The sequence below is a fragment of the Biomphalaria glabrata genome, unplaced genomic scaffold (assembly GCF_947242115.1).
Source record: "Biomphalaria glabrata unplaced genomic scaffold, xgBioGlab47.1 scaffold_19, whole genome shotgun sequence".
Classification (NCBI taxonomy): domain Eukaryota; kingdom Metazoa; phylum Mollusca; class Gastropoda; family Planorbidae; genus Biomphalaria; species Biomphalaria glabrata.
The window spans coordinates 840,445-975,632 of NW_026602932.1; the positions used below are offsets into that span (position 1 = coordinate 840,445).

The 135,188-nt window shown below is 34.6% G+C and overlaps 3 protein-coding genes and 5 long non-coding RNA genes across 10 annotated transcripts; 3 read left to right on the forward strand and 5 right to left on the reverse strand.

Annotated features, from left to right (window-relative positions):
• Positions 1-3,558: 3,558 nt before the first annotated feature.
• Positions 3,559-5,144, reverse strand: LOC129924172 (uncharacterized). Its single transcript, XR_008776147.1, has 2 exons — positions 4,951-5,144; positions 3,559-3,714 (listed from the first exon to the last, which is right to left on the reverse strand). It is a non-coding gene; the product is annotated as an uncharacterized LOC129924172 (long non-coding RNA).
• A 7,056-nt stretch (positions 5,145-12,200) lies between these two features.
• On the forward strand, positions 12,201-56,477 carry LOC129924169 (uncharacterized). Of its 2 annotated transcripts, XR_008776144.1 has the most exons (8): positions 12,201-12,566; positions 28,242-28,359; positions 31,213-31,351; positions 31,529-31,618; positions 32,001-32,089; positions 32,565-32,683; positions 33,420-33,519; positions 56,338-56,477. It is a non-coding gene; the product is annotated as an uncharacterized LOC129924169 (long non-coding RNA). The 2 variants fall into 2 exon arrangements; XR_008776143.1 differs by lacking the exon at positions 56,338-56,477 and having other exon boundaries at positions 33,420-34,310.
• On the reverse strand, positions 13,510-16,717 carry LOC129924164 (uncharacterized). The gene is made up of 5 exons (XM_056017990.1): positions 16,680-16,717; positions 14,253-15,562; positions 14,070-14,134; positions 13,832-13,913; positions 13,510-13,724 (listed from the first exon to the last, which is right to left on the reverse strand). The coding sequence occupies exons 2-5, from the start codon at positions 14,494-14,496 to the stop codon at positions 13,561-13,563; spliced, it is 555 nt and encodes a 184-aa protein (XP_055873965.1). The 5' UTR covers positions 14,497-15,562; positions 16,680-16,717; the 3' UTR covers positions 13,510-13,560.
• LOC129924163 (uncharacterized) lies at positions 44,846-49,731 on the reverse strand. 2 transcript variants are annotated; one of them, XR_008776117.1, is made up of 2 exons: positions 49,402-49,731; positions 44,846-46,616 (listed from the first exon to the last, which is right to left on the reverse strand). XR_008776117.1 is itself a non-coding variant. In XM_056017989.1 (2 exons), exons 1-2 carry the CDS (start codon positions 46,896-46,898, stop codon positions 45,965-45,967), a joined length of 660 nt encoding a protein of 219 aa, XP_055873964.1. In that variant the 5' UTR covers positions 46,899-47,800; the 3' UTR covers positions 44,846-45,964. The 2 variants fall into 2 exon arrangements, 1 of the variants encoding a protein (XP_055873964.1); XM_056017989.1 differs by lacking the exon at positions 49,402-49,731 and adding an exon at positions 46,891-47,800.
• Positions 56,478-57,725: 1,248 nt separating the features above from the next.
• LOC129924176 (uncharacterized) lies at positions 57,726-68,986 on the forward strand. Its single transcript, XR_008776151.1, has 3 exons — positions 57,726-57,920; positions 65,022-65,443; positions 68,818-68,986. It is a non-coding gene; the product is annotated as an uncharacterized LOC129924176 (long non-coding RNA).
• A 13,226-nt stretch (positions 68,987-82,212) lies between these two features.
• Positions 82,213-88,146, reverse strand: LOC129924177 (uncharacterized). Its single transcript, XR_008776152.1, has 2 exons — positions 85,008-88,146; positions 82,213-84,464 (listed from the first exon to the last, which is right to left on the reverse strand). It is a non-coding gene; the product is annotated as an uncharacterized LOC129924177 (long non-coding RNA).
• A 107-nt stretch (positions 88,147-88,253) lies between these two features.
• On the forward strand, positions 88,254-89,294 carry LOC106059051 (uncharacterized protein K02A2.6-like). The gene has a single exon (XM_013216581.2). The coding sequence runs from the start codon at positions 88,254-88,256 to the stop codon at positions 89,292-89,294; it is 1,041 nt and encodes a 346-aa protein (XP_013072035.2).
• Positions 89,295-114,639: 25,345 nt separating this feature from the next.
• Positions 114,640-122,369, reverse strand: LOC129924174 (uncharacterized). Its single transcript, XR_008776149.1, has 7 exons — positions 122,257-122,369; positions 120,204-120,343; positions 119,262-119,398; positions 118,292-118,453; positions 117,657-117,763; positions 116,741-116,838; positions 114,640-115,892 (listed from the first exon to the last, which is right to left on the reverse strand). It is a non-coding gene; the product is annotated as an uncharacterized LOC129924174 (long non-coding RNA).
• Positions 122,370-135,188: the final 12,819 nt, after the last annotated feature.

A 135,188-nucleotide genomic window follows, 5' to 3' on the forward strand; every position in this document is an offset into this window, starting at 1 on the left:
ATCAAAGATGTCTATAAAACATCATCGTCATGTACTGGTACTGAGCACGAATCCCTCTTAGTTCACACACACATAAAATCTCAATGTGTTCGCAAAGTTTAAGTATATTCTCATTTTGAATGTAGCCTTCACTAATATGGATGCAAAAGACGAGTTTATCTGGATCATTAAATTAGTCATGGCCTACGGAAGCATATACCTTATTAAATTAGCTCTATTCTACGTTTCTTTTTGCAGCTGTTGTCCTTCTTTCACAGCAAGACAATTCCGACTACAAGAAATCGATTTTAAGCTACGTTTTCCCAGTCCGATATTAGTTCCACATTCTTGGATAGAAATCTTGAGTGTAATTTCATAGCGTTTTTAATGATCCCCTTGTGTCTTCCTCTGCAGTCAATCGGCCATACGCTTAAGGCAATCCTTTTTTTTTTGGTGAGCAGAAAGGTCGGCCTAACATATGTTCACCCCCCCCCCCTTCTCCAATCCCATGAAACCATTTTAAGATCAGCTTAGAGCCAGCAAGCTTTAACTGACATAGAAAACACCTGGCAGAAGCGACTTCAGAAAGAGACTTCGAGACTTGTTACAAAGGCTGCGAGATACACTATTGAGACAAAAAAAAAGAAATCTAGGCTACTGCCGAGGACTGAGTTATTTTATAACAATAATAATAAGGCTCGTCTTCGAGTCCAAATATATTATACAGACGTTACTTCAAAAAAAGAAGATGATTACGTCCTACGCGTCATGCATTTAGTCATGCATATTAAACAATGACCTAAACTCTTCCAAGCCACGTAGGCCTACTGGTTTTTCCTGGCTAGCTCAGGCTACCCATTCCAAGCACTAATAGCACTAGGGAAGAAGGAGCATTTTTACACATTTGTCCTAGCATACGGAACGAAGAATATGCCTTTATCTTTGTTTCTTTTTGAGTATTTTATTAAATTTTGTATTTGAAGATTATGGATAAAAAGTGTTTTATGTATAATTGCTACTTTACTTTTGAGTCTTCTATCCTGAAGATTAATGAGGAATGCAGTATTTCCCGTAGCTACGCCTCCTCAGCTGCGACCTACATGTTTTGCCACATCTAGCGCAGGCATAAACATTGTCCGACGCTGGTCGATTTAGATTTTCTTTTCGCTGTCTACAACAGTCCTCGGCAGCAGATTTTCTTATGGTCTCAAATGTGTATCCCGAGGCCTTTGTAAGTGAACCTCCGACTGTCTCGTTCTGAAGCCGCCTCCAACCATTGCCAGCAGGCGACTTTTAGAGGTATCCTATCGACCTGTTGCGGCTAGTAATTAGTTGGCTATTTATCTAAAATACTGTATTGCCTCTAATATATTAGGCTATCAATTAAGTCTAATATTTAATTTCAACACTGATGTTTAAGATGCAACTCAATTTTATTGACATGAAAACTAGAAGATGAAAAACAACACACTAACAGGAGACTGTAATACACAATTATAGGCCAAACAAACTTGAGAAAAACACGTCAACACACTAATAAGGCTTGTCTTCGAAGATTAGTGAGGAATGCAGTATTTCCCATGGATGCGCACCCCTAGCTGTGACCTACATACCCTGCCACACACAGGGCAAGAATAACCATTGTCCTCAGGTGGTCGAATTAGATTTTCTTTTCGCCGTCTGCGTCTGTCCTCGGCAGCAGATTTTCTTTTGGTCTCAAATGTGTATGCCGCGGCCTTTGTAAGTGACCCCCCAGCTGTCTCGATCTGTTCGAACGCGAAAACACTGAACAGTAGAATAAGGGAGACTACAAGAAAACAAACACACAGCGAAAACAAATACACATATAAATGTAACAGCCTCCTTTATAACAATAATAATGTTATATTATTACAAGCAGGGCGGACTGGCTATATGGGCATTTGGGGAAATGCCCGGTGGGCCGGTACTCAAAGGGGCTTAAAGCAGGCATATCAAACACGGCGTTCGGCGACACTTTGCATGCGGCCCGCTTGGTCAGCTCAAAAATTATCAAAATAATATTAGTCTATTACGCTGGAAAATAAGAGATAACAAGCTACTTGAATTGAAACAAGTATTTGTTAAGCTGAACAACGAGAATGAGTCTGCAGTGAAAGCAAGCTACATTTTGTCAAACTTAATTGCAAGCCATAGCAAATCATTAGTGAATGTGAGTTTATGAAGGAGTGTGTCGTTAAAGCTGAGATTTTTTGCACTGCGTGAAGAAAATGTATTGTTTCTGAACATGAAAGGTGAACCTGTTGAACATTTCCAAACTGACGAATGGATTCAGGATTTTTGCATTTATAGTTGATCTCAATGCTCACCTGCAAGACTTGAATTTGAAACTTCAAAGTAAAGACAAAATTGTCACTACTGCGTGTGATCATGTCAAATGCTCTCAAGCAAAATTACGACTATGGATAAATCAAATATGAATAGAAAATCTTGTTTACGTCTCAACGTGTCAGGAACTAAAAATATTAAATACGGCTACAACATTTGGTAGGCCTAAATATGTCCTACACCTGGAATCATTAGTAGATGCTTTTCAATGACCGTTTTCTTGACTTCGTTTCATACGAGCAAGAATTTTCGTTGTTTGTATCTCCATTTTTATTTGCTTCTGAAAATGCTGCTATAATGTGCAACTAGAGCTGATGGAAAAGCAGTCTGGATCTTTGTTGAAAGCAAAGTAGATAGAAGTGGCTGTGCCAAAATTTTTACAGTTATTTACCTGTAAAGAAAGTTAAATTGCGGAAATTTGCAGCCCGAATTCTTGCTTTGTTTGGAAGCAGTGATCTCTGTGAGCAGTTCTTTTCCATAATGAAAGCTACAAAAACACCTTCCCGTTCGAGATTAGGGTAACGTGGGGCAAAAAGCCCCCCCTAAGCTTCTATGGCCTATACAAGCTAGCTTATTAATATAATTTTATCTTAAATTTGGTTTTCATTTAGTGTTACATGTCTAATTTACAAATTAGTTTTTAAAATAATTTTATTTCAATGTATCTAAAAATTATTACATGAAATAAAAAAAAAATTTTAAGGGACATTTTACCCCACACTTGGGGCAAAAAGCCCTTCCAAGGGCCTCTTACCCCTAAAGAAAAAATTGTGGTAAATAAAGAATTTAATTGTTTTTAAAATCTCTTAGGTGTATATATTATTGTGTATATATATTTGTATGTGTAATTTTGTTTTCAAATATTTTTTTTTATTCTTGCACACAAGAATAATAATGATAATTGATTAAAAATTATGTTCAAGCAAATTAGGATTCTTAGTAGATGTTTGGTTTTGTATATAAATTTAGGCTGGTAATTTTGTTTTCAATTTTAGTTTGTAAACAAGATAAAAAGGAAAATAGATTAAAATGCAGAAGCAAAATTAATGAAAACTAAGAACTTTAAAAATTATTTGTATGTTTTTCAGCTCTTAGTTGTATGTATTAGTGTACCAGTATGTAATTATATAAACACAAGAATTTGTTTTTAAATAATTTTAGCTTGCGATATTTGGTATTCACAAACATAAATAATAAATTTTGACAAACAAATTTAAAAGTATAAGTGAAACATTTAATAATTATAAATGTTATTTTTTCGGAGACATTGTTAAGTGGCATCCCATCAGCGATAGCTTTTAAAGCTTCTGTCAAGTTTTGTTGTCCATACGAGCCTTGTGTTTTTCTCTGGTAATTTCTTACCATTTTCTGAAATGAAAAAAATTAAATTAAAAATGGACCTCATTCACCAATCGTAAACGAACAACATTTAGTCACGTGATCTTATCGATAAAGCAATAGGAAAAACTGTCACATGACAACCATCATGAATTAAACATGAGATCTTAAATTATGTAGAAGAGATAGAGCGCCACGTGGCTAAATTTGTTTGTTTACGATTGGTGAATGAGGTCCATTAAAAAAAATTAAATTGCGAACATTTTAAACTTTAAAAACTTATGGATCTCAAAAGATATATATTCCAAACATAGCAGGCAAAAGTAGAATAAATAATAACGATCTAGAAAATGGATGGCTGCTTGGTCGTGCGGTTTGCGCGCTGGACTGTCGTTCAGATTTGTCGGTGGTCCAGGGTTCAAACCCTGCCCGCTCCCATCCCGTCGTCCTGCGGGAGGTTTGGTCTTCAACTCTGAAGGAACATCTGAAACATTTTACAAACAGAAAATATATATCTATAGTTAAACTTAATAATATGGTATAATTTATAGACTAGATCTACAGCCCTAATAGATCTTACTATTACTTTCTAATCTAAGTACCACAAATACACATACTAATTGCTGTCTCATCTGGATTGACTAGAATACCCTAAATCACTAGTCGGAATAAAAATTTATTATTATAGATTTATATAATAATATAAAGATATACATCTAGATCTAGTATTATAGTCAAGACATATAAAAATAGATCTACTAGATCTAGACTAGATATTCTATTAGATTTATTTATAATAGTTCTAGTTTAGATATACTTTTCTAATTTACATTTTAGACCTATTGAACTTGTATTAATAATTAATATAATTTATTCTTAGATTCCAGGCTAGAATCTAGATCTAGAATTTTGTAGATTATTTGTATATTATAGATAAAGAATCTAGTCTAGTTAATATAAATCTAGAATAATCTTAAATCTAGCGACAATGAAGTCTAAATTTTATATAGAGATTTCTAGATTTTATAGATCTAGATCTTTTATGACCAGATTTCGATAAAGGCTTCCTGCCCCCAACTCAAATGGGCGTTTTACCCCAACATAGGTGATGTTGAAACGATCAATATATTAACTTTCACAATGTCGCTTTTAGAGTAATAGCAACATCTATAAGGATTTACTTTGAAAATCCTTTGCAAAGAATATTTACAATTAAGGATAAAATAACACATAATAAAAATACAGACAAATAAAATGAACCATTACCTTATAGTGAGATAGGTAGAAAAATTCAAAGTGATCTGTGACGATAAATTGAAAAGCTACTACATCAAGCTCAATGTGCATTAAAAGAACGGAAGTGAGCTATCTCAGGAAGTCTTAATTTGAATCATCCAATAAGCCATTCGCACAAAAATTAAGAAAGGCCTTTTACCCCGAAGGGCTTTTTGCCCCACGTTACCCTATCTGATCAAAATTTGTCATCAGTGATGAAAGTGTCAGTGGCAAACAAGCTTCAATCAGACATTTATAAACTTGTATCCCAGAAAGAATGTTAAGCATCAGGACAAAGAAAATAACGCGTAATCATTGTAATTTATAATTACCAAAATAGTAGGCTACTACAAATTTAGCTAACTATGGGACAGGTATGCTATTAAATAATGTATTCTATTGTATTGTTTATCATCATCATCACTACTTTGAGTTCCAATGGAATATAGGGCCTCGACAAAAACACGCCACTCTCCACGGTCTCTTGCTAGTTTTTTTATGGTTTCCCAACTCTTCCCGGTCTTCTCTACTTCTTCAAGTACACTGATGCGCCATGTTATTTTTGGTCTTCCTCTGCATCTTGTTCCCTGGTGGTTCCACTCTAAGGCCTGCCTAGCGCTGTTGCTGGTATCTTTTCTAAGGGTCTGACAAATCCATCTCCACTTCCTCTCTATTGTTTATAATTTACATAAAACTAGTAGGTTGTTTTGCAACTGATTTTTGGCTGAGGCCCCTCAGGTCATAGTAAGTTTTTTATGTGGCCCATACACCTTAATGAGTTTGACATGCCTGGCCTAAATGGTCTCATGAATGCCACTATGGCACGCATAAAATTTTTAAAAGTTTTATAATATTCTCTTATATAAGGGGCTATATGAGCATCAAGTTAAATACATCTTTTACAGACTACAGTGTAATACTCATTTAATCTCACACATGTTCAAAAATAATGTAATAGCCTACATACGTAGACAGTGCTATTAGTAGGCTTCATTCTTTAGGACGATTCAAAAGCAACATAAGTCCTATATTTCTTTTAAAGATATAGAGTATTATAGAGCATGCATACATTTATCAATACGTCATTAAAAAAACCCAATGATTTTGAGAACAGATAGGCATATAATTGGAGACCCATCAAATGATATACAATTTACGAAATGTACTGTTTAGAAATGCCTGGACCGATTTTGACATCCAATCCGCCCTTGGTTACAAGTACAAGTTCTTCTTCCCTAGTGCCATTAGAGTCTGGAATGGGTTGCCTGGATCAGCCAGGAACACCAACTTAGAGTTTAAGCCCCTTATTAACATGCATGACTAGATTGACACATTAAACGCATTTGACGTAATTAGCATGTCTTCTTGAAGACGTGTCTGTAATTTAAAAGATAAGATTAGCCTATAATAAAGTCACCACACTCAACCATTCCCTGGCCACTGCCAACAAAAGGTAGATAAGGACAAGGACGCCGCAGATTTTACCGTAAGTAGATCTAGATCTAGACGACTGGACATATATCTAGATATATTAGAATTAGATTGTTGAATCTTCTTATCTTATAAAATACAGAGTCCCCAGACGTTACTTTGAAAAAAAGAAGATTATTATGTCCTACGCGTCATGCATCTAGTCATGCAATGACTTAAATTCTGCCATCAAGTACGTTGAATCTTATCATTTTTATTTTACACCATGTGGCATGTCATAATTATAATCAGATTACCAGTCATCATAACAATAACATGTTATGAATTATACTAGACTCTAGATCTGTATAAATCTAATGTACATCTTTGTCCAAACCTAATTAAATTAACTAATTTGGTAATGTGCAGTCCAAGACTCATTTTCTCTCTAATATATGTCGTAGATCTATGTGTCATGCTAAATGTACCCAAGTCCTGGGCAATACCATTTATTATAATGACACATACAACGACAAAATAAGATTCAGAATGCCACTTTACCGACATAGAACATGTTTAATTACATTATTTGCACTATAATACAGAAAAATAGTTAGAGTCCACACTTAGACTATATATATCCAAAAAAAGTCCAACTGTCCTGGACTAGGAACAAAAAACACACTCGGAGATATGCGCTGTCTGGGTGCAGCAGATACTTCATGTTACTGTACTCAGATATGCGCTGTCTGGGTGCAGCAGATACTTCAGTTTACTGTACTTAGAGATATGCATTGTCTGGGTGCAGCAGATACTTCAGGTTACTGTACTCAGAGATATGCGTTGTCTGGGTGCAGCAGACTTGGACTTTGCTGATGATGTTGCACTACTCGGGGCTACAAATAAATGCATTCAAGAAATGACGGAGAGCCTAGACAGAGAGGCACCCAAAATTGGCCTCCGCATAAACTTGGATAAGACTAAAATTATGCGAGTTGGATATAAGGCAAAGGGTGTCCCCGTCAGACTTGGCGAGTCAAAGCTTGAAGAGCTGGACAAGTTCACGTACCTTGGCAGCATCATAACAAATGATGGAGATGCTTACCATGATGTAGCATGTCGAATAGGAAAGGCAGGGAGCATTTTCCAAAGGCTGCAGCCTATTTGGACTAGCCAAGCCATTGGACTCGAGACAAAAATACACCTTCTCAACACAATCGTCATTCCAACTGCTACATATGCATGTGAGACGTGGAAGTCATCTGTCAAAATTGAGAAAAGACTAAATGTGGCTCAACAGAGATGGCTGAGACGGATTTTGGGAGTCAGTTACACAGACCGGATCTCAAACAAGGAAATCCTATGCCAAACTGGGAGTCGAACACTTAGTGAGGTTGTGACTGAGCGTCGCATGAGATTTGCGGGACATGTTCTACGTCAAAATGAATTACGCACACCAAGAGTTGCGATAACATGGAAGCCAAAACGAGGAAAGCGCAAACAGGGACGTCCTCGTATTACCTGGCGACACACCTTCATGGAGGACCTCAGAACAGTGGACACCAGGTGGGAGGAGGCTTCAGACATTGCCAGTGACAGATCATTATGGAGACAGCTTGCCGCCCAATGCGCTGAACAGCGCGGGAGGACCTAAGTCTAAGCATAATATCATTATGGTTTCTAAACAAAAAACTGCTGTAATTTGGAAGTTCAAAATATATAGAGATCTATGTTACTATGTAGGCCTATTAAAAGAAAAACATAATAAAAAGGCAGAAAAAAAAATACATCAAAAAGATATTATTTTTTTCTTTATGTAAATTTGATGCTTTAAAAAAAAAAAAAAGCAACAACTAAGCAAATAAAAAAAAAACATGTAAAATAGAATAAATGAGACTGCATAGAGTTGATAAAGTAAGCTTACACTGTTACACTAGAAACAAACAGATAAGTTTAAAGTCAGGCCACTGATTTTAGAGATTTAATGTTATTTAATTAAGAGAATTCAAAACATAAATGAAAAAATTACAATGAGACTAATAAAGCTTAAACTGACCCCATGGTACCAAACACAGGATTTTTTTTTATAGTACTGGTAACTGAGGAAGGTTTATTACAGGCATGAGTTTGATCTTTTTGAAACTAATTCCTAAAAAAAAATGTTTTCCTAGGCAACTTCAAAACTACTTTGTCAACTATCCAGAGATTCAGGGGAATGAAATCTTAGACTATTTATAATTAAGGTAAATTTGAGAAAAATAGTAATTTCTTGATTATGATTTTAAAACTGCTTTTTTCTATGACATATATATTATAATGTAATAATGTTGTTTTTTTCAGTTAAATTAAACTGATGCAAACAGTATTTACTTATTAACTTTGACTTACTGATTATCTATGATGAGTCTGGAATTATTATGTGTGCATGATCTAAATTGTGGTGACCCATTCTGATTATTGTAAAAATGTTTTACATGTTTCAGATGTTCCTTCAGAGTTGAAAACAACTACATTCTAGCTTGAACGTCCCACAAGAAGATGTGGGGTGGCAGCAGGCAGGGGTCTAACCTAGGATCATGGAGACCACTAAACGATAGTCCAGAGTGTATATGATTGATTGAGTAGACAAAGAAGGGATGGATTACTGGAGCTAAGAGAAGGCATAATTTAACAATAGACTACTTTGGGGTACGTTTCCGTAGCTGCCCCTACACTTTCTATGGTCTTATGTATTGGTTTTCTCTAGACTGTTTTTGTTTTTTTGTTGGTCTCTATTACATACACAGTTTAGTTCATAATATAAAGATATTTATATTTAACTCTATATGAAAAAGTTTATGTTAATATTAGGGGTGCACCGGATAGTACTTTTTGATATCCGGCCGGAGCCGGATATAACCGGATAGTACAATTAGATATTCGGCCGGAGCCGGATACCTACATGACTCAAACAGCTCGTTTTACTGAAGTTTTTGCAAATCTTCTATATAACATACCTATATTCATATTATTTTGTTATTTACTTTCTTACTTTAAACTCTATCACTGATTGATAAATTGAAATGAACAGCATTTTTTTTTACAGATATGCTTATCATAAACTAATCTTTGTAACATGAGATGGTGTGTGCGTATGTATTGTAAAGTAGAATGTGGGATAACTCATGCAGAATATATAAACATATATGTAACTAATGTAAATCTTTCAAAGGTAAAGTTCACTCTTGGTTTTATAGCGTAAATCTTTCTTAAGTACAATCTAAGTTGTATAGTGGGTAGATGTTTGTGTTCATGTATTTGACACCATCAACTTGTCATTAGGCTCGTGTTTTAAAGGCCACAAACCGCTTCTGGTTTGTATCTAATACAGATAATGGCTTAGTAAATATCTTAAGTACAGCAAATTTGCAGCTGTATGCTGGCCATTAAATTTTGTACAATGCAAAACATAGCTGCTTTGGTCAAATGACTCATTCAACCAATGGGCAGTTAAACCAAAATATGATTTGGTGGTATTATCAGCTGTCCAAGTGACAGTTGAGAAAGCTATGCTTTTAGCATCAGATAGCATTTCACGAAGCTTTGAGGAAATATTGTCGTAGATATCTGGAATAACACGTTCTGTAAAATATTTGCGACTAGGCACAGTGTATCTTTTCTCCAGTACTTTTAAAAGTCCAATAAATCCAGGCTTCTCAACTACTTGGTAAGGTTCCATGTCAGTTGCAATCATCTTTGCTATGGCCAAGTGAATGCGTTTAGCATTATCACTATTAATATCCCACAATTTAGCTTTGTCTAAGACCTCTTTAATCCCTGGTTGCTGCTTGTGTGTGAGGCTTGACGAATCACTGGAGCTCGTAGACGTACTGGCACAGGCAGTGATATTACTTGATGCTGATTTCAATGCAGTCATTTTGTTGAATAAGTCTGGGTGTTTCGAGCGTAGATGACTAATCATAGTGGTGGTTGAGAAGTCTTTAGGTTTGCCTGGTTTACCATGTGACATTACTATTTTACAAGCATTGCAAACTGCTTTAGAGTAGTCCATTGTTTTGACATTAAAGTAACGCCATATAAGTGATGACTTTTTATCAGCCATTATTATTATTATTTAATTTACTAAATGCCCTTGCAAGCCACTTTTATACCCGTGGCTTGTGTAACAAAATACTTGTAGGGATGTGTCCTGTAGTTCAGCGCCCTAATTGATATTTCTCTCCAAGTAAACAAACTTAGTGTCATCATCTAGTGACCTCTAGACAGTGTCAATATGTCTTAACAATTTGGTTTGTGGACCAGACCCTTGATTGACAACCTATCTCATAATAAACAAACTCATACCAGATTAACCTTATAGAGATTTGGCTTGTAGTCCCGCCCCTAATAAAAATTCTACTCCAAGTAAACAAACTCAGTTCCCTCATAAGATGTGACCTCTAGAAAGTGTCAACACGTTGACATCTGGCTTAATGTGGTCAGCTGCCTATCCGTGAACTCAATGTTATGGACTAAACAAACAAAAGGAGGTGGGGGTGCTCATCTCTACCTCTGGAGATATACTAGCACATCTAGACAGATTATCAGCGTGACGTAGTTAAGGAATATTACGTGTTTACAAGACCACTCAAAGGTCAAGACAAGCTTTTAAAATGTGCCAGACATCGCTGCTACGTATGTAATTCGAATTTATAATGTAAAGTCTAGTCCACCCCCCCCCCCCCCCCCCAATAACAAACCTAGTTCCCTCGTGTGACCTCTAGAGAGTGCTTACGTCCATCGTATCTGACTTGGGGTCACCTGTCAATCAATGAACTCAATGTGATGGGCTAAACAAATAAAAGGGGAAGGGAGTTGTTCATCTAGAAATATATCTGGTTACATTAGAGGTGTGGCTCTTGTAGTCCAGCCCCCCCCCCCCCCCCCCCCTAATAAATATTAACTACTAAGTAAACAAACTCAGTTCCCTCGAAAGGTGTGACCACTAGAGAGTGTCAATACGCTGACATTAAACCTACGTCCATCGTATTTAACTTGTGGTTACCCACCCATAAAAAACTCAATGTGATGGATTAAACAAATAAAAGGGGGTGGGAGTTGTTCATCTCTACCTCTGGAGATATACCCGCACAGCTAGACAGACGTCTGGTCAGCATGACGTAGTCAAGGAATGTAGCATTTTAACATGTTAACTAACTTACTCAAAGGTCAAGACAAATTGAAAAAAGTGCCAGCCATTGCTGCTCTGTATGTAAAGCGCATTTATGATGTAAAGTTTCATCTCTATTTATATTAAGTTATTAACATGCCTTGTCTTTATAATAAACGATGTTTGGTGCATATTCATAATGGCTCTATTTTTAAGCACATTATTTTGTTTTCATATAAGCATTAATACATTCTATAACAGACAGTAATGGAACGAGGTCCACTTTATGCATATTAAATAGGTGTATTTTTTACTATCCGGTAGTGATATCCGACCGGAGCCGAATAGCACCGGATAGTAAAAAATGCCGGATATTCGGCAGAAGCCGGAGCCGGAGGGACTATCCAGTGCACCCCTAGTTAATATGTATTACAAGTGCTATGCCCCTTTGCTTGGGTTTGAAATGCCCTCTGTGTCAAATGAGTTAGCCTTAGTCAAGATAGCAACATAAAAAAAAAAACATTCTTGAAAATGAACTCTACAAAACGAATATATTTGTTCTAGTTTCTACTAGCCTTAATTAACAGTTGACTGTCTAGATTTTACTTTTCTGTTGAATGAAATTTAGATGTTTATTTATTTATTATTTTTCTTTGGTTTATCATAACATAAAGCTTGCTCAGTTTAAGCTCTTTGGGGAACATGTGGGGAGAAGCAGTATTTGGGAGAAGATTTCCATGCTGTTTCCAACCCTTACTTAACCCTTTCTGCAACATAGCTCAAGCCAAATCTAAATTGAAAATTTATGAAAATGTGTGGTGCTTACTGGAATTCTAAATCCAGCCCCTTGAAAGGTAGCCAACTGGTGTATGCCCCTCAGCCCCACAGGGACTTTGTATAAATCTAACAACTAATTTTAATTTATCTTCATCAGATATGGAATGAGAGAGGCTATAGTGTTGATTATATAAATATGTAGGTCTCAGCTGGGGCTGCACAGCCACGGAAAATACTGCATTCCTAACTTATCTTGGGACTTATTATAAAGGTAATTGTCTACATTTTATACTATACTATCTTTATAAGACATACTGTATAATAATACTTGTATATTTTTGGAAAAAGTGAAGATCTTTGTTTTTACCAGATCATATTGGATGTATCTGATAGTTGTCCAAGAGTTAAAGATTAGTTTCTTGTCATCACAAGGCATCACTTATTCTATAGTGAATCATTGTAGAAATGATATAAAAAGTATTCTGACTTTTAATGTATGAGTGTTTCTCCAGTACTGGTGCCAAAAAGTGTCACATTATGCTAAAAATTAAAGTTGAAGTTTTTGGTTTCATTTCAACTGTATTCACTTCTTCAACCAGTTCACTTTAAGAATTTATCAATAGAAAATGAATTGCAAGATGTAGATTTTGACAGCAGTGTCTATTCAAGGGGTACCCCCTTTTGCGTCACAGGTGCATCACCGGGACACCACTTGATAATTTAACAACGACCAATTGATAAATTCATTGTATTTTAGCATAATATAACTGTCCTTATTGATATTAGTCTTTAGATACTGAAATTTATGCTTTTGCATAGAAAAAGTGGATTTGAGCTCAATTCAAAAAATGGGACACCGTAGCACCTGTGACACTACAAGTTAAAGTTTTTTTAAAAGATATTCTGTGAGAATATAGAAATTATTTTATTTTTGCACTAAAGTGATCCATTAGACTTATTATTAAGTTCACTATTCTAGTCATAAAGTACCCATTTGTAAAAATGCTGCTTTAATTTCACAAAATGTCGCGGGTGCTTCATGGGACACCATTTTTTTAAATAATGTTTATAAGTTTACATTTTTGTCTTATCTGTGCACAAGTGAATGATCATTATTATTTTTAATTATTGACAAATATATATTTTATATCTTTTGTTAGTTTTAACACACAGAAAAAGGTTTGAAAAAAAAAGAAAGAAAAGAAAACACATAAAACTGTACACAAATTTTATTTGACAAATTCAGAAATCAAAACATTCCACTCTCAAACTATTGCCATTGGTATCAACATCACTTCAGTAACAATCATGTCTGCATACACTAACTGTATGTCCTGCACTTCTGGATATACAAATATATTTCTTTTATTTCTGTGCCTTTTTAAAAAATTATTTCTGCGCTGATCATCCAGGACTTCTATCACAACTCCTGTTAGAAAAAATTACCAGCAATGTTGAAAAGTTAATACTTCAATCTAAAACATACATTGAACTTGTTTATTGAAATTAAAAGGTACACAGTGCAAAAAATTATACCTGGATAGAATATTTCCCCATACTTGACAATCACACAGCTATTTACAATGTACTTTTGATGAGTGAAGGAAATTGTTTGGGCCTGAAAAAACAACAACATGAGGCTGAAATACTTAATTTCTAAAATGAGTCTAAAATTATTTTAGCAGGGTATATTATTAAAAAACAACTTATACAATACAGGTAACATAAGATTCAATGAAAATGTTTAAAATGTTTATATGTAAAAGCTCTTTACCTTTGAATTTGAGCATATGGGACTGACATCCAAAGAGTCTTCAAGATTTGACTGAGATTGCACTACTGAAGAAAAAGAAACAATTTCATTTAGAAATCAATTAGGTAATTTTAAAATGAATAATGTTTTTTTCTCAGATAATTGTAAAGTGCTATTTAAAAATAAATAAATACAAGTACTTACCATTTTGTTTCTGAAGTTTGAACACCTTCCAAGAGCCACATATTTCATCATGCAGGCACTGACTGCCATATGAATTTCTGCATGGATAGCAGAAACAGTTTCTATTTCTGTAAGCAATAGTGTTAGGTGTAATACCTCTAACTAGGTCATTGAAAGATCCTTCTTTATTTACTGGTCGCCACTTTGATACCTTTTGCAGTGTACCATCACTCTGAACATACTCATCCGTCATCTTTGACCACATACTATACTCCACTCTGCTAATTCATCCGTGCAATTTTTTAAAGGCTCAATACTTGTTAATTAAATCCACACCACAGTTGCTACATGATCTTTCAATGCACTGCAGCTTATGAAAACAATTGGCATTAGTTCTTGGGCATAGAGTTAAGTCAAGTGATGAGGCTGGATTTATTAATGTCAGCTCTCTGTGTCCTTTTTTGATTAGAAATTTATTAATGCCCTCTATATAAAGAAAAATCTTCAAACAGAACTCACGTAAGCAAGACTGCATCTTATGTTAAGTAGCTTTTGCATGAAACGTTTTCCTGTTTGAGCACTAACAGATGATTGAGAGGGATCAGTTCTTGAGACATCCCCTCTACTGTAAAAAATGAATATTGTTTCCAAGGCATTTTGTGCAATGCAATCACTTCATTTTTTTTCTTGCAATTTGTTCTGATTTGCACTTGGACATAAAACTTCTTGACCAAATGTTAGAAATGAGTAGCACAACCTCTGAGTTTGTTGTACTTACTAAGGATACTGCAGAGTACTTGTCTATGAGCACTAGACATCTGACTTTTTTTTTTGCTGGTGGAGTGTAGTTAGGTTTTGATACTTTCTTTAATGTTGTTTAGAAAGATGAGCTTTCTTCTCTCAGGTAGGCGCAGAAAGCGTATGCCATGGACAGCTTTACTTTTTCTTGGGGAGCATATTTGTGTGAGACCATCAAAAACTGCAGCATATTTCTTGGGTGACCTAGGCAATTTCATCAAAGCCCTTGAAACAGCCATTCTTTTTGCCACTGGAGTCTGGAATCCAGTACCTAGTGATTCACCAACCTCTACTGAGATGACATTAAGTGGACTATTAGCTTGCTGTTTTCTTTCTTTGCGTTTTCTGTTTATCCAAGCTTTTTCATGTGGGCTTAACTAGGCCCTGTATGCAGCTTTTCTCAACCTTTCCTTTTCTCTCCGCTCTAAAACAGCAACACGTGTTAGAGACTCAGGCTTTGATGCTTGTAAATTTAGAGTCTTTCTTGGCTTGTAGACGCCTTGAAACTCTAACAGATACTCCATTACTGAAATCTGTAATTTATAAAAATGTATAAGTATCTAAATAAATAGATCTATTATATATAATATAGGCCTACTAATAAATTTCATAAACATATATTATATATTGGTGCATTATTTAAATCTAGTCTAGTAATGCCCATAATTGCTTGATAGGGATAGACTCAATCAATAGTATAGGACTAGTACTGTTAATTATATTAACTTAAAAGTTATAATCATTCAGTGGTAGACTGAAAGAACTGAATACAATATAATTGAATATACTGTATAAACAATACAATGGAAATTAAGTGCAGGTTAAACCAAACTTTGTTTTAGATACAATCTACATTTTAATATAGAATAGGTCTATAATATAGATCTAGTCTCTAGACTCTAGATATTTTTCTAGATACTGGTCAATTTAAAGAAAAATATATATATTATTAAATCTAAAATTAGATTCTAAATCTAGTCATTAATGATCTAGTCTAGAGTCACTAGTCTAGATTCATAAAAGATCTTATGATTTCTAATCTAATAATCTAGTTTAGATCTAAATCTAGATATTGAATTAGATCTAGACTGACTAGACTATTCTACTCTACTCTAGGTCTAGATCAAGACTCAAGAGTAAATCTAGCTATAATATAATGAATTACATAATTAGATCTAGGTCTAGATCTAGAGTAAATCTAGATAATGAATTACATAATTAGATCTAGATCTAGAGTAAATCTAGATTTAGGTCTAGAGGTCTAATCAGTCTAGATTTCTAGATCTAGAGTTAAGCTCTTTAAAGTTTTAAAGACAAGTGTCCGAGATGCGCCTCAAACGAAAGATCAAATAGTTCTAAATCTTATTTACAGTAATAAGTAAATTTTAATTATTTAATATTTCTTAAACAGTACCGCTTTATTTCTTTTAGATGTAGCTAATATTATCTGACACTGTAAAATCTTTAACAAACTATCACTAAAATCTATTTGGACTTAACAGACGCAAACTAGGACACCATTTGTAAACAAACGGAGTAGTGTCCACTGAAACGCCCCAAACGATGTAAAGTAAAATTACAAAAAATATAAAATGAAAGATGTCAAAAAATGTTCATTTAAAATGATTAATTATGAAAATAGTTTATTACATATATTAAAATCATTTAATCTTAATTAAAACTTCCATGAATACAGAAAATGTAACAAATCCTGAACTCGCATTAGACGCTACATGTGACGCCATAATTTATGCATGGAAAACACCAGCACAGGGTCCCATGGAGCGCCTCAACGCCTAATCCAATTTACTTCTCAAAATAAAAACAAATTAATTATTTTAAATCCCTACACACGTCTACTATTACATCAACATAATTGTTTTAGAAATATAAACTTTTTGTTTAGTAACAGGCTTTAAAATTGATTAACTTTATGATTTAAGACTAAATTGTGTTCAAGACGCTTCACGTGACGTCATGATTGAATGGTTAAATTTAGTAACCTCGTAATAAAAAAAGCACTTCGATTAGGATATTGCAATCAAACTTATTTGTAATAAGCTTAAATTTCAGTAGAATAATGAAATATCTATGTACCTGATGGGTTGTTGATTCACAAAAGATCACAAAAAACAGATTAAATGAGGTTTTTGTGCAAGATTGCCGGCGATTGATCGTGTCGACGCTTGAGGCGCATCAATGGTTAATTGTGGGACACGCTATTGTTTACGTACTCCTGTTAATTACTACGCTAGTATTTCCAGCGGAAACGGCACTTCTTTTGTTCTACACAATACCTGTGATGCTCAAAAGAACTCTCATTCATAAAAAGTAGTGTCGTGGGAAAAATAATCCCATTCTTAACACACACAGCACAGGCGCTTCATCTGGGACACCTCGACCTATTTTAAGCTCGTTATGCATGTTTTAACAAAAAAAATACTTTAAAAGAAATCTTTAATGCTTGTTGTAACAGAAATGCAATGTTGAGCATATTATTTATTTCTTGTTTACAATTCATAGAGGATTGTAATTCCGTATAAAGTGGGACACATCGCGATGCGCCTCAAACGCCTTTTTGTGGCCGTGTTTAATCAATATTTTGATAACCTTGAGAAAAACTAAATAATGACATTGAAATATGAGGATCTTGTTAACATATTCCAACAAAGATGGAAGTTTTATGCCCCTTGGTTTTAGTACGATATTAATTCAATCATACCATGGTGTTCCGTGTTACATCAAAAGCCGCCATTTTGGGTAGTAATTTCACACATTTTTTACAATTTCAATATTTCCCTAGCACCTTATGAGCTCAAAATATCAAAATTTATAGATTAACCATTTCTTAATGCAATGTAATGTAAATTGTCACATTTGAATAACAATCTTATGAAATACGGACTTTTTAGTGAACCAACAACAAGTTGTAACCAGTACTGGAGAAACACTCGTATATTGACATTTTTTCTCAAGTGATCATAAGGACAATCTTCTATAGCTTTTAAACATATCAAAATATTTTTTGAATATATAATAAACCAGATGGTTCATAAATAAATTGATTATTGAAATTCAACAGATAGTATATTTAGGGTCATATTTTCCTAATCATTTTTGTTTTTGAAATTATTAGTTCTGTTAGAAGGCCTGCATACAACATTTACCAGACATCTTTGTTTATCTCTCTATTTGCAGACTTTGAGAAATGCATTAGATTTAAACTTACTTTAGACTTAGGTCCTCCCGCGCCGTTCGGTGCATTGGGCGGCAAGCTGTCTCCATAAAGATCTGGCAATGTCTGAAGCCTCCTCCCACCTGGTGTGTCGAGTTTGCCGTTTCTGTAGCAATAGTGGTTTTACAGGGTGGGGGTCGCTAGCCCCACGCCAAACCCTCCTCCTTTTTCACCTGGGCTTGGGATTTAAATGGCTTTTAAAAATATTTTAATTATAGCACATGATGGAGGATGGGATATTGCTCATGACATCTTAAGGGGGTCAACTGGTCAAAAATAATCATTTTTCATTAAAAAATCGATTTTTCAAAAGTTGCATATTATGTTAGAATAATATCTTATAAATGATATAGTTTAGCTAAAATCACTCAAATAAAGGTATTTTAATGTCAAAAATGAGTTAGAAAGGTGTAGGGGTAAGCTAATTTTGCTCTAAATGTTGGAAAAATCGCCGTTTTACGATGCCGATTACCACGTAGCCCGCCATAAAAGTGGGTCATGTTTGGTGTCTTTGAAAAGCCTACGGTCAGCTCTACAAGTCCATTTCAATGACTCGTTCATCTAAAAATAACCTTAGCCTTGAAACTAGTTCAAACTAGACCACTACACGTGTCTCTATTCAAATCCGATTGGATCATGATGTGTATTTATGAAATAAACGATTTTGATTGGTTCCTTCCGGCCATGTGGTTCCGATGTTTACAGCAACAATGATGGCGTCCGTGAATCGATAGAAGACCCTTTTGGATATTGTATGCTATCTTTGCCATTATTATTTATGGTAAGTACATGTTTCCTAATATTTTTATAGATCTAGATATAGCATTATCATAAAAACATAGATCTAGGGGTCGGACAAGCACATATTCAGTGTTTAGGTCGTACTAGATCTAGTTTTAGTTACTACACTTTCACTTTCACTTGGGCTTGGCCTTGGGGCTAGGCTAGTCTAAGGTTAAGGCTATCCTATTAGTCTAGATCTAGATAGATCTAGATTCATATTCTAGTATTCTAGTGCCTTAGTATTTGGATTGATCTAGTTCTATAAAATAGATTTAGAAACTTGATTTCGTTTTAGATCTATATAGGTCTATCTCTATCATCTATCTTGTCTACTTTAGATCTAGATCTCCATTTCATGAGCAGTAAGTGTCACAGTCCAGTTTTAGAACCTCTGTGACATGAAGTGACACTCAGTCACCTATTGTAATATTCCGTGCGGGCAAGCACGAGGTTATGTGAATAAGTTAAAGGACTCTGAAATAAGGGTCAATGTTAGTGAGTTAGTAAAGAACTCCAGCAGAGGGTGGATGTACGATTTTCTCTGTCTGTAATATGTACCTTAATGAATTTGATTTAATGTTAACTTGAGGTTTTCTTCGGACTTATATTCTGAACATTTCATTGATGTGATTACTTATTCTACAAGGCATGAACAGCCAGTATTTATTGGTGTATATTTTGTGACGGCTGAAGTCGCCAGTATTTTCTGTAATTTATCTTATATGTAATAAATTCCATGTCTGCTACCAGTGTGTTTATCAGTAATTCTAGATGTTGTCGTTGGAGACTTTAGTATACTAGTATTGTTGCGCACTTGCAAATCTAGTGCGTCTAATAAAGTACATCGTTAAGAGGAGTATTATAGCCGTACCAGAAGAGGTACCTACAACACACGGACGCACCCACGTCGCCACGCCTACAGCCAAAACTAGGTAGCGACATTTGGTGGCCAGTATGGACCTACAACATAGGTGACATTTGGCCAGTAAAGGAGTCTTAAAAGGATCTCAATCGCCTCTATAGTAAACAGCGCAAGACTACACCTTCCTTAGACCGGTACTTTTTTCTCAAGATGGCGTCTAACTAAACAAGTACCAAATCCAGCCTGCCCACAAGATCCATTCAAGTAACACCTGCATCCTGAGATCCACTCAACGCCAACCCTGTTCCTAGATCTACCTCTGACACCTGTCCGGTGTGAAACCGAAAACAGAAGACGACTCGATTCCTATCTAGAGCTACAGGTGTCGTCTGAAAGAAAGAGCCATACCATTCAAGACATCGTTTGATGACAGGTACACCGCTTCATCACTAGTGCTCGCCACTATTCATCATTGGCACACTCGCACCTTGATATGGTCGTACCATTCAGGTGTTGTAGAGAAATAGCTCTCAGCTGAGACATTCTCCTACTTATGGTCAATATCCTTTTTCTCAGCATACTGATGGATATCCCAACTTTATATTATTAATGGGCTACTGAGGAGTTATATATTATAGCCTGATACACAAGTACCTTTACAATTTCTTTCTCTCCAAGAACTGGATTATATTAATTTGAACAGAAGCCCCTAGTAACTACCTTGGATTACCTAGTTGTGAACTTCCTAACCACTGTGGATTATTTTGTGGATTACTTTGAAGTACTAGACAGAACTTGTATCAACTGTAAATTTGAGCCATCTTATGGCATTGAACTGGATTATTTTTCTACTAACATTTTAATGCTCATAGTGACGTGTATTCTTAATTGGATTACTTATACATGGATTATTAGTCAACCACCCAAGCTATATTTACACCTGACAAGCTACAAGAGAGAAGAGGATTAAACCACACGAGTCAACAAGAAAAGAGTCTGTAAGTCATTATTAACAAATTAAATACATGCATATGATTATAAAGTACATGAATTTTGCTTTGATATAGCAGTAATTAAACTTGATTGTTAGTAGAGTTAGTAATTGATAACTCTTGGCATTTTTGGAGCCATATTTTGATTTCATTTTTCTAAGTGTTTTTTAAGGGTGGCTGGAGAGGGACTATTTTATGAACTATCATAACAATAGGATCTATTAGGGTCTATCCTATTTGTTCTTTAACCTCTATAAGGCCCAATGCGTTTGAGGCTCTCCTTGTTGGTACGGAGGTCATAGAATATAGTGGGAAATTATTTATTTAGCTGTTGAGTCTTGTTTGTATTTCTGTCAGTGTACTTAATCTGTATCTATATTGTTGTTTGTTTAAAAGTCCTGTATCCATATATCTGTATTTCTCCTGTCACATTTCTACTTTTTATTAATTTCTTTAAAAGCAGACTGTGTTGTTCTCTATATTGTTTCTGTGTTTGTCTTTTTACTTATACTGTACATATATTTTTCTTTCTTTTACTAATTTACATTTTTTTTACTATTTTACTTTGGCACAACATCACACATGTATAACATATGTTGAAATTTATGACTATTGAATTTGAATAGTTGATAATTGAGTAACTGAGTAAATTTTGATCTAGATCTATACATTGGACAATTATCACTACATTCTTTTATTACATTGTAAACATTGATTGAATTTTTCTATTATTGTGTAATATACACATGTAAAATAATTGACACACATTGTACTGATAGGTATAACACAGTACATTCCTTTCTCACTTAATTAACTACACAAAGCATTAAACATGTCTTCCTATGACAAAATTCTAGAGCTAGTGAAAGTCATGGAACTAGAGGGGGATAAAAAGAGGGAATTCATAGAAAAAGAGCTAGCCAAAATAGAAAAGAAAGAAAGGGAGGAAAAAGACAGGGAAGAAAGAGCTGCTGAAAGAGCTCATCAGAAAACATTAAAAGAACTAGAAACTAGACAAAAAGAACTAGAACTAGAAGCTGCCAAAACAAATTCCAACATTAATACCCAACAGTCTACAACAAAGCCATTCATCTCTAAATTCCATAAATATAATTCAAAAGATGAAACACTTGAAAACTATTTAGTACAATTTGAGCATATAGCCTCAACTTATAGTCTTAACAATGAGGACATGGCCAAACACCTACTAGCAAATCTGTCGGGAGAACCCCTCAACATAATTTCCACTCTAACAATAGACCAAAAGAAAGACTATGCAGCAGTAAAGACTAGATTACTAGAACACTTTGGAAAAAATTCAGACTTCTATCGTAAGCTGTTCAGGGACACTAAATTGAAAAAAGATGGGGACTTCAACAGAATAATATTCGACATGAGGACTAACATGATAAAATGGTTAGAGCTAGCAAAATGCGACATCAAGGACCCGACACAAATCCTAGACATGCTACTTATTGACAATGTCCTCAACAACGTGACAGACTTAGTATTTACTTTCCTTAAAGAAAAAAAGATCAAGACAGAGACTGAACTGATAACGAATCTAAATCTATTTAAAGACAGTCACCCTGGACACACGATTGACAAAAGAGACCTACACCAACTTGTAGCCACAGCAACAACATTCAACAACAACAATGATAAATTCAAATGGTCCAACACCAAGACTTGTTTCAATTGTGGGAGAAAAGGTCACGTAAAAAACCAATGCAAAGCTCCTAGAAACTACAATAACAATTACAGATACAGAAGTTACACTAGTTTCTACAACCCAAACAGCTACAAACAAAACAACAATAATTACAATAATAGGCCATATAGACTACACCAGAGTGCAAGTCCCAATGAAAGAAGAAATTTTGCAAACAGTTACCAACACAATAACTATAATAGCAACAACAGACAATCTAGGAGGGACACATACAACAATCAGTCTAATAACCATCTACACAGAAATAATAATAGTCATGACAATAGAGAAGAATTAACAGCCTACATGCATTACAATAAGCCAAAATTGAACCTATACCCCTCATACGTAAATGGAATTAAAGTAGAAGCCCTCAGAGATACAGGAAGCAGTGCCATATTAATAAATTCCAAACTAGTAAAACCAGATCAAAAACTGCCAGAAAAGATCAAACTTACATATGCCAATCAAAAGAAATTTGATATTTGTGATACAGCCAGAATACACCTAGATACCCCATGGATAACTGGAGAAGTAGATGTTATTATTTTAGATACACCAGCACAAGATTTAATAATTGGTAATGTCAATGGTGTAAATGATTTAAGTAAAGAAGAAATTATGGAATGGGAAGCAAAAAAGGGTGAAATGTGTGAACTATCTGTTGCACAAGATACAAGTCCCACTACAAACCTCTTAACTAATGATAACATTATTAGAGTAGAGAATCTATCAAGATACACTAGATGGCAAACAATTATGAGAGAATTCAGCAATGCAGCACATGTTAAATGGGTAGATATAAGAACTCAAGATAGATCAAATAAAATTGCATTTGTACACTTAAACACAGTAGAAGATTGTTATAGAATTATTAAAGCATTCAATAATAAGTTATTTAGAGGAAGATATATTAATGTGAAATATGAAAATGTCTAACTTCACAATGTAATTAGAAACAACCATTTTCAATCAGGTCAACCTGACATTTTTTCTTGCCATGATTCAAATAGGTCATGACACTTTATTGTTACACTTTTCTCTTGGGTCATGATGACATTTATGCTTATGATCAATAACAGATCATCTATTTTCTACTCATTGTATTTTATTGTCAACTTGTAATATGACAAATACCAGATGTGTTTATTTTGTGTGTATATATTGTATTTTATTACTGATCATGCACAGCAATGTAAACAATGAGATGTAAACAACAGTGAACTATTTGAACTGTTGACATATATTTTTTTTTCATAACAACTCACAGATGTAAATATTTAAAATTTTTTACACACCTGAATACTACAATGAATGTTTATAAACATGGAAATTTGTTTACTATTGTACTTCAATACTACACTCAGACTATTTATAGTAGTCTTATGCAAGGTCAACCTTGAACTGGATTGACATGTCTCTGAATCTTTTTTCTTTTTTTGATGATGGCAAAACTTAGAATAATACTTTGACACAGCACATCACAATTGTAAATAAACATTAACTTTTTTTTTCTGTAATAATTTTGAGTAAATTTACTCAGTGTGTCAAATGATACACATTGATAATGTTGTGCATCTACAATTATAGTAAAACATTGGATGTGGAATAACTTGTATATTTTTTTCCTTTTTTACATTAATTAGCATGTGATTGCATGTACAAATTTTTTTTTTCAGTACAAATGTATGCATAAAGATGTTAACACTTGATGGAGGTACTTCTCATTACAATTAGTGTGATATTTCAGTGATTTTGCTCTCAATGAATTAAGTATATAAATGATTATACATTTTGGACTCAGTAATTTATATGATGAGCAATTGAAGTGAACTTACAGCACTTGATAGAATAATGGACTAAACTCATATATATTTGTACAGTGATATTGATGTAAAATATACTTGTCAAAGATTTTTGGTCAAAAATCTTTTTGGAGTGTGGGGCGTATGTCACAGTCCAGTTTTAGAACCTCTGTGACATGAAGTGACACTCAGTCACCTATTGTAATATTCCGTGCGGGCAAGCACGAGGTTATGTGAATAAGTTAAAGGACTCTGAAATAAGGGTCAATGTTAGTGAGTTAGTAAAGAACTCCAGCAGAGGGTGGATGTACGATTTTCTCTGTCTGTAATATGTACCTTAATGAATTTGATTTAATGTTAACTTGAGGTTTTCTTCGGACTTATATTCTGAACATTTCATTGATGTGATTACTTATTCTACATGGCATGAACAGCCAGTATTTATTGGTGTATATTTTGTGACGGCTGAAGTCGCCAGTATTTTCTGTAATTTATCTTATATGTAATAAATTCCATGTCTGCTACCAGTGTGTTTATCAGTAATTCTAGATGTTGTCGTTGGAGACTTTAGTATACTAGTATTGTTGCGCACTTGCAAATCTAGTGCGTCTAATAAAGTACATCGTTAAGAGGAGTATTATAGCCGTACCAGAAGAGGTACCTACAACACACGGACGCACCCACGTCGCCACGCCTACAGCCAAAACTAGGTAGCGACAGTAAGATCGTATCCACTGCAGAAGAGAAGATTAGATTCTAGAATAGATATTAGATCTAGATATATATATATATATCTAATATAGTCTGTAAAAATGTTTGTTTTGTAAAATGTTTTACTTATTTCGGATGTTCCTTCAGAGTTGAAGATAATTACTTCCTAGTCCAAACCTCCCGCAGGACGGCGGGGGATGGGAGCGGGCAGGGTTTGAACCCGGGACCATCGATAAGTCCGAACGACAATCCAGCGTGCAAACCGCACGACCAGGCAGCCATCCTCTAGATCTAGTTGTTGCTTTTTTTAATTCTAGATCTAAAATAACTTTGATGACTCAAGAATAAATAGTCTGAGTAGTGAATAAATGAGTTATGAGTGAGTCCTGCTAGTGTAGATTTATTTACTAGATTTCTAGATCTAAATTTTACTGGGCTACAATAGCATACTGATACATACTGTTTACATACAATAACATTTTCCTTTTTTTTTCCAGTCTCAGGTTCTCCTGACTACAATTAGAAGTAATGATCTACCTAATCTGTTACAAGGATATAGACATTAGATCTACACACATTGGGAATTGTAGGTAAGAAAAAAAGGTTTTGTCCATTAATTTTTTTCTATCATTCTTTTTAGTTCTTGATTATATATTGAGTAAATAACACTAATGCTATATTTATCATTTGAATATTTTCATAATAGGCTATTTAATTTATATTTTCATTTTCTTTATATCAACAGATCAAAACAACACATGCAGTGTACACTGACCCTTCCTCTTGTTGGAAGAAAACATCACCACATACTAGTACCTCGTCAGCCACCTACCCTGTCTGAAAGCTGCCTAAATACTGCAGTATGACATAGAAGTACTTCATAATCAAACACCACATCACATGCTGCTTATCACATATATAGCAATAATTTACACTTTATAGACCTGGATCTATATCATGTTAACAACCTGGGATTCTTTTCTTGTTGGATGCTGTCGTTGACCACCACCTCCAGCTACAAAGACTCTTACATCATTATAAAGTTCTACCTATTTCATTACAAGATTCATCATCAAGCACTGCATGGTTCCTGGTGAACCAATTTATCTACAACTACTGTTTCAACATAAATAAGGACCAGAGTTTTTCTGTCGTTGTAGCTGTACACATGCAATGAGCTTCAGTCTCACCATGTCACATTATATCAGCATTTCTTACCATCTATAACATTTATACTGCACAGCATACATATGTGCATTATCAGCTCAATGGCTATATATAAAAAGCCATATCATATTACAATGAAGGACTATCTACTATAAAGGCACTGCACTCTACAATTATTCAGCCACCTAAAATATACAAGTTGTATTTATTTTCAAATACTGGTGCCATTCTATTTACTGGATTTATTATTGTGTGTACTCTTATCAAACCTCTAGTATGAGTACAAATAACATTAGGTGCTTATAAAAAAAATGCAGGCCTGAAACCTGAGAAAGACTAGGTTCCAAATTATTTGAACTGGTGTAGGTAATTTTTTTTTTAACTTTGAAAAACTACTTGTGTAAACCACAACCATATTCATATTAATTATATTTTAACTATTTATTTACTTATTATTTGCATGTATTTATAATTAAGGGATACTTTATCTTGATTTTTAGTTGTTTTGGGGATTACAATAATGTCTGAAAAGTAAAAATTGGACTTATTATGTCTTCGGGTGAATTTTTTTTTTTTTGCGCGGGGGGGGGGGGTAGTGTGGGGAAGCTTTCTAAAATAAAATTTAACAATATTTTAATAAATTCTGTGTTTGCTTCTATTCCTAAATGTTACATGAGCTAAATAAAACATCTTTTTGAACAATATACATACATATCTTGTTTTTCTCACTCATTGAAACTTTAATTTTGATTTTTCTCAAAATGTCTATTTTACATGTGTATGTGATCTTAAGAATCACTTTTCTCAAAAACTATCAGTTCAATTATAATAATATTTGGTATACATGTTTAAATATGGTCTTAGCACAGGATGACAATAGAAAATGTCATAAAATGTTTACAGGAAAAGAGTAAAGGACATTTTAATTGGTTACAATGGCTGAAAACGCTGTCCGCAGAAGAGGTTAAAATTAAACAATTAATAAAAAAAAATCTATATACATTTTTCACAATGTCTCATTGTCATCCTGTAAGGAGATAGGGTGTCTATCAATATACCAAATTTCAGACCTGTAGCTTTAATGGTTATTTCAGAAACACATTCTTAGAAATGACATGATTTGACCCCCCCTTATGATGAAAAAAAGTTGAATTTCATTAAAAAAATATTTTTTAAAGGCATATTATGTGTTCCTATGATCAAATACATCATTTGAATACATTAAAAAGCCTAAAATGTTAAAAACAAAAAAAAAAGTTTTCAAGGTAGATGACCCCCTTAAAAGATAAAAAAAAAAATGAGCTAAATCTGTTTATGCTATTGGGTATGTTGGTTACGTTTTTTACTCCCCAAAGCTAGTGATGATGAGATAGAAACAGATAAAAAGACACCACATAATTATTTTCAATTTTCCCTACTGCCATTAGAGAGGGGAAAGGGATGCCTCAATCAGACAGGAAAACCAATGACTTAGTAGAGTTGAAGTAACTTATTAACATGCATGACTAGATTGATCATGAACTGCATAAGACATAATTATATTCTCTTTTGAAGTAATGCCTGTAATCTAGAAGAAATGAAGATTGTGTTGTCCTGTTCTTTTTGGTCTTCCTCTGTGCCTTGTGCCTGTGGGTTCCCATCTGAAGCCTGAATAGCTCTTTTGTTGGCATTTTTATTTTAGGTGTAACTTGTGTATTGTTCATTATTTATTAAGTTTTGAAAGTGGTTTTCTGAGTTTGGAAAGATCTAATCAACTTTCTAACAAACAGCTCTGCTAGCTTGTAGACATCTAGGTGAACAAATAAGGATATCTAGCATGTAAAAAATTCTATGAAACTTTTAAAAGAATAAGTATATTATTATGAGGTTGCTTTTAGAATAAAGGCATATATTAATATATGTAAATAGTTTTGGAAAGTGTTATGCAAAAGTGATTCTGTTCACAGCTGCCATTATCCAAGGACATATGATTCTCTGGAGGCTTACATCACTGGAAAAAGTCTTTGGGCCCCTGAAGATTACAGTACATGTAATGCTGCAAAAGGAGGAGGATGCTGGGCCAGGGTAAACACTCCATAACATAATGGCATAGTGAATGAAATAACATTTTATTTTAGTGTATAATAGTTGTAATTTTAGTCTAAAATATTTAAATAAATGTTACAGTATAAGCCAGTTCCTGAATTAGCTTGTCACAATGCACATTCAGCCAAAGTTAAAAATTCTTGAATAAAGTTATCTTTATTGTACTTAAGCTAGCTATATCCTGTATAGGCAAAAGATTGGCAGCAATTCTCTCTGCAAATGATGATGTGCTGATTCATAATGGAACATTTGATTTTTTTTAATTGGGGGGGGGGGACTTAAGTGGTTAAGTGCAGATTGAAATCTTGGTCAAGATTGTTTTTGAATTTCAGGATCATAGAGTGCCTCAAGTCTGTGCAATTTTAATGACATTAGTTGGGGAAAGTAAAGAAGGTTTATCATTGTGCTGGCCATATCATGATACCTTTATAACTGTAGGCCACAGAAACAGATGACATTTACATCATCTGCCCTATAGATTGCAAGTTTTAAAAGGCATTCTTATTACATTTTAATCCGCAACTATTATAATAATTTTTTCAGACATTTTTTCTTTTCTGAGCCACTAAATTGATGATTATGTTAAATCAACAATTGATTTTAAAATAATATTTCTGATTTACTTTGATGCAAGAAAAAGCTAATATTATAAGCAATACTTACTATAGTCAAATTATGCACTTTTATAAAGTATGCTAAGCAGGCTTAAACAAAGCATAAAAAAAGAATATTTGCTATTGATCTTTTAGAAAATGGGGCTATAGAATATACAACTATATATTTGTTATAATTTTAATGAAGGTTTTTTTGTTTTTACATTTTATCCTCAAATTTAAATCAAAACTATGTCAATAACTATATGTCTTCATAAGTTATAACTAATTTAACATGTATTTATCTTTGGAATGTTTGTAAATTGTTTTACATGTTTCGGATGTCCCTTCAGAGTTGAAGATAGTTTACTTCCTAGTCCAAACCTCCCGCAGGGTGACGGGGGATGTGAGCAGGCAGGGTTTGAACCAGAGACCATCGATAAATCCGATCGACAGTCCAGTGCGCAAACTGCACGACCTGGTAGTCAGGATCGTTATCTGGATAACTAGTGTCTGATAAATTGAAATAATGATTAAGTCTAGAAGAAGTAAAACTATGGCATGCATCCTGACTGGAACTATCTATTCACCTTAATAGATTTTGATTTAATTCCACTAATTTCGATAGTAAAGCAGTTTACTTGCTATGTTGTGAGTCTTTTTTTTTTAAAAAGAAAAAAAAAAAATGAAACATCTGTTGGTGCTTCTGCTCTGACACTGAAAAAAAAGTAGGTCTGTTGAAGTTAATGAATAATAAAAACAAAGAAGAATATCCAGATCATACATGATTACATTTTGTAGTGTCATTCAATAAGGAAATCTACTTGAATTGTAAGCATGTTTCTAACCCTAAATATTTACTATATAAATAAATTATGGCTTTCATATAGTGCTACTTTCATGCTTATAGCATGCTCAGAGCACTATGGTCCAATCTCATTTGTGGACCAGTGGGAGTAGGTTTTCTAATTGCCTAAAAGCACTCAGTAAGCACAACTCAACTCGAGTAGTGTGTCGAACCTCTTGCCCCCTTCATAGGCAGCCAAGCTAAGCCAAGTTCAAGCGTAGTTGGCCTCTTGACCACGCTTCCTACTAGGCTCGATTGGTTACCTTGGTTGTGGAAAAGGAAATATTTAAAGTTCTTGAAGTGTTCAGTATCCTCATTTTGTAATTAAACCTGATGCATGATGGACATTAATATTTTTACTTTATATTTTCATATGTTTCCAACCGTGAATTGCCTCTTACTTTAAAATTTAGCTCTAGCTGGATAACTTTGTGCAATAAAAAAATTATGTTTAGATTTTGGAAATTATAATTTATGTGCTACATTATAAATTCACTATATACTTGTAGAACTATTGCTTGGAATCTAATTGCAAGCTTCTACAGTCGACTGTCATACTAGATAAGGTCTTATGACTGCATTAGAACCTTGGTCAAGCAACTATAATGTTTGCCCCCCCTCCCTCCCTTCATATGGAAAGCAGGTAAATCTTTCATTTAGAGCCAAATTATATAACCCTTACCGTATTTATACAATAAAAGTGTACTGAGCATGTTATAGTAGTATAGTAGAAAGAAGACACATTATAGAAATCTTATATATAAGAATTTGGATACCAAGAAAAAAAATCTTTTCTCTAGTGAAACTAGATCTGTATGGATAATGCTTTTAATGTTTAACAATGCAGCCAATCAACCTTACTGGTACATCTGGTAACAGGTACATCTCTTATGACTAAAATGACCAGTGTGTGTGTTTTGTATCAAGGATGTGCATGTTGTTGGTTTTGAAAAAATGTTTGATGTGACTGCCAAGGCTTTTTACAAATCTTTTGTATGTGTGTGTATGTGTTTTTTTTTTTCTATTTTTTTAAATTTTATATTATAATTGGAATTCTTAAATGGTGGGAAAAAAATGTAAACCACTATTTTGACTGTCAAAAACAGTAAACCTAAAAAAAAAAAATTTTGTAGTTTTAAACAAATTGAATCACACTTATAATACATATAAAATATAGATTTATAACATATTGAATCACACTTATAATACATACAGGCTGGCTGCCTGGTCGTGTGGTATATTGTTTGGACTTCTTGATGGTCCTGGGTTAATACCCTGCCTGCTGTCATCCTGCTGGAAGTTAGGACTAGGAAGTAAATTATCTTCAACTTTGAAGGAACAACTAAAATATGTGAAACATTTTACAAACATTATTTTGTTTTCCATTCTCAGCACATACAACTCAATTTACTTCTATTGGCTGGAAATATTTAAAGCATGACAGTGGCGTAGGTAAATTACCAAATAGTGGATCTTATGTTGGATTGATCAGCCCTGATAAACTGACCTGACCATTGTAATTGAAACCATAGTGAGTAATAATTTCTTAAAAGCACTCTTCTTACTCCCTCTCCTCCCCTTAAGATTCTAATGAAAAAATTTGTCAGCATGTTACATTACTAGACTGTAAGACTCTTTATGACATATCTGTCAGACATACCTACAAGAAAAAAGTTTTTCAGACACAATCACTTTATTTGTATTTCAGACTCATGACCACTCTATCTGTATAGGTCCTGGTATACCCTGGGATAATGTTCACCCACAACTTTTAACTTGAAATCTTAAAGGAAGTTTTGTAAGTATATTTCATTAGATTCTTCTGCTTAAAATAATTTATAACAATAAAGAAAAAGTTAAAGACTGCTATTGCATGAGGCTTGTATTAAAAAAAAAAAAGAAAATATAATTACTGACAAATGAATTCAAAAGTTTGATGTCAGCTGGCAGAGTATGAACCTGGCACCATTGTGAAAGATAATCCAGTGTGCCTACTGCACAACCAGGCAGCCATCCAGTCTTAAAAAGAATGTGTTAATTAATCATTTTATTTAGTTTTAAATTAGACTGTTTTATTTGTATCTCTTTTCTATGGACTTTCTTTTGTTTTAACAATATTTTATTACCAGTTATATAAATTTAGTAGAATGTTAAAATATCACTACCATTGTTATCTTTAGGCTAAACTAACAAGCATGAATGTCTGGTACAGTAAGATAGGGTTAATGGTCAACCTGACATCATGGTTCATTCATTGGGACAGCTAATGGTGAGTCAATTCTATTTTTAAATATTAAATTAATCTGATGAATTCTTTTGACTCTTTTTGTATTAAGTATCAAACTTGGCAGTGAAACAAAGACCAAGGAAAAGAAGCATAACTTAATTTATTTAGGTGATAGAGTAGCGGAGTAGGCCTAAAGTGTCTAATGCAGAACATTCTCAGGACATAAGCAATGTATTCATATCTTGTACCTTTGCTGAAATGTTAACAGACAGAAATTTAAAGAAGGGAATCCACCTGGGAAATAGTTTAAAGAGTGCTGGTAGACAAAAAGATTTAAAAAAAATAACCATAGACTTGCAATGAAAAAAAAAAAGAGCCTACTGCTGTGCCACACCAGTTGGTTAAAAGAAAGACTTAGCAAAAGAAAATCTGGAGATGCTTTAGTAATAAATAAGTCAGCACTTTAATATTGTATTCATATATATATATTCATATTATCACATTCCATCTTTCACAGTTTGTGTCTGGCTTGATGAAGTCTACAAACTGACCACTATATCTACTGGAAAAAAAGGATCATATTCTGACCCCGTCCCTCCCAACCATTTCCTCTGCCTCATCTTGATGACTTTGAAGGTATACAATTTTTGAGAAAAAAATCACCAAAAAATTTTTAAAAAATGAAGGCACCATGGTTAAACAGTTAAGCGCTTGGCTTCCAAACCGTGGGTCCTGGGTACAAATCCTGGTGAAGACTAAGATTTTTAATTTCTGGATCTTTGGGCGCCTCTGAGTCCACACAGCTCTAATGGGTACCTGATATTAGTTGGGGAAAAGTAAAAGCGGTTGGTCATTGTGCTGGCCACATGACACCCTTGTTAACCGTAGGCCACAGAAACAGATAACCTTTATATCATCTGCCATCTCTTATGTCATGAAAAAAATTATTAAAAGAGTTTATGACATTATGCTGATGTCACATGTTGATAGATGAATTCCCAAAACTTTTATGTACATAGAGCTGTTGAAAAAGGCAATTAGAGTTGAACTTAGTCCAACATAATTATTCCTTGATTGAAATTGGCTTTTCATTGTGAATATTTTTGTCCATTGCCACTGCAGAGAACCAAAAATGTAATAAAACTGTTCTTATTATCTCCTGCAATTTTAAAACTAACCTATTAAAATGCTTTCTGTTAGTAAACTGAGCTTGAGCATTATATAAAATGAATTAGACTGAAACTTAAAAAAACTAAGCTTACTCTGTGTTGCTCGGAATCCTAAACATTTCTCTTTGAAACTTTTTGGAAGGAATCTTTTAATGATTAAAGCTGTGGTATATAAATAAGATGTAATTATTTTTATTTTTTAGGGTACAAATGCACTTGGAGCTTTTGATGGTGTTCTGTTCAATGCAACTATTCCCACATCTCCAGCAGCTGGCTTTGCAGCTATTGGCGCAGACAGCTATGGTTTGGATGATTTTGATAATTATCTGCTTTCGCTCTTCAAAACTCAAACGCACGTCTGGCATGTTGCAGTTAATTCCTTGGCACTCTGGTGCTGTGTGTGGTACAGAACCACCTTCACATTTATTTTTCTAATTAGACATTAAGCTTTCCATGTGCTGAAATTTAGCATTGTACAGACCTGCCTACCGTTACGCAAAATGCGTATTCGTTACGCAAAATCTCCCAAAAATGACCGTCAGTACGCAAATACGCATTTAACCCGTCGCGTTACGCATTTCGTATCCTTTTTTTTTTTCACCCTCTCTAGACTAGCTTACAAGCGGTCACGGAGGTCACGCTAAGCCGTCCTGTTGGAGGGGGGGGGGGGCAGAAAAGTTGGGGGAACACATTGTGTCCAGATCTATACGTGGATTGGTTCTTAAAAGCAATTAGAATTAGTCTAGAAATGAACGCGAGAGTGAGGGAGTGGCGGGTTGGTACCAGGTTGGTACCGTCAGTAAGCTGATACACCAACGTGACTTTTTTTTTTGTAAGTTCATTAGTAGAAATTAATTATGTTGAATCCCTGATTCCCGTATTCATTTGTATAGAAAAAAATATCAAAGTGCTATCGATTCAAAAAACACATTGAGTGACATTGTAGATATCTAGTCTAGATCTAGAATCTAGATAACTTGTTATACAGGAATAGATCTAGCTAGTCATTACCGTACCATGATTACGATTATGTCATGATTCTCTACATTACTCTACAATCTAGATCCAATTTAGTTGTAGTATGATTTAGATTGACTAGAATAGGTCTAGATGTAGATCTAGATCGATAACATCTATTACCATCTAGTCTAGATCTAGACTAGATTCTTAGTCTTAGTATAGAAAAGATCAAGGATGAAGGTAGGACTACGAAAGTTTGGTAGACCTACGTTTGTAGCAGATCCACGGCATCGGTAACACTCTTGAGCCCAGATCTAGAGTAGATTATATTCATTATAATTATATAGACTATAGATCCAGATCTAGTCTAGATATCATCTCTATTGTCCGACAGTTGTCGTATTGATCTAGATTTAGATTGTAGACATCGAGATCTAATATTATATATCAAATATATATATATGACAAAATAGTGGATCACGTAAGTGTTACGCATTCTGGTGCCAAAATACGCATTTTGACCATCAGCGTTATGCATTTGGACTTTTTTTGGTAGGCAGGTCTGATTGTAGAACGGGAAATAAATTGTCTATGACAGTTCAAAGTGTGTATACATTTTTTTTGACGCACCCTGTATATATATTGTATTCAGTGATTTTTTTATTTTACCATTTTCTAATATTAGTTTGTTAGCTCAATAACTATTAACCTTTTAGATTGTTATCTTTCGTAATGTTAAGACTAGAAAACAAGATCTCAAAATTATATTTAGGACGATGATTACAATTACTTAGTCAATTACTTAGATAAAATAATTATAAAACAAAAGTTATATAAAGACATAATTATACAATGTTTATGTTTTGTATGTTCATAAAAATGTGTATAGCAGTGTTATGGAGTGTGTGTGTGGGTGTTTCCAAGGTAACGTTGAGAAATTAGCGATTGGTTGGTGGATATGCAGTGAGGATGGTGAAATTACAAAAATGGTCTAGTGTAATGCAAATTACCCAGGGATCTGAAACTGTACAGACAGGTTTTTTGTAGTGAGTTAGATTTTGTTTAAAATACCATTTTATATTATTGCTACTAGATTTATTTCATTTCATCTAGGTTAGTATTAGGGTTAGTGTTATGTTGTAATAAAAGTTATATTTAGTTTTGTTTCAAAAAAGAAGTTTTTTCAAGTTTCACAATTAAATATATTTATATATCCAAGCAGTAGTTCTCACCAAACTTTCATACACTGGCAGAACTACCTTAAAAAAATGTTCTGCTGGAGGCTGGTGTGGGTAGTATAGAAGAAATGCTTATCATTCAACAGCTGTGATGGGTTGGAAAATTATCCCACATTTGACTGCATGCCAAACGGTATCTTCAAGGATGGCGTAACGAGGTGCTCCTGTAAGCACTATAAAGATTAACTCAGGCACCTTTTTGCCATAGAGGAAAGTAGGTTGTAATAGGGTTTATGAAAACACTGCACTCATCCTTTATCTTCAGCATCATTATTATTATTAAACCAATACTCAAATTTTGCTTTGTTATTTTGCCATGTAGAGATTTACTGCTGCTGGGGTGAGCATTGCTTTAAAAAAATACAAATATGCTGTGTTATTACTTTAGCCCTGTGGCTCCCACATTTATGTCTTTTTGTATTTTTCTATACCAGTTCTGTTACTATGCAATTGAAAAAAAAAAAAAATGGTGCACTATTGATATTTTTTATACTAATTATTTATTTATATTATTAATTATTTATTATTATCTAAGCATCTGTTTGTATTTGAGCTGGGTAATGAATATAGATTCTTAAATTTAATTGTTGTTTGTTGCTTTCCTCACTTTTAAAATGTGACCATGTAGATTTTGTCTAGATGGAGAATGGTAATGTCTTAGTGTCATTGATTAGATTGAGAATGGTAATGTCTTAGTGCCAATGATTACATTGAGAATGGTAATGTCTTAGTGCCAAAGATAACAGTGAGAATGGTAATGTCGTAGTGTCATTGATTAGATTGATAATGGTAATGTCTTAGTGTCATTGATTAGATTGGATATGGTAATGTCTTAGTGTCAATGATAACAGTGAGAATGGTAATGTCTAATTTCATTGATTATATTGAGAATGGTAATGTTGTAGTGCCAATGATAACAGTGAGAATGGTAATGTCTTAGTGTCAATGATAACAGTGAGAATGGTAATGTCTTAGTGTCATTGATTAGATTGATAATGGTAATGTCTTAGTGTCAATGATTACATTGAGAATAGTAATGTCTTAGTGCCAATGATAACAGTGAGAATGATAATGTCTTAGTGTCAATGATTAGATTGAGGATGGTAATGTCTTAGTGTCAATGGTGTAACACTATGATTAGAGTGAGATGAACGAGATGATTTCAGTTCACGTGAAAATGGGTCTTACACATTGGCAAGCAAAGAGGTACCATTTTTGATCACATGACCACGTTTTTTTTAGTAAGTTAGCGCCATGATGTATCAATCGACGGAGGTGTCTCTGTTTTATGAAATTGGATTAAATAATATGAGTACCTAATTGGAGATATTTCTATGGATGTAGTTTGTATTTGATGTGAAATAATTCAGGATGATATTTTATGGCTGAGATTGCCTACTTTATGAACTATTATTTGATGTAATAAATGTTTGTCTGACAGAGAGGAGTTTGTAATTATTTTATCCATAATATGTGATGTGTTTAATTAAGAATACAAGAACACTACATCAAGGCCAGAAGAGGCCTAAATACCATTCAATCAACATTCACACCATTCAAGACGGTACAAATAGTTAGATTGAGAATGGTAATGTCTTAGTGTCAATGATTACATTGAGAATAGCAATGTCTTAGTGTCAATGATTAGATTAAGAATGGTAATGTCTTAGTGTCAATGATTACATTGAGAATAGCAATGTCTTAGTGTCAATGATTACATTGAAAATAGCAATGTCTTAGTGTCAATGATTAAATTGGGAATGGTAATGACTTAGTGTCAATGATTATATTGAGAATGGTAATGTCTTAGTGTCAATGATTACATTGAGAATGGTAATGTCTTAGTGTCAATGATTACATTGAGAATGGTAATGTCTTAGTGTCAATGATTACATTGAGAATGGTAATGTCTTAGTGTCAATGATTACATTGAGAATGTTATGTCAATGATTAGATAGAGAATGGAAACATCTTAATGTCATTGATTAGATTGAGAATGGTAATGTCTTAGTGTCGATCATTACATTGAGAATGGCAATGTCTAGTGTCAATGATTACATTGAGAATGGTAATGTCTTAGTGTCGATGATTACATTGAGAATGGTAATGTCTTAGTGTCAATGATTAAATTTGGAATGGTAATGACTTAGTGTCAATGATTATATTGAGAATGGTAATGTCTTAGTGTCAATGATTACATTGAGAATGGTAATGTCTTAGTGTCAATGATTACATTGAGAATGGTAATGTCTTAGTGTCAATGATTACATTGAGAATGGTAATGTCTTAGTGTCAATGATTACATTGAGAATGTTATGTCAATGATTAGATAGAGAATGGAAACATCTTAATGTCATTGATTAGATTGAGAATGGTAATGTCTTAGTGTCGATCATTACATTGAGAATGGCAATGTCTAGTGTCAATGATTACATTGAGAATAGTAATGTCTTAGTGTCGATGATTACATTGAGAATGGTAATGTCTTAGTGTCAATGATTAAATTTGGAATGGTAATGACTTAGTGTCAATGATTAGATTGAGAATGGTAATGTCTTAGTGTCGATCATTACATTGAGAATGGAAATGTCTTAGTGTCATTGATTACCTTGAGAATGTTATGTCAATGATTAGATAGAGAATGGAAACATCTTAATGTCATTCATTAGATTGAGAATGGTAATGACTTAGTGTCAATGATTAGATTAAGAATGGTAAGGTCTAAGTGTCAATGATTAGAATGAGAATGGTAATGTCTTAGTGTCAATGATTAGATTGAGATTGGTAATGTCTTAGTGTCAATGATTACACTGAGAATGTTATGTCAATGATTAGATTCAGTATGGTAATGTCTTAGTGTCAATGATTACATTGAGAATGGTAACATCTTAACGGCATTGATTAGATTGAGAATGGTAATGTCTTAGTGTCGATGATTACATTGAGAATGTTATGTCAATGATTAGATAGAGAATGGAAACATTTTAATGTCATTGATTAGATTGAGAATGGTAATGACTTAGTGTCAATGATTACATTGAGAATGTTAATGACATAGTGCAATGATTACGTTGAGAATGGTAATGTCTTAGTGTCGATGATTACATTGAGAATGGTAATGTCTTAGTGTCAATGATTAAATTGGGAATGGTAATGACTTAGTGTCAATGATTAGATTGAGAATGGTAATGTCTTAGTGTCAATGATTTCATTGAGAATGTTATGTCAATGATTAGATAGAGAATGGTAATGTCTTAGTGTCGATCATTACATTGAGAATGGAAATGTCTTAGTGTCATTGATTACCTTGAGAATGTTATGTCAATGATTAGATAGAGAATGGAAACATCTTAATGTCATTCATTAGATTGAGAATGGTAATGACTTAGTGTCAATGATTAGATTAAGAATGGTAAGGTCTAAGTGTCAATGATTAGAATGAGAATGGTAATGTCTTAGTGTCAATGATTAGATTGAGATTGGTAATGTCTTAGTGTCAATGATTAGATTGAGAATGGTAATGTCTTAGTGTCAATGATTTCATTGAGAATGGTAGTGTCTTAGTGTCAATGATTACACTGAGAATGTTATGTCAATGATTAGATTGAGTATGGTAATGTCTTAGTGTCGATCATTACATTGAGAATGGTAATGTCTTAGTGTCGATGATTACATTGAGAATGTTATGTCAATGATTAGATAGAGAATGGAAACATCTTAATGTCATTGATTAGATTGAGAATGGTAATGACTTAGTGTCAATGATTACATTGAGAATGTTAATGACATAGTGCAATGATTAGATTGAGAATGGTAATGTCTTAGTGTCAATGATTAGATTGAGAATGGTAATGCCTTAGTGTCAATGATTAGATTGAGAATGGTAATGACTTAGTGTCAATGATTAGATTAAGAATCGTAATGTCTTAGTGTCAATGATTAGATTGAGATTGGTAATGTCTTAGTGTCAATGATGAGATTGAGAATGGTAATGTCTTAGTGTCAATGATTTCATTGAGAATGGTAGTGTCTTAGTGTTAATGATTACACTGAGAATGTTATGTCAATGATTAGATTGAGTATGGTAATGTCTTAGTGTCAATGATTACATTGAGAATGGTAACATCTTAACGGCATTGATTAGATTGAGAATGGTAATGTCTTCGTGTCGATGATTACATTGAGAATGTTATGTCAATGATTAGATAGAGAATGGAAACATCTTAACGTCATTGATTAGATTGAGAATGGTAATTACTTAGTGTCAATGATTAGGTTAAGAATGGTAAGGTCTTAGTGTCAATGATTAGATTGAGTATGGTAATGTCTTAGTGTCAATGATTACATTGAGAATGTTATGTCAATGATTAGATTAAGAATGGTAATTTCTTAGTGTCAATGATTACATTGAGAATGTTAATGACTTAGTGTCAATGATTAGATTGAGAATGGTAATGTCTTAGTGTCAATGATTAGATTGAGAATGGTAATGCCTTAGTGTCAATGATTAGATTGAGAATGGTAATGTTTTGTGTCAATGATTAGATTGAGAATGTTAATGACTTACTGTCAATGATAAGATTGAGAATTGTTATGTTTAAGTGTCAATGATGACTGACTAAATTTTGGAGGATGTCAGGAGGAGCATACCAGTTTACAGTAACTTCTATTAGTGACCATAAAAAGAGCAATGAAAAAAGGGCCTTAAAAGTTAATCAATTACAATCTTAGAAGCCCAACTACAAAGTACTGTTAAGTAGTAAACTCACTTTAATTTTTATAATAATACTTTGAAAAAGTTTTCTCTATTAAATCAATTATTTTATAAGAGTTACATACATTCTCTATGAAGAAAATATGGTTACAGGAGGCGAATCACAATATAATCATCTGTAGTGTAAACAAAATGTTACTTCGTTACCAAAGATTTGTTAATTTCACACACAAAAAAGCATAATGTCATTGTATTCACAAGAATTCATTCAATCTCGTTTTCACTATGCATGAAGATAAACATATTCACATTTTCTAAAGACTCAGGCATTCAAAATTTTGCACAATGTCATTTTATTTGTAGCTGCAATGTCTTGAAAAAAAAAAAGACTATATCTAGATCATTAAATTAAGCTTGGTCTAAGACTACCTTGTTTCTCATTATATCTTTTATACTTTGCTAATCTACTTAAAAGTCATTAAGCTGCTTGGCTTTGTAGCACTGGCAAAGATATATATATTGTAACGTTTCTCACTACCCAGATTCTCTGCAAACTGTACCACACGACACAACCTATTCAAAGAACTTGACAACTCAGGGCTGAGTAACAGTTTAATATCAAATATAGACATTACGATTAGGATTTTATAACATTAGCCAATTGCGATTGAACTTGGTCCGTGAACGAATAAAAAATTACGGTTGGGGTTCGATGCTTAGTGGAGAATCTTATTAGGGGGTTGCAGCACTAAAAAGGTTGAGAACCGCTGGCCTATCTCAAGAGTTGCCCTGGCGTTAAACGTCATTGTCTAGGGGGTTGGGTAACTGGAAAGCGACTCTAAGCCTTAGTTAGCTTCTTGACGACAGAAACATCTTAACTTGTAAAAGTGTAACATGAACATACAGGGCTAAATTTAACTATGTGGAGGCCCCCGGGGTAGAAATTTTGTAGAGCCCCGTACACTTTTTCAAAATCATGAATTAAAAAATCCACTTATTAATAATAAAACTATATGCCATGTTTTGGAAGAAAGAAACAAAATCCGGCCCTATGAACATAGGCTACTCTTTAAATAGACACATCTCAGAACTTTATAGTTAATGAAACACTTTATTAACTATTCTACGTATTAAGTAGTACGTCCCGTACGCAGATAAACGCAAAAGAAAATACAACGCTCGCCAACAAAGACTATCTACGATAAGACTTTCCTACTAATAAGCTCTCGACTTACTCAAACCCAAACTATAGTCTAAACTAACCTCTGAAAGTATATGCACCCTCTCTCATTTGTGCCCCAATCACCAACTCGCTCTCTCATCTGGCCTTAGACACATTCACCTGGACCTCGTGCAACTATGAATTTAGCCCTACCATTATAATAACTAACACGGTTTGTTACACTGGTCTGTAAAAGATTAGTTACTTTATGTAAAACTGGGTGTGTATGATGTGTCTGTCAGATGGACTAGTAAGCAATCAATGAAATAATTACACGTAAGTAACATATCCGGTGGCGCTATGGTTGAGTAGTTAAGTGCTTGACTTCAAAACCTGGGGTCCTGGGTTCGAGTCTTGGTGAAGACTGGGATTTTTTAATTTCGGGATTTTTAAGCGGTCGGTCGTTGTGCTCTATAGCTGTTGGCGAACTATAATAATTTTCTCTGAGTGCTGTGCAAACTGCGTTGGTAGCCTAATAATTTAAAGTCGTAGAATAAGCCAATCATAACTGTAATTAATCAACTTTTTACTTGACAGCCAATTAAATTAGTCCACCGATATCTCATCAGTCGAATCTACACCTTTTTATTATTTAAATTTGTTTTGAGGTCAATTAACAAACCTATTAAAGCACATCTTGTTTATTCTTTATTATGATATTGTGTTCAGATATGAGGTGATGAAGACAATACAATATTTTATTTTACAAAAACATTTTCTTTTAGTTTACAATCTACTTCACATTATCTTCCTTACTAACTCTAATATTTTCACATGCATTTAAAGCTTAAATATATATAGATTACAGACATAACTTCAAAAGAGAAGATAAATACGTCCTACGCATTTCATGTTTAAATCTAGTCAGTGGCGTCACTATGGGGAGAGGCGTGGGGTGCAAAGCCGCACCGGGTGGCACCCATCAGGGGGTGACACCCAAGTCGAGAAAATGCACTTTCCCAAAAAAAACAACTTTTAAAAATACAAATTTCTACCTCGAATGTTTCTCACATTTTAGAATCAGCATTTACTAAACTTTCTGAATTCAGTTTGATTTGACTAGTAATTTTCCTATTATGAGAAAAATATTACGTTGTACACGCCACGGGAAAGAGATTATGAAGCTCAGAAATGTAGAAAAACGTTTGGCACCCGGGGATCCCCCCAGACAACTCTGAGTGAGATTAAGGCGCTCCCCCTTAACAAATTATCTGATCAGTTGAGTGGCGAAAGTAACATTTTATTAATGCAAAATGTTGAGAAACACATTGACATAAGCGCTCGCGCGCTATTCGACACATAGGGCTGCAAGCTTTCTCCACAGCTACTTTCTGTAACGGACTTAGGTTAGTTCTTTGAGAGCTAATTTATGCCCAAACTGTAGTTCTCTACAAGTATTATAAAGTACACTCAACGAAGGAGTAGAAAATTAGTATTTATTTACTGCAAACAATATAATATATAATATAATATATTACATAAGGGTATCATGACACATCATAGCATTACCCCAAATATTCAGTACGCACACATAGCAAGAATAATAATATAACATCTCCTTACTCTAGGCATAATAACCGAAAAACAATCACCAACACCCTACTCAGACAAGGTCAGCTTTCTGACTAGACGGACCACAGGAAACCTTATTGTCCCCTCCCCCCCCCCTTGAAAAACCCCGTGCTAAAAACAATCTATAACTCAACTAATAAAATAAACAAACACACACACACAATTTCACTTTTTACACACCCCTCTCTTGACAATATACAATTGGGGCATTTAAATAGCCCCTCAAAGAACTAACCTAAGTCCGTTATACTTTCCTTTTGAATCGGTGTGACACCATGATTAAACGTTGACGGCATGTTTTTGCGCTCCTCTTTTCGGCTTTCGTGTTAAGGATGACTTAAGTAAACATGTTTCGTCTTGTCTAATTGTCAGTCTTAGTTGATATTGCATGATCTAAAGTTCACGTCATGTTAAGAGTTTAAAAGACACGTGGAATTCCTGATGTAGAAAACAGGAAGTAGAATGAATAAAGTTGACTTTGAGTTCAGTCAAGTCAAGTCAGTAAGGTTTTGCTCCCGGTCCAGGAAGGTTGGACGTTGCTTCCTGGACTGGTGTATATATATCTATATAGGATGAAAGTCGATGGACTAATGATTAATAATATTTGAGAGTTGATTTCATTATGTGCTTATTGAATATTAAGGTATTATTCGTATTTCAATGGATATCTATAGTTGAAGCTCCAGTGTCACTAGTAGTAATTGTTCTTATTGTTACCCGCTGAGATGCGGACGTGATTGATACATTTGATACCGCTGCTATGCGGATAGGATTGTTTATTATTTCTTGACTTGTAGCACTAACAAGGAGTGCAGTGCATTATTATTGTAGTAAAGTAAACTTCATGTTTGTCTGCTGAAACGAGCTTCAGTTAGTTTATAATATTCGTCTTGTCACGTGTCTAGAGTACTTCAGGAAGCAAGAACTCAGCATTACACATTGACACTGATATATCTCACAAATGTCAATCGACGTTCAGTCGCCTCTTTCCGTAGACGGCGAATGCCTGTGCTGGAAAATATTTCTCTATTGGTAGCATTATCTCGGTATGTTATTCAAATGATCCTTCTCAGCCGTCACTGCTCAGTCTTTTTTCAAGGTGGCGTTGGGACAATGATTGTTTTGAGTAGGTGGATTTCATCTCCAAGCTAATTGATTTGTTTGTTCAAATTGGCCGTGCTTTTTGAAAGATGGCTCCTGCTTTCCAATCCGTGATAACACTGCCTAAATTCGGGTGTAACAAATCAATAATTTAGCTTACAGTTTTATTGTTCAATTTTAAGAAACAAAAAAAAACCCACAATAGTTGTTTGTTTTTAGGGAGAGATTTCGTTTTCCTTGGGGGGGGGGGGGGGACCCTGAGCCTACCGCACAGGGTGACACCGACCCTAGTGACGCCACTGAATCTAGCCATGCATGTTAATCAATAATATAAACTTTAGCCTACTAAGTAGTTGGTTATCCTGGCTGATACCACACTCTAATTTTTAGTACCCATTAGAGTTTGGTGGACTTAGAGGTATCATAAATATTCTGAATCTCAAAGCCCTTGTCTTTACCAGGTTCAGAAGTCATGTGTTGTAACCTTCAGCCATTAAATCACCTAATTAAAGATGTAGTGAAAGAAGTGTATACTAAAAAAAAATGTATATGGGTTAAATACATTTTGTCGCATCATAACCTCAAAATGAATTTTTAAAATTTTTATTTTTTTTTCGACCACATTTTTCACTGCGGTCACATCATTATTTTTCTTTTTTTTTATGAAAATTAAACATTTTGAAAATTTTTGCAGCCTATTACCTATGATATACTATCAATAAACTACATGTGAAAAATTATTATTCTAAATTATACAGAACTAAAGATTTTTAGATTCTTGTGGACAACATGCACCTAAAAATACATTTTGAGAAAAACGCATTTAAAGTTTTTAAAATGATATAAAATATTTATTGCAACCATAAAAATGAAAAAAAAAGGGGAATATTTACATAATATAACATAATAGATAATAAAAAAACTATTCATTAAAATGGCCTGATTGATAGGTTGGACCTTCGAGAACCTCTGCCCAGTGCTCATGCTCAATTCTTCGTTTTTTCAATTTTTTTCTCCTGGACACTTATGTGATTGATCTTCTTTTTCTAACAACAAGCTGTAGTTTGACATTTTGCTTTTTCTCACTAGAAGAAATGTTCTTTAGTGTCCAGGGAACGCCTAATATGTCAAAAACTGATGCCAACAGGTCCATTATTGAAGGCTAAAACAGCAAGGTATGTCGCCGTCCTTAGTTTTTAATGTTGCGAATTCTGTTTTGGGGCATCTTTGCCAAATGAGGGAATGAAAAGATTCATTGGCGTTTTGTGTTCCCATTCTTGAACATGTTTTTAACAGATCTGTGTCTGTTATAGGAAATAACAGTTTTCCTATTTCTGATGTGATGGTCTGATTATGTTTTTTGTATGGCTGTTTTAGTGCCTCTGATCTCTTAAAGTGTGACACCAAGATGTAGTGCCATCAGGACACAACCTGTGGTTATGATCTAGGTCTGAGCTCATCATATGAAAAAATGAGCCCATAACAGCCAGCTTCATTTTTTTTAATGTCAGGAGCATTTTGGCGCAGAACTTTGGAATAGTTATTTGTAATTTTTTCAATTTTTGGCTTTGTAAGCCTATAATTTAGTTCTTTTTTGTTAGACATTTTTAAATTGTTCAAAGCATTAAACATTCTTTTTGAGATGTGGTTAATGCAGTCCTCTTTTAAGATTTCTACATCATATCCTGAGCTGGTAATGGCAGATGAATGTGATTTACTATCACCATCACACAGCATCATGCCATAAACAAGTTTTCTGATGCCACAGAGTGAGAACAAATTTTGAATGCTGCTGCGGCCTCCATTGCATTTGCTGAGCCACTGAAGTTTTTTTGACACATATGCTTAGAGGCATCAAAATTTAGTTCTGCAGAGTTTGAATCACAAACACAGCAATAATTTGATAGGACTTCGGTGTCGATGACGAGTCCAGTATCAAAATCAATAACTGCCAATTCCTGAATGAGATGAGTGGCCCCTTTTATGCCAAGTCCCATCAAAAGAAACTGTAATAACAGGACAGCCTGTTGAACTTATTCTATCATCTGTAGTCAGAGGTTGTGAAATGTTTCTTCCATGCACAACAGCAGATGCCCTAATCATACATTCTTCACCAGCTTCAATTATAGCAGTGTTGACTATGTTAGCTAGATTGTTATAAGTATTTCTGTGCATGCAGGGCATACTCATAAGTCCACAAAACCTATCAAATTTAGAATGCGAGATTCCAGATTTTTTTAATGCAGCGACAGCGCGGACATTAATATCCAGATGAACATTATTACTTTTTTTTGAGGTCCAGTCAGGCCACAAATATGTTTCACAATTTAGGCATTTGATTTTAATCAAATGAGCCATGCCTTTTGATTGTGTGATGCACATGGTTAATTTTTTGTCGAAGCAATGTGGACAGCACAACAAGGAGACCATTGTGGTCAATTCCATTGAATTCATCATGACGTATATGAAATCTTCAGGCAGCCTCTTATTGGTGTTATCAGCGTTAGTAATTGCAGTTAGAATTATTTTTCGTTCAGCTGCACTTGCAGGCTGCGTTGTTGCTGCTTCAGATCCAGCTGTATCCAAAACAGAGCTGCAAACAAATAAAAAAAAATTAGAGGTTCTTTAAAATAAAATTCAATAGTATGAAAGTACACGTCACATCTATTTATGTACAACATGAAGATTATTTTAAATTTTATAATGCATTTTAGGAATCATATATTGTATTCATCAAAAGTAAAAAATGTAAAGTGACATGTTACATGTAGATCTATATATCATGGTTCATACAACTTTTGTGAAAATGAATTCCAGACATTTATCTTATGTTTTCCAGACTTACTAACAGTAAAAAGGATGGCTACCTGAGCATGCCATATGTGCTCTGGACTGCTGTATTCGTGATCTTGGGTTCAAACCCTGCCAATAACTAACCCCTGTCGTACTGTGGGAGGTTTGGACTAGGGTGTAATAATAATTTTCAATTATTAAGGAACATACGGTACAAGGGGGAAAAAAAGTCACTAATCTTGTAGCACTTAGACTTGGGAAATTTAATAGGCCCTATATAGTTCAATAGGCCTAACTTAGTTGTAAAATCTTATTCTTAATCTCATAACTAGTCCAATAGTTTTATAATTTTTATATAGATATTTAGTGGCGTAAACATTAGACACTAGTTAAAAAGTAAAGACTTATTTAGACTAGCCTAGGTTAGAGGGCCTACCTCTAGTAGGCCTATAATTCTATTGGAGGAGATAATTTTAAATAAAGATCTAGAGATAGATTAACTGTATTGAACTTGAAATTTAATTTGTAGTAGTGGCTTACTTATGTCTAATTCACAATAGGCCTATGCCTATGTGAATACTGACTTGTTTTTTTTAACGGGGTAAAAATTGATAATATTGATCTAAATCTATATCATAACCATACTAGATTATAATTATAGATCTATATGCTAAGTATGCTAGATCTAAATCTAGACTTAGATCAAGACTAAATCTAGTAGTAGATCTAGTATTCTAAGTCTTTTTAGTTTTTGAGTTTAGACTCAAGATCTATATTCTACATTGAATAGATTTGGGGAAAAAAAAAAAGGGGGGGGGGGGGGGGTAATCGTGCATAGATCGAGACTAAATCTAGTTGCAGACCTAGTAATCTAAGTCATTCTTGTGCTCTAGTCTTTTATCTTTTAGTTTAGACTAAGATCTAGATCTATATTCTATGTTGACTAGATATAATATAACTTGTTTTCTTTATTTAAATGGGGAGGGGGGGGGGGGAATCGCGCATAGATCGAGACTAAATTAGGTACTAAATCTAGTAGTAGACCTAGATCTAGTAATCTAATTCGCGCATAGATGAAGACTAAATCTAATTCTAGACCTAGTAATGGAAGTCATTCTAAAGGCCTAGTCTTTTAGTTTAGACTCAAGTGCGCATAGACAGCTGCCAAATAATTAACCTAAAAAACTAGGGGCCTTCGATGGGAAGTTTTACCGATCTTATAGGCATATTCTATGTTGACTAGATATATTATAATATAATTTGTTTTCTTTATTTAATGTGGGGGGGGGGGGGGGTAATCACACATAGATCGAGGCTAACATTAGGCTAGTAGAAAACCTTGATCTATTAAGAAGTGGCGCATAGATCAAGACTAAATCTAGTAATCTAGTCTAGTAGAATTTAGAATTTAGTAGATCTAGTAGACCTAGAACAGATATAGATCTAGTAATAAAAGTCGCGCATAGTCATAGATCGAGACTAAATCTAGTAGTAGACCTAGATCTAGTAAACTATCTAAGTCGCGAATAGATCGAGACTTTTAAATCTAGTAGTAGACCTAGATCTAGTAAGTCATTCTTGTTGCCAAATATTTTTGGTTTAGACTCAAGATCTAGATCTAGACTCTCTCTATATATTCTATATTGACGTCATTGACGAGATATATTTGTTTTCTTTATTTAAAAAAAAGGGGGGGGGGAGTTTCGCCCATGCATAAATAAATCTAGGCCAAAAACTTCCCGACCTTTGGTAGCCTAACTGAAATTTGATCGACCATCTAGATAATATAGAATAACATCTTCTAATCATCATCTTTTTTGAAGTAACGTCTGTATTATATAAGATAAGATAACAGCAGTCATAATAAACTAGTTACTAGTCTAGGACTAGATCTATTACTAAATCTGATTTAAGTCTACAGTACACCGTCTAGAAATTGGCTGGCATTTCACTGACATGCCGTGGATTGCACATGCTTTCACAATAGATAGATCTAGTAGGCCTATTAAATTAATGGAAGCCTCTATGCCCAACTAGATCTAGCAGCCTAGCGTTTTACTGGTTACGGCGCCTGAGGGCTGAATGACATCGGATTATTTTTTTTTCAAATTCCAGACATTTAAAATTTAACAAAATTGCATCGAAAAGTAGCAATTTTCCAGACTTTTTTAAGACTGAAATCTGAATTTTTCCAGACCGCGTACGAACCTTGATATATGTATTAGATCTTAAAAAAAAAAAGACCAAGTTGAAGTCCTACAACTACATGACCATGATAATCTAGATTTAGTCTAGATTCTAGATCTAGATCTAGTCAATCTAGAATATCTAGTCATTCTAGTTCTAATGTGATCTATGTCCCTAATCTATACTAGATCTAAAAAAGGATAGATCTCTATGTTTGCAATCACTTTCATGATATTTATTTAATGTCTAGACTTCTAGATCTAGATCATTGATATGATAAACACGTTGCGTTTGTCGAATTCAAAGATTGATGAAGCAAAGTGATTATCTCATTATTATTATTTTATGTGTAAGCTCACGCTGGTCTAGTAAATAAAAAACTCTAGATTTAGACTTACCTTTGTAATTATGCATTTGTCTTTGAAGCATGTCTTCCTCTGGGATTACAGTAACGTTTTTTCTTTCCAAACATATAACCTTTTGTTGGCATTTCTGAGTTTGAATAATGAATCGAGGCTTTCAAATGTTTACAGAAGGACCGGTTCACGTCATGTGCGCATGCGTGTAAATTTTGTTGTCATAGTTACCAATGTAGCTTTGATAGTGCGCATGCGTAAATATGGCTTAGTGAGTGTGTATATGAGGATATAGGGAAAAAAAAGAGGTAGTGACGTATTTTGAAAGTTTATATTTATAGAATGAGAAACCATGCACATAATCGGAACTAGAAAAGTAGACCTTTCGATACCATCTGTTAGGGATAAGAGCGTACATTAGCTTATCAACTTTAGCTTACAAAATGTTGATTTTTAACCAAAACATCAAAATTTTGCTTATACATCTACTTTTAAAATACAAAATTGATGTATAAAGCGCAGTTTTTTTAGTATTCTGATAGGGAATTCGTTTTCTAGACATTTTAAACTATTAAAATCAATTAATTTTAAAATATCGATATTTTTGACCTAGATCGATGTTTTCTCACTGTGCATCCCCCTTAAATACGCAGAAGTCCGATTTTAAAGATCCATCCCCAAAAAAAAAGCACAAGCCGATTTCAAATAGCCACTACAAATAACAAACAGGTCGATTCAAAACAGAAACTACGAATAATGTTCATATATGAAAAATGCACAAGTCTATTCAATCAGCCACCCCCAAAAGAGTAGAAGTTGATTCTAAATAACCACAAAAAAAAAAAAAAAAACCAACATAGGTCCGATTCAAAACAGTCATTACAAAAATGTCGATTCCGAAAAAGCAATCACAAAAAAAAAAAAAATGGATTACAAACAACAATTAATTTAAGAAATTTCTTGATTCGAAGACAAGCCTTATTAAGTCCTTAATTAAGATCATTCGGGAAATACCAAAAATAAAATACAAAAGCTTTAAAGCAAGCCTGCAGATTATCACTATAGGTTGTTCCAAGATTTCGAATCTGTCAACAACTGTTCTTACTAAGCATCTAGGAGGTAAAAAGAACCTGTGCAAGAAATTTCTTTTTAATAGGTGCGACAATGTAAGAGATTTCTTGGTTTTCGAAGACAAGCTTTATAATTTCCTTATTAAGTTGATTGGGAAATATCAAAAATAAAATACATAGCTTTCATAGCAAGCCTACGGTTTTTCGCAAATGGTGGTCCTAACGTTTTGATTCTTTCGAAACCCGTTCTTAGTAAGCATCTAGGAGTTAAAAGAAACCTGTGTACGAAATTTCACGTAAATAGAAGCGACAGTTTAAGAGATATCTTGATTTTCGAAGACAAGTCTTATAATCCCCTAATATTTATTTATAGTTGATTTGGGAAATACCAATAATAAAATACAAAGCTTTGATAGCAAGCCTGTGGTTTTTTGCAAATTGTGGTCCCAACGTTTTTATTCTATCGAAACCCGTTCTTAGTAAGCATCTAGGAGGTAAAAGAAACCTGTGTACCAAATTTCACGTAAATAGAAGCTACAGTTTAAGAGATATCTTGATTTTCAAAGACAAGTCTTATAATCTCCTAATATTTATTTATAGTTGATTTGGGAAATACCAATAATAAAATACAAAGCTTTGATAGCAAGCCTGTGGTTTTTCGCAAATTGTGGTCCCAACGTTTTGATTCTATCGAAACCCGTTCTTAGTAAGCATCTAGGAGGTAAAAGGAACCTGTGTACTAGATTTCACTTAAATAGAAGCGACAGTTTAAGAGATATCTTGATTTTCGGAGACAAGCCTTATAATTTCCTTATTAAGTTGTTTTGGAAATACCAATAATAAAATACAAAGCTTTGATAGCAAGCCTGTGGTTTTTCGCAAATTGTGGTCCCAACGTTTTTATTCTATCGAAACCCGTTCTTAGTAAGCATCTAGGAGGTAAAAGAAACCTGTGTACGAAATTACACGTAAATAGAAGCGACAGTTTAAGAGATATCTTGATTTTCGAAGACAAGTCTTATAATCTCCTAATATTTATTTATAGTTGATTTGGGAAATACCAATAATAAAATACAAAGCTTTGATAGCAAGCCTGTGGTTTTTCGCAAATTGTGGTCCCAACGTTTTGATTCTATCGAAACCCGTTCTTAGTAAGCATCTAGGAGGTAAAAGGAACCTGTGTACTAAATCTCACTTGAATAGAAGCGACAGTTTAAGAGATATCTTGATTTTCGGAGACAAGCCTGATAATTTCCTTATTAAGTTGTTTTGGAAATACCAATAATAAAATACAAAGCTTTGATAGCAAGCCTGTGGTTTTTCGCAAATTGTGGTCCCAACGTTTTTATTCTATCGAAACCCGTTCTTAGTAAGCATCTAGGAGGTAAAAGAAACCTGTGTACGAAATTTCAAAAAATAGAAGCGACAGTTTAAGAGATATCTTGATTTTCAAAGACAAGTCTTATAATCTCCTAATATTTATTTATAGTTGATTTGGGAAATACCAATAATAAAATACAAAGCTTTGATAGCAAGCCTGTGGTTTTTCGCAAATTGTGGTCCCAACGTTTTGATTCTATCGAAACCCGTTCTTAGTAAGCATCTAGGAGGTAAAAGGAACATGTGTACTAAATCTCACTTGAATAGAAGCGACAGTTTAAGAGATATCTTGATTTTCGGAGACAAGCCTTATAATTTCCTTATTAAGTTGTTTTGGAAATACCAATAATAAAATACAAAGCTTTGATAGCAAGCCTGTGGTTTTTCGCAAATTGTGGTCCCAACGTTTTTATTCTATCGAAACCCGTTCTTAGTAAGCATCTAGGAGGTAAAAGAAACCTGTGTACGAAATTTCAAATAAATAGAAGCGACAGTTAAAGAGATATCTTGATTTTCAAAGACAAGTCTTATAATCTCCTAATATTTATTTATAGTTGATTTGGGAAATACCAATAATAAAATACAAAGCTTTGATAGCAAGCCTGTGGTTTTTCGCAAATTGTGGTCCCAACGTTTTGATTCTATCGAAACCCGTTCTTAGTAAGCATCTAGGAGGTAAAAGGAACCTGTGTACTAAATCTCACTTGAATAGAAGCGACAGTTTAAGAGATATCTTGATTTTCAGAGACAAGCCTTATAATTTCCTTATTAAGTTGATTTGGGAAATACCAATAATAAAATACAAAGCTTTGATAGCAAGCCTGTGGTTTTTCGCAAATTGTGGTCCCAACGTTTTTATTCTATCAAAACCCGTTCTTAGTAAGCATCTAGGAGGTAAAAGAAACCTGTGTACTAAATTTCACTTGAATAGAAGCGACAGTTTAAGAGATATCTTGATTTTCGGAGACAAGCCTTATAATTTCCTTATTAAGTTGTTTTGGAAATACCAATAATAAAATACAAAGCTTTGATAGCAAGCCTGTGGTTTTTCGCAAATTGTGGTCCCAACGTTTTGATTCTATCGAAACCCGTTCTTAGTAAGCATCTAGGAGGTAAAAGGAACCTGTGTACTAGATTTCACTTAAATAGAAGCGACAGTTTAAGAGATATCTTGATTTTCGGAGACAAGCATTATAATTTCCTTATTTTAAGTTGATTTGGGAAATACCAATAATAAAATACAAAGCTTTGATAGCAAGCCTGTGGTTTTTCGCAAATTGTGGTCCCAACGTTTTTATTCTATCGAAACCCGTTCTTAGTAAGCATCTAGGAGGTAAAAGGAACCTGTGTACGAAATTTCACTTAAATAGAAGCGACAGTTTAAGAGAGATCTTGATTTTCGAAGACAAGTCTTATAATCTCCTAATATTTATTTATAGATCTAGTATCCTATTATTTCCGACATTTGGATATTTCCGGTATTTGGTTTCGCCCTTACCAATATAAACAACCATATTCATATTGGTTTACGTTCGATTGACGACTGCTGATAAAGTTTTCTGTACACTACGTGTGGACTTATTATTCAACTTCTAAATCTATATGTAGGCAAAAAACTTAAAAATAAATAGACCTTGTAGATTTGTAATTCTAGATCTAGATCTAGAACTTATAAGACCAAGACTTAGCCGGCAAGCTAGGCTGAGAGAGGCCTTATTCCGGGCTATTAAATTAATGTGGCAATTCGATGATCAACTAAACAAATTATCATTTTTTTAGTCCTTGCCATAACTGCACATGATGTCTCTCAATCAAAACTTAGAAATAATTAGAAAAGTAAAGCCTATCAAAGCTTGCAATACACATGTGATCTAATTCTAGACTAGATCTATAGATTTATCTAGATTATCAACAGTTCGCTTTCACTTTCAGTGGATCTGATTTCACTACTAGATCTATAAGTATAACTACTACAAGTTGTAGTACAAGATCTGATCTAGATCTATAGGAAAGGCCCATCAGCGAAATGGCATACAAAGCAAACACCTCCCGGTATTTTTTATCCATTCTTATTTATTTCAAAAGTAACTGCAGAACTAATAAAATGGTGTTACAAAGACATTTTTTTACATTTCCCACATATTCACTTTTGTTTTCCCTCAATAAAATAAAGCGTAGCTAAAGGTCAAAGTTGACATGTATGGAAATTTCATTCTCAAAACATTTCCAGATAAACGAGAATAGGTCCGAACTTAAGGCGATTTGCATATTATGCTTCTAAATTGACAAGGAAATAGTTAGCTAGAATAGCTAAGGCTATTCATTCCGTTGAAAAAAAATATTATGGGGTGTTCGCTCAAAATGACCTATTTAACTGAAAACCTATTCAGCGAAACCCCTATTATAAGCTTAAAAAGCCATTAATAATAATTTAGTTACTGATTTAATCTGTTTTTCTTTTTGTCTTATCTATTGTTATTGTTTGTAAACTGAAATATTAAAATAATAGGCCTATTTTTAACCTTAACCCAACGTCTTCGATTTCGAAGATTAAGGATGAGTGCATCAATACGTGTTTCACATGACTACGCCCAGTTGCGACCAGCATATTTTCCTGCATTTTCTTTCCGTCTAAAATGTTTGACTCGCAGCTCTCCAACAGTCTCTCAGAGGTCATATGCTGGCAGCTACTTTCCTCTATGCCAGTGAGGGTGAAATGACGCTTCAGTTGATCTTAACAGCGCTTATACGGGATACGGGGGGGGGGGGGAAATCTGTTTTGCCCTCCTCCTTTTTTTTTAACTGTCTGGTTAACCTCTTGTTACTAATTAATGAGATTAATATGTGTATAAATGTTTAAAAGAAGTGCAGAATTCATTTTCACAGGGTTACCCCACCATTCTGAGATTAGGTTTTCAGATCTCCAACAGTTTTCCAGGAGAAAATATTCGATTTCAGGATAGGAAAAAACGCGAACTATATATTTAGTAATAAATATAAGAGTTACCATATAATATACATTTATAAAATTACAAGATCTCTCCTGAGCCTTTCGTCTCCATGCCCGAAAACCAAGCTGTTGTAGATCTGTCTCCATACATCATCAATCCATCGCATTCGGGATCTGCCTTTGGGTCAATCAGCTTGTGTGTGTGGGGGGGATCGAGTTGATGGCGCTTAAGTGCACTGAACATAATTTCTTTAAAAAAAAATAGTTGAGTAACGAGAGTTTATGAAATGGAGAGTAGTACGACGTGGAGTAGCCTATAGGAAGGTGGCGTGATAGAATTTTGTAGTTTCTTTATTTCTTTTAAGAAAAAAAATTGATCGCAAGTTTCGTAGGCTATATAGACATCAGTTCCAAGCAGAGAAAGGAGATGTGGAGCACGAGAAAGTGAAAACAAATTTAGGCTTTATGCCACAAGGAGGACAATAGTTATAATGCTTCATGGAAGAAGTTAGATGATAGAACTAATTGAAGCATAATTTCCTATATTTTAACATGCTATTTCGCTATTTTTTACGGCCTTTCGCTCATTATGACTCCCGCGAAAATTGCGTTAGCTGATTATGTCCGACCCATACCGCAAGTTGACTTGAATTATAAATTTAATAGCTGATATGGAAAAAAGAGTCAAATTTAGTTTTATAGCCCAATAGCTGAGGAGTCCGCAGATGTTTTCATTATAAAATTCTAAACTAAAAACTGGCACAAAAGCGTTCGCTATTGGTCCTATCCCATAGATATGTATAGATCTAGATCTAATTTTCTTCTACAAGATGACTAGTCTAGATTCTAGGTCTAGATCTAATTACCACTTTGATATTCACTTTGTAAATAAGACATCAACTACTCAGGTCAAACATTTGTTATTGTTGAAATAGATCTATATAGATCTATAAATGGCTGCCTGGTCGTGCGGTTTGCACGCTGGACTGTCGTTCAGATTTATCGATGGTCCCGGGTTCAAACCCTGCCCGCTCCCATCCCCCGTCGTCCTGCGGGAGGTTTGGACTAGGAAGTAATTATCTTCAACTCTGAAGGAACATCTGAAACATGTAAAACATTTTAAACAAACATTTTACAAATAAATGTTAGCACTATTGTAGAAAAAAACAAACATAGAATCTGTATAGATTTAGATCTAAATCTAAGTGATTTTTTAATCTATTTTTTTTAAGAAATTATGTTCAGTGCACAGTAGCACCATCAACTCGTTCCCCCCCACACAGGCTGGGCCTGTTCTAATTCTATATACAATAGATACTTAATCTCTGGATATATAATATAAATAAAAAATAAATCACATTTTATTTTTTGTATCGGCAGTCTAGAATATAGAGTTAGATCTAATTTTTGATTTCTAATAAAAATGATGGTAAAAGAAATTATTTCGATACGACTTGAGTCTATTGACATTGCATTTATAAAGCTAGAATTTTTCAGAATCTATAAATAGTAAAACTTTCATTTTCTAAGACTTAAACTCTGTCCAACACAACATTCATCACATTTTATATTTTTCAGATGAAGATGCATAGCGGGCTTCATTATATTGCTTTTGGAACAGAGCCACATACAGATTAATAAAACCAGCTCTTTTGAGTAACAGGAAGGACTTGAAAACTACATATTAAAACAACAAGCAGCAAAGAAGAAAATTTAAGGCAAGTTGTTTTTCTAAATATTTTGATTTATTATTTAAAATGAACTTCATTGTTTCTTTTGTTGTATGCATAATACAGAACAGGCAAATTATGAAAATAATCTTGACTAGAATCTTTCAATCTAGATTAGATTTAGATTTAACTTTTTAGAACCGATTTCCACAGGGGATGGGAATGGGCAGGGTTTAAACCCGGAACCATCGGTAAGTCTGAACAGTCCATCACACAAAATGCATGACCAGGCAGATATCTTGATTTGAATTACTAACTAAGATACTTTATAAAAAAAAAACAACTAGTTCTTGGCGTCCATTGTTATTCAAACAGTTACATAGTTACAAAAATTGATCTTGAAATAAAATGTTTTTTTTTTTAAATAAACAAGTTAACTTTAAAGACCTTACGATCTATAAGGCAGATGATGTAAAGGTCACCTGTTTCTGTGGACCACGGTTAACGAGGATGTCTTGGCCAGCACAATGAACAACCACCTTACTTTTCCCCAACTAATGTCAAATACCAATTAAACCTGGTTGGACTCAGAGGTATCCCAAAATTCAAAATACCAGTCTTTAACGAGATTCGAACCTGGTACTGCAGGTTTCACTAAGGCTAAGGGCCTCTTTTGAATGAATAGATCTACAATTTTCATACTAATAGATAAGATAATAATAATTAATATACAAACAATACTTCAATTCATTTCTTTTATTTCCACAAATAAATGAATGCATATTATGATTTGAATAAATATATCTATATATTAAATTATATAAATATTTCTCATTGGATAGCTTGGATATAATACAGGTACAAAAAAAAAATACACTGTCTCACATTTACACATATTTATATATAATTTAATTTAACTACTATAATTATGAATGTACACAAATTATTTTTTTTAACACACATTATTTCAAATATTCTAGGTAAACCAGCCTATGTATTAGCTGATATGTTTAAAATTCATCCCACAACTGCATCTAAGACAGGGGTGGGCAAATTACGGCCCGGGGGCCAGATGTGGCCCAGCGGAATGTTTTATGCGGCCTGCTGACACCTACAGCAGACATGCCTATAGTCCCGCATTATGCGGAAATGGCCCGCAAAATCATCAAAAAAGCTCACATGTTCCGCCGTTCCGCATTCACGATTTTTTGTTCCACCAAGTCTGAATTCCGACACTAAAAAAAAATTGCCATTTTATTATTATTTATTAATAGTGCGAATTGAAAATACTGAGTGCAAAATAAAATATATATAGGTCTGTGTTTATTGTTTACATTTCATCTACTTCCGGACCCGGTGTGTCCTAAATTTACGAAGAAATGGTTGAAGACTAGATCTACATCTAGATCTAGTTCTAGACATAGATCTCTAGATCTACTGATCTAGTAGTCTAGGTCTAGATATTAGAATTAGATCTATTCTTAGAATCTAGTAAGAGTAAGTGCTAATTAGCCAAATATTCCATTCAAATCCCTTTCTTTTCACGACAATGGCTCTACTACAGTACTCTACTAGAATTTACTAGATCTAGTATCTAGATCTATCTATCATCATCTAGACTCTAGACCTAGACAATCTAGGAATCTAGTCTTAGTCTAGACTAGGCTACTAGATAGGTCTAGGTCACTAGACTTCTAGATCTAGAATCTAGACTAGATTTAGATTAGAATGAATAGATTTCAATAGATCTAGATCTAATCTAGTCTAGATTGTTTTTTAGATTTTAGATGATTTGATAGATTATCATACTTTCATAGATCATGCTAAATAAGGCTATTAGATCTACTTTTCTTATTACATAGTCTAAATTAGTTTCTAGATCTAGAAGTAGGGCTAGCACTAGATAACTAGATCTAGAAGTAGGCTCTAGATCTATCTAGAAATAGACTTAGAAGGTGATAGATCTCTAGATTCTAGATTTCTATGTATCATTATGTAAATTTAGTTCTTAATAAGTCTATTATAGACTATAGATTTAGACATAAATATTTAGATCTCTAATATAATTATTATAATCTGTGTTCTTAGACATAGAGGACTTATTAGATATAGATCTAGACTAGTACTAGTAGACTCTTAAATTATTTTAGATCTAGAACTATATACAAGATCTAGTGTGACTAGAGTAGAGCCCTAGAATTAGAAAAGGATAGATAATCAAGTAGATCTAGAATAATCTAGACTAGATTTCACTAGATCTAGTCAATAGATTTAGACCTAGTAGTAACAAATAAAAATTATTTGTTTTTTTAGTTTTTGTTCTTTAGGAGGGTTTTTGGGCCAAAGTCTTGTTCGGGTCTCTTGATTTAGAATGCACCATTGAAGGACATGGTCAGCATTCTCTGGTGATGGGCAAGTTTCTCTAGTCCCGACATTTAACTTCCAGAACATATATTGTCTCATTCAGTGAACAAGCCTTTTCCTTTGTGGAGACTAAACAAGCATTACTACTGGTCGATTTTGACTGACTGTAATTTGACAGCAGTCACAAGGATAGAAACTAGTAAGCTAGTTCCACAGTTCCGGAACATCATGCACGAGTGTAAAAAGTAAAATACTGCACATTAAGTACAACTGTATATTTGTCAGGATATTTTAATGTAAAATGACAACAGCAATTTGAAAAAAAAAATCGTAAAATTGGTTTAAATAATTGCTAACTCTTGTTGTAATTCCTTAACGTGAAGTGTGGGGAAAAAAAAGAAACGTGAATATAATACAGTGTAAATATGAATTAAAAGACATTCTACACAGTTAGCTTAGAGTGTCTCTATAAGTTGTATATAAATATGCGGCCCGCCATTCCCAATTTTTAAAATAATGCGGCCCTCGATACAAAAAGGTTGCCCACCCCTGATCTAAGATATTCATGTACTGTTTTGGATGTTATGTATGTCGACATATCCGATTTGATTTTCTGGCCCAATAAGGAGAGTCTCAGGCCCAAAAAATTTATTTGTACTTATGACAGGAAGATGACAGTAATAAATGACTGTTTTGAAATTTTCATTGAGAGACCTAGCAGCGTTAAAGCACAGGCACAAACCTATTCTTCCTATTAGCACAACACAGTAAAATATCTGATTGGAACTCATTACTTTCAATAAATGAATTAAAAGTATTTATACTAAGCTTTATAGTTTCTTTGGATTTAATAGCCTTTAAATTTTTATTTTTAGAAGTGATGTTGTTCACAAGAGAATCAAATTTAACTTTTTGTTTTTTAATGAGGTGATATCAATCTCAGAAACCTTAGTTGGCAACACTTTTTTAAGCTCTGATGGATTTATCCAGTAAGATAACAAGCCTGTAACTGTCTTACTCTCTTTTAGCCTGGTGTTGGCTTCCAGCATAAATAAAGTGTCTGCCACATTTCTTCTTCTTCTTCATCGTTCTCATTGTTATGTTGGAGTGTTCATATGACTAGACCAGTACATGAGATGAACTGCGCAGTGGTTTCCAAATCAGGGAGCTCTCCATATAGTTTTCTTTCTATTGGGGTGATTTGGGGCCAATGTCTTATGCAGGCCTCTTGGTAGAGAGAGCAGTTTTGGAGGATGTGGTCGCCATTTTCTGGTGATACTCCACATGGGCAGATTTCACTGGTTCCAATTTTGAGCTTCCGGAACATGTGTTGTCGCATTCTGTTGTGTCCGGTCCTGAGTCGAAAGATTAGACGTTGGTCTTGTCGGGATAGCTTATAGTAAGCGTCATCTTTCTTGTGATTTGGATGGAAGTTCGTCCATTTCTCATTTATTTTATCTACAATTAATTTCTTCATTTCTTCTGGATAGAGTGCAGAGTTTACTTGTGAGTTTGTTCTTCCACTCTTGGCGAGTGTGTCAGCCTTCTCATTTCCTACTAGTTGTATGTGAGCTGGTATCCATTGGATAACAGTTTTTTTGCTGTTGTTGTTGAGCTTTGTAAGTGCTGTTCTGAGGTTTTTAATATGAAGGGAATCAGAGTTTTGCAAGCTTTGGAGGGTTGTTTTCACGTCTGTTAGAAAGACAATCTGACTGTGAGGGGAACTTGGATGATTTGCTAACATGGTAGCAGCTAGTGCTAGTGCTTCCCTTTCTGCTCTGTGACTGTCAGAGAACTCTCCAGTTGCAATGGATTTTTCTAGTTTTCCTCCATCTGGCCATTCGATAAGTATTCCAGCTCCTCCATTTGTGGTGGCTTTATGGGATGATCCATCCGTGTAAACTCTGATCCACTGATTGCTAGGGTAATTGGTATGTAGAAAACAGTTCACTATTTCCTTGAGCTCTGTTGGTCTGTAATCAGATTTTCTTTTTGTTTTCAATATGGTCCCTTGTAGTAGGAAGAGGGCTTTCGTCCCAGGGTAGAGATTCATTATAGTGTATTGAGGATTCCAGAGTAATTTTTTCAAGTTGGTGTTTCTTTTTTAGGTTTAGAGATTCCTGTATGAAATTGGTCCTTTTGAGACGTTTTTTTGTGCCAGTTTTGTGGATTTTTGTTCTGAGTGGGTGCCTCTCCAAGGTTTCCAATTTAGTGAATTGGGAAAGGATTTTTATTTCTCTTCTTTCATCCAGAGAGATCAGGGCAGCGGTTTCCTCCATAGCTCTTATGGGTGTTGTTTTTATTGCTCCTGTCATTATCCTTTGACCAATATTTTGAACCTTGTCTATTTTTCTTAGGTTGGTTTGGGCTGCTGAGCCCCATGCTTTGGCACCATATTCTAGTACAGGTCTTACATAACTGGTATAGGTCTTTTTCAGGATGTTGTGATTAGCTCCCCAATCTGTGCCAGCTAATTTTTTCAAGAGGGATAGTCTCTGGATGCCTTTTCTCTGTGTTTTATCTATTTGGTTTTTCCAGGTTAGTCTCGGGTCATAGGTGACTCCAAGATAAGTAGGGCTGTCATTTTTATCTAAAGCTTCCAAATCTAATGTTAATTTTATTGTTTGTTGTTTTGTTGACAGTGAGAATATGGTATATGTGGTCTTTTTTGTGTTGATGGACATGCCCCAGTCTTTGGACCAATTATTGAGTTTATCAAGAGCATCTTGTAATCGAAATTTCGATGTTCCTACATATTCTTCTGTGCTAATTATGGCAAGGTCATCTGCATACATGCTGCTTTTAACTTTTCTAGGTAGGGTTTGATTTAGATCGTTTATGAATATTAGGAAAAGTGTTGGGGATAGGACTCCTCCTTGGGGGACGCCATTTTTTATACCCACTGTGTGGCTTCTTTGTCCTTGCATGCAAACTAAGGCTTTTCTATTATTTAGGTATTCCTTTATCCAGTTGTACATTCTTTGGGATATGTGATGCTGGATTAGCTTGAGCAAGAGACCTTGTTCTCAGACTTTGTCAAATGCTTTTTCTAAGTCAACCCACACATTTGTTGTTGGTTTCTATTCTCGAAAGCCGTCTTCTATTTCTTGTGTGATGAAGGCAATTTGATATTCTGTTGATCTGCCTTTTCTAAAGCCAGCCTGGGCTTCAGTGAGTAGGTTATTTGACTCAAGGATCCATGTCTGCCACATGAGTGCAGGACTCACCAAGTCCAACTATACAAGAACAGTGGGCTGATAGAATAATACCATCTTCTTCTTATATAATACAGACGTTACTTCAAAAAAGAAGATGATTACGTCCTACGCGTCATGCATATTAACCAATGACTTAAATTCTGCCAAGTCCCTGGTTTTCCTGGCTAGCTCAGGTAACCCATTCCATGCTCTAATAGTACTAGGGAAGAAGGAGTATTTGTACAAATTTGTCCTATCATATGGGATGAGGAATGTGCCTTTATCTTTGTGTCTTTCAGAGTATTTTATTAAATTTTGTTTTTGTATTTGAAGATTATGGTTCAGTGTTTTATGTATGATTGCTACTTTACTTTTGAGCCTTCTGTCCTGAAGGCTTTCTAAATTTAGTGATTTTACTAAAGGTGTTACTCTAGTCAAATGTGAATATTCGTTTGTTATGAATCTCACTGCTCTATTTTGTGTCTGTTCCAGTTTCTTAATGTTTTCTTGAGTTGAGGGGTCCCAAACGGAGGATGCATATTCTATTATCGGCCTAACCAAGGTTAAATAACATTTTAGTTTTATGTTCTTATTTGATTTATAGAAATTTCTTTTAATAAATCCTAATGCTTTGTTTGATTTTTTTGTAGTTTCATCAATATGTGGATTCCATGATAGTTTTTCATTTATTATAACACCTAGGTATTTTGCGTATTTAGCCTGTGTTACTGGTTTGCCATGAATAAGATAAGGGGAATTAATTTGTTTTAGTTTTTTTGTTACTCTTAACAACTGACATTTTTCTGGGTGGAAAGACATGCTCCAATTTGATTCCCATTTCTGTAATTCATCTAATTCTCTTTGTAAAATATCTGTGTCTTGTGTTTTTTTTATTGTTCTATATATTATGCAATCGTCTGCAAATAATCTGACTTTTGTTCCTGAAGTAATGCAATTTGGTAAATCATTTATGTAAATTAAAAATAGTAGTGGACCCAAGACTGTTCCTTGAGGTACACCTGAGTTTACTGTTATCGGTGTTGATTTAGAGCCATTTATTATTACAGTTTGTTCTCTCCCTATCAGAAAATCTTTAATCCACTGATGCAGTGGACCATTAATGCCGAAATATTTTAATTTTTTAAGCAAACTATGGTGGTGAACTTTGTCAAAAGCCTTAGAAAAATCTAGTAAGATAGCATCTATTTGTTCACTATTATCTTGACTTATTACTATCCTGGGCTGCAGTACATGCTAACCACTGAGAGTGAAGACCTATTAAAAAGAAAAAAAAATTATTTAAAATACCTGTACATATCAAGACAATGGTCTCATATACATGTAAATACCTTTGAATATCAAGATATTAACTATAATATAACAATATTTATTACTTACCTTTGCTAGTGGTTTAAAAGCCATAACATCTTGAACCCAACCATCTAGGAACTGGTTGTAAGCTGCTAAACTCTTGTAAGCCTGTAGACATTTTCAAAAGTAAAAATAGCAATAACATTTTAATAATAGATGTAGAACTCTTGTAATATAAAGAATTGGTTGGACTTCGAAGCATCCTAAAAATATAGAAATTCAAAACCCTAGTTTACACCAAAAATTCAATTGAGACTAGTGAAGTGCTTCAGCCGCAACAGCCAAAAGGTTTGGGCTAAGGTGTAATTAGCTTCAAATCTTAAAGAGCATTTGAAAGTTGTAAAAGAAACACAGATCTAGGACCATTAGATTTATCAACAAGTTACTAGTCTTGATGACCCTAGTCCTTGTGCAGAGATGTGTTTAATGAGCGCCTAAAGGCAGCACTGAAAACCTCCCAGATACCCCATCCCCTCCGGTCCACCAATGAGATTGGACCATAGCGCTCTGAGCATGCTATAACTATAAGCATGAAAGTAGTGCTACATAAAAGCTAAATTTATTTATCTTATCAAGTGACCTAGAAGTGAAGACTAGATCTAGCTATATCTATTAGATAAAAATTAAGTTTCATATGCTTAAAATATGCAGCAACAGAGAGATGTAGATTTTAGATGTTTTCTAGATTTTCTAGATCTATTCTATAGAGTCTAGATGAGATCTAGAATGATCTACTAAGCCTAAGCATTATGTAGGCTAGACTCTAGATCTAGTCACACTCTAATCTGAGACATCATCCAGATTTTGTATATAATATATCTATGATCTATGTAGCCATAGATCTACATCTAGAATACTAGACCTTGAAGGCTTGAGTAGAGAGTAGATCTCTATCACAATCTATGTAGGCCTACATTATATGTTACAACAATGTTGATCTAGCTCTAGACCAGTGTTTCTCAAACTTTTTTGTCTGCCGGCACAGTAAACAAACTACACAAATTTCGCGGCACACCACGAAGAGCAACAGATGTTTTATAATAAAAAGAAAAAAAGATTTTGCCTGTTTTTTAGTATTATGTTTAATGTGAATGTTGTGCCTGTTTTTGAGAGCAAATGCAATCTAATTGAGGCTCCAAAGTCGACAAACAAACTCGCATTTCATCGTCTATTGTAAGAAGTCTCTCTTTTCTTAGATTTGATTTCAGTCAGTGCTGAAAATCCAAACTCACAAAACCATAAAGATGTAAATGGAAGAATTATTTTGATTGCTTTTAAATTGATTACAGGATATAACTTGTTGATTGAAATCCAACACACATCCAGGCTTTCTCTGAAAACTTGACTAAAGAATTGCATCGTTTTTTAAATCATTGAGTTGCTCTTCTTCTTTAGTTGTAAAATTTGTAGCTTCATTGTTTCCAAATGGAGAGCTGACCCATTTATATTCATTACTTCAAACTTTTGAGAAGTAATGCTGCAATGCTGACTGCAGGTGTTTCAAAGTGTCCAGAATTTCGGGGGTGATTTCTTTATTTCAAGCACATTCATTGTACTGAATTGAATTTAATTTGTCAAATAAATCAGAGAGAAATGTCACCTTAACCCACCAAATCTCGTCATGAATAGAAAATCCAAAGTCTTTTTTTTTTTTTTTCAGCCTCCAAGAATGAAATCAGCTCAGCCTTGAGTTGGACGACATGCTTTAACACTTTTCCCCTGGAGAGCCAACAAACGTTGGTGTGATACAGGAGACATTAGTAGTCTGAATCCATTGCTTCACAAAGCTCTGAGGAAAGTCAGAATGCAAGCGGTCGAGATTTGAGGAAGTTTACAACTTCAATCACTTGATCCAGAACAGACATCAAATATTTGAAGGCAAGAGCTTCTCTGTGGATCATGCAGTGAACAACTAATACATTTGGATTTTCTTGACGCACAAGAGTGAAGAATCCCTTTCTATTTCCCTGCATGGAAGGACAGCCATTGGTGCAAACGCTGACACAGTTTGTCTCCACTGTACTTTGAATAGCAAAATGTTTTCGTTCACCACTTAAAAATCTTCGCCTTTGGTCGTAGTTGGTAAGTCTTTTCAAAATAAGAATTTGTTGACACATTTTTCATCCTTTATGAACTGAATAAAAGCTAACAACTGGGCTTTGCACTAATGTCAGTGGATTCATCCACTTGAAGGGACCTGATGTTTTCGAAGTATCCTTCGGTTGCGCTTTTACAGCTGGATGTTTTGTTTCCAAGTGTCTCTTCAATTTGCTTGGAACAAGCGCCTCATTCAACAGAGCTGAATTGCAGATCAGACAGAATGACAATGGAGAATCTTCAGGTCCTGAAGATATGAAACCATATCCGATGTAATCTTCTTTGTACCTTTGTTTGGTTCCATGCTTTTCATTGAACGCTTTCGCAGTTTCATTCTTACCAACGTATTTCTCCATGGATAACAATGACTAAGGCTTAGTAATAATTTGTTATTATTAACATACACCTACAAAATTTACATGAAACACATCGCTTATTATAATCGTTACCAATTCAAGAACTGCTGAGCGTCTGCTAAGGCGGCCTACATTTGAGTCATTATAATAATATATGTATAGTGGACAACTCCATAACCTGAAGAGCTAACACCCCTTTCCGTCATAATGTAGCGATCCACTACTATTACTGGTCGTTGCAAGTTGGGATGTCGTCGCAAGGTAAAATAAAAAATTTAATAGTACGCAAACCTGTGTAACGCTGCACGTGTGGCATTCTGAAAACTCCTCGGCACACCTGCAAATCTTCGGCGGCACACAGTTTGAGAAACACTGCCCTCGACAATAATAAATATTGACTATTCAATCTGATTCTACATTTATGTCAAACAATATTATGAATATAGTAGTCTAGATATGCTAACTTAAATAGTTAGAATATAGATCTAGAATCTAGTCTAGATTAGTTATTAGTAAATCTAGATCTAATCTAGGTCTAACAATAAAATTGATTCGGAATACCTTGAACTCATCCTTTGTGATTGTGTAAGCACTTTCAGTAGAACAAGATTATAAGTGAAGAGATCTGGATAAGCACGCTGGACTGTCGTTCGGACTTATCGATGGTCAGGGGTTCAAACCCTGCCCGCTCCCATCCCCCGCCGTCCTGCGGGAGGTTTGGACTAGGAAGTAATTATCTTCAACTCTGAAGGAACATCCGAAATAAGTAAAACATTTTACAAAACATGTTTTTTTTTTTTTTTTTATTTAAAAAAAAAAAACACAAGGAGGGCAGCAAATCATTTTCTTTATTATGCTGGCTTGCTTTCAAAGTGTAAGAATTAGTATTTGTTTCTGACTATATCTTTCTTTGCTCGACTTATCCATGGTAAGTGCCTAAAAGCTTGTGTTGACTGTGCATAGAAACCAGATTTTTACCAACAATATGTCTGCCGTGCCCTGATCACATGACTATGTCTACCAACCTAAAGGTACCTGGTGTGATGGGGAAGGTAAAGGCGGCTGGTTGTTGTGCTGGCAATCTCATTAACAATGGGCCACAGAAACAGATGACCTTTACATCCTCAGCCCCCTAGATTGTAAGGTCTGAAAGGGGAACTTTACTTTGATTTACTTTAGTGGGAAAAAAAAAGTTTCTTCTTCCCTTTTTTATTCATTAAACACTGTTTTCTTTTCACTCAAAGAACTTGTAGGACTACTTTTAGCCTAATCAATTTGATGGAGGCGTGGTGGCTAAGTGGTAAAGCTCTTGACTTTCATACTGGGGGTCCCGGCTATGAATCCTAGTGAAGACTGGGCACCTCTGAGTCCACCCAGCTCTAATGCCCAATCCATGGTTCAACAAATTTAAAGATCTTACATGGCAGTATGAATAAAATGACAGTCTATAAAGTCAACTAAAAAAAAGTGAAATTGTACAAGATATAAAATGGAAATATTAATTTGGAGCAAGTCACAACATTTTGAAATAGAAATGTACCAGCTACAACTCGCTAGATGTAGTGGATACCAAATCACAAAATTTTGAAATAGAAATGTACCAGCTACAACACACTAGATGCAGTGGATACCAAATCACATCAGTGTAACTGGCAACTCAGATGTAGACTTCTTGGACAACCAGGGAAGGCTAACACCAACCACCTAGCAGGCTGTGAGCTTCCATAAGCAAATTACATTTTGAAAAAGAAATTTACCAGCTACATCACTATAGAACACAGTGCTACATCATATGATTCAGCAGTCAATTCTACAGAAAATAGACAAAGTAAAAAAGTAAAACAAAAACTAAACTCCAAACAATAAAAACAACAACCTTCAAAGCAATGGAAGAGATCATTTTTTCCCTGGTTTCTCTGGACAAAATAAAAGAAATAATAATCCTTACTCAGTTTACTAAAATGGAAACCTAAGAGAGCTACCCACTCAAAACTTAAACCCACAAGTCTGGCACTCAAAACTAACTGAAAAGACCATTTCATACAAGAATCTCAAACAAAGAAACACCACTTATAAAATATAATTTATGAATCAGTTAAACAGTGCAATGACTCTCTTCCCTGGGACCTAAGCTCTCTTTTTGCTATGAGACAGTATTGAAAACATAACCAAAAAATCTTATCACAATCAGAAAGATCTCAAGAAAATGATGAATATTTTTCTACAAATCTAATAAACCAATAACTAGTGGGTCAATTATACAGATGGATTATCTTAAGAATCCACCAGTAACAGAAGAGCTGTCTTATTCAATAAATGGCTCAATTAAGAAAGATTAGAAAATTTAATTGCCACTGGCGATCTCTCAGATGCACTTTCTAATGAATAAACATTTCTTTCTAATGTTTAAAAAAATCTGATGCCTCCTCTATCAAATAAATCAGGACAGCTCTTATAAATCTCAACAATAATAGCAAGAAAACTGTTCTTCAATGGGTCCCAGCACACTTTCAAATAGAGGAGAAGAAAAATCTGACACTGCCAAAATGGAAGAATAACTAAGCAGTCTTAAATTCCATGGGAGGTGCAGTGGCTAAGTGGTAAAGCACTTGGCTACTGAACCAGGGTGCATGGTTTGAATCCTGCTGAAGACTGGGGTTTTTAATTTTGGGATCTTTGGGCACCTCTTGAATCCACCCAGCTCTAATGGGTACCTGACATTAGTTAGGGAAAAGTAAAGGTGGTTGGACACATGACACCCTGGTTAACCATAGGCCACAGAAACAGATGACCTTTACATCATCTGCCCTATAGACCACAAGGTCTGAAAGTGGTACTTTACTTTTTCTTTTCTTAAATTCCACTATATCTGGAAGAGAAAAAGAAAAAAAAAGAGTAGTATTAACCAAAACCCAAACAGTTGTCACTCAAACATCAGGATTAAGGATGCATGTTACATTCTATCAGGACACAGTCAATGAATTATTTTTCACCTTTGAACAGGGCACAACATAATGAGGCAACACTTATTCTGGATGTTGAAACTAGTGAAAAGAACATGTGGCCTTGTTTTATCATGAGGCCCATACAAAATACTGGCCCCCAACAGTCCTTTAGAATAAAGATTGTATGGAAAGCTGCCTGATCTGAAAAGAATGGAGTTCATCTTTGATAAATATATATATATCTGAACCCTACAATTTATAATGAGAACACAGAGAAAAAAAAAACACAAACAGGATGTAATATTTAAGTTAAACTTTTGTCACACAGTCTCATATTTGTTTCTATTGACTTTAATATTCACATTTATTCAAATAAAATAGCTGCATATTTTATACATTTATCCTTAAAATGTGGCGCACTATTGGCCACTAGTTTAAATGTTTGATGTGTTTAAGGCTATATAAGGTTATAACTATTCCTTTGGCTCACATTGAATTAAAATCATACATTGTAATAATTTGTGTGTCTACATCCTCTTATTGTTTATTTGTGTTTTCAGGTGGCGATTTTATTGTTTACCATGAAGTTGTCTAATTTTCAAATTTTACTGACCAAGTTTTGTACAGTGACTGATCCATCTGCAGTTTCTGAACCAGTAACTGATATCTCAAAAAAATATTGCTTTACTGACGGTGTCTGGTCACCTCAGGTAATCTTTCTCTTTTTCTTTTAATATGTAAAGAAAATTATCTGTATGTATTTTTTTATTTAGAAATGGATACTGTTTGTCTAAGGTGGATACTGTTTATCTAGGGTGGATACTGTTTGTCTAAGGTTGATGTGTTTGACCATGATGGATAAAACAGAGCATGATCTTTGCAGAAGTTGTAGAACATTTTTCCACCATAGAATCCATACATTGAAATGAAAATGTTCAGATTTTATCCATGATCATCTGTCTGAAGATTAGGAACTAGATATAGGTCTTGAAGTATTACACTTAATGATCTATTTAAACAAATAAAAAGAACTCTACTGTTTAACCACAAATATTAATAAAATTTGGAAAGACCTTCACATAATCCTTGTTAATTTTTTATTACCTTTTCAATATGTTTAATTTCTTGATTTGTTTCTTGAAAAATGTGTAGTTTTGGATACTGGATAGACAACACTTATACCCACATTCTCATTATAAAATAATTAGTTTCTACTTTTGGACATTATGACAAATAATATAATCCGTTGGCTTTGTGGAGGTATCAAAATGCTCTATAAAAAGGAACTTGATTCAAGAAACACAAGGAAGGGAAAAGAGAAATCTATTATACATAAGTAAGAAGTAATGGGATGCACAGTGGATATTAATTTTTAAAAAAGTATTACAAAAAGTAAAGTTTACCTATCAGACCTTGCGATCTATGGAGCAAATGATGTCAAGGGAATGTTTCTATGGCCAGTGGTTAATGAGCAGGTCGTCATGTGTCCAGCACAATGACTAACCACCTTAATTTTCCCCACCTAAAGTCAGTTACCCATTAGAGTTGGGTGACTGAGGGGCATCCTAAAAATTCAAAATCCCAATCTTCATTGAGGTTCAAACCCTGGACCCCATGTTTTCCTATGAGGTACACAAATCATTTAGCCGACAAAAAATCAAAATATTGATATAGAAGCGAAATGAAAAATGACTGAGCTTTTGGCCCATGACTTTGAAATGCTAATATCTATGTATACTTCTTTATGTTGGCAGATGATCAACATGATTTGTTCATTGAAAGACACTTGAAGGTGTAAGTTGTAAAAGGTTTTGAAAGACTTGCCAAAGCAAGGCATTCTTGACAGGGATAAACATTGGGAGCAGCTCTAGCTGACTCAGCTCAGAGGATGACATCACAGTTAATTGACATCTTTCTGTTAACAATGCATGGATTATCTTATCTTCTTCATTCTAGGGGAATTATGCATTGAGTGAAGACATCTTGCTGTAGAAGAGAAGAACAATTCAGATAGTTCACATGATTTACAATATGGCTTTGATTGTCTTATGTTAATGGCTGGTAAAGAACTGAAACATGTAGGCTGGAGATCACTTGATAGAAATCAAGGTAGGACTGCACTTTTGCACAGAGTAAAGTTGAAGCATGTAGTTACCAACTGTAAAATAATATTCAAATTGCTATTAGCTAAACTAGTGAAACCTGTAATTTAACATACATTAACATTCTTTTCTTATTTGAAGTCTACTGTTAAATTTCAATTATAACATTAACACTATCAAGTAATTTACAGGTCATGTTTCTGTCTATCAAGCTATTTACTTCTCATATTTCTATGTATTCTTCCATAAATTTCTATGAATGAATTCACCCTTGAGTGGTATATTTTTGTCTGTATTTGCAAATACATATTTGTGTTGCTTTTTGTATTTCTGACTTGCAACTTCTGAATTGAATCTCCTTTCTTTACACAGAAATCTCTGATCTACATTGTATGAGAAAATCATGAAGTGGTTGTTGTCATTGATCCAGAAACTAAGTTGCAATCTGTCTTGATAAATATATCATACAGATTTGATGGTGGCCTATTCAACCCGAGGCGGCTTAAAGCAAAAACAAAAACAAATGCAGCAGTAATCAGAGACTTGCTATTTGCTGACCACTGTGCCCTAAATGCCTGCTCTGAAAACAATTTGCAGATCATCGTCAGTGACTTCTCAAGAGCATGCTCAGACTTTGGCCTTACCATCAATACGAACAAGACTGAAGTCTTATATCTACCTGCTCCTGGGAAAGCCTACTCGGATCCAAGCATTACTATAAATGGACAGGATATAAATGCAGTGGACAAATTCACATATCTTGGCAGCACACTCTCCAGAAATGGAAAAATCGATAGTGAAATCGACCTGCGTATCGCCAAGGCCAGTGCATCCTACGGCAGACTGTCTACAAATGTCTGGAACAGACGTGGTATCACCACAAACACCAAGCTAGGGGTCTATAGAGCCGTCATCCTCCCTACATTGCTATATGCCTCAGAAAGATGGACAGTGTACAGTAAACATGCAAAGAAACTAAACCACTTCCACATGACATGTCTGAGAAAAATACTAAATGTCAAATGGCAAGACAAAATACCAGATACAGAAGTCCTTCGAAGAGCGTGTCTGCAAAGCATCCACACAATCCTGATGCAGTCCCAGCTGCGATGGGCAGGTCACATCTACAGAATGGAAGACCACCGCATCCCTAAACGACTCCTGTATGGCCAACTAAGCGAAGGAAAGCGCTCGCAAGGTGGTCAAAGAAAGCCCTTCAGGGACACCCTCAAAGCTTCTCTGAAGGCGTTCAGCATAGATCCAGGCACCTGGGAGACAGAGGCACATGACAGAGCATCATGGTGTCGCGCTGTGAAAACTGGTGCACAGGTTGCTGGGGAAAAAAGAACAACGCTGGCAGAAGAAAAACGCCAGAAAAGAAAAGCAAGGCCCACGACACTAGCTCCAGCTGGAATAACCTGCCCAGTGTGCGGCCGAACATTCCGGGCTCACATAGGTCTCACCAGCCACATGAGGAGGCATAAAACCCCAGTGCAAAGCCCTCAGCCCCCTGGATGACAAAGTGGTCATCATCGAACCACAATGGACGAACTATAAGTTGCAATCTGTCTTGGTAAGCAGTATTGAAGTTAGGGTGATAGCTTTCTTGGTCACAATAATTTAATTTGAAAATTAAAGTAATTTTTTTTGCTTTAGTAGACAGATTTATAATCATTAAACATTGTTTTAAATGTCTAAAAGATTAATTAAAACTTGTAAAACTGTTGTGAAATTATTTTCACTGTTATCAGTATTTTTTATTCCTAGATTTATCACTGCATTTAGTTTCCTATATAATCGTTGTGTTACTATTCAAATGTTGTGTAAACATAATTCTTATTACTATTATGCTTTACAAAAAAAGTGAATTATGTTCTTAAAGGTTCACTAAATAGTTTTATTCAACACTTCATACAGTTGGAGAATTTAGGGGAACACTTAGCTTATTTTTTTAGGATGGATTATTTCCTTTTATTTAAATTAAACTATAAAACTAATAAACCATATTCATATTTAATACTTATTTTCAAATATATATCTAGACCTTCATAAAATGCATACAAAAACATGTGAAAAAATTAGGTTGATTAACTTTGATGAAATTGTATACTTGATGATCATATTTTTGTCAATATCAGGAATGATATTGGTCAAATGAATTGTAAAATGTGTTGTGGACTCAAGCCTGTTTTTAGACTTTGACTTTGTTACAACATAATCAGAAAATCCTGCTGCACTTAAATAGACTGTAGGAAACTGAAGTAATGATAGCTTGTATAACTTGTTTGAAATGTTATGGATTCAGACAAACTTGACCAGAGATCATTTAATGGATGATCTGTCAGAAACTAGATCAGTTCAAAGTCCATTGTGATGTTGTAAGGAAAGAATTTCCCTTATGGAGAAGGACTAATAAAATCAAATTGTTTTTTTTTTTCTGCTTTGCTTAATAATTAATTCATGTACTAGTTAATTATTCCAGTAGTTTGTGAAACACCTAGTCAGGCTTTCTGTGGGCAAACAGTTTGGGAAACATTGACATACTATATGAAGCAGATAGTGACTCAAATTATCATATTGACAGCATTTTAACTTTATTTCTGTACAGTTGTAATAGAGTTTTAGAAAAGAACTTTGATACATGGCTCTAGCTTTAGCCATGCATTAATGAATTTAAGTAGTTTTTTTTATTTTAGTTGTAGGCAGGGAGTTGATTGGTTGATGTCTCAATATACATGATCATGTATTATGGTCCGGCACTTACGCTGGGTAGGGCATGTATCCCGTATGGAAGATGAACGTATGCCAAAGGCAGTCTTTTTTGGTGAGCTAAAAGGTGGTTGACGTAACAGAGGCGCCCCACGGAAACATTTCAAAGACCAACTTAGGCATCAGCTTTCCTTGGCTGACATAGAAGAGAGCACCTGGTTGCATGTGGCCTCTGAAGGATACAGCTGGAGGTCACTCACGAAGGCCGCGGGATACACATTTGAGACCAAAAAAAAATCCGCTGCCGAGGACAAATGCAGACGGCGAAAAGAAAATCTGAATTAACCACCTGCGAACAATGGTTATGCTTGCCCTGGATGTGGCAAAATATGTAGGTCACTGCTGGGGCTGCGCAGCCATGGGAAATACTGCACTCCTCACTAATCTTTGGACTCCAAGACATGCCTTATACATGATCATTGTTAAGCTCACTATCAGTTCATTATTTAGAATTTTCTTTAAAAATACAGCATAAAAAAAAGTTCCCCTTTCAGACCTTATTGTCTATAATAATATAATATTAATAATACATGCTTTGTCCAATACAAGAAAAAATAAATATTAATTGTTTTTTATATTTTTTTTTATTTACTGTCAGATGTTTAGTCACTTTGGGAGCAGTGATCTTGAGATTTCAATGCTAGATACTCTCAGATTTGAAAGCCGGTATCTTGGATATTTTCTTAGCTCCTCTAGATCAAGATGGCAAAGAACTTTATAAGGATAGGTCTTCCATCCATCACACAACATTCAAGCACCAATGGGTTTCTTTCAAGGAGTTGAAGATAAGGTTTGAATCAGATTTATCTTTTTACTACCACTGGCATTTTTTTTTATTCGTCTCATGCTAAAAAGTGATATTTTTTTTGCAAATTAGAGGACAGAAGGTAATATTAACACTGGCACTGGTGTAGATGAGAGTAGCTGGCAACTGATGCTTTCTGATAGAGACAATTAAGCTCTCAAGAAGGCAGTGGAACACACATTTAAGGCCAAAATAAAACCTGTTTTGAAAGACAGGTGCAAAATTCAAAAGAAAACAATTGGATCCTTGAAGGACAACAGCTTTGTCTGCATCAGATGATGAAAAATATGCATGGAGAAAGAGGCTTTGCATAATATTGATGTGTAAAAACAAATGTCACAGATGACAATCTCAGCTCTGCATGGCCTATACAAATGTCTTCCATACATTAGGCTGATTGTTGACAAAGGGCAAAAGATTAGCAGCAAAATCTCAAGTGTGTTAATTGAAAAATAGAGTTAGACTTGACTCAAAACATTTTGAAAGAACTTGTAATGACAATATCAATGCAATTTCTGATTAAAACAGAAGGAAAGGCTGGATGAAGACTTGGAGAAAAGTTCATTTTCTAAATAACTCTTTTATGTAAATTTCATTGACCTTCTAGAATTTGAGTTCAATCTATTTAACTGTGTTTATTTTGTGCATAGGTTGTTCCCCTAAACTAAGCTGAGATGAGGAAGTTAAAGCAAAAGGACTGCAATGTTTGTTTCAAGGTATGTTTTTATAGACATAACATTTACCATCCTTTTTATTTATGAAAGCAGTAAAAAAGTTTTTTTCTTTTCTTTGGAGGGGGGGGGGGGGATTTTTTGTGTAAATCTGTTTGTGGTAAAAAGAAAAAAAAAGTTCCCCTTTCCGATCTTGTGGTTTATAGGGCAGATGATGTAAAGGTCATCTGATTCTGTGGCCTACGGCTAATGAGGGTGTCATGTGGCCAACAGAATGACAAAACCACCTTTACTTTTTCCCCAACTTATGTCAGGTACCCATTAGAGCTGGGTCTAAACCAGGATTCAAATCCTGGACCCTTGGTTCAGAAGCTAAGAGCCTTACCACTCAGCCACCGCACCTCCCTGTTTGTGGTAATCAGGCTATTTTATTTTGATAAGCTATAAATATAAGTGTAAAATATTTTTTGATGTGTATAAGATGCATCTCCAGATAAAGGTGCTACAACTGACCAAATTTTTAAAAATTCATATGTAAAAATGAATAGTGATGTGCCTTTAGAACTGTTTCATGGGAGAAAAACATCTAAAATCATTTTTTTTCCCGCAGGACCAGACACAACAGAATGCGACAACAGATGTATCGGAAGCTCAAAATCAGAAACTGAAATCTGCCCATGTGGAGTGTCACCAGAGAATGCTGACCATCTCCAAAACGGCTCTCTTTACCAAGAGGCTGTACATGACACTGGCCCCCAAACACCCCAATAGAAAGAAAACTATATGGAGAGTTCCCTGATTTGGAAACCACTGCGAAAATAATCTCATATACTGGTCCAGTCATCTGAATGCTCCAATAAAAAAATGAGAAGGAAGAAGAAAGAAGATTGTATGTACCATTTTTGTTTGTTTGAGGATTGGGAGAAAAGTGATCTTAGAATTCAAACACTAAAAGTATGTGTCTTTATGAATTCAATGTAATTGATAGTAGGCTTTTTGGGCTGAAAATAAAATGCAGGAAATTTTATTGGAAGGGCAGAAAAAAAAAAGATTTTTTAGCCAAAATAAACAATGTATAGCCTGAGAACAAATCAGGTGGAAGAACCAAGGGTAATGCTAGTATATTATAGAAGAAGTATCTTTTTTTATGCTTGCAACTTCATTGATGCATAACAGTGTCACAAACTGTTTGTTAATGTGATATGAAACATAATTTTTTTATTTTTTTTTTGTTACACATATAATCACTCTAAAAAAATTATTTTTAAAATAGATAACTGTCTCTAGTAACCTGCTAGTGGACCATGACCAACCTTTTTCTATCTTGCTTTGTATGGTATAAACTTTCCTAGTTTTGACTTTAAATTGTTGTTCTAGTCATGTCAGTTATGCTATAGGCTACTTTTAAATGCATGTATAAGATAAAAATAGTGAAAACAAGAGTACATAACATTTTCTAAAGAAATTTTTAATATTTTGCACTTTTAGGTGAGCAACATGGCTATTGAAAAGCAGAGACCATACAAACCTCATTAGATGAAGAGTTTTATTTTGTTGGTAAAGTCCTTGGTTTTGAGCCAGTAGAGAAACATAGAAAGGTAATTTGTCAACATTTCAGATTTATCACTAAGAGAAAAGCAGAAAAGCTTTGATGGGCAGCATCTTTGTTGACCCAGTGATCCATCCAACTTATGGAACAAGTGATGGTGAAGATGTTCATTACAGTGCTTATGTCTGGCAACACTGAATGACTTACATTTTTAGTTCATGCTTTTCAAAATTTGGTGATGAAAGCTGAATTGAAGCCTTCATCTCTGGCCAGTAGTCATGCTGGTTATTATTGCTGGTATTATTAATGCTTTTGATTAGCACAACTTCCATGCTCCTATAGCAAGCACAGTGCATTCTGGGTCAATATCTTTTGTTGACATGTGGGGGGGGGGGAGGAGGAGGATATCTGTGAGTCCTTCCTTTAGGCTCTGAGCAAGCACAACTCTGAATCAAATCAAAAATACCTAGTCTACAATGTGATTTCAATTGAAGCTCTCCTCACATACATAATCAAACAGTTTATAGCTTAGCATTTATAAATTATATAATGTGTTATGTTTATATGTATGATCTTTTTTTATGATTTAAAGAAAGAAAATTAAGGATTTTAATTTTTCTTTTCAAAATATGTAAGGAATGTTAGAATATTGTTGGCAACATTGTTGGTGTAAAAATGTATTTTCACTTGGTAGCCAAGAATGCTTATAACTGATATATATAATTAATAATAACAATTAATAATAATAATTAACAATAATTTAAGACACAAAATGTCCAAAACCACACAATTTTATTAAAAATGTCTGATATTTATGTTGCCAACTTTTACCTAAATTTCAATTGCTTTATTGTTTCAGAGTTATAGACATTTGAACCTCAGCATTAGGGTCAAAAGGTCAATGCCCCACCAATATTTTTTTTGGATTTATTAAATGGCTTTGAACAGAAACTGTATTAATTGGAAGCATTAGCTTTCTAAAAAGTAAAATAAAGTCTATTGGCAGATGATGAAAAGGTCTGTTTCTGTGGCCCATGGTTAACAAGGTTGTCATGTCATCAGCACAATGACCAACCGCCTTTCCTTTTCCCTAACTTATATTAGGTACCCATTAGAGCTGGGTTGACTCTGAGGTACGCTAAAGATCCTGAAATTAAAATACCTGTCTTCAGAAAATTAAATGTTTAGTTTTTCTTTATGTTACTACAACTTTTTATTTGTTATAACTTTTTTTTCATTGAATATTAACATTTCATGAATTATTACATAACACTTATCATTTTGCAGGGCCGTACACATATATGTAAAATGCATGCTAGATCTATGAGTGTAGAGAAAGATATTCGTTATGAGCTGCTGGCTAGATTATGCCCAAACAGTACAGGTATGTATTCACATTATTATGTTTATATTTATGGGGTAATTAACAATGTTAAAAGAAGTGGGATGTGTAGCTGTTTTGGATAAAATCTCTTGGCTCCCTATCAATGGGGCTTGAGCTCAAATCTTACTTGAGCTTAGTTGTGTTTGCTGAGCCTCTAAATGCAGTACAGAAACCTTTTTACTCCAAGTTTCCACTAAAAGAGATTAGACCATGAGCATGTTATAAGCATGAAAGATGCGCTCTATAAAAAAATAATTAAAAAAATAAAGGAATACCTTGTAGTGAATGGAAAGAGCAAGGGTATTTATTTGGTAAAAAATTAAATGACTCCAGATTAATACATTAAAATCCTAAATAAGAACCCTTAAAATGCAAAGTAGCGAAACTTTATTGAAAGCTTATAATCAGCCACTACATAAAACATTCACTAACCCTAACCATATGACAATCAATGACTACAAAACATTTATGGCTGCCTTTTAGCCTTTTAAGCCAACAATCAGTTGCCTGATTGCAACTTGCTTAGAACATAAGACTCCATAAAGTTATTAGAGCTATTGAAACTATTTTACCAAGCTGGGTTCAAAGAAGTACTCAAATTTAATGTTGAGATATTACAGTGAGACTTTCCTAATCCTATTTGATGTTGAGATGAGACTTTGCTAGTCATATTTGGTGTTGAGACATTACATTGAGATTTTCCTAGTCATACTTTGATGTTTAGACTTGACTACTTTCTCTTTCTTCCATTCAAGTTTATACTTTCACTCTGCAATCTAATACTTGATACTATTTCTATTATTGACAAATTCATGTATGATAGCAATTACTTCATTTTAATGTACATTAGCTTTAAAAACTGTGTATTCATCATAATGTAGTTACCACAATGATCGTTATTGTTTACAAATTTAATTCTCTCACAAACTATGTTCTTTCCTCTCAACAAACACTCTTAATGTTAATGTCTTGTCATCTACTCTTGATAATGGTATACAGAAGTAAACCTAGATTTCCATTTGAATCAACTTACATTAAAAGAGAAATTCTTCTTCTTCTTCTTCGTTCTCATTGTTATGTTGGAGTGTTCATATGACTAGTTCCAATTTTGAGCTTGCGTTATATGTGTTGTCGCATTCTGTTGTGTCCAGTCCTGAGTCAAAAGACGTTGGTCTTGTCGGGATAGCTTATAGTAAGCGTCATCTTTCTTGTGATTTGGATGAGAGCTCGTCCATTTCTCATTTATTTTATTTACAATTAATTTCTTCATTTCTTCTGGATAGAGTGCAGAGTTTATTTGTGAGTTGGTTCTCCCACTCTTGGCGAGTGTGTCAGCCTTCTCATTTTCTTCTAGTTGTATATGAGCTGGTATCCATTGATAACAGTTTTTTTGCTGTTGTTGTTGAGCTTTGAAAGTGCTGTTCTGAGGTGTTTAATATAAGAGGAATCAGAGTTTTGCAACCTTTGGAGGGTTGTTTTCGCATCGGTTAGAAAGACAATCTGACTTTGTGGGGAACTTGGATGATTTGCTAGCATGGTAGCAGCTAGTGCTAGTGCTTCCCTTTCTGCTCGGTGACTGTCCGAGAGCTCTCCAGTTGCAATGGATTTTTCTAGTTTTCCTCCATCTGGCCATTTGATAAGTATTCCAGCTCCTCCATTTGTGGTGGCTTTATGGGATGATCCATCCGTGTAAAATCTGATCCACTGATTGCTAGGGTAATTGGTATGTAGAAAACAGTTCACTATTTCCTTGAGCTCTGTTGGTCTGTTAACAGATTTTCTTTTTATGTTTTCAATATGGTCCCTTATAGTAGGAAGAGGGCTTTCGTCCCAGGGTGGAGATTCATTATAGTTTATTGAGGATTCCAGAGTAATTTTTTCAAGTTGGTGTTTCTTTTTTAGGCTTAGAGATTCCTGTATGAAATTGGTCCTTTTGAGATGGTTTTTGTGCCAGTTTTGTGCAGCGGTTTTCTCCATAGCTCTTATGGGTGTTGTTTTCATTGCTCCTGTCATTATCCTTAGACCAATATTTTGAACCTTGTCTATTTTTCTTAGGTTGGTTTGGGCTGCTGAGCCCCCCCATGCCGTGGTTATAAGAGAAATAAATCTGAATAGTATTTATTTAGAATCTTGTCATACTGATTATTTTGATAGTGACTCCATATTGTCTGTTTTTATGCTTTTTATCTAAGTTTTGAATGAATCATTTGTTGGTTAATGCATTGGTTAAAAAACAAAAGAGGTCTATTGTTTTTTTTTTTTTATTTTTACTTTTTTATTTGCTTTTATCAATAGGAGCGGAAATTCGTAGTGTTGGCACAGAAGCTGGAATGTTTGCTATCAGGGTTCATAGGAAGATGGCTACAGAGAAAGATTTTCTGGAAGCAGTAAATAAAGTCATCAAAGCCTACGCCAAATCTAGTGCAACTTCTTGCTACATGACTTACAATGAAATCAATTGTAGCTTGATAGAAATGTCTACTAGAGAATCAGTACAGAACTTGTGTTTACTCACTGATCTGATTTTAAACTTAAGTGAATCATTGTTTGTATTCATGATGTTTTATTTCAACTTATTAAATCATGGTATCTTTCTTATTAAATATGTTGTCAGTGTGGTTTTTACTTTTGTCAGTAATTTGTTACATCTGGATGTTCCTTTGCAATTTAAGATTATTGCATCCCTAACCTCCTGCAGGATAGCTGGGAATGAGTATGGGCATTTCATCTAGTAGGGTAGCTAATAGAATCTGAACATGAATGAACTAGATCAGTGTGCTTGATACTCAGGGCATTAAAAAGCAATGCATGAACAGTACCCAGATGTGGCTTAATATCAATTGATAAAGACACTAGAAAGCATTATGAAAATAATTCTTCAAAAATCAAGTGTACAGAAATAATTTTTTGGGTAAATAGGTTGGCATGTCTTGAGCTTATTTAAAACATAAAAATATATTTTTAAAAATTTAGACAATTAGGTTCCAAACCAAATTGCTGTCATTCAAGTTTGTAAAATTAGGCTTCTAATTACTATTACTATTACAATGGCTGCATTGTATATATAAGTACTTGCTTAAATCAATAAGATTTGAGCATTTCTTGTGTAACTGTTAACAGTTAGTTGAAAATAAGATTTGAGCATTTCTTGTGTAACAGTTAACAGTTAGTTGAAAATAAGATTTGAGCATTTCTTGTGTAACAGTTAACAGTTAGTTGAAAATGTAATAATGCTGAAAAACGTGCTGCAAATAGTAACAGAGGATCTAGACATTTAAATATTTATGCTAAATAAATTTTAACTTTGGGATGCTGTGGGTGAGAGGTTAAGTGCTTGTCTTCCAAACTGAGGGGATCTAAGGGTTCAAATGTTGCTGAAGAATGAGATCTTTGATTCTTACGATGCCTGAGCCCCTCCTGCCCGAAGCTTACTGGTTAAGGCGCCAGTTACTCGCCTTTGCCACTTCTCCTGTTAGTTAGAACAGTTCCACCGGACTCAATATCTGAGCCACACATGAAGGCCATGAGTTGGACTGGTTGTCAGAGGCTATTCGAGATGCATGCCATTTGGAAGAATTTTATAGGTAGTGGAGTGCTTTCATCCATTACCACTTCCGGCTATGACAACCTTGCTGGCTACCCACCTAGGAGAAGGAAAACTCTGAATCAAACCTCTGTTGCTTTGCAGCTATACCCAATCATGGAAAAGGCTTCGGGAGTCAACCCTGAGGAAAAATCAGGAGCTGGCGACCCTAAGGCAGTTTGCAGCACCCAGTGCTACACTCTGGCAGAACCTGCGACGCCGCTAACCCCAAACTGTATCGGCACTGCCGTTCCTTTGGATACATCAGCTGCATGGAGAGGGAGGAACTGATGTGTGGGCAACATCGTTCCAACCACAGCTAATGCCCAGACATTCATCTCACCGAGATGATCCATAGGAGGCCATAGAATGATGCCTGAGAGTCCAACCAAATCTATTGGGCACCAGACAGTAGTTGGGGAAAGTAACGCTGGTTGGTCATTGTGGTACTTTACCTTCTTACAGGGCCATTGTCTATAAATTAAAGTTGCATTGTATAATACGATTTTTACAATAGAGTTGGGTGGCTAATATGATTTAACACAATTAAACTTAAATTATAATTCACAAAAATGGACTAAACAAGAAGATTGAACATATTAAAACTCTTTTATTGTCTCCCCTACCTAATATTATTTTCTCTAAAATTGAACTAGTACTCAACTTTCTAAGCCATTTATAGCATGGCAATAAATAAAATTTACTGATGTTTCACAAAACCAATGTTTATGTAATTATCCAATTTATACATCTCATGACTTTGACACAAACATATAACAAATAGCAGTATTAACCTGGATTTTAATAGCCAAGATGTAGGTTTTGTTTAATTTAATTTTTTTATTCGAAAAATATTTCATTACAATATAATTATTCTACAATGCTGTCAGAAAGCAAACATGCCAGTCTACAACATAGTGCCCCCCCCCCCCCCCCCCGGTCAAAACAATTAGGCTTAAAGGAAGTAAGAAAACAAGACTTCATTAGGAATGGAAGAGCATTGCTCAAGTCTTGGTTGGGAAGAGAGCCCTTCTGACCATGTCAACAATCCCAACATTCTGTTTCACAAATGGAATGGGGATTGTTGAGTGTGGTAAAGAGAAGGAAGATGGCAGGAGTTCTTGGTGTGCTTAGCGGTCTGCCAATCTCTAGCCCCTGTGCCTGGAGCTTCTGAAGCATTGGAAATAGTAGTGTGATACAGACACCAATTTGGATCTCTTCCAGACAGAACAATCATTTCAGTCAGGCTGGTGAGAGGAAGCTTTTGTTATTTTTTGCTGGCCTATAGTTTTACAAGCCTTCAGTTCAACTCTTCAGACAGTTTTGAAAAAAAGCTTCAATGAACTCAAAAACCTTAGACCATGTAAAATTTTATAAAAAAAGAAGAATTCCATCAAATCAAATCATAGCTATGTATACAAATTCAGCTTATAACTAAAATTAAAACTAAACAAAAATGTAAAATAAAAAATTAATAAAGTACAAATTTAATGAAACCTCTCTGGTTTTACACAAATACTTTTAAAAAAATCATGATGGAAACTAATGACATATACATGTGACCAACACAAATCATCTCACAAAAAATTACATTATTAATTCAATAGATTGTGCACACACAAAACGAAGATGCAATAAACTATAGCTCGGGAAGAATGAATTTTAGTATCCAATACTTTACAGTTTATATTTTTAATAATAACAAAAAGCTTTACGCAGTTTATAGTTTGTATGATTGTGAAATAGATTAATGTATGAACTTGGTTGTATATAAACTTTTTACATTGTCAATATCTATATGTTACAACATCTAATCACAGAAAAAATATACCAAGACCACATCATAACATCATTATAAGAAAGACAACTACAGTGGTATTTAACATTGAAATCATGTAAAAAAAAAAAAGGAAAACTCCAACCTTAATAGCTAATAATCAACCTTTGCATAATATACACACTATCCATATGGCTATTTACAATAACAAAAACAATCAAAGCTAGCTTTCCCAGTTCAGTGATAGGATTCCAAGGTTGAGTAAATTAATATTTTAAAATATATATAGATTTTTAAAAAAATAATTTTGCTACAAATTTTCAAACATCTTTTTTACTAACATAAAATATAAATTTTCAATGGTACAAAATACTAGACTTACTTAGACTTAGACTTAGGTCCTCCAGCGCCGTTCGGCGCATTGGGCGGCAAGCTGTCTCCATAAAGATCTGTCACTGGCAATGTCTGAAGCCTCCTCCCACCTGGTGTCCACTGTTCTGAGGTCCTCCATGAAGGTATGTCGCCAAGTAATACAAAGACGTCCCTGTTTGCGCTTTCCTCGTTTTGGCTTCCATGTTATCGCAACTCTTGGTGTGCGTAATTCATTTTGACGTAGAATATAACTTTGCCATCTGCCGGTCCCAAGCCCGGTTGAAAAAGGAGGAGGGTTTGGCATGGGGCTAGTGACCCCACCCTGTAAAACCACTATTGCTACAGAAACGGCAAACTCGACAAAATACTAGACTGGTACAAAATTAAATAAAGTGAAAACAGAAACATTTTCCTAAAAGAGAAATATGATAATTAATGAAATAGTGGATACTTGAACATTCATCTGTCTAGTGGATACTTGAACATTCAACTGTCTGGTGGATACTTGAACATTCATCTGTCTAGTGGATACTTGAACATTCAACTGTCTGGTAGATACTTGAACATTCATCTATCTGGTGGATACTTGAACATTCATCTGTCTGGTGGATACTTGAACATTCATCAGTCAGGTGGATACTTGAACATTCATCTGTGTTATTGCTTTAAAAGTTAATAAATGAAAATTTTGCGCTGAAAAAAATATGATACAAATATGTAAGTTACTAGCTATTTGAATTGTATATAAGTATTAAATACATCTTGACACTATCATAATGATAACCATTCAATATGCCCATTTCTTCCCAGATTCAACAAATTAGAATCTTTCAAAGATAGCAGAAAAAAAAAGGAAAAGTTTTTACAGAAAACTGATTAGATACTTAAGATTAAAAAAAGGACTCCTTATGACAAGGCAATTATTAGTTGTTGAATATAAACTTAGCAAGTTGCAAAATATCATAAAATCTGAAACTCAATTGTTTTTCTAGTTTTTGAGATCTAAACATGACAGTCAGATGGTCATACTGGCAGAGCACACAAAACTAATAGCAGCTCTTCCATTTTTGTAAGCCAGTAATAATAAGGCTTGTCTTATGAGTCCGAAGATTAGCGAGGAATGCAGTATTTCCCGTGGCTACACAGCCCCAGCTGTGACCTACATATTTTGCCACATCCAGGGCAAGATAGTAAAATATGTCTATAAACAACTTATATAAATGTTTATTCACAAACCTTCTATTTACTCAACTCTCCTTGGCAACTTTGACTTTGTTAGGTCAACATATGAAGGGGCCTTAAAAAAAAACAATTTACAACTCATGTTAAAATGTCATTGCATAATTTTATACAAACACTTATATTAGAGCTATTGTTAACTTTACAAATATATTATAGTTACTGTTGATGTGTGTTACAGCTGATTTCATGTCTTATAAGTTATATCCAGAGTCTTATTATTATTTGTTCATAATAATCAACATGGTGGCAGCGGTAACAAGAACTATATTTAGATTTATATCAGTGATATAAATCTAGTTAAATTTAAAAAAAATAAATAGATCTAAAGTGTAGATCTAGAATCTAGTAGATTCCAGAGTCTCAGTCTAGAATATTATTGAATATATATAGAGAGGCTCTGGGTTATTCAGTTACGGTAGATATACTATAGTGAAGTTTTTGTGGAAGATGGCAGAAGGTCTACTTAAACCACCAACAGAGTTAAATGTGACTGAAGGTAATGTCAGTGAAAACTTTCGCCAATGGAGAAGACAAGTGGAACTGTTTCTGTTAGCAATAGGAGCTGAAGAAAAACCTAAAATCATACAAAAAGCAATAATACTACATTGTGCTGGACTTCAGGACCAAGAGATTTGTGAGCAGTTGCAGTATGATGAGAATGAAGACGTAAATGACCCGCAAATATTACTAAAGAAATTACGCGACTATTACAACCCCAGAAAAAATGAAGTTCTGGAAAGTTTCAGATTTTGGAACATAGAAAAGGTGTCATCTTGTGATGTGTTCATTACGCAGCTTAGAGCTCAGGCTAAAAAATTTAATTTTAAAGAAAAGGATAGAATGATTAGAGACAAGATTATATTCGCCGTGGAGAAAAGATTGCAGGAGAGATTACTGAATCACGATGATCTTACCTTGAAGAAGTGCATAGAGATATGCCAAACATACGAGCAAACTGCAAAAGGATTGGCAGAGATAAATAAGGAAACTGTTGTGAAGATAGATAAGATAGAACAGAAGAAAAATGACAACAGAAACAACCTAATAGATTGCTGGTTTTGTGGAGGCAGACATGCAGTGAACAGAACAGCATGCCCAGCTTGGGGAAAAAATTGCAATAAAAGCAAAGGCAAAAATCATTTTGCAGTTAAGTGTAAGACTAAGAATAAAATACATATGCATAATGAAATGGATGAATTTGACCAAGAGGAACAATTAAACTCAATTAATGTGTTAAACATAAATAGGGTCAGAATGACAGCACTATTCATAATAAATAGTCAACAAATAAGATTTCAACTGGACACAGGAGCAGATGTTAACATTATATGTAAGAAATACGTTAGACACAAATTAAGAAGAGTGTTCAAACATTAACAATATGGAATAATTCCAAATTAAAAACCGAGGGCACTGCTAACTTAATAATAACAAATCCTAAAAACAAAAAGAATTATTTGTTAACATTCACAGTTGTAGAGAACCACTATCAATCCTTATTAGGCCGTAAAACATGCCAAAGTTTAAGTCTGATCACATTAAATGAAGATAGATTCATATCACAAGTAAACACAATGGATTGTCATCTGGGAGATTTAGGTGAGACATCATTAACTATCAATGAGAACATAGCTCCGGTGGTATCACCTTGTCGTAATATACCATTTGCATTTCAAAAGAAAGTGGAAGCAGAAATAGAGACATTAGTAAAAAGGAAAATATTAATTCCTGTAAATGAACCAACAGATTGGGTCAGCCAGATGGCTGTGGTTCAAAAGCCAAATGGGGATTTAAGGATCTGCATTGAACCAAGACATCTAAACACTGCTTTAAAAAGAGAACATTTTAAGTTACCAACTTTGGAAGCTGTAATGCCACAGTTCCTAAATGCTAAAATATTTTATAAATTGGACGTAAAGGAGGCTTACTGGCATGTACGTCTAGATGAAAAGTCTAGTCTACTAACAACCATGATCACACCATATGGGTGGTACAGATGGTCAAGACTTCCTTTTGGACTAAGTGTAAGTGGAGAAATATTCCAGAAGAAGTTAACAGAAGCATTGTTAGGATTAGAAGGATGCATTAATGTGGCTGATGATATCGTGATTGTGGGATGTGGTCAGTTCAAAGAAGAAGCAGAAAAAGATCACTCTGACAAACTGAAGAGATTAAGAGAGAAACACATTAAATCAAATGAAACGAAAACAGTATAGAAACAAGACCAGATAAGTTTCATGGGACACTGCATTAGTGCACAAGGCATAAAGCCTGACACAAAGAAGATCAAAGCTATTCTGGAAATGAAGAAACCAGAAAATAGCCAGGAAGCAAGAAAATTATGTGGAATGGTGCAGTATTTGTCAAAATTTTTGAACAATCTAGCCGAAGTGTCTCAACCATTAAGAGAACTAACAAAGAAAGATTGCAATTTTAGATGGACTGAAAAATGTGAAGAGGCATTCAACAAGATAAAAACAATGATTACCAATACTCCAGTTTTTATATTCTACAACCCTGAGAAGAAACTGGAAATACAAGTGGACAGTAGTCAACATGGACTTGGAGCTGTACTAATGCAAGAAGGACAACCAATAGAATTTGCCTCTAGAGCATTGACACCAACTGAAAAACGGTGGGCTCATTGAAACAGAACTACTTGCAGTGGTTTTTGGGCTAGAAAGATTTAATCAATATACATTTGGAAGACATGTCATAATAATAAATGATCATAAGCCACTTGCAAACATCTTAAGGAAGCCTCTAAACCAGGCTCCAAGAAGATTACAAAACTTGATGTTAAGGAGCAATCGTTATGATTTCTCATTTCAGTGGGTAGAAGGAAACAGTTTACACATTGCTGACACATTATCACGACTGTGCAATCAAGAGGAGAAGCAAGATGAAGTTTTTAACATATGCCAGACACAAGTTGTGGACATACTGGATCCATTATTAGAAAGAATAAAACAAGAAACAGACTTAGATGACACATTAAATAAATTATCAAAGCAAATTATGAATGGATGGCCTAAAAGAAAACAAGATTTAGACAACATGATAAGAACATATTTTGATTTTGCTGATACTTTGGGACTTAGTAATGGAGTAATTTTGAAAGGAGAAAGAATAGTCATACCTTTCAGTATGCGCCAAGAAATGAAGAAAAACCTGCACACAGCACACATTGCATAAGATGGAATGATGAGGAGGGCCCGACAGACGATATTCTGGCCAGGCATGGCTGATGAAATAAAGCAGATGGCAGAGACATGCACTGCTTGTCAAGAAAGAAAACCTATGAACCAGAGAGAAACACTTATACAACATGATGAAGGAAATGTTCCATGGGAAAAAGTTGGAGCTGACCTGATGGAAGTGGATGGAAGACAGTATCTAATTACTGTTGATTATTACTCTAATTTCATTGAGTATGATTATCTTTCAACAACAACATCACAAGATGTGATTAGAAAATTAAAAGGACAATTTGCTCATTTTGGTGCTCCAAAATTGTTAGTAACAGATGGCGGTCCACAATTTAGTTCAATTGAGTTTTTGAGATTCACAAGGCGATGGAACATCAATCACATCAGATCAGATCCTGGTTATCCGAGATCAAATGGGAAGGTGGAAGCTGCTGTAAAGATAATGAAGAATTTAATACTGAAAACTAAACATAATGGTGATGATCCATATGAAGCTTTACTGGAACTCAGAAATACACCTCGGCAATGTACTGGATTTAGCCCAGCTGAAATGTGCCTCAAAAGAAGTCCCCAGACATTGATTCCCAGCACGTCAAAGTGTTTAAGTGAACATGTTGTAGCTGAGAAGAAAGAGAATTACAAACGACAAGTAAAAAGACAATATGATAAGCAAGCTCGGGATTTACCAAAACTCCATCTAGGGCAAACTATTTATTACCAAAACCCAGGTCAAACTGGATGGTATCCTGGAATGATCAGGAAACATCCATCTCCAAGATCTTATAAGATCAAGGGAGATAATGGAGGACTCTACATACGCAACAGATTTCATATTAGGCCAAGTAAAACTATTTTGAAAGACACTGACACAGATGTCTATGATGGGAATGTCTTGGATGATGATGATGATAATGAAAAGCCAGATTTCTCTGATAACTGTTCTCAACATGCATCACAGTCTGAAGTAGTTTCTCATGTACCAGACAATAATTGTGATAGAAATATGCCAACAAGAACTAGCACTCGAGAAACAAATAGACATGTGTGGCATAGGGATTATGATATGTACTAAGAATTTTTATGACAATATTAATATGCATGTTGAAATATTTATTCTATATGTGTCACACTCTCAATTGAAATTTATTTTTATTTTTTTAGTTGTTATAATATTTATAAAATATGATGAGTTATTAATGTTTGTTATTTTAATTGCAAATATTTCTGATATGTATTTTGTTAGCTATAGAAAGGGAAGGATGTTGATGTGTGTTTTATATAGGTTGCACCAATCAATGTTTGGGAGTAACATCCCTTGTAACTGTTGTTGTCAACCAATATGGCGTTAGATTAAACAGCTGATTTCATGTCTTATAAGTTATATCCAGTCTTTTATTATTCGTTCATAATAATCAACAGTTACTAGTCCCTATCACAAACTTTTACATGGTAATTTGGAGTACTCTTGGGAGTTCAGAGCAGACTGTGTGGCAGTTTCTGTCTTCTGTCTTCTTCAAAACAAAAAAAAAACATTTGAACTGTCTTATCCTCACTAAATATTTGTTTACATATTGAAAAAAACAACAACAACCATTTTTAGCATACATTACATGATATAGTAGAGAAGAAAGGTTTGCTGATCAATTAACTTAGGAACTTAAAATGTCAAGCTTAAACTTGGTTCTGACACATAATGATACCTAGACATAGACTCCCAAATAGCTAAGACAGAATGACCAAAAGTGTCTGGCACAGAGAAGCCATCACCATACAAACTTAACTAGAGGTCAGTCTGACTGTTTTCCTCTCAACAATTCTTTATGCTTTGAATCATGGACAGTGTATAGAAGGCATGCCATGAAGCTTAGCTCTAAATGATAGAGCATATGGACACCACACTCTGAGAATAGGAGCACAAACTGCAAAGGATAAAAAAAAATCAGCCTTGAAAGAAGAAAAATAGAAATCCACACAGCCTTACATTTACCCAGTATGCAGCCAAACATTCCAAGCTCATCAGAAAGGCACAAAAAAATGGAATGTGCCACCTAGAGGACAGATGTGTCCTATGAATTATAATGAACGAACTATACATTACATATGATGTGAGCTGTTAATAGATGTTTTATTTTAGATGATTCAGACAAGAAAGATGATGCCTATTATAAGCTATCCTGACAAGATCAATGCCTAATCTTTCGACTCAGGACTGGACACAACAGAATGAGACAACATATGTACTGGAAGCTCGAAATTGGAACCAGTGAAATCTGCCTATGTGGAGTGTCACCAGAGAATGTCCTTCAAAACTGTTCTCTTTACCATGAGGCCTGTACAAGACACTGACCTCAAAACACCCCAAAAGAAAGAAAACTATATGGAGAGATCCCTGATTAAAACCACTGCTCAGTTGATATAAAAATATTGGTTAAGTCATCTGAATGCTCCAGCATAAAAATAAGAATGAGGAAGAAGAAGATGATTCAGATGATCCTTCAAAAAAGCCAAGGAAGGTTTTGAAAGATTTTTTAGCCTTTAAAAAAAAAAAAACTACTGATCAAATACTTTTACATTAAGGTAGTAAAGTAAAACAAACAAGAAAAATGAGCCTTACCTGAGCTATGTACAATGATGCCAAAAGATCAGAAAGTCTTACTGTGCTTATAAACTGAAAATCAAACAAATATTTTAAGATAATCTTAAATGTAGCAATTGACTTTGTATAAGTATGGGTTGAAATGACACTAGAGACGTGGGACAGGTTTCATTCAGTAGGCTAGGCTCTATCATTTCAATTATTCTAAGAATATTTTTTTTTCCTTTTTCAAAACCCATCATGAATTGGACAGGTGAACATCAGGGCTCTGTTGAAGCACATTATAAAAGAAACTTATTTATCTGAAATAGGGAGCTAGCCTTTCCTGAGCTAGCCAGGAAAACCAGTGACTTGGCAGAATTTAAGTCATTGGTTAATTTGCATGACTAAATGCATGACACGTAGGACGTAATCATGTTCTTTTTTGAAGTAACGTCTGTATTATATAAGATAAGATAGGGAGGCTTTGTGCTTAGTTGAAATGCACCTGTACCAGAACAAATAACAATTTTTAAAACCAATTAAAACAAAAATGTTGTTTTTTTAGTACTTTTCATAAATATAATCTTTTTTTTTTTTCAAACATAGTTGGGTTCTTTGGGTAGATTAATTTAAATTGTGGGAGAGGTACTATTACTTCATGGTGTAGTAAATGACATATTGATTAATTATTTTGTCATGAGTGTGCTAACAATTAAGGCAAATGAGAAGCAACCTTTTTTTTAAAAACTTAATTAAAAGAAAAAAAAAACTTACTATAAATCAATTAAAATGACATCTTAGGTCCCTCAAATTCAATCCCATCAAAACTGTAGAAGAGAGATGTTTCACAATTATTAAGTTATTGGAGCAGCTAATAGAACAATATAATCTCATTGACCCATACAAATGTTATTTAATCAAACACTTTTTGATAATTTGATAAAACACTCATTTTTTTTATTAGAAAAAAAAAATTTTGTCCCATAATAAAAACTGTTGATAGAAAAAAATTTAACAATTTGGTTTTAACCCAATATCTGTAGACTCTAATAGTAGTACTAAAAGAATTACTTGTCTAAATGTTCAATATTCTAAGACAACTTTGTAATTCCAACATATAAGACACAAAGTATTTTGAAACCCCACTGTTTTGAAAATACATTTGATCTGAGTGAGATAAAGGGAAGTGAGACTACACAGACAAATCAATCATCTTTTCTTTTTAAATAATTTACTTTCCATTTTAATTCTTGGAATTATATTAAAAAAAAAAGGGAGAATAATAATTGTAACAGTAGTTTTGATACATTTGTGTTTTATTTGAAGAGTTAAAAAAACAGTACTGAGAAACTTGAAACAAAAATGTACAAACTTAAAACAAAGCGTGTAAATGTAAAGTAAGAACTATTTTTTTTTAAACTCATACCTTAATTTCAGCAGGGCGGTAATACTTTCTATTTTTGTCCTTTATAGCTGTTTTGTACCTATCTCTAGGAAAATGTTTGATACCAAAGTTGCCTTTAACTTGCGAATGACCTTCTCAATTGTTATCATTTTAACATCATCTTCATTTAGGGCTAATGCAGGCCAACTTACGGAGAGGCATCAGTGTTCTGCGATACAAAAAAAAAAAAGTCATTTAGAAAAGTTCAAGGATACAAGAGTATGCAAATATCAAGAACCAGGATTCTTACACATTTAAAGTTCACAAGATTAGGTTTTGAGGAATATACATGGCAGCAGAGTAGTGAAGTGCTTGGTTTCCTGATGAAACTGACTAGATCTCACATTATGCCATTCTTCTTCTTCTTCTAGCCAGCTTTATTGCTGCTGAGCTGTGAGCTCTTTTGCAGACTGTGCCAAGGAAAAAAAGTGTGCTGTTTTCTTCAGTTGTTCAGCACTGCCGTACAGGGTGTTGGTTATGTTGGGCTGTAGTGGAAGTAGGGTCTGCCTAAGGTGGATTAGGGAGGGGCATTCAAAGAGGATATGGTTTACAGTTTCAAAGGGGTGGGCGCAATGTCTGCAAATGGGTTGTTGTGTGGAGTTTATTTTGTTCAGGTGGTAATTTAATAGTGGTGTGTGTCCTGTTCTTAGTTGGAAGATTGTAGATTGTTCTTTGCGGGGGAGGAAGTTAATACTGTCCAGTTTGTTAGGCGTAGTCATTTCTCTGTACATGGCTCTGCCTGTGTTTCCTGATGCCCATTGGTTGAGCCACTCCTCTTTGTGATTGTTGACTAACATTGACCTTAGGGTGAGGTAGTTAACAGGTCTATCTGGTTGTTCCATAGATGAACCTGCCTTTGATAGCTTATCTGCCTTTTCATTTCTCATGATGCCAATGTGTCCAGGGATCCACTGTAGTGTAATATTGATATTTAATTTTGATATCATCTGGTGGATTATCACAATGAGTGTTGTCAACTCTCTTGGGCTGTTTAAGGTGCTGTTGTTAAGTGCTTGCAGAGTAGATTGGGAGTCTGTAAAGACAACAATATCTGATGGTGGTTGCACTCCTTCATATAATTTGTTTTCCACTGTCTGGAGTGCTATGGTAATTGCCTTAATTTCGGCTTGGAAGTTTGAGCAGTAATCACCATAGGGTGCGCTTATCTCAAAATGTTTATTTTTAGGGAAGACCAGGAAGGCACCAAGACCAGCATTGATGGTAGCTTTGAAAGCCGATCCGTCTGTATAAATATGGATAGCTGTTTTTTGATAGCTTTCGATTGTTTCAAGCGTGCCTACTTTGAGCTCCAGTGGATTTGATTCTTTTGTTAAGGTGTTATTTAGTAAATGTGTTTTGATGGTTGGTTGTTTGTAGTTTAGTCCGGGTGTAATGTTTGAAAACCTGGTAATTTTTTCTCTGTTATTGGGTAGGTGGTGTTTTAGGGCTAGTTCGTCAGTAAGTTGGATCAGAGTCCTTTGCTTTTTTTGGTTGTTTTACCTATTTCTCTGTGTTAGTAATTTATTTGGATGATCGTCCTCCAACCTTCTGTATCTCTCAATAGCTTCTAATGCTGCTCTGATGCACCTTAACTTAAGAGGTTCAATATTGGAGTCTATTTCACAGGCTGCTGTGGGAGTAGTTCTCATACCTCCACTAATTAACTGCAAGGCTTGGTTTTGGATTGTATCTAATGATGATTGATAGGTTTTGTTGGCAGCTACTTGTATGGAGAGACAGTTATCCATTACAGATCTGACATATCCAGTGTATAACTGTCTTAAGGTTTTCTTTTCAGCTCCCCAGGATGTTCCTGCTAGGTGTTTTATTATGTTTAATCTTTGTGATGCCTTTTCTTTTAAATCTGCCATAAAGTGTTTTAGAGACAGTCTTTGGTCTAGTTTTACACCAAGATATGTTGGATTTTCTTCTTTATTTATTGGCTGAGAGTCTATTTTTAGGATGTAGTTTCTTTTTGCTGTTTTGTTGCTGTGGCTAAAGATTGAATAAACTGACTTTTCTTTGTTTATTTCCATTTTCCATAATTTTGAATATGTGGAGATAGTTGTGAGGGCTCTATTTAGTTTGGATCTAGTCAGCACTGGATATTTCTCTGTAGTCCAAATTAAAAGGTCGTCTGCATAAAGTGCCTTATTGACCGAAATGAGGTCCGGGAGGTCATTCATGAAGATTAGAAAGAGAGTGCAGCTAAGGGCTGAACCTTGTGGTAGTCCTTCTTCCAAACTTTTTTTACTAGAGATGGCACCTTCGAATCGGGTTTGGATGGTTCTGTTTTTTAAGAATGCCCTGATCCAGCTGTACATTTTTCCATGGATGCCCATTTTTTTCATCTTCAAAAATAGACCTTTTCTCCACACTCTATCATAGGCTTGCTGCAAATCTATAAATACTGCTGTAGTGTTCCAAAGGACTGTCAATGCCGGTGGTGAAAGTGGGGATAAGCACCCACTTTCCAAGAAATGCTCCCATGGCTTGCGTCTCTAAATGCCTCTGACAGTCAAATCCAGCTCCTGGCCTTCACGTGTGATTTTCTCAAAAATCCGGTGGAACCTGTTCTTACAAACTGACAGGAGAAGGGATGAAAGGCGGAACACTGGCGCCTCAAAACCAGTTTAGCTTCGTGTTGATGGGGCACGTCAGCCTAAATAACGCAACCCATCTAGGAGAAGGAAAACTCTGACTCCAAACCTCCACTCTGTGGTGATACTCCCCCGTGTGGGTATCGGGGCTTGGAAATGACCAAGAGAAATAAATAACCCCACTGCCTTTCCACTTGCATTTCACTAAGTGAATAATAGTGGACCTTCCCCCCCTCTAGGTGCTTTTTGACAGAGGTCTGGATTGCACTACACCAGACGGAGGTCCTTGTCTCACTACATTCTAATACTAGACATAAACCCATCATGAAGTGTTTTTTTTCTAAATCTGGTGAATGTGATATCGTGAAGGGGCCTGGATCCAGGATGTGACGATTCCACAGAGCATACCCAGGGCACAGTCCACTTTAAGCTTTCTACTGCAGAAAAGTTCCATTTGGAGAGCTCTATGGATGGCAGAGAATGGACCATTGGCCAACCCCACCTTGTCCCATGGATATTCCGGTTACAGTCTTCAGACCTAGATGTTTCCTTTTATGTCAGTATTGGAGAAAATTGCCAAGACCGAAAACTCCCTTAAAATGCGGGGTCTATATATTTATATATTTTTAAAAAGCCAGAGGAAACACCCAGCCTACACTAAATGTCAAGGAATTTAACGAAATCCATACGAGCTCAGACGTCGCCTCGTAAAAGGTCTGCGCATGGCAGTTTCTTCCAGGACTGCCTGTGATAAGTCAGCTACTGGAAATAAAAAACAGACTAGCAGCAAACACCTAAACCTTTTGCAACTCAACATCTTAGGCCTACAAAACAAGACAACAGAACTCCAACACATACTCAAGAAGCATGATATACACATAGCGCTATTACAAGAAACACTACTGCCCAAGAAAAAAATAAACATCACAGGCTACACACAGTACAGATGCCTTTGCACCAAATGCCAGGGAATTATGACCCTCATAAGAAACGACACACAAGGCACAGTAAAACAAATACAGAACAATACAGACATCGACACGCAGGAAATACTTCTTTGGAGAGGAGGAACAAAGTACACCATCAAAAACTACTATTGCCCACCATCATCAACAGCAGAAATAGACATACAACTACCACACTACACAAGGACAATAATAGCTGGCGACTTCAATGCACACACACCTTCCCTAGGAAACCCACACTACAACAAGCGTGGCAAAGAAATAGAGGCTGTAACAAATGCCTCTAACCTACACCTTCTGCAAAACAAAACTACACCTCCAACTTTCCTCCACAGAGCACACAACACAACTAGCAGATCTGACCTAACTTTTATCTCTACAGACATTACCGACTCTTCTAAAATAACAGTACTTGAAGTAGGGGTGCACCGGATAGTACTTTTTGATATCCGGCCGGAGCCGGATATGACCGGATAGTAAAATTTGATATTCGGCCGGGGCCGGAGCCGAATACCTAAGTGTCTTGTAAATAGCTTGTATTGCTGAGCATTTTACGAAACTGTTAAATAACATACCTATATTTGTTGGTATTATTTTTTTTCCTTTTATATACCTTATTGTTTTAAACTCTGTTACTGATTGATTTATTCAAGCTTAACAGTATTTATAAACAAAAATTAATCTGCGTAGCATGTACAAGGCCACCAACCATAAAGGCTGTGTGTTGGAGGGTCAATGTAAAATATGTTAGTATATATTTAACTAGTTACTAATGTAAATCTCTCATCTGGCTTGTATGGTGGTTGGATGTAGGCTATGTGTTCAAGAATTTCTGACCAACAACTGGTCATCAGACTTAAAATTTTAAGTCCAAAGACTGCTTCTGGTTCTGGCTTCAAGGGATTAATACTGATAGCTGTTAGTTAATAGTTGGAATCTGAAGCGTAGTAGTTCATATATTTATTAATCCATTTGCGGCAAACGATATTTTATTAACAGCAGGAACATCTATTATACCTACTCATAGCCTGAGCCTTAAATGTTGCGAAGCATAGATTTAAATGTAGTCTGTAGGCCTATTATTGGTATCTATGTTTAGATCTACTGTTATATAGATCTAAGATCACGAAAATCAACTATAGAAGAAAAAAAACTCATTCACACCCTCCGTACCAAAAAAAACCCATAAATAAACTCTGTGTTCGACTGATAGTAACAATCTGGTCAGATAGACTTAGTGTAGTGTGTAAAGATGATGGTGTTGACTGTGACCTAATGAGGATTTATGAACCAATATGAGTTCACATTACCTAGTAGAGGGTATAGCTAAAAATATTCAATTAGAATTATAGCTAGATTTAGGTATTTAGATCAAAAGGTCAGTGTTAAGTGTGCTGGCACGTTCGTCCAGAGGTGTACTGGTCCCTTCTTGTACTGCCTAGGTTATTAAGTATAACCTCCAGGTATACAATTCAACTAATGTATGCAACAAAAGACTTTACAAAGTCGCAGGTAAACATATTTACATGGTTTATTTACATGAATGTGTAAATACCTGGCCATTAACTCACAGGCCGACACAACAAAAAGTAAACAAAAGATACTCAAAAATAATATGGCACACAGCCCTAGTCATATGTTACATTATCGTCACATAATGATTATTATCAAAAATACAGGTCACAGGCCTCAGGTCAACACATGACCACTTTTGACCACTGGGTTACAAACTTCCGGCTTACACAGCCAACTGAAGGTCACAGGCCTCAGGTCGAAACACGACCACTTTTGGCTACACTATGGTTACAGGCTTCAGGCTTACACTAGCCACTTTTAGCCAAAAAAAAACACAAAATGGTCATGATGAACTATAGGCTTCAGGGAAACCTATGAGGCCTACAAGCTTCATAGAATCCCACCTATAGCCATCCGTTTGGTAAAGCCCATCTGATGATTCAATACAGGTTGAATCCCTCAGAGACAAGGCTAAAAAAATATGTAAAGTCCATCTGATGATTCAATACAGGTTGAATCCCTCAGAAAAAGGTTACTAAAATATGTCACGTTTGGGAGTACCCCAGGATGCAGAACATCAGGGTAAAAAAAAAATATACTGCCTGGAAATCATTTGGGGCTATATCTATTAATAAATACATTATATAAAATACAATAATACTAAAGACATACTTAGCCCAAAGATCTCCAGAGCAGGGCACACTTCTCCGAGTACCCCATGACACACGACCACTAACAGAAAAAATACTATACACAACACAGGTCAAGTGGTCAAGCTGGTAACTCAGGAGCAAGTGGCAACTAAACACAGTTTGCAAGGCCTTTTATAAACTACATAAGGGGAACCTAACTATACAAGTAATCAAAAATAGTTATTTCCCCATTATGTCACACCCCCCACCTTAAAAATGCCCTTGTGAGGAAAACATGACGCACAAGGCATTAAACTTAAAATAATGGGGAAAAGGACAGTATCAAACAAATAATTACAAGTTAACATCTCTACTTAGTTAACATTTCAACATTTCCACATTAAATCCTGTTTACAAAATCATCAAAATTCTGTACAACATTAGTCCACTATTATAGGTGAAAAAAAATCACTAAATTTACATCATCAGCTTATACTAATCAAAATCTGGTCAAGTTTTCATGTACAATACAAATATGAGGAGACTTGCTTTACTACATTGTGAATTTATACAAAAAGAAAATACAATTTCAACTCTAAATACACTTAATATCCTAAACTTCATCAGAAGTCAACAAGCTTGTAATAGGACTGGTGACTGGTTGGTTTAGTGCTCTGTGTGGTCATCTGGTCAATCTTGATCAAAGCCGTGACACGGTCAACAAGATTCTTCTAAGTACTGTCATTCAGACAAATACGACAGGTACGAGCAAACGAGCCAGATGTAGGAACTTCTGGTAGTCTCTCGCGGCCTCTGGTAGTCTCTCGCGGCCTCTGATAGTCTCTCGCGGCCTCTGATAGTCTCTCACGGCCTCTGATAGTCTCTCGCGGCCTCTGATAGTCTCTAGTACCTTCTGGTTACCTGAAAAGTTTAGTTGTCTACAACAAAGCTAACAACATTTAGACAACTATATATTACATCTTAAATATAAATCTCGTCACAACTGGCAAAACTTGAAAACTTACAGCAAATAAACAAAATCAATAGTACAATTATGTTTACTGCAATACATAAAATCAGTAGGGTTCTAGAGTTTAACACTGATACAATTCTTTTTACGAGCCCCCATGTGACCTAATGAGGATTTATGAACCAATATGAGTTCACATTACCTAGTAGCGGGTATAGCTAAAAATATTCAATTAGAATTATAGCTAGATTTAGGTATTTAGATCAAAAGGTCAGTGTTAAGTGTGCTGGCACGTTCGTCCAGAGGTGTACTGGTCCCTTCTTGTACTGCCTAGGTTATTAAGTATAACCTCCAGGTATACAATTCAACTAATGTATGCAACAAAAGACTTTACAAAGTCGCAGGTAAACATATTTACATGGTTTATTTACATGAATGTGTAAATACCTGGCCATTAACTCACAGGCCGACACAACAAAAAGTAAACAAAAGATACTCAAAAATAATATGGCACACAGCCCTAGTCATATGTTACATTATCGTCACATAATGATTATTATCAAAAATACAGGTCACAGGCCTCAGGTCAACACATGACCACTTTTGACCACTGGGTTACAAACTTCCGGCTTACACAGCCAACTGAAGGTCACAGGCCTCAGGTCGAAACACGACCACTTTTGGCTACACTATGGTTACAGGCTTCAGGCTTACACTAGCCACTTTTAGCCAAAAAAAAACACAAAATGGTCATGATGAACTATAGGCTTCAGGGAAACCTATGAGGCCTACAAGCTTCATAGAATCCCACCTATAGCCATCCGTTTGGTAAAGCCCATCTGATGATTCAATACAGGTTGAATCCCTCAGAGACAAGGCTAAAAAAATATGTAAAGTCCATCTGATGATTCAATACAGGTTGAATCCCTCAGAAAAAGGTTACTAAAATATGTCACGTTTGGGAGTACCCCAGGATGCAGAACATCAGGGTAAAAAAAAAATATACTGCCTGGAAATCATTTGGGGCTATATCTATTAATAAATACATTATATAAAATACAATAATACTAAAGACATACTTAGCCCAAAGATCTCCAGAGCAGGGCACACTTCTCCGAGTACCCCATGACACACGACCACTAACAGAAAAAATACTATACACAACACAGGTCAAGTGGTCAAGCTGGTAACTCAGGAGCAAGTGGCAACTAAACACAGTTTGCAAGGCCTTTTATAAACTACATAAGGGGAATCACTCCTAACTATACAAGTAATCAAAAATAGTTATTTCCCCATTATGTCACATCATGCGTTTTTGTTCTTGGGCATACGCAACAGTGTTTAGTGTGCAGGCGAAAAAAGATAACACATTGGCATGGTCAGTCAAGCATATAGATAAATTATATCTGTACCTTAGTTACAGAGGTCAAGTGTTTCTTAACATTCCAGCATATTTTTTCTTTGTTTGCTAGATCTAATTGTGGTGCTTTAGATCAATTTATTTTCTGTGATGTTAAATGTTACTGTAAGGTTTTCCTTAATATATTAAGTCAATAGATTAAAACAATGATATTAGTTTTCTTTCTAAAAGTTTTAATACAAGGGGAAAAAATACATACACGCACACATGCACATATTGTTTTATTTTATTGTGCAACGAACATGTTTTCAGCACCCTAAATGACATTTCTCTCCAAGTAAACAAACTTAGTCTCATCATCTAGTGACCTCTAGACAGTGTCAAATTTTTCTCAACAATCTGTGTTAATCCATTCTGGCTTAAGAATGGTCAATGTCTATCAATACATTGTCATGGATTAAACAAATAAGAAGTTGGGGGTGATGAGTCTCTTTAGCCTTCCCTTTAAAGATAACCCTGGTCAGTGTCTGTTTGGCTTGTAGTCCAGCCTCCTAATTGAGACTTAAAGTAAACAAACTTATTGTCCCGGCCAATAGTATAAATGGTGTGGTTTGTGTTCCAGACCCTTGATTGACAACCTATCTCATAATAAACAAACTCATACCAGATTAACCTTATAGAGATTTGGCTTGTATTACCGCCCCTAATAAAAATTCTTCTCCAAGTAAACAAACTCAGTTCCCTCATAAGATGTGACCTCTGGAAAGTGTCAACACGTTGACATCTGGCTTAATGTGGTCAGCTGCCTATCTGTGAACTCAATGTTATGGACTAAACAAACAAAAGGAGGTGGGGGTTGCTCATCTCTACCTCTGGAGATATACTCGCACATCTAGACAATCAGCTTGACATAGTTAAGAAATATTACATGGTTACTAGACCACTCAAAGGTCAAGACAAGCTTTTAAGTGTGCCAGACATCGCTGCTATGTATGTAATACGAATTTATAATGTAAAGTCTAGTCCACCACCCAATATCAAACCTAGTTCCCTCGTGTGACCTCTAGAGAGTGCTTACGTCCATCGTATCTGACTTGGGTTCACCTGTCAATCAATGAACTCAATGTGATGGGCTAAACAAATAAAAGGGGCAGGGAGATGTTCATCTAGAAATATACCTGGTTACCTTAGAGGTGTGGCTCTTGTAGTCCAGCCCCCCCCCCCCCCCCCCCCAAATAAAGATTAACTACTAAGTAAACAAACTCAGTTCCCTCGAAAGGTGTGACCACTAGAGAGTGTCAATACGCTGACATTAAACCTACGTCCATCGTATTTAACTTGTGGTCACCTGCCTATAAAAAAAAACTCAATGTGATGGACTAAAGGGGTGGGAGTTGTTCATCTCTACCTCTGGAGATATACCCGCACAGCTAGACAGACGTCTGGTCAGCATGACGTAGTCAAGGAATGTAGCATTTTAACATGTTAACTAACTTACTCAAAGGTCAAGACAAATTGAAAAAAGTGCCAGCCATTGCTGCTCTGTATGTAAAGCGCATTTATGATGTAAAGTTTCATCTCTATTTATATTAAGTTATTAACATGCCTTGTCTTTATAACAAACGATATTTGGTGCATATGCATAATGGCTCTATTTTTAAGCACATTATTTTGTTTTCATATAAGCATTAATACATTCTATAACAGACAGTAATGGAACGAGGTCCACTTTATGCATATTAAATAGGTGTATTTTTTACTATCCGGTTTACTATCCGGTAGTGATATCCGAATAGTGAGCCGAATAGCACCAGATAGTAAAAAATGCCGGATATTCGGCAGAAGCCGGAGCCGGAGGGACTATCCAGTGCACCCCTAACTTGAAGACATAGGTAGTGACCACAGGCCTATACTCCTCAATATTGGAACGCCAGGTAGATACCAATCCAACAAAACAACTAGATGGAACTATAAAAAAGCTAACTGGGCAGCTTTTTCACAAGAAACAGACACAAGACTATCAAGCATAATTGAGACAGACGTCAATTCAACCTACACAACTATAGTCTCCAACATCTTACAAGCAGCAAAAAAATACATCCCTCGAGGCCAAGTTAAGAAATACAAACCTTTTTGGACACCTGAATTAGATAAATTAGTAAAAGAAAGAAACATGGCCAGGAAGACTATAGAAAAAAAACCCTACTAGAGAGAACAAGACAACGTACAACAAATTGACAGGGCTTATAAGATACAAAATTAAAACAGAAAAAAAGAAAAAGTGGACCACAACATGCGAACAACTAGATCTAAACAAGGATGGTCGAAAGGCCTGGACCCTTCTGCACCGGCCAGCAGGAAAGAAACAAATAACAAACCCCCAACCTATAAAAGGCAATGACGACATAATAACAGAAAACCTTAAAAAGGCTGAAACATTCAATAAATATTTTGCCAACATTAACAAGTCAAAGCCAAGAAAACAACTGGACCAGGCCTTCAGTAATATCTTAAAGAAAGAATAAAAAGCTCCAACAGTCAACTGTCAGATCTTTGACACTCCCTTCACTCTACATGAGCTCAATACTGCCCTAAAAAGCCTCAAGTCATTCAAGAAAATCCCCTGGACCCGATAAAATAACAAATGAAATGATTCAGGGACTAGGACCACAGGCCCAAAACTGTATACTTAACTTTATCAACCATACATGGAAAACTGGAGACATACCACAAGAATGGAGAACCGCAAACATAATACCCATTTTAAAGAAAAATAAACCACCTGGAGACCCAAAAAGTTATAGACCAATATCTCACATTATGCCATAAAAGTGCTTTATTTTCAACTAGTCCTGCTACATCTGTAGATTCATTTATTTGCAATGCATATGTACTGCATATTTCTTATTTTCAAAGCAAGTAACAATTTTTTTGATGGCTCAGCAAATGGTATGATTTAATAATTGGTATAAGTAATTACCCCCCCTCCCCAAATAAATGAAAACAACTTAACATAAACATAAAATTAAAATACATGATGCAAAATAGAGCTATGAGATTTATAACAAACAATTATTCACGTTTGAGTAACACCATTGGTAAAGTCACTAAATTTAGAGATGCTTCTGAACTAAAGACTAAAAAGTAAAGTAGTAAAACATTAAACACTGAACAATAATTTGCAAATACAAAACACACCTAATATACTAAGAAAGACACAAAGATAAAGGCACATTTCTTTTTCCATATGCTAGGACAAATTTGTCCAAGTATTCCTTCCCCGGTGTCATTAGAGCATTGAACAGTTTGTTTGAATTAGCCAGGTTAATCATGCAAAATGAAAACCATATAGTGGACTGTGCAGAGACCTAATAATGGGATATTCAAAATTAATCTCAGTTCCTATTACTCAAACATGAATACAAACTGAAAATAGAAAGAGTTGCTGTGGTTGAGAATAGGAGATGTAAGACTAATAGCAGTTGTAGACTGAGTGATCTACAAAAATGAAGTTTCTCTGCTAGGCTGCCTAGTACCTAGTACATAAATTCTTTTTTTTTGGTCTCATATTACAATGGTAAAATGGTTATAAAGAGGTGAATAAAATATGGTTAAATATAGATAAGCTCTGAAGAGGATACAAACAGATCTCCAAACTGGCCACAGCACCAGAGCCCATGTACTATGCTAATAGCTTTGACCATCAAGTCCCCAAAAAGAACCTTTCAAGTTAGTTAGGTTATTAGGACTCATTGTTTTGCACTTTGCCAAGAGTCTGCCCACATACTTTTTTTTTTACTTTTGTTATCTTTCCATGGGCATTTTTTTTACAAAGAGGCTTTGTTCTTTGCTTACCTCAGAGTTTGATTCCCATGGTCAGATAGTTTCAAATATTGTTCTGTTCCTGTGGTGGGCATCAATATTAACGAAAATCCCAGACCAGGTGGCTCCATGCTCACCAAATAAGTTACATTCATTGACTGCCTTAATGCTGCTCTAGCAATGCCAACTGAAATGATGACAAATACAATAATATATTTCTTAAAACATCTTGCATTTCTTGCTTATAAGATAAGATAAGATTATGTGTTCTATTTCATTAAATTAGATGTCAATGAATAAAAAATAGATATCCAGTATTATATTTATTTGTTTGGGGGATATCTGTTTCCATTGTTATGTTTTTTTTACCATTGTTATATCTAGTAAGCATGCATCTCTATTCTTCCATTGTTTAAGTTACCAGCATGAATCTCCATTTGTTTAATTATCAGGTTCTCTGTCCCCATTATTATATTTACCTGGCATGAATCTCTGTGCTTTTATTGTTATATTTGCCTGGCATGAATCTCTATGCTTCCATTATTATATTTACCTGGCATGAATCTCTGTGCTTCCAGTGTTATATTTACCTGGCATGAATCTCTATGCTTCCATTGTTATATTTACCTGGCATGAATCTCTATGCTTCTAGTGTTATATTTACCTGGCATGAATCTCTATGCTTCCATTGTTATATTTCCTCTTTCCCACATCCCAGAGTCAGGTGTTCTATAAGCTCTCTCCACATAAAAAACTAGATTCTGTATGAAGTTGACTTCATCTGTTGAATGAATCCCCTGAAATAAAAGTAGAAAGAATTCATTCATGCTTTTAAGCATCATTTCTGCAATCATCAAATACAAATTCAACTTATAAATATGATAAGAGTGGCACAACACATCTTTTTTTAATCAATGTTGCCTTTCATGATACTGTACCATTGTTAATTGGGAGAACTAAAAAAAAATCCTTTTCAATAAATACCAAGAATAACAATAAAAAGAAAGATTTTGTTATTGGTTATTTAAATAACAATATGAGTACAAGCAACAAGTACAGGTAATAATGAAAGTGCCATGATGTAGGAGATATTGTGTCTGGCAGAGAAGGGGCAAAGTTGAACAACTGGCAACTAAGCCAGGTAATCTTCAGGTAGGAAAGGCTCATTAGCTTTAGCTTGCCATCCACCTAGAAGGAAAAAACTGAATCCAAACTCTGCTGCCTTGCGGCTATGCCCAACATGGGAATAGCTTTGGTAGTCAAACCTGAGGAAAAAATCAGGAACTTGTGACCTTTGGGCAGCTTGCATCACACATGCTACATCCTGGCAGAACCTGTGAAGTCATTGATACCAAGCAGTATCAGCACCTGTGTTCCCAAGGAAAAAAAACAACTTTTTTTGGAGCAACATTGTTCTGACCATAGCTAATGTCCAGGTCATCCTCTAATTTTCATGAGATGATCCCTAGTTGCAGGTGACTGAAAAGGCCATTGTTATTGTGGGAGAAAAAAAAAGGTTATAGTTCTTTTTCCCCTCATTCTTTGACATACTTATGGTTTTATAATTAGAAATGGAGGTGCAATGGATGAGCAGTAAGCCCCTGGCTTCTGAGCTGGGTGTCCCGGGTTCGAATCCTGGTAAAGGCTGCAATTTTTATTTCAGGATCTTTGGGGGCCTTTGAGTCCATCCAGCTCTAATGGGTACCTGACATTAGTTAGGGAAAAGTAAAGGCGGTTGGTCATTGTGCTGGCCTCATGACACCCTTGTTAACTGTGGGCCACAGAAAAAGATTTCATCATCTGAACTTTACTTTTTTTTTTTACTATAATTAGAAATGAAAATATTACTTGCTGAAACAGTATTTCTATTTACTGGTAATCCAAGAGATATAGTGCAACTCTAATACAATAGAAATATCATTTTGTTATTCTTGTAAGACACACAAAGGTTCAGCAAGTTCAAGTTCCTATAAAATGTTGTATATCTTGAGCTATGCTAGGTAAGTATATTTGTTACACCTAAAGTGTGATAAATGAAATAACATCTAAAAATATTAAGAATATTAAGAAACAGTTTCCGGTGAACAAGAAATTATCTTTTCAAGTGAAATCATTTAAAACTTTTTCTCATGTCTCTGGATGCTTTAAATAACTAATAACTTTTTCACACATTTGTACTGGTGACTGATCATTTCATCCCTGGTCAATTCATCCCCGGTCAATTCATCCTTGGTCACTTCATCCTCATTTAAATATTTTTTTCTAGTTATTGTGTAACTGTGCTGTTAAAGCTTCGCCTTTAAGCCCTTGTTTATCTAATATATAAATATGTTTATTTAGAACACTTTTTGATATTTTGACAGTTATTATAGTGTTTATAGTGTTCCCCTCCACTCTTCATAATTTTTGAGAAATGAAATAATATATGTAAATAAGTAGATATATTGAAATGCAGGCTTTGTATTTAGTTCTATTGTTTCTGTTTGCTATAGGGATGCCAATATTATCCTGCACATTTTGTGTTAATGTAATGAACAAATGCCAAGGTGTGGTGGAAGTAGGGGAAATCTCTTGAGAGATAGAAGTACAATTAGAATAATTATGATCATGCCGCTCTAGGCTGATTACTTATCAAAAGAGGTAAATGTGAAAGTGATGGAAATCTTTTGAGAGATAAAAACGATTAAAATACTTATGATCATGCTGCTGATAACTATTCTCCTGACGGCCATCTTTTTTTATTTTATCTTTAATTGTCAATCATTCTTTCTTGAATATGAGCATGCAACTTCAAACCCAGATATAACATTTTATTTTTTCTAATTTCTAATAAATGCTGACTGCAAAAATACATAGCACTGGCTAAGAAATTAAGAATGATGTTGTAATGACACAAGATGCGTAGAAGTTGATGTGAATCGGGTTTTTCCTAAGTAATGTGACGAGTAAGAACAGAGTAGGATGACGAACAAGAAGAATAACGGACAAGACGCCTAGGAGGACGATGCTAGGCTAGTGACGATAGAGGACTGTGCCCTTTTTATTGTTTATTAAATTGTTGAAGTTATCAGCCTGCGTTATTAAGTATATTCTTGATTCATTCTGTTGTTGTGTCATATGGACTCGCATGCACCATTAACATATATATACTCATCAACAAAATAGACCATCAACAGATGTGGCGACCCCGACGGCCAGGGCGTCATTTTGATCTAAAATCTAGTTAACTTCATGTTCTGGATATATCTACAGTTCTACACTTGGCGAAGTACACTGGAGAAGTACTGGATTAACATTCGTTTATATCTACTAGATCTACCCTACGTCTGTGCTAATTATCTGGACTGCAGCTGGATTTTGGCATCTTTGTTCCAGTGGATCTAGACTTTCTATTAGAGAAAATTCGAAACCGTTACCAGCGTCTAGCTTTGTCAGCCAGGTTGGATATTTTTAGATTGAACCTGGATCTATATATAGATCTATATTGACTATATCTATTGTGTCTGAATCCAGAACTATTTCGTCCGTTGAAGTGATCTACCTATATACCTCAAGAGTGAAGATACCTCATTTAGTCAGGTTTATCTGTTTATTGTGAGTACGGAAAGTCACCTGAGTCTACATATCTAGTATCTACAAGCTGACCGTTGGAGTCACCTTGTCAGGTTTGTTTTTCAAGCTATTGACTTTTGCAGTGTTGCTGAGCTTGCAATCTAATCTACACACGAGTGATGGTATACCCTACTACCACACTGCGTGACCATCTATTCAACTTGTAAAGTTGACTAATTTATATTCATCAAAAGAGAGAGTTGGACTTAGTCATTTTTTTTTACCTCTCTTGAGACAGCACCACCAGCTTGTCTCAGTATTGACTTATGTTCCTGACCTGAAGACAGAAGCCAGCACCATACCAACAGATCATCAAGTGGAATCGGAACCTTGGAACCTGACCAGAGGACTTTATCTGAGAACCGTACCATACTGTGGCAGCACCAGGAGAGATTGGCCTAACTCAGTACTGCCTGTCGAATAGCCTTTGTGGGAGCACACCTTGCCTTGCCTAAGACTAAGATAGTGGGGAACTTGTGTGGAACTGACTGTTGTAGCTCCGTGGACTGAACAAAGGGATCTAACTAAAGATAAGTTTATTTTTTCTCTCCATTATTATTAAATTAAGTCTATTAGGGACAGTAGATCTTTGTTAAGAGCAGGTTGCCTGATAAGGGCGTCATTATAGGACACATTAGAAAGTGGACCTGCTCCATTTAATAAAGTCTCGATGATTGTTTAGATTGTCTTGTTTTGTTCGTATCCCCGTACATTTTATTTTTTTTTAGAAGTCAGGTGAAGTTATCTTTATTTGTCTCTTTCAGTGTATACTTCCTCTAAAAAGTCTCATCTCAATAGATTTATTTTTTTGTGTCTTATTATGTTTATTTTACATTATTCTTATTATATATTAGTAATTTTATCTTAAGTAGATAAGGTAAGCCACGTTTAATCTAGATTATAAATTCTAGATTGTTTCCAGGTATGAACTAAATTGTTATACCTATGAGAGCCTTAGATCTATTTTATCCTGAAGACAACTGAGTCTAAGGAGTAAGTATTTATATATATAAATCTTTTGTCCTGATTAATCGGTTGACATTATTTTATAGATGTGTTTAAACACAGTCTAATTGGTCAGAATAAAAAAAATTTTTGTCAGTATCACTGGATTGTGATTTACTGTTGGAGGTATAATATTGATTTATCTATTTGAAGTTGTATTGAATCTAGACTAGTGACTAGAATAGTCCTAGGGGTATTTATTGGCAAGAAGTAAGTCCATTGAATTAAGTATTGAGGTATTGATAAAAGTATATGACTTTTGTTTATGTGGCCTAAAGTAAGTCCACTGAATTAAGGTGATATAAAATTTGGAGTTGTATTCAAGTATTGTGGCTGTGAGTAAGTCCACTGAGGTAATATTTGTTGATATAACATTGAGCAAAGGTATTTAAATATATAAATATTTATATATTACAAGAAGTATTTGAAAGTGAGTTTTTGTGAAAACTAAATTGTGATATTTAGGCCAATAGGGAGGCCATATCAAAACTATATTGAGACATTGTTTAAAATAAAATAAGCATAATGGCAACAGCTCCAAACTTTGATTATATGGAGACTTTTCGCCAGCAAATTATTGCTGAGGCTAAACAATTAGAACTTAAAGGGAAGGACCTAACTAGCTATGTACAGCAAATGGTGACAATAGAGAGAGAGATAGAATAGATCAGATAAGGGAGAAAGAAAAAGATAGGGAAGCACAATTAATAAAAGAAGAAGCAGATAGGAAATTACAATATGATAGGGAAGCACAATTAATAAAAGAAGAAGCAGATAGGAAATTACAATATGATCTTGAGAAATTGAGAATTGAAGCTGAAAAAAATAAACAAAAAGTTAATAGCAATAATACTAATGATAGATCTAATACTAATACTACCAGTGCCCCAGACAATCACATTGAAACAAATAATAGTAATAATCATACAAACAACACTAATATTTCAAGTGATAACAACCATAGGTTGAGGAAAAAACTACAACCCTTTCAGGAGGCTAGAGATTGCATTTCAGATTACCTAAAGAGATATGAAATTAAAATGGTTAATTGTAATATAAGGGAGGAAGAGTGGTCTCAAATTTTGTTAGACTTTGTACAAGGGCAAGCTCTTACGATTTGTCAAAACCATAATCATACTGTACAAAATAGCTACCAAATTTTAAAAAAGGAATTGCTGAATGCATATGGACACAATGCCAGCACATTCAGAAAAAAATATTTTGAAAACACACCTTCCAATCAGATAGAACCACAAACCACTATAAATTTGGAAAAAGACTATTTTAATAAATGGCTGGAATTTGAGAAGATTGACAGTACCTTTGAGGGATTAAAATTTTTTATATTGCTTGATAATTTTGTAGCTAAGTGTGACCCGCAATTACAATCATTTATCAAAGAAAGGAATCCCAAAGTTTTGGATGATGTTACTGAGATAATAAGAACATATAAAAATGCCTATCCCAACAACCTTTTTTCATGTAAAGATAAAAAGAATATTGATCTAGTGGGATATACACAGGAAAACAATGAAAGAAGTAGAAATAGAAGTAGGGATAGCCAACATTTTAGATATAGCAATAGTAGAGATAGGTCAAACAACAGGGATGTTACATGTTATAGATGTGGGAAAAAAAGGACATATGGCTATGAGATGCAGGGGAACACAAAACAGGTCAAACAGTAGGAATAATTATAATAGATCAAGTAGTACACATAATTACAATAGGACAGATAGTAGAAATAATTACAGAGCAGACAGTAGGAATAGGTACAGCAATTACAACAACAATTACAATAATAACACATACAATAGGAGTAAAAGCAGGGAATATAAAAATAGAGATTCTGACAGAGTGTTTTTTGTTAGGGAAAATAAAAACAATTTTGCTTTCTACCCAGCTTTTATTAACAATGTTCCAATAAAGGCAATCCGAGATAGTGGCTGTAACACACTCGTGGTTAGGGCTGATCTCATTGAGGCGCAGTATTATAGGGGATATACAAGGAAAGTGGAGTTGGCAGATGGCAGTATAAAGGAATTAAAGTGTTTATTGAGACACCTTTTTACACTGGCCATTGTGAGGGAGTAGCCATGCCTAACATGAGACATGATATGTTAATTGGAAACTTAACAGGTTTGAAGGAATGTTCAAGACAGGAAATTGAAGCATGGGAAAAGAAATATGAAAGGTTACAGCAGAATAGGAATACTGAAACAGAAAATTACATTAGTAATATGGTAATAACCAGATCTAAGGATAAGCCAAAACAAGAAACTCAGGAACTTATTGATATGAATGATGAAATAGTTAATGGTGAAGAAGACAAAGAGAAAGAAGTTGAAATACAAGGTCAAAAACAAGACGAAACGCAAGCAGAAAAACAGAAAGATGGAACTGAAGAAATGAAAACAGAAGAATTGAAAGGAATAAACAAATTGGCTCAAGAACAAAAACAAGATAATATCATTGGGAAAACATATGACAGAATTAGTGACAGGAGAAATAATAACCCAATGGAGAAATATGTCATAGAAGAAGGAATACTATTTAGGAAAACAAAAATAAATGATAGAGAAATAAAACAATTAGTCTTACCACAAAAGTATTGGAAGGATGTCATGATTTTGTCACATGACAGTAATTTAAGTGGACATAGGGGTATAAAGAAATGTTTTAGAAATTTAGCAACTCAAGTATTTTGGCCTAAAATGAAAGGAACTATATCAAAATACATAAGATCATGTGATATGTGTCAAAGAAGGGGACTTAAGGGTAAATTAGGTAAAGCTCCATTACAGTCAATGGATGAACCAAATAAACCATTTCAAAAGATAGCAATAGACATCATAGGACCTTTAACTAAAACAGAAACTAATAATAAGTACATATTGACAATAGTAGACATGTTCAGTAGATATCCTGAAGCAGTGGTATTATCCAATATAGACACAGAAAATATTATTAATGCTTTAGATCAAAAGTTCATAGTCAGACATGGGATACCAAAAACATTACTATCAGACAATGCTTCTATGTTTACATCTGAGTTATTTAAAAGATGGACATTAAAATATGGTATTGAACACATTAAATCATCGCCATTCCACCCGGAAGCCAACGAGCTTTGTGAACGCCTAAACGGTGTTATAAAAAGATCCTTAGCTAAAATTGTAGAAAATAATCAGAAAAACTGGGATCAATATATTAATTTTGTTCTATTTTCTCTTAGAAATAATATTCATGAGGCAACTCAATTTTCACCATATGAGTTAGTACATGGAAGGAAACCTAGGGATGAAATACAAATTTTTAAAGAAAGTTTGATCTTAAATAAAATAGAAAAGGAAAATGACAATGAAACAGCATTAGATTTAAAACAAATATGGGCGGAAGCTTTTGAGAATAACATGAAATATAAAGAAACAGTACATGAGAACTTAAATGAAAAAAAAAAAATAAGAACATTGGAGGTAGGAGACAAGGTATTACTTTTGGTAATTGACTTAAAAAACAAATTAGGAACACAGTGGAAGGGTCCATTTGTTGTTACAAATAAAACAAGTGAAGTAAACTATAAGATTTATATGAATGGAAAAATAAAAACATATCATATAAATAATTTGAAGTTATACAATGAGAGAAATGAAAATCAATTTCAAAATTTGGATACAGAAGTAAACAATGAAAATCAAACTCAAAAGTTAGATACAGAAACTGTGGAAAATGAAAATCAAGTAGATGAATGTTTAATTGTTTTAATCAATGAGGAAACTAATGAAAATGATATTAAAAATATTCCTATACTAGAAACTAAAGATAATCAAACATGGGAAAAACTGAATTTAGAAAATTTATCTCCAGAAAAAACAAAAGACGTAATAAATGTAATCAGTGATTTTAAAGAAATGTTTTCCAGTTTGCCAGGAAAAACAAATATCATAAAGCATGACATAAAATTAACTAGTGACAAACCTATTTTCATGAAGCCTTATAGGATTCCATTACACTTACAGGGAAAAGTTAAAGATGAAATAGACAACTTATTAAAACTAGGAATAATAGAACCATCCAATTCAGCTTATGCTTCACCAATAGTTATAGCAAAGAAAAAGAATGGGGATATAAGGTTATGCATAGATTATAGACAGTTAAATAAGATAACTGAATTTGATCCTTACCCTATGCCTAACATTGATGACATATTACACAAATTGTCCAATGCTAAAGTATTTACAAAATTGGATCTGACAAAAGGATATTGGCAAATTCCTTTAACCAATAGAGCTAAACCTTATACTGCATTTATCACTCCTTATGGAATATTCCAATGGAACTTTATGAGCTTTGGGCTTATAAATGCTCCAGCTACCTTTAATAGGATGATGATGTCGGTTATAGGTCATAGAAAAAATGTAATCTGTTACTTAGATGATATATGCATTTTTCATAAGGATTGGAAAGAACATTTAAAAGGAATTAGGGAGATTTTTGAGTTAATTAAACAAAATGGTCTAACAGTTCAAGCAGAAAAGGTAGAGATAGGCTTAGAAGAAATCACATTTTTAGGACATAGAGTTAAAAATAATACTATCAGTCCCATTGAAGATAATGTAAAGAAGATATTAGAAATAGAAATACCAACAACACAAAAACAGATTAAATCAATACTAGGGATGATAAACTATTATAGAAAATACATACCAAATTTAGCAGAGATAGTTGATCCATTAAACCAGTTATTAAAGAAAGGACAGCCTAGAAAAGTGACTTGTAATAGAAAGTGTGTAGAAGCTATAGAGAAAGTTAAGCATATTTTTTCTACAAATTTGATATTGAGATTACCAGATGTTTCTAAAATATTCTATGTCACTACTGATGCTTCTGGTAGTGCTATAGGAGGTTGTTTGATGCAACAGTATGATAAATTACACCCAATAATTTATGTAAGTAGGAAATTATCTGATACTGAGAAGAGATACAGTGTCATAGAGAAGGAGGCTTTAGCTGTTGTTTGGGTTGTAACTAAGTTGGAAAGCTATTTACTGGGAAACAAATTCATATTGTTATCTGATCACAGGCCTCTAAAGTTTATGCAAGAAAAAAGTATTAAAAATGGTAGATTATACAGGTGGTTTCTAATTTTACAAGAATATAATTTTCAATTAGAGGCTATTAGGGGAGAAATCAATATTGTAGCTGACATGTTGTCAAGAGTTACAGTGAGATAAACTGGTGTAAATAATGATTATTCATTTTGATTTGTTTATGCATGTATATATATGTATATGTTCTAGTCAATGGGTATGAATAAGTTGTTTATATATGGATACTTTTGTTTTTTCCTTTAAAGGGAGATAACTCAGTAAAATATAAATTGGGAATTTTATTAAATCAAGGGAGATAATTATATATATAAAAAATTTTCAATAATTAAAGTCAAAGGTGTAAATTAAAGTAAGTATGATCATCTACAGTCATTATTTTTTTTTATATAATCATTATCATTCATTAGTAAAAGGCTAGGTCAGTTTGGAAATGGTAAGTGGAGAGAAAATATACTTATTGGTACCCAACAAAAAAGTTAGGTAGAATAATTTGGAAAGCTGTTTTGACACAAATATTACATTTTGTCTGACAGGAAAGGTTTGGTGTGATGTGAGGCTATCAAGAATGTACTATAGCCAATGACAGTATTTACTCTGAAAAACTCTGTTTTATGTCTGTGGAATCGACAAAGGCATCGTCGTATGGGGACTGTATACATGTCTTGATGGACTTAGTACTATTGGTTGGTGAAACTATTACACTGGACTATACTATTTTATCGTCAATGACATGAGTGATGATTAGAACACAGTATACCAGATGTTTTCTTACTAATAACTGTATTGGAACTGTACATATTGTTTTCTTGGTGTCAACATTCAACTACAGTGTGAACTTTGTGACATAGGAACATGGACACCACCAGGAACTGATGAAGATGGGAAACATGATGATGTCCATCAAGATCAAGATATATGTTTGTTTTGTCTTTCCCCAAAATTTTGGCCATGTATATTGTACAGACATGACAGTAGGGATAGTGTTTTAGACTGAAAAAAAAAATTGACAAAATTTTTTTTTGATAAAGGGGGGAGGAAATATGTAATGACACAAGATGCGTAGAAGTTGATGTGAATCGGGTTTTTCCTAAGTAATGTGACGAGTAAGAACAGAGTAGGATGACGAACAAGAAGAATAACGGACAAGACGCCTAGGAGGACGACGCTAGGCTAGCAACGACAGAGGACTGTGCCCTTTTTATTGTTCATTAAATTGTTGAAGTTATCAGCCTGCGTTATTAAGTATATTCTTGATTCATTCTGTTGTTGTGTCATATGGACTCGCATGCACCATTAACATATATATACTCATCAACAAAATAGACCATCAACAATGTACAGCAATACGAATCAATGGATTGTATTCTGTACCAACTTTCAATAGCCTATCTTATCTTTCAATTAACATGCAAAAACAATTTAGCTCTATAAACGTTAGCTCTTTATCTATAAATGATTTCAATTAACATGCAAAATAATCTTTACATTAGCTCTATATCTATAAATGTTAAATTTGTATATTTTTAATGACATTATATTCTGTTCTTATTTAATGTGTCACACTTTTTGTCTTGTAAATGAAATAAAATGAAATACTGTTAATTTCAAACTTTTTACAATTATTATTTGGTAGATAAGAGGATGAAATGACTAGCGGATGAAATAACCAGGGGATGAAATGAACAGGAGATGAAATGACCAGGGGATGAAGTGACCGAAGATGAATTGACTGCGATGAAGTGACTGTGAATGAAATGACCGGGAGCCATTTGTATCAGTCTTCTGCTGTTTTTAGTGATCTTTAGTTCCTAAAGCTAATTATATTTATTTTCTAAATCTGTGTCATGCATAGTGTATGAAATATTTAGATATGTAAACAAAAAAATAATCTTGAGACTCACATCCATATTTGTGAATCAGCTTAAAGTGTCAAGGCTCTACATTCATAAAACAATGATTTGACTAATGACTGCATAAGTATAGAGTGGGGGTTGGCGTGATATTGTTATTGTTCAACCATTCCAGTAGATTCCCACCCCTTGTCAACCTGAAATAACTATGAAAAGAAGGTTTTCCATCTGTCATGATCTTTCCCAGTGAAAAGAAAGGTCATGTTGTCTCTCACAACAGTTTTAATATAGTCAACTAGACTCTCTGAAGTGTCTTTCAGAGTTGCACTAATATTATAGAAGAGCAATGCTAATTTCATTTCACAGTTCTTTAGTATGGGACAATCTATCTTTCACAAATTAATCACAAGCTAAAGATAAGTATTGTATTATTCTTACACTGTAAAACACTAAACCTATTTTTTTGTTTGTTTGTAGATTTAAGATTTTGGTTGATAAATTTAACATTTAAAGCTATAAGCTTTTCTTTTTTATATCTTATCTTCTTATCTTATATTATACAGACCTTACTTCAAAAATGTTATAAATAGAGATTGTTAGAGGGAAGCACTGATCATGTTAATAACACTTAAAGTATATAAATGTTTGCATCAGTCAAACACACCAGCAGACTTTTTAAAAATGATATTGAATTGCTCATGTTAATTAGTCACTTAATGACTTAAGAAAAATGACTATTTCCTCCCATCCCAAACCTCATGGAGGATGGGAGAGTATGGTGGCAGATTTCAAACCCAGAGCTATCAGCCCAAAGCAGGCATACAGTTAGCATAATTGTACTATAAAATTGGCTAACTTTGGCAGACTCATTCCGTGATTGAAAAAGATTTATTGAGAATTTAAAGAACTAGAAATCATTTATTGTCATTGTCTCTCGGAGCATTCTATCAAGTTTTGTTTTTTAATAGTTAATCTACTGTTTAGTTTATGTACTTTTGTTGCAATGCTAAATGTCTTTTGATCTTGAAGTCTCTAAACCTAGTATTTCACTGACCTAGTTGTTGGCCTCACTGCTGTTTTTTTTAAGACTGTTCTAGTATTGGTATGTTTCCTTGAGTTGAGGAATCCAAAGCAAAGGTGTTCATTTATTATCTGAAATAAAGGTTAAATAGCATACAATTTCTATTTTTGTTCTTATTAAATTGGAAAAACATTGTGGTGGTGTTTTTTTTAAACTCCTGAAAAATGACATACAAAAAAACAACAACATCCATTTTGATCAAACAGGTCTTATGTCTGCTTGGTGGCACATGATCTATTATCTACTCAGGGATGTAAGACATCCTCCATCAGGCATTTATCCTATATGCTCTGTATATTGCTGAATTGTTCACTTGTAAGGTAATTTGTTTGTTATGTGTGCAGCATAGTGTGAATGTGGAAAGGTGCAAATTTGTGTTGAAATAGGAAGAGAAGAAACCGAAAAATGGAGTGATTTAATTATTATTATTATTATAGCTTTTATATAGCGCTACTTTCATGCTTATAGCATGCTCAGAGCGCTTTTGGTCCAATCTCATTTGTGGACCGGTGGGGGTGGGGGATCTAGGAATTGGTTTTCCGTGCTGCCTTTAGGCGCTCAGTAATCACAACTCTGCCCGAGTCGGGTGTCGAACCTCGAGCCCCCTTCTAGGTAGCCAAGCCAAGTTCAAGCGCACTTGGCCTCTCGACCATGCTTCCCATTGACATATTGTTGTTTGTTAATCAAGATTAAGAGTCTCATCTGCTCGTAACATAACTAATTTACTGACTCGTTTTAGGATTATTCATTTTTAGATTAGAATCAATGTCCAAGCACTCATGTACTATCCATGTAACTTTTGCTTTTTACATTAGGTTACTAATAGTTTTATCTTTCTACATGGCTGTTTCTTTGGCTACAGATTCCTGATGACCAAGAAACAACTTACTTGCAAATGTTCATATTCTTTGCCTCTGTATGCTGGGTAACCAGTGACAAGATCGAATGTAGAGTGCAGGGCATATGCTGGACTTAATTGGATTTGAACTTTTCTACCTTTGAAAAAGAAAAAACAATTGTACTCAAATCTAGTTTAAATTTGATATTTACTTAACACACTAAAATATTCAGACAAAATTATTCATTCAATTTATTATCTTCATTATTGTCAAATAGTTAAGGTTATGTTTGTACGATTTTCTATTTCATGTCAACTGGAAACATTTTAAATTTGAAGTCTACTAGAAAACATTATATGCTTTTTGTTACCATGGAGAAACTTTTTACTTGACATTTAATTGAGAACAATGATGAATGTGCTTTTTATCTAAAGACAAATAACTTAATAATGCAGCCAACTATTGATTTGTAGAGAAATTTTATACCGCCAATAAATATTTTTTTAGAGCTGCACATGTCTTGGATTTCCAAACTAAGAAATGCATATTGTTAAGTAATTTACGTGCATACCCTGGGACCCAGGAGTAATCCAAATCTAGTTATTTTATGTACTGATCAAAACAATATGATTTTAATATTGATATGCAATGATATTCTACGCTTAGTTGTAAACAAACTACTCACTTTATCTGCCTGTCATATCCAACATTGCACATGGAAAAGTGTTTGAGATGAACCATAGTCGCTCTACGACTGAAGGAGGCCAACTTGAATATCCAACATTGCTACATACCTATCATCAGCTTGGCCCAACTTATGATCCTGCCCTGGTCATCATCAATCTTTCTGGATAGAAATAATCAAGTAATTAATAATGTGCATACAAAGATACTAATTTTCAATTAGTCATCAAAACTGTACTAATTTTCAAGTCAACATGCACCAATTAAATATTAATAATTACCAAAAAATGGACCCTAACCTTTAAAATAAATCTTTGTAACACAATCTTAAGGTTTAATTTTTTCCAAGTTATTTGTTAGCTAAAATATTTATTATCATAGACAACTGAACACTCCTGGCATCTGACTTACAGGGAGACATTGACTAACAAAGGATTGCTATCTATTCTGATGAAAATCTGACTGAAATGAAATTATGTTTCATAGTTTAATAAAGAAATTTATTTCTGGGTAGATTTTTGTTTGGTGTTTGAGAACCAATTTATTTGTAACCATTGCAGTATCTTTACTTGGAAGACACTTTGACCAAAAGTAGATACCAGAGGATAATAACTAAAACCAGTTTAGAATTAGGAATTATACTCACTTCAAGTCAAAAAAGAAATATACAACCCTGATATTGAAAAAAAAAAGAAGCATAATTATAAACTGTTTTAACCCTATACGACATGTATCCCAAATGCTTCAATACCTATTAATTTTTTTCACACATAAATCTTTCCTTATGAAACGCTTACAAATGGAGTTAATGCCACCTGAGGTTTTCAATTTATAAATCTCTATCCCTACTAGTGCTAGGTGAGTTTTTATTAATATAAAAGTGGCAGACTTTGAAAAAAAAAAAGGCAGCAGTCCATCAAATATTGAATCTAGCTAAAAATACCAAACATGAAATGATAAAGCTGAAATACTTATAAACTTGAGCCAGTGACCAAACAGCAACTGCACAGTAAATAGAATCCTGAACATAAGCTATTCTATTTGTATTCTTGTCAGATCCAATAGAAGGAAAAGATAGGACTCTGGTATCGCAAGATTTTATTTTTTACTGGAGATATAATAAAATTCAAATTAGGAACATTTGTAATCAATACGTACATTTTTGAGATAAAATATATTAAATCATGAAATACTGAATTACAATAAATTAACAAAAAGAGTTAAAAAATGATGGGTGAACTGTTACCATGATTGTCCAGAGTTTCATATCCTGCCATCCCAAAGGAGATTTGGGGTTGGATGTAATAATAATGAAGGAATGCCCAAATGTTGTTTTTTTATTGAAAATCATTTTTTTGCTCTGCTTGAACTATAATATATCATGGGCATTTTTTAATTGTCTTGAGCTTTGCTAATACCAGCAAGTGTTCATTTTGATTTCTTTATTACAGTAGCTTTCTTGTATACACAACTTTTGATGTTTTATTAGTTTTTCCTTTCCACTTTGATGTTTGTGCTCTGGACTCTTGATCTGGTTGTTGACTGAATCAATCATGTCCCAATGTAGTCCAATTAACCTAAATTGACTGTACTAGTCATATTGATAACTACTAAATTTAATATTAGAGGAATAGAAAAGTACCAGACATAACTATTGGCTATGGGTTAGTAGCACCTTTTCATAGCAAAATTTTAGGGGCACAGACAGAGAGACAAGTTAAAAAGTGATTTTGCTAAGAAAAAACTCAAGTTTATAACATATGTATATTTTAAAAAATGCTATTTTCTCATTGGGCTAGAGCGAACTTTTATTACTAGATCACAGTGATGTTTTGTTAGTGAGTTATGGAGATGTTTTGTTTAATGATTAAAGCAACGTTATTGTATGGAGGTATTGTAAATAAAGAACTTACAGAGCATATAAAAACCATTAAGTTTTATGTTCAGCATATGAGGTTCTTTTTCTTTTGTTCTTTTGCATCTGGACATTGTGTCTTCATTTTGTTCCTTTGTTTACTGTAAACGACTGTCAATGAATGACTGGTTCAACAATCTGTACAAAAGAATAAGTCTAATGAAAGGAAATGGCATTTCAATATTCAAGATCATGTCTTAAAACCCTGAAATGTGACTATTAGTTAAAGTAAATACAAATGATATCCATCTTATTCATGGTTGTGTAAACAATAAAATATTAGAAAAAAGAGCGGCATTTATCTTTTTCTCTATTTTTGTAATGAATTTTATAAACTCATGAATGTTGGTAAGGTTCACAGTTTAATCCCCTACCGTTAAAACAAGATAATTAACTTTGAACTTATTAAAAAACATTGTATCAAAAACAAAATTTCTAAAGAAAAAAAAGTAAATGTTTCCAAATTAAATAATTAATATCTCCATCTCAGTGGTGCTTAAAGTCACAATGTCAAATTTTTTGATGGTATACAAACATAAGAATTCATTTATTTTTACAAACTTCACATGTTGCAACTTAAACATCCAGACAACAAAAGAAAATGAAATATATGATATGCGCTATCAAGTGTAATAAAGTCCACTGTTCATCTTGACTGAGTTATTTAGTGTTTTTATATAACAGCTGAACCCAGGGACAATTAAACTTGATGAGAAACCAATGTAGTTTCTAAAGAACTAGATTGAATAGAAAGCTGTAACATATATTTGTGAGCTCATTTTTCCTAAACTAAATGTTGTGCTCAGAAGACAAAGATTTTCATCTATTAATGATGTCATCATCATGTTTGTAAATAATATTTTTTTTAAGCAGAAAGATGATTAATTTTACACTATTAAGTTAACAGTATTCATAAAATTGAACACAAACAAAATAATTATTAATGAATGAAAGTATTTGTTTAAATCATGTATGCTTTAACATGAGTGGGACTCAATGTTGTTAATACTTGTTATATTTGAGTTACATTCCTTTGTCATTGTTAGTTATGTGTCCTTTGTTGCGAACAAGCAGTATGATGTATGAATTAAATGTCTATGTCCCCACCCTTTGTGACAACTGTCAGAACATTTAATCCAATAACTATTTATTGAGTTGAACTATGAGAAAATGAGAATTTCAAAGTGTAAGTAATGCATAGTAAAGAGAAAGTAAAGTTCCTCTTTCAGACCATACAGTCTATAGGGCAGATGATGTTAAGATCATCTGTTTCTTTGGCCAATGGTTAACAAGCAGGGTGTCATGTGGCCAGCACAACAACAAACCGCCTTTACTTTCCCCAACTAAAGTCAGATGCCCATTAGAGTAGGGGCGCCCTAAAAATCATGAAGCTCAAAATCCCAGTTTTCATAGAGATTCAAACCAGGACCTCAGGTTTGGAAGCCATGCGCTTAACCACTCAGCCACCACACCCCCCTAAGTAATGCATATTGACATGAAATAATTTAAAGTTGAACAATTATCTCAAGTGTTTGATTACAAAATTAGACAAAAATTAAAGTCTGCTTTTCAAACTAGTCAAAACAAATGCAGTCTGGTAGGTGGGGAACAGAAAGTGGTAGCTACTTCATTTTACCACTATTTGTACACACTATAAATATAATTTATGTATCTTATCTTATCTTTTGATAAAAATCTCAACTGCATTTCTGCATTTTTAATTGCACATCAAAATTAATCAAATTATGTCTGTAGACATCTAGAGCATTTTTCACCACCTACCACGGTAATTTATTAGCCCCATCACGGACCATGCAAGGATAAATATCTACATCATGCATGGCAGCATGTGTCATGATGATAGATAATAGATCTCTATGATTGTAGGTCTAGTATCAAATTTAACGAGTAACAACATGATCTGCTATGGCTATGGTTATAGATCTAGATGATTAGATCTAGATCGATATTTAGGCTGTATTTTAGATATAGATCTAGATCTATATATATATATCTAGATTCTAGACATCAAGGCAAATCAAGGTAATGACCTGGTTTATTATTGATTATTGTGTTATCTCGAACTTGGCCGTGTGCAAAAGAAACGAAGCTGCATCACTGGGCATCAGTCGAGAGAGAAAGAAGAAAAAAGCTACCCTAGGCCCGGGGTCGGCAACCTGCGGCTCGCGAGCCACATGCGGCTCTTTGGACGTGTAGCTGCGGCTCTTTAGTTCCATACGCAAATATTATTTATTTTATCGAAACATTTTTAAAAATAGTTCTGAATCGTTTAACGAGGATTAGGTACCGATGAGATCTCTCAGCCACTTGTACTCGATTTTCATAACACCCCTCCCCCATTACACGCGTCGTCACTGTCGTCAGTCCGTCGGAAGTTCTCGACGGAAGCTCTCGGTGGAAGCTCTCGAATGACACCGTCTTCGAATGTTTCTATGTAGGTTTTAATTCGCATTGACGCAAGACAAATTGACATCTTTACCTCGTGCTTTGACTGTGACGGATAGTTTGTTGTTTCAACTAAATGAGTAAGAAGCGAATTATCTTCAAAGTTATCAGCAATCTACAAGTAATGCTAACCTGCAAGCTTTGTGGTACAACTAGAAATTGCACAAAAAGACAAACCATTTAAAGATGGTGAGTATGTCAAAGATTGCTTCCTGCATCTGAAGAACTGTTTCGTGATTTCAAAATAAAACAGAAATCTTAAAAAAAAAAGTCAAAGATTTGCCACTATCCGCTGAAACAGAATAGCTAATACAGAATAGCTAAAATGTCTTCAAATGTAACATATTTAGAAGATATTCTACTTTCTTCTGTCTTATCACTTGCTAATTAAGACACGGCACAAATTGCCAATTTGGTCAGGTAAATGTCTTCCCAAGGTCCAAAAGAAGATCTACTTGGATTGTTACCGCTCTCGAGACAAACTAGAAGGGAAGATAGAGCAAATGACATGCAAAAATACTTTGAAGACATTAAGATCAATTTAAATAAAATTGTTTAAATAGCAACTGATAAAGCCAGAAGTATGCTAGGAAAAAATAAAAGGGCAACTTGGATTTTTGGGAGTAAAATAAACCACCAAATTTGTACGTTCTCTCTGACTACTACACCAAGAAGCGCTTTTCCTGTCAAAATAGTTGAGGGCATGAATTCGGTAATCAAGATTGTTAATAGCACTTTGTCAAAAGCACTTTGCCATCGTCAGTTTAAAGAATTCGTAAACGAAATGGAGACTCAGTATTCCGACCTCCTTCTTCCCAATAAAAAGCTTTGACTTTCCAATGGTAAGGCGATAAACGTTTTTCTAAGTGCTTGAAGGAAATAAATACATTCATAAATGAAAAAAGCCATTAATGACCCTGAATTAGAGAACGACAAATAGTTGCAAACACTTTACTTTATGGTTGATATAACAGAGAAATTAAATGAGCTGAATCTAAAACTGCAAGGAAAGGAAAACCCATCCTATGTCACCCCTATGCTTTTGTAGAAGAATTGGTTTGTTTTGAAGAAAAATTAATTCTTTTTGCAGTGATATTCAGAGCGGTAAGTTACTTCAATTTCAATGTCTAAATCATTATCGCGATAAAATCAGTGCAACGTTTGACAAGAATTTCTTCAGCACAGTAATAAAAAAAATACAATCAACATTAAGACATTAAGAATTGATACTAGATCTCTAGAAATGCAATTGATCGATTTAAAAACGTAAGCTTTGTGGGGTGGAACATGTACAGAGTTGAAAAGCAAGTTGGAAGTGTTGGCGGTCTAGAAATGTATGTAACACAACAAAAGTGGACAGTTTTAAAAGAAATGCCGCGAGTTGATTCAGCGCATGGAATAATCTTCCAGATTGCTACTGTGAGGTGAAGAAGTTAGCATTTGGAATCCTGACTATCTTTGAATCGACATATTCGTGCGAGCATGCGATCTCCTACATGAATATAATGAAAAGTAAAGTAAGAGGCCAACTAGCAAATGAAAATTTAGAACCGTGTTTGAAACTAAAAACAAGTTATGAGCCAAATGTATTTAAACTGTCTAAAACAATGCAAAGCCAACGCTATGTTTGCTTAGTTGTTTGTTATTGAAGTACAAGTTAGTGTTGTAAAAAAATGTTTAACGGCTATAGTTGTTACCGAAATAAAAAATAATTATATACTAATGTCATATATTATCTAATCTGTTGTGAAAAACACTACTTATATATAAATTGGTTTTTTTTTTTCATTAAAAAATTAATTGTGTGAGTACTATATATAATTGGCAAGAAAAAACATTGTGGCTCTTTAAAAACTTAGAAATTTTGTAAATTGTTATTTTTGGCTCTTCCGACTCAAAAGGTTGCCGACCCCTGCCCTAGGCCTAGGACAGATGCATATCTAGATCTATACATGCACGAACTGTGTCAAACTCTGCCACTCCAGAATATAAGGCTTAATCAGTCACACAAAATTCTGCCCCATCTCAAAATGAAATCAAAGCCACTGACTCACCTGTCTTCCCGACTCATTGTCTTCCGAGACAATATCTAGATCTAAATCTAGAATCTAATTATAACTTAAAATGCACGTGATTTGTTGGAGACACGGGGAAAAAAGTTTGACCTAGATCTACTTTTAGTGAAAGCAAACGTGTACCTAGATCTAAATCTAGATACTTAAGTATTAGTATACGAGACTAGAAACGCTAAATCAGGTTTCTCTTATATTTTAAGAATATGCAGAAAAAAATGCAGATTACAAATATGTAATTTGATTTCCTCGGAGATAAATAGTTTTTAAAATATATATTTTTAAGTTTTATTTCTTATTACCATATATTGTCATTGGAAATACGCCATTTTGGTTTTAAGGCTTAATACTAGACTATCTCCCTTGAATTACTTGCCAACATTTTTCTGTTGCTGTTTTGTCTTTCTTTCTAGCAGCTATTAGATCTAATATTAAAATTCATTTAAAATGATAGCATAAGAACAAAAAACTTTCTTAAAAAAAAGTTATTGAAAAAATGAAGAAACAACTTCATCAATTTATTATTAACATTTTTTTAGACCTTCATTTCAGTAAATACACTTAAAAATGCATAAGTTGACAGCATAAGAACAGAAATCTCTTTAAAAAAAAGTTTAATATAGATTAATTAGCGTGCTTCGTATTTTGTTGATATAGATCTAGATCTAGCCGATTCTAGCCATTATACTATAATGGCCTATAATGATTATAGACCTACCTATTGGATTATTGGAACAGTTTGGATTATTTAATACGCAAAGGTAAGGCACTTTTTTAAAAGAAGAAAATAGATTACCCGACAATATGATACATGATAATCTGATGATGATACTGATTAAGTACTTTAATTTAGTAACATAATAAATGATAGATGAATAGATCTAAGATTCTAAGAGATGTACTATTGGTTTAGTATTACTAGTATTAGTAATATGAGTATGGCAGTGAATGTCAGTGTACACTGACTACGTTGATTTGTTCCCATCCCATGTTATCATGATCAGAACACCCCTTCTTTTCTTTTTTTTTTTATTATAATAAACGTACCTCATTTTAACGAACAATCTAACACTTTTTTTTTTAAAGCCCGTCAGCCTCTCTTAGATTGAAAGTGCATGGCCCTCTCTCTCTCTCTCTGTTTTGCTCAATGGAACAATTTTTTTTTTTACCTGCGCATTGTAATTTCTCCCACTCATTAAACTTTTGACTTGATTTGGAAAGATCAGTTTCATATATAATGGGCCTCCGACACATACACGCTCTCATATTTTGGGCCCGTTAATTTTAGTAGCACTTATTTAGGCCTACTTATCTGCTCCTCACCCCCACCACCACCAAAATGTTGGTCCTTCGTACACATTCCCTTTCCCATTTCTTTATTTTACTTGATATTTTGTTTTCTAAATAAAATGTTTGTTTGTAAAATGTTTTACATGTGTCGGATGTTCCTTCAGAGTTGAAGATAGTTTACTTCCTAGTCCAAACCTCCCACAGGACGACGGGGGATGGGAGCGGACAGGATTTGAACCCTCGACCATGGATAAATCCGAACGACAGTCCAGCGCGCAAACCGCACGACCAGGCAGCCATCCAAAAAGCAATATCAATTCGGTTTTATTCATTGTAATCGTTTATTTGACCCCATTTGAATGTAGCGAAATTACAATAGATCTAGATTATTACTCAGCACTGGCTGCCTAAACATCGTTTCCATCCTCATGCAGTGTAATGCAGGATGGCTGGGAATGGAGACAGGCGGGACTTGAACCGTGACCTCCGTGCCGCTTGAACCCGGAACCAATAAAACCAACAAAAACCTATTCTTTATCCAATAACGTTTATTACTCCCAGAGTCGCCTCTTCTGTCTAGACTCATAGTCTAGACTAGGGTCTAGATGATCTAGTCTATTCAAGTGCTATTTGAGATGTTAACTTTAGTTAGAGTATTTGGTTAAATGTGTACATAAAAGAGCGGGGGTACATATATAGCCTAATAGAGGAAGACCACAAAGAGGTTTAGTAGCGTAGCAAGGTAGCCTACGAGTGGGCCCAGGAATATCTTGGTTGTCACCGCCTCCCCCAATGAGACAAATGTAGTGTGTGACAAAAAATTGAATTTATTGGTGCATTTACCAAAAGACATTTTAATGCAGTAGCAGTGTAGCCCCCTTTTTTTTAAAGATAAGATAAGATAATTTTATTGATTCAATCAAATGTAAATGTAAATTCAGTTTGACTACAATTGACAACCTCAGCGTAACTACTTTACAAAAACAAAATGGATGAAAAATTCGAACAACATTCACACACGAAAATACATACACATTCACAACCAGCGCTTTATGAGTTTGACTTCTATGTACTTTAAAATAAGTAGGGCTAATTATATCAATTACGTTTGTTTCAATTAGGAGTCCAGCAAGTAATAGTGTCTTTAAAGTCATGTTTGTACAATTTCTTAACAGAATTAAACGACTTAAAAATGTTTCAAATTAATAAAGAAATTTTTATGAGTTCTATTTCCCATTATAGACATTTACATTCCTAAAACACTTCTAGGTGTAAAACTATTAAACATTGCTACAAACTAGTATCTGATTCGACGTTCATTATTTTAACAGTAATTAAATCTAACATTAATCTAATAACATTTATCTGTCCTTCTTAGAAGAAATGTCAGTAACTAGTGCTTTTGTCTGTTTCTCATCAAGTGAAGCCAAACTGCTCTTTATCATAAAAATTTGTAAATAACTTTTGTTCAATCGAAATTTCAGAAATTTCAATCGAATGATCGAAAAAAGTGAGACAAAGTGAGAGATCATATGCATACTGTAAAAATGTTTCGAAAACTAGATGATATAATGTAGCTATCATAAAAAAAATGAACAACCTGATCACTTATTGAACACAAAACTTGATATGTCTTTATGAAAGGCTTCTTAAATGAATTTGCATCTCTGGCAACATCATCTGGATGAGACTAGAAGCATGTTGACATCATTCAATTCTTTGCGTTTGCTATTGAAACAATGACATCAATAGTTCGTTTGGATACGTTGATGTTGAGATTCTTCTCTCGAATTGAATTTTTTCTTCTTGTAATTAGTGGTAGGCTCATAAAATTGTCTTTTAACCTTCTGCAATTGTGTAGAGCAAAAAAAAATTATTAACAGACCAGCTACTTCAGCAGCCTCTTTTTTTTTTAACACTCTGAAAGTCATTTTTTAATAATTTACTTCAGTCAAGAGCCTCTTGAGTTGACTATCTGATGTATGTATTTCTCGCTGCTCGCTATCCAACATTTTTGACACAACATTGATTGCTCTTACAATATTGTACTAGACAATAGGCAGAACAAGATTAGAGAATGTTTCTTGTTGTCCTCAAAGTGCTGCAGCTCGTTAAGTACAGTTCTTCATTTATCAAACACAGCTGAAATTCAGTTAAGATCTTTCAACTATTTGATGTGTAAGTGCTTTTTTAAATTTTATTTTAAATACAGGAAAAAAAAAAGAAAAAAATTGAGCTTAAAGAAAATTGAATAATAAGCAAAGAGGGGGCGCGACGGCTGAGTGGTTCAGCGCTTGGCTTTCTGGGTGTCACGTCACGTGTGTCCATTAACGCACGACGTGTCCAAATAATGTCAACATTGGCAAGAGTGCAATGGGTCAGAAATAAGGGGAAGTAATTATAAATAAATTTCTTAAGGCGCCACGACAAAAGGGGCGCCGACAACTGGTTCGATGACATCGAGGTAACTCCAGCTTCCCATGGCCTCAATGTTGCATGCCGGTGAAAATGTCTGTTTTGGTAGCATTTATGCGAACAACGGGTAGTGAACCTCGCCTCTCTGTTGTAATAAGCCTACTTATCCATACGTGCCCCTTCTCTTCATTTGTGGGGGGGGGGGAGGAGGGGGAAGCGGGACAACAATCCAAGGTCCCTGGGATTTCGGGTGTGTATCTGAATCTCATGGAGCTCACGGTTAGCAAAACTCTTTTATTAAAAATAAACTTGGTTGGGAAGACTGCCCATTCTTTTTAAGTAAATTACCATACTAAGAGAAACTTAAGGCCTTTATTTGTTACAGTGATTGATATTAATGTATGTACAGTGAATATATTCGGATGAATTAATAAAGAGACCAACAACAGCGTTCTAAGACCAGTAGATGACATGTCCAATCACATACGAATTAACATTGGTTTGGTGGAGTTGTCGTATGATCTCGAGTTGGCCCCGCTACGAAGTCCTTCATAAATCACAGACTTTATTATCTTGAACAGTGTAGCGATGCGTTGATTGGAATCAAAATGAAAAAAAAAGTAGCAGAAAATAAGTAAGATAAAAAGCAACCATTGCTGGAGATGTGTGCAAAAAAATGTAGTAAAATTATATTTTGAAATATTGCCAATAAGAATAATCTTCGTTTAATTTGAACTTTTTAGAATGACATGTAGAGACAATGTTTCATTAGCCTCTTCCTCATAATTTATAAGAATCAGAACTTTCTAAAATGCATATAGTATGTAGAATTATTTATTTTTAAATATATTTACATTTATAGGTGGCCCACCTGATTTCTTTAGGTGTCCGCGGGCGCTTAAAAGACTCCTCGCTTGTGGCCCGCGGATTGTAATTTGCCCACCCCTGAGCTAGTTTAATCCGACCAGATATTTTGAATAATAATCAACTGGTCCCTCACTACTGTTTAATATGTCTATTACAAATTATTCTATGACAATTGTTGACGCAGCGTGGCAAAACAATAATGATTAATAACAGTCCTGTGGTAGAATTATATTTTGCGCATGAGTATTAGATTATTTTACAAACGAATCAATCGTTCTATCAGCATCTCTGCTTTACATCGCCATTCAAAGAAGTAGACTCCACAACACACAGATATCAGTCTTGTTATTAATCGCTCACATTTTATGATTAATTATTACGTTTAACAGTAGTATTTCGTGTTTGTTACATTGTTTTTCGCACGCCCATCTAACCGTTAGATTATGGATAAATATTTGAAGCGTAAGCTGACATTTAAAGAAGAGCAAGAGTGTAATGGAAATAGTGACGTAAGAGAGGCCATACAGCGTAGGGCAAAATGACGTAAATATGCATCTGAATATTTTCACGTTGGATTTCTACCGTACAAAGGCAACAGCCGCAATGTGTCATATGTCTCGGTGCGTTATCGAACGAAAGTTTGATATATCAGCAGCTTTAGAAATATACTGTTTGGCCATTCTAAGACTAAGACTAGTATAATCAGGTCGCCTGCTGTGCAGCGCCCAGGAAGTGGTCGGGGTCTTCTAACACCGTAAGGCTTGTAAGAGTTGCTGAACTGACAAGACCACTGGCTTAGCGTGTTCAATCCATGACCTCCGTGTCGAAGGCGCCGTTCAATCCGGCTTAAACTAGATCAGTGGTTCCCAAACTTTTTTTGTCTCGTAGACCCCTTGCCATGTTTTCTGGTTTTCGGTAGACTCCCTGCTTAACTTGTACTGCAATTTTGCAATTCACCAACAACATTTTTTATTAGTAATTTCTAACAGTTGTAAGTCGAAGGGTAAATACATAATTTAACGCTAGTTAGTATATCTTTTATATTGATACAATTCAAATTAAAATAAACCAAAATAACAATTGATATGTATTACTGGAACCTCCAAGCATGTTGGAAACGTGTGTTATTGTTTGTCGCAGGTTCATCATCCGTTGCTACGGATATTATGTTTCATAAAGGAATTTGTTGTACTATGAAGTAGTCCTTCAAACATTAAATATTAATTAATTGGTCTTAAAGTGTCACAGAAAAAGTTTTCGTAAGGAGCAGTTTCTCGTGTATTTCATCTTTCAAGTCTGGCTCAAATATTGGGTTCGCGGAACTATTTTCACAATCAGGAGAAGGGGCGAAGGTGAGAAACTGTCGTCTAAATCAGTAAGCGTTGGGCGGGAGGGTCTCATTAGCCTGGGCTTGCAACCCACCTAGCAGAAGGAAAACTGAATTCAAACTTGCCTAGCAGATATAGGCCTACCCAAACATGGGAAATGTTTCGTCAAGCCGGTGACCTTTTGGCAGTTTGCTGCACACAGCGCTACATCTTGCCAGAGCCTGCGAGGCCGCTAATCCCAAACTGTTTATCTCGTTTGCAAAGAATTACATTATAGGCTTTTAATGTTATAACTCACACCACTAATGTGCCCTTAAACTGTATTGTTGCTTGAATAAATTCAATACTATCAAATTTAGGTTTGTGTTAAAACAAGTTTTTAAAACTACTTTAACAGTAGGTAAAATCAGTGTTTTATCTTTAATGTTTTCGCTATTAGGCTATAAGTAAACAAATCTTGTAAGACGCTCACAAACCGTCATCTTCTCTCTCTGTCTCATGTTGAAGAAAGATGTTGTGGGTCTATTTTGAACTTTTTCTTTGAGAATCTTTTTTTTTTCAAACCTTTATCTTTTTATCAGGGTGACATCATCTCAAATGATCCTCCAACGTAATTGGTTTCATATCGTCATAAGAAGCCACTTAGGCAACCTCTTGTTTGATAAAGAAGGGATGAATCCTAGTTTAAAATAGTCAACGCTGTACAATCTACATTTCTTTTTGAACATTCGGGCGTGTCAATCTTCGTGGTTTTGATTCCGTAGACTGTGGTAATTACGTTTCCAATAAGTTAAACAATCAGTTGTCAACTATTTTTAAGTTTCGGAAATTTTCGCTCCAGCCTTGTGTCCTTGACATCAAATGTAACAGTTAACTTTCATCGGCTTTGTGGGCAGTCTTCTTAGCCACTCAAGTGGAACCCTGCTCTTAGCATGTGTGTGTTGACCCGACGTTTTAGATTTGCAAAGAAAGTGTGTCGCTAAGGTGCAAAACATTTAACGACAATATGAAACAAAACTTTTTTAAAAAGACAGGTGTCTAGGTTTTTCTTGGTTCAGGCCGCAAGGAAAAGATTTCTAGGTTCATAAATCGGAGATTTGGGGAATTTTTATAGCAACAAGAAAATACGAGCGGCGATATTATGTGCTACCGAGCAATTCACGATAAGAGCCATTTTCCGGCGAATGGGTTAAAGTGTTTGCTGGCAGTTGTGGGGAAAATGTGGCTTGAAGTAAGAATGCAGTTAAAACAATGACAAGGCGAGTTTGAAAAAAAAAAGGGAGGGGGGGTATCGCTTTAAAATTGACGACTATAGCATAGCAACTCCGCTCTTGGTATTTGTTCGCGGTATATGTCAGGATTCCGTGTAAATATTTTGGCTCACAATGACCTCCCGACCAAACTGCTTTGCTGCTAACAGCTAAACAAGAGACCTTGGAGAGGGCCTAATTGTACGGAGGCCATATGTTCCATGAGGAAGACAAAAGATAATAGTAATGAATGAATGAGGGCAGAAAGATTCCACTGAACATTTAATACGATGACTGTTCAAAGTGAAGAATGATCTGTAAATAATGTGACAAGAGATTGCAACACACATTCATATCATTTATAGTACACGTGCGGGTCGTGCGTATCTCAGTAATACTATCCCTTAATTAACATGAACCCGTATTACGTCGCCTATCGGCCAAGCCCCAACATTGCTAGCTTAGCGATATTTCCACTCTGGCTCTCTGAACCAGCACCTATCAGTACTTGCAAACGGAATGAATTATTTACACAGCGACGAGCCGAGGCGAGCAGTTAAACAACGAAGTTCAGCACCAAGCCCCAAAGACGGGAAAAAGAAGGACGTCATGAAACACACAGCAACCAAGAGGGGTCACCAAATTGAATACACACACACACATACACAAGAATTCGTGCTCACAGAATACAGCCTACGCATCAGCGACAAAATGTAGAACTTAGCCGACATGAGGAGCCATCACTGGCGAATACCTGCTCCAGTAAGTTCAGTCATCATAAAGATTTATATGGCTCCCAAGCTGAAAAAAAGAAGATTGGTCATCAGAAATAGACCTTTTTATCTCTTGCACTTGAAATGAGATTGTAACATTTTAACTTTGAGTGTGTCCATGAAATCTGTCATTAATTAATAATTTACATGCATATGTATTTATCACATCAAATCATCATTAGATTTAATTCCATTTTAATTCTGTGTGGCTCTTACTTCAACAAGCTATGCACCAGTTATGTCGTCGTGTTGAAATTGTGTAGCTTAAGGTCACTATGATCCCGCGGTGGTATGTGTTGTTCACATCTGACAAAGAGAATTGCCAACTCGATATCGGACTTTTTGTTTTCACTTGCAATAACGTTTTGGTCTTAGCTTAGGTTACTACAATCGAGTTGTTCCATTGCAAGTCAAAAGTCTAGGTCAGTGATCAATGCTGGGGGTGAAAATAAAAGTGGGTTCCAGAGCCAGAGAGAGAGAAGAAAGGAAAGAGAATGATAGCGATCCGTTCCGATTCAGTGTAACAGATACTGGTATTGACTGCCAAAAATAGGTGGATGGTTGAAATGCATCCAGTTTATTAGAAGTTTAAAAGGAGAGAATGTTCCGGCATAACTAGACAGTCACAGGTCGGTGTGTAATACTAGTTAAAAGATATTTACACTTATTAATTATTGCATAGGCTAACCAGCTATAAGCCTGTAGAATGAAAGTTTTCAATGATATGTTTTTGGAAAGTAATATTGTCTCCTAAATTACGTGGCATTGTTGTGTCCTAGTTGAGTTAGAGAGTATGTTAGCTTTGGTAGATTATATTGTGTATTGTTTTTAGCGACTGTTAAAGGAGTGACAGTGACGTAGTCAGACAGACGAATAACGCAGGAGAATAGGCGAACAAGGAAGAACGATGTGGCGATAGCTTAGAACATGGTTGATTAGAATTAGAGATATTTAAATAACGACGGATAAGTAGACAAGACAGGCATCCCAAGTGTTAATGAATGCATCATGTATAGTAGTAGAAAGTCTTGAGTACGTTCATCTTATTAGTTGTAATGTTCTTTGGCTAATGTACAATAGTTGATGAAATAGTAGTGGATTTGCATAACACCCAAGATACTAGCCAGAACAGCATGTGTGGATTCGGAGGAGTCTCTATCTAAGGGGAGGAGGACCACCACTAGGGAGCAAAATATCGATATTTAAAATTAAAAAATCGAACTTTTTTTTATTTCATTATTTGAAAGTTTATCCATTTATCTACAAGTTTTGAACATTGAAATATGTAATTTTTAACTTTAAATATTGTTTTTAGTCATTTTGCTAGAGCATGTATAATGTTTATTTCATCTAATTCCGAATCTACATGTAAATAATACCCTTGGTAACGCATCGAATACTTTTGAGTAGTCATATTCGACCTAGGCATATTTGGCATCAATGAAACCGTCGTTTCTTACACTTTCCTAAAATAACCGTATCTCCGAAATAATATAAATAGCGTTTCGGCTTTGAACGGAAACCCGTGGTCACCGAGAGTGTAAAATATATTTATTTATAGATTCTAGTATCTTATTATTTCCGACAAAATGATTGGTCGGCATTGGGCTTCCGCCCCTATCGACATTAGTTTGAACATAAACAAAACATGGTTGTTTACGTTTCATTGATGATATAGTTTTAGATGCTCTACCTGTCGACTTATTATTCAACTTCTAAATCTAGATCTAGCATGAAAACTAAAAAGAATAGACCTTAGTCTAGATTCGTCATTCTAGATCTAGACATTATAAGACTATTAGCCGGCAGGCTAGGCTGAGATGAGGCCCTATCGACATCGCTATTATTGATTATTCATTCATAATATTCCCATCAACTAGTCTAGATCTAAACAAAAACATCCTTACCACATGATAACTGGTGCCTCTCAATCAAGTAGGCCTAAAGCCTATCAAAGCTTGCAATACACATGTGATCTAGATCTAGCTGGATTATCAACAGTTTCACTACTACAAGATCTGATCTAGACTTAGACCTAGACACCTAGATAATAACTAACTTACTAATACTAATTTTCTTCTCTACAAGTTCTAGTCTAGTTACCACTTTGTTGACATTCACTTTGGAAACAAGACTCAACTCCCCAGGTAAAAAAAATTTTATTATTGAAATAGATCTAGATCTAACTATTCTAACTTTCGATATAAATGTTATCACTATTGTAGAAAAAACAAACATCAACAATGGATCTATTTTTTTTTTACTGTACATAGGGCTGGGCTAATTCTAGACTATATTATACAATATAATACTTAAATTTCTGGATATAGATAAATAAAAAAAGAAATCACATTGTATTTCTTTGATATTATTAAAACTAACTTATATTTTTTTTTTAGAACATGGTTGATTAGAATTAGAGATATTTAAATAACTACGGATAAGTAGACAAGGCAGGCATCCCAAGTGTTAATGAATGCATCATTTATAGTAGTAGAAAGTCTTGAGTACGTTCATCTTAT

Excerpts from the sequence above, each read along its gene's own strand:
- LOC129924164 (XM_056017990.1), bottom strand. The coding sequence starts at position 14,496 with ATGTGGTCAAAGATGACGGATGAGTATGTTCAGAGTGATGGTACACTG. Across the intron at positions 14,135-14,252 it reads CAAACTTCAGAAACAAAATG|TAGTGCAATCTCAGTCAAAT; the intron begins GTAAGTACTTGT and ends CTTTTTCTTCAG. Across the intron at positions 13,725-13,831 it reads TGGGGAAATATTCTATCCAG|GAGTTGTGATAGAAGTCCTG; the intron begins GTATAATTTTTT and ends TTTTTCTAACAG.
- LOC106059051 (XM_013216581.2), top strand. The coding sequence starts at position 88,254 with ATGGCTGATGAAATAAAGCAGATGGCAGAGACATGCACTGCTTGTCAA.